This window comes from Erigeron canadensis, chromosome 9 (genome assembly GCF_010389155.1).
Source record: "Erigeron canadensis isolate Cc75 chromosome 9, C_canadensis_v1, whole genome shotgun sequence".
Taxonomy (NCBI): Eukaryota; Viridiplantae; Streptophyta; class Magnoliopsida; order Asterales; family Asteraceae; genus Erigeron; species Erigeron canadensis.
Window position 1 is genome coordinate 35363917 of NC_057769.1, and position 144179 is coordinate 35508095.

General features: G+C 32.5%; 8 protein-coding genes, 2 long non-coding RNA genes, 1 other non-coding gene and 2 pseudogenes across 23 annotated transcripts; 6 read left to right on the forward strand and 7 right to left on the reverse strand.

The window, feature by feature from the left end:
- Positions 1-7130: 7130 nt before the first annotated feature.
- On the forward strand, positions 7131-10213 carry LOC122582141. 11 transcript variants are annotated; one of them, XR_006321117.1, is made up of 7 exons: positions 7131-7539; positions 8109-8236; positions 8317-8359; positions 8460-8519; positions 8718-8979; positions 9282-9540; positions 9643-10213. It is a non-coding gene; the product is annotated as an uncharacterized LOC122582141 (long non-coding RNA). The 11 variants fall into 11 exon arrangements; XR_006321111.1 differs by having other exon boundaries at positions 8109-8519; positions 8718-8758; positions 8851-8979; XR_006321110.1 differs by having other exon boundaries at positions 8109-8359.
- A 1420-nt stretch (positions 10214-11633) lies between these two features.
- LOC122580858 lies at positions 11634-13230 on the reverse strand. The gene is made up of 2 exons (XR_006320899.1): positions 13115-13230; positions 11634-11831 (listed from the first exon to the last, which is right to left on the reverse strand). It is a non-coding gene; the product is annotated as an uncharacterized LOC122580858 (long non-coding RNA).
- An 11971-nt stretch (positions 13231-25201) lies between these two features.
- LOC122581934 (BURP domain-containing protein 9-like) lies at positions 25202-28221 on the forward strand. 3 transcript variants are annotated; one of them, XM_043754261.1, is made up of 3 exons: positions 25202-25306; positions 26304-26856; positions 26956-28221. In XM_043754261.1, the coding sequence occupies exons 1-3, from the start codon at positions 25268-25270 to the stop codon at positions 28011-28013; spliced, it is 1650 nt and encodes a 549-aa protein (XP_043610196.1). In that variant the 5' UTR covers positions 25202-25267; the 3' UTR covers positions 28014-28221. The 3 variants fall into 3 exon arrangements, with proteins under 3 accessions (XP_043610196.1, XP_043610195.1, XP_043610194.1); XM_043754260.1 differs by having other exon boundaries at positions 26304-26545; positions 26603-28221; XM_043754259.1 differs by having other exon boundaries at positions 26304-28221.
- A 1125-nt stretch (positions 28222-29346) lies between these two features.
- On the reverse strand, positions 29347-35581 carry LOC122582219 (annotated as a pseudogene).
- A 3637-nt stretch (positions 35582-39218) lies between these two features.
- On the reverse strand, positions 39219-45944 carry LOC122583695 (annotated as a pseudogene).
- Positions 45945-47875: 1931 nt separating this feature from the next.
- LOC122584130 lies at positions 47876-47994 on the reverse strand. The gene has a single exon (XR_006321478.1). It is a non-coding gene; the product is annotated as a 5S ribosomal RNA (ribosomal RNA).
- Positions 47995-49274: 1280 nt separating this feature from the next.
- LOC122581280 (BURP domain protein RD22-like) lies at positions 49275-51571 on the reverse strand. The gene is made up of 3 exons (XM_043753479.1): positions 51467-51571; positions 50659-50761; positions 49275-50543 (listed from the first exon to the last, which is right to left on the reverse strand). The coding sequence occupies exons 1-3, from the start codon at positions 51503-51505 to the stop codon at positions 49549-49551; spliced, it is 1137 nt and encodes a 378-aa protein (XP_043609414.1). The 5' UTR covers positions 51506-51571; the 3' UTR covers positions 49275-49548.
- Positions 51572-64890: 13319 nt separating this feature from the next.
- LOC122582617 (elongation factor 2) lies at positions 64891-67890 on the forward strand. Its single transcript, XM_043755035.1, has 3 exons — positions 64891-64955; positions 65050-65137; positions 65275-67890. The coding sequence occupies exons 1-3, from the start codon at positions 64953-64955 to the stop codon at positions 67713-67715; spliced, it is 2532 nt and encodes an 843-aa protein (XP_043610970.1). The 5' UTR covers positions 64891-64952; the 3' UTR covers positions 67716-67890.
- Positions 67891-91140: 23250 nt separating this feature from the next.
- LOC122581881 (indole-3-pyruvate monooxygenase YUCCA6) lies at positions 91141-95494 on the forward strand. Its single transcript, XM_043754195.1, has 4 exons — positions 91141-91986; positions 93766-94014; positions 94889-95011; positions 95111-95494. The coding sequence occupies exons 1-4, from the start codon at positions 91294-91296 to the stop codon at positions 95303-95305; spliced, it is 1260 nt and encodes a 419-aa protein (XP_043610130.1). The 5' UTR covers positions 91141-91293; the 3' UTR covers positions 95306-95494.
- A 7586-nt stretch (positions 95495-103080) lies between these two features.
- On the forward strand, positions 103081-105159 carry LOC122582368 (60S ribosomal protein L37-2-like). The gene is made up of 4 exons (XM_043754751.1): positions 103081-103191; positions 103314-103449; positions 104718-104819; positions 104914-105159. Exons 1-4 carry the CDS (start codon positions 103189-103191, stop codon positions 104964-104966), a joined length of 294 nt encoding a protein of 97 aa, XP_043610686.1. The 5' UTR covers positions 103081-103188; the 3' UTR covers positions 104967-105159.
- Positions 105160-106692: 1533 nt separating this feature from the next.
- Positions 106693-111439, reverse strand: LOC122582367 (protein Mpv17-like). Its single transcript, XM_043754748.1, has 3 exons — positions 110979-111439; positions 109405-109496; positions 106693-107424 (listed from the first exon to the last, which is right to left on the reverse strand). The coding sequence occupies exons 1-3, from the start codon at positions 111132-111134 to the stop codon at positions 107019-107021; spliced, it is 654 nt and encodes a 217-aa protein (XP_043610683.1). The 5' UTR covers positions 111135-111439; the 3' UTR covers positions 106693-107018.
- A 9137-nt stretch (positions 111440-120576) lies between these two features.
- On the forward strand, positions 120577-131824 carry LOC122583917 (ankyrin repeat-containing protein At5g02620-like). Its single transcript, XM_043756289.1, has 7 exons — positions 120577-120666; positions 120781-120861; positions 126670-127242; positions 127457-127957; positions 128211-128342; positions 130324-130799; positions 131023-131824. The coding sequence occupies exons 3-7, from the start codon at positions 126690-126692 to the stop codon at positions 131656-131658; spliced, it is 2298 nt and encodes a 765-aa protein (XP_043612224.1). The 5' UTR covers positions 120577-120666; positions 120781-120861; positions 126670-126689; the 3' UTR covers positions 131659-131824.
- Positions 131825-133531: 1707 nt separating this feature from the next.
- Positions 133532-142678, reverse strand: LOC122583696. The gene is made up of 6 exons (XM_043756074.1): positions 141755-142678; positions 138760-139779; positions 137827-137907; positions 134963-135928; positions 133963-134871; positions 133532-133588 (listed from the first exon to the last, which is right to left on the reverse strand). Exons 1-6 carry the CDS (start codon positions 142676-142678, stop codon positions 133532-133534), a joined length of 3957 nt encoding a protein of 1318 aa, XP_043612009.1.
- Positions 142679-144179: the final 1501 nt, after the last annotated feature.

A 144179-nucleotide genomic window follows, 5' to 3' on the forward strand; every position in this document is an offset into this window, starting at 1 on the left:
AGAAATCAAGAGCCTTTGTTATTTTCTATAAGAAATGGAGATGGAGATTATCTTTTAAGGAGAGAGAAAACAATATATATATATATAGGTTTTAAGTAAAATAAAACAAGTATTAAAGTAAAACAATATGTTTCTCTTCATTGATAATCATCGTGCATCATTAAAATCATTGTGTATCATTTATTTTGTGAATCTTCGTGCATCAATTTAACTATGATCCAAGAGTCAAGATCTTGTCTTTTTTGTTTTACATTAATACTTGTTTTACAATATCTAACCCTTATATATATATATATAAAATATAACCTGTAAAGAGAAGTTAGAGAAAAAGAATTAATCATAGTTAAGTCTTGAAATGATGTGGATGGACACATAGGCATACACGTAAGTTTGTAAGAAAAAATTAGTAAAAATGTTAGTGAGTCTAGCATTCTTTTTTTTTAAAAAAAGAATTTAGAGAGCTCTTTTATAGTTATTGAAAGATGTGCAGAGATGACTAATCATGTATTCTTATGTTGCCCGATCGCTTACAATGTATGCTCCTCAACATTAGAATGATTGGATTGACACCCATCAAGTTTTACGTACCCTAGCAGATTTAAAACATACAAACTGTGGAGGCAAAGAAAAACAATATTGAGTCTATTATCTTATGCGGGTGGGCAAATAAACGTTTCGAAATGACAACATTATCTTTTTTGGGAAGCACTGTAAAGGGTTTTATTCGATTTTAGTATTTCCCAATCTTATTTATGCTAAGAAAAGTTGTATCTCGTGGGAAGAGTGGTTAAAATTCCTATCTTAACTATATCATAAAATTTTTTGCTAGTTTTTTTTTTCCTTATCTTTAACGGCAATTCTGGATCACGTACGGATCACTGTAGTATCATCATGTCACTAGGTACCACTCGATCATATCCCATTAGGCAATAATGTCAATACATCACCACTGAGGTGGAGCATGAGGGTTTTTCCTAGCATTTAGCTAGTTTCCTCCAGAACGGTAGTGAGACTTCCACCTCCAGTCATGCCCTCGGATTGACTGTGTTGAGTCCAATCACCAATGTCATTACATCAATTTAGGAAAAAATTCAATAAATATGAGAAAATATCTATGTGGGTTTCGAACCCAGGGCCTTATCCCATCACCAAAATACAACTTAACTATTAAGTCATTAACATTTAAGTACGAGTTATTTCTATATTATAATTACTATTCTTGTTAAATTAAATACCTAAAATGGTCACATCATTCATAAATGATGATAAACTAGCTACCTACTTTTTTCGGTCCAAAACTATCTATACTTCTTTTATAGTTTTATACTTCTATGCCATTATATAAAAATTATTATAGTACCATATTGAAAGTTAAGAAAAATAAAACATATGAATTAACCAAACTACCCTTAGTGAACTAAATCACTACCAACCGTTGATATTAAATTACATCATCAGTACTCTTTATATTATAAAATATCTTTTCTACGTATCCCATTTTAGTCAAACACGCTTAGTTACATAAATAACCTATATAATTTGACGCCGCCACCACCATTAGTCTTCTTCATCATTATCACACCGCCGTATTACATGTTCAAATTTATTTTAGTATTTAAATAAATCTTTGATTGGTAGAATTTACATGTCTAACAATTATATTGGAATTAGTTATTTTAACCCGGGCAACGGTAAACATAACTATACTTAAAACTTATAATGAATATAAAGTCGATGATACATATACAATGGTAAACGTACATTAAAAACACCAACTCATTTTTTCACTGACCGACTCACGTGACACATGCCTTTCGACCAAACCACCCCACTAATTCCAATCTTTACACACTACCCATTTTCATTTTCGACACTGGTTCATGAATGAAACACACCACCCATGTATCCGATAGATAGATCTAGATTACTTGTTTGCTAGAATGAGCTATAGTCACTAACAATCCTTGAGTCTCACTTACACACATATACCTATACATCAACATAAACATGTATTTATCTATATTGATATCTTTGTGTTTTTCAGCTTTTACCTCAGAAAAAAAGCTATGAAGATCCAAATTTAGTAATGGAACTTCTTAGTATCAAGAAGTTTGAAGAAGATGGCCAAAAAAGTAAAAGGGTCATAAACTCTAAAAGTAAAAAAGGGGTAAACTTTTTGTTAGGAGTATAAAGCCAAAAAACATGTGACAAAAACCAAAAAGAAAAAAAGAGGCAACTATCAATAAACCTAAGAAGTTGTGTGAGAAAAGTTAGAAACTTTAAAGTTTAGTCCGGGCGCAAAGTGTAAAAGAAAAAAAGTTGGTGACAAAAATGTAAAAACACAAAAGGTAATCAAAAATGTAAAAACACAAAAGGTAATTGTAGTTAAAGTTGTGTAAAAAGTAAAAATATTTAAAGTTTTGTGACAAAATCAAATAAAAAAAGCTTACTCTAGCTAATGTCTCTTTAATTGTTATACTCGTATATAATAATGTGTGAGTAATTGAATTGAACTGTTATCAAAATGCGCTATATCTATCACATTTTGTTAGTTTGTGGCATATGGCTATAATCATGAGTAATGGGTAGGTCTATCCGTCTAATACGGAAAATGATTTATCCTTATAACAAATTAGTCTAAAAATCCTCTTAATAGTTTTGGATGATGATATGTGGATACCACTAATTCTCTTTCCTAATCTTATCCTCTAATTTTTTTCACATGTTCTCATCTAGAATTTTTAGGCTATTAGATTAAGAGGATTAATCATTTCCCGTCTAATATATATATTGTTAAACACCATAAAAATAAAAAATATATATTTGTCTTTCGATCTAAACCATTAAAATTTATAAACAAATAGATTTAACCATTAAAAATATAAGTCAATTATTCTCATATATCATATCATTAAAGGGCGTTTTATGAACAGTTCCACCATCCATGTAACACCTTTTTATTGGTCTATTTTACCCAACATCGATATTTGAATTTTACTATATCAGATCTTCGTTGTATTGGATGTCGTTTGGGTTTTTATCTTTCAGTTTATAGTTATTTTATTTTTGTGTTCTTAAATAGGTCACCGTACACGTGACACTGTTTTATTGGTTCATTTTAACTCCCATCACTATTCGGATTTTTCTGAACAGTGTCATTGCCCACATGACACTGCTGTATTGGTCCATTTTACCCCACATCATTATTCGGATTTTGCCAAATCAGATCCGCCGTATTGGATGTCGTTTGAGTTTTATCTTTCTTTCGGTTTTTCTTGGTTTTATCATAGTTTTTTACTTTTGTATTCTTAACTAGGTCGTGGTTATAAAAGTGTCACTGTCCACGTGCCACTTTGTTATTGGTCCATTTTACACTCATTACTGTTCAGGTTTTGTTATATAAGATCCCGTTTATTTTTTGTTCGTTCGTTTTTTCTTAGGTTTTTTCATATTTGTTTTTGATTTTGCGTTCTCTTCTATCGGTTTATCTTATATCCCACATCATTACTTGAATTTCTCCATATCGGATACCGTTTGAGGTTTTTTTTTATTGTCAACTTTTCTAGATTTTTTTCACCGTTTTTTTAGTTTTGTGTTCCAACTAATACACTATCTTCGTCCCAATTTAATTGTCCTATTTTGACTTTTGGAGTATTTCTTTTGCAACTTTAACCGTAAATTGTTTCGTGTGTCTTATATAATAATTGATGTAAAATATATTGATAGATAGAGCTTTAGATGTATTTTGCATTGATATAACTTTCATTAGGTATTATATCATACAAACAAAAATACTTACAGTCAAATTAAAGAAGAAAGACTTAGCAAGTCAAATTTAAAAATTTAAATTAGGACGGAGGGAGTATTAGAAACTTTTACTCAACATTTTATTTTTTCTTCGTTTTTATTTTTGGTTTCTTGCACAAACTAAATATATCTATATCATATAACAAACTTTTTGATGCGTTTTTTTTGTTTTCTCGTAAAAATATTTTGGGTTTCTCTAGCATTTAGCTGGTTTCTTCCAGAACGGTAGTGAGATTTACACCGTCATGCCCTCGGATTGACTGTGCTCTTGACGTGGTCGATTTCTACCGGACGATGAAGAGGCATGCCGCTGAGTACAATCACCACTGCTGTTAAAAAAGATACATATTTTGGGTTTTAATATTCTTTGGTTTTTTTACACTCTTATTCCTTTTTTGTTATCTTCAAATAGGTTCAATGCAAATATATTAACATAACAAAACCATATAACACGACAATTAAAACCCATAAAACGGGACCCGAACCTCGCTATAAATAAATAAGATAAATAATTGGCCACAGACATGATCTGATTTGAGATTGTCATAAGTGTCGATAGGAAGATAGGATTCTGGATATGCAATCTATCATAAATGTGGCCCTCGATGATGTTGAAAGGCCTGCTGAAGTAGTATAAAATAGTAATCTCGTATTTACACAACATAAATAAAATAGTAACTAGTAATATGAGTTTAGTTTTTAATAAAAGTAACTAGTAGTAAATTAATTTTTTTATTATATTATACCACCATTACAATAAATTGATTAATTACACACATTTACTATAGCACTAGTTAATCAACCCGGGCCGTTTAATTGAAATTTTAAAACTAACAAAATATGTATAAAAAATATATAATTTGTATTGTTTATATGTTATAATTTAATATGAAAATAGTGAATCAACTAATACAATGATTTGTTAAATAACATTAAATATTACAATAAGAATTAGTAAAACTATAAATACATATTTATACAAAATACAACACTTTGGATTCTTGAATAGTCTGAACATTTCTGAAGATGTAACCTGCTTGCATAAATAAAAATGACATGTTGTAATTGTAAACTCGACAGTTTGAATCTGTTCATAAAAATCGGTTACCAAAATGAAATTTGGTATGACATGAATTGGAATATTCTTTCTAAAAAATATTTAGTGATTACTAAATGATTAAGGAGGTCAATACTATATCAGTCATCGGCAAAACTCGACCCATTTAATTAACCCATATAGCCTACTTTAATATCAGACTAAGTGATTAAGGAGGTTATTGTATGGATGGTTTTACCTTCACATTATTCAACTCCTACGTTGCAAAACACACTCATATTCAGATACAGTTTAAATCTCATATTCAAACAGGGAGTCAAAAACTTAAGGCGTGTATGTAAATGTATAAACTAAATGATAATGCAAGAATTAAAACAGGTAAGTGGTAACATCACTACTCCATGCTACAATTAAACCAGTAAAGCTATCATAGATTATATATATATAAAAAAAATCATAAGAAACGGTATGTATGGAAGGGTATCATGTATACATTGTGAGTCAATAACTACTCTAGCCTCTGGAGGGTCAAGGGTGTAACATTGGCAACCAAAAAAAAGTTAAGAATCCAATAAGTATTAGTAGAAATGAAATTACTTTTAATCGATAAGGAACTGATTATTGTAAACAATAAAGGACAACACTTTACCTCCCATGATTATCAATAATAATAGCTGACATCGTTGGTTCAACAAAAATATACTTTTCTCTTTTATGCACTTAAACTCATGGTCATGGAATGTTCAAAAACTGGTTTTATGCATGCAAGACGAACGATTAAATCATAACCTGTTTATGATAGCGCAATTCAAATTTGAGGATCAAGCTCGATCTTGTTGTTGGTACAGAAAAGGAAAATTGGGTAATTAGATAAGCAAAATTTAAACATCTTGACGACATGAACTCCACGTTTCGTAGCATATTAATTATTCTTCTCAATTGAGTGCCTCACGGGTAATGCATTAGCTCCAAGTCTTGGATAAGAGGACAAAATAAGAAAATATAATAGATGATACATCTATATCTGTAAAAGTAATATAAAGATCAAACACGACAACGATAGACTTGATAAGCAGAACAAATAATCTTGCTTACAGTACCAACTCTTAAAAGTTAATGGGTGAGCATACATTATGCAGGATAGTATAAACTACAACACAAATATAAGCGTAAATAATAAGTATATTTAGCCAAGAAAGAAGCTAACAAAAGAGATGAAAGGGCACCAAATGGATAGTAATAATGCTAGTAAGTGTGCATGTAACACCAATGAGTAAATTGTCTTTTCCATATAGAATTTGTATTTGAATTAAATCAGTATATAAATAAGACCTTTATCCCCATTCATCATGTACGTCAAAATCTTGTTTTAGTTTATTGGTAGATATAAAAGATTTGTGTATATCTTTTAAACCGTGTTAGAAATAAACAATACTAAACTAAATCAATGAAAAAACAAATTAAAACCCTAAATTGAAAGTTCGAGATACCTATGTTCTTGAGGAACCCTTTATAGAGGTTTTTCCGGTAAAAAAGACAAACACATCTTTAAAATCGAAACTGTAAATATAATTACATAAACGAAATCGTAAATTTATGGAGAAGAATTTTCCTCTTGAATCTTAATCTTCGAACTCGTATTTGATATTTAATATGATGTTTGGGAGATTAAATTAAGAAAAGAATGATTTGAAAATAGAGAAAAATAGGGAACAAAGATCTTCAACAGAGAAGAATCTTGATTCATTATTTGTTGTATAATTTTGGTTCTTTATTTCTTTTGTGAAATTCATTGTTCGAGGGATTTTTTGTTTGACTTGTTCTATTTTACGTTTTTAAGGATTTTTTTTAAGTGAAGAGGGAAGCTGCCACTTGGCACTTTTTAAGAAAGAATTAAGCTTAAGGAACCTTGTTTTATTAAGAAGATAGATACTTACACACTCTATGTTGTATATAATCATTTTATACGAGTGTAAGCACTCTATCGTTGTTTGTAGAAATTGGTCTACTCGAATTAATTTTTAATCCTTATAAATTTTAATGTGTAGAATTTATGGGCTTAATTTTATAAAGAATTTTATACAACTTACCTAGGCTTTAACATGTATAAATTCATCATCATTATCATAATAATAATAATAATATGTTAATTTCAGCACTTTTTTCATTCCCATAATACCCTCTTTCTTCCTCTAAATGCCTAAACTACCCTTGCTACAAATTTAAACCCAAAAAACAAAAACATATGACAATCAGTCGACTTCCATATTTTTTCTCTCGCCAGATCATCACAAATTCCCAACCCCATCAACAACCAAATCCCAACCCCTCGCCGGATTCATCGCCTGGATTCATAACCACCAACGACCGCCGTTGGATTCATCGCCATCAACCACCGACGCCCTTCACCACCATCTCCGCCCTTCACCATCATCGCCCTCAACACCATTGGCACTGCAAATCTTTAATTGTGTGACGACATGTTTAATTGATTATTTATCCGGATCGATTGTTTTCTATAACTTGATTAACAATTTTGAATTAGTCGCTGCAAAATCTTTAACTTGATCAATTATTTTTTTTATATAAGGAAAGATGGGAGAATATATCTTGAAGCCATAAACAAATTGTTCTGAATTATTTGCGCATCTGCAGATAGATGAAGAAATTAACAGGTACTTTTCTCATTTTTTATTATTGTTTTGTTCTCATACACCTTTTATATAACTTTAGAATATAAATATGCTTTAGACACTAGGTTTGTGATCTTGAAACACTGAATTATGATAGTATATAGTGTGTGATGTAGACACCAAGTTATGTATTTTTGCAAATTGGGCAATGATGGGCGAGTACATATGCAATCATAAATAGGTAATGATTTTCAGTATAATGAATATACATCTACTTTAATTGGATTTTAGCCATAACATAGTTATACTAAGTTTTTTGTTTGCTGATTGAATTCAAATGCCATCTGGGTTTTGAACTTACATTTATTTGAAAGATGATATTTTTATTAGTCATTACTTCATGGAGTGTTTTTTTTTTCCAATCAGGATTTACGAATGATCAAATGATTGCATACTGTATTTTGACCAGTTTTAGCTCTATTAAATGTCAATTTTTCATATATTTTTAGTCTCATATAGCTATCTATATTAGTTTGGATATGTTTTTTGATCGAATAGGTTTTTTGTTGTCGGTATTATGATGATGATCCATTGCATATTGATTGTTGCAGCTCTACAGCACCACCACCACAACTCAACCATTTGTTGCGCCATCAACATATGTGTCGCCTCCGCCTCCGCTACCACCACTGTGATCTTTATTCTTTATCTTCTTTAACCAAGGGATGTAGTATAAAATGTATTTTCGTAATTATTTAGGATCCTATCTATCTTCAATAGTGTATATTATAAACGTTGTTCTCACTTTCTTAATTACAGGCAACGATGAAGACATGTAACTCGGCAACCAGTTTTATTCATGGTTAGTACCATGTTAGTATTCATTATTATGAATGTCAAAATTATGTTTTAGGCTAATCCCTGTTGAAAGCTATCCATTGTGACAATATTTGAAATGGAAGCCGCACTCAAGTTAATGGTGAATTGGAGGTGATTTCCATCTAAATGTTTAGAATGAAGAGGTAATTTCCTTTCGTAGATTATTGATAGCAAATGCTAGCTTTATTCTCCGTAAATACGCGTGGGTCAAAGTTGTGATTTATATTTCCGTAAGTATCTATGGTATCCTGCTTATTTTCAGTAATCTTCTTAATTTTGGTAAATACGATTTCTATATTCTCTGAAAAAGTAAAAGATTTTAACTTATGTTTGGTAAATAGATTTATCACAGAAATACTGTAGACATGTTTTCGATATAGAGGTACAAATCTATACATCCATGTATCTTAGCAAATTCATTGTTTAAAGTTTAAAACTTTTCTATGTGGTTCAAAATGAATCTGTATTTTACAGTTTGTAAGGTACATGAGGAGGATGTTGACACAATGAAGACCTACAGCTAACAATCAATGGTATAACACCATTGGTGTAACCGAGCTAATAAACTTCAAATATTCAGCAAAATTGGATTTTATGACATTGGTGAGTTATTTTTTTTTCTATTATTCTTTGGTTATGCTTTTTAAATTCTTTCATGAGCATGACCTACCAAGTTTTGAAACACATAATAACTCTTGATAGGTCTATTGAAGGAAAACAAATTCAACATTTTTAGTGCAGCTTCATAATGTTCAGTATGGTTGGGTTGGATTGATTTGAAAAAACCAAAAAAAAGTACGTTTTTATATAATTGCATTTTGGGCCAAGTTGGTCAACAAATGGTGGTATTTTTGAGGCCATTGAATTACTGCCATCATATTATTGACTAATAGTACCCTTTTTAGCTATATCTTCTTGATACCGAAGGTGAAAAGGCTTTAGAAGTTGTTGGATCTTGCTGTCCATTACTTGGATAACTTAGTCTACTTCCATCCGCCCCGTTTAACTAACAAATTTTCATGAAGGCCATATTGAGTACAGTATTTACAATTTGTTCACCACACTTACAAACATTGACTACACTGTTGATTTGTTAGTCAAGTTTGTCAACCGATGTTCCTGATCAAGGATATACCCTTGGTTTCGTTTCAAGTGGTGTCTAAGGTAGTTCTTTTTATTTTCTTTGGTTTGTGTTTGTATGATCAATGTTTAAAGAAAGTCGTATGGATCAAAATTCTTAATGATATTAATTTTTCCGCTTTTTAGGTAATATGAGGAGTGTGGGACAGAGGTGGTTACAACATGGAGGTCATTGGTTTTACTCCTAAAGTAAGAGAACAAGTTGACAAGGTGGCATCTGTGAGATGTTATAACCCTTATAAAACCTGGCACCGTTCTAGCTCTTGCTATCACAACCCTCAATCATGATGGCAAATGACCTTCTTTTACCTTGACATCTTGACCTATTGTTTCTACTTTGTTAGGATCCCATGGAATGAGAAATAGGATGTCGTGATTGACAGGTACTATATAAATATTTAATGTTTTTTGAATATTGACATTTTGGGAAGGTTCCATGTTGACAAAACAGAGGAAGAAGAAGAATTAAAAGAGTGAGTTAGTTTTGAGCATTACTGGGATATAATAGACTGGTTTAGGATTGACCATAGCACTCGACCAGTCAGTGCTTTTTTTGTCAGTTTGTGTCGATTTTGGAAATACCTCGATGTGGCAATGTTATATGATCAAAGAAACTATATTAGTTGTATTCTAATTAATAAACTTTCATGTTTTTTGTTGTTGGACGTCAATAAATAATGGTAATTTTCACGGGTTAGTATAAGTGTTTGGTTTGCAATTATCGTCATATCATCACTTATCTCGTGCATGTTTTATATTGTCCGTACCTTCTAGCCGCCGCAACGCGCGGGCATCAAGCTAGTATTATAAGTACTAGATTCAACCTGTCTGTTGGACGGACACGATATGATACATACAATAATATAATAATAATAACTAATAACTAATATAATTTTTAGAAAAAACTACGAATTTATCTAAAAACTGTAAAAGATCATCCATCTCTTTATAATTCAAAAATAAATCACAAATTAGCTCAAAATTAGAAAGAAGTTACAATATAAGAGAAAAAGAGAAAAAATCAAACAAATTCGTTCTATAAATGGTATATATAATAATGTTTGAAGATTTCTAAGGATATATACTGCAAGGTCCCAAACTCATTTTAGGAAAAATAAGAATTTTTTTTTTCTTTTGAAAAGATGCGCCGCATTTTTTTATACATGTGCCGCATTTTTGTTCAGACATGAAACATGCGCCGCATGTATAAACACATGTGCCACAATTTTTTCTCAGAAGGCACCCAAACTTTAGACTTCCAGAAATGCGCCGCATGGACCAAAATATGCGCCGCATATTGGCATCTGACAGCAAAAACATCCATTTTGACATTTCATACAACTAGTAAACATTGTCCAATCATTTTCATACTTCAAACCAATTTTCCAAACTTCAAAAATAGTTAAATACACATGACATGACATTCCAAAAGCTTTCATTTGATAAAGTGTACGATTTACAACGAAATGGATCATATTACCCAAGTTGACATCGATTAGGGTTTTACAATACATCAAAATACCAAAGGCTATGACTCTAAACTAACTTTGTGCAGAAATGTACATAACAAAACTTTATCAAAAACACTACATATGTACCAAGAGCCATTGAGTTCAAAGGGGCTACTACGGGTTCTAGTTTCATACAATTTTTACCGTAAAAGTCAACATTTCACCATTCAAATCATCTATATTCTTCAAAGCACTAAATCTTGTTTCCACTTCCGGGACAACCTATAAAAAGGGTAAACAACTAAAAAGTAAGCCAAAACTTAGTGAATACCATTGCATATGCTTATACACACGAAGGAGGGCAAAAACACAAAAGACTATCACATGTAGCCAATGGCATCGTCATACTATCACTTGCATACTCACCTTTGCGCTAATAAAACATACATGAATCCATATACACTAAACAATAATCTCAAGAGGTTCTTAGGCCTTATCTCAATACAACAAGAGGTTTTTAGGCCACATCTCAATTCAACTATGGGATTCTTAGGTCCTGGCCTCAAATTAGGCCCAAACGCCAAATTGTAACACCCCACCGTTGGCGGAAACATGAGGTGTCATGAAAAGTGCAGCACGACATGGAATTACATAGATACTGCTAAATGAAATGGAATATAGTGAATACATTCCCAAAAACATGAGTTCAAAGTCATAACAGTGCTAAAATAACTTATTACAACCAGATCCATAAAGAAAGAATCAAAGGCATGTAGCTTTAAAGTCTGACAATAAATAGAGGAGCACTAATCTCCGAAGTCCAAGCCTAGCATAGCAGTCTTTATCCCTGATTAGCCTGAGTACCTGAAAAGTATACTAAAACGTGTCAACACAAAGGTCGGTGAGTTCGTAGGTTTTATGTCAAAAGTCTAGTCAAAGAAATAAGTCTTTTGTCGACTCTTTTAAGTCTAAACAAGTAATAGTTCAATATATAACGAGCAGAGTTACGCCATAATAAGTCCAAATGTCTCAATGTCTCAAAGTCCGGCCTTACGGTACCTGCCTTAGTCCAAAGTCTCAAGTCTCTAATACATACAAAAAGCACGTCAATTAAGCACGTCATTAAGCACAACAACAAACACATAATCACATACATACAACAAGACAGAAGCACGTCAAATGACATAAGTAACTCTATACGTACAGGCTCAATATTGAACATAAACAAAAATCGACAAAACTGTTTAAAAAGAACAAGTATACTTTTCACCCCAAAACATGTAAAAAGAGGGGTTACGAAACTCACCTGAAGCAGCACAAATTCTAGACCAATGTCAAGAACACGAGCAATCAGATACACCTGATACAAGCTCACTATCTGTCCAAGAGTCCTACATTGTCCACAAATCATCTAATAAGTACTTACTTAATATCACACGTCCAAGTCCTATACTAGTGACTTAAGAAATATCATTATGTCTCATCAATGTCATAATATATATAATAGTATAATAGTCTATTTGTCCTCGTAAATTGTCCAAATAAAATGATTTCTTTTAATAAGGTCACATTTTTATGTTTATATCACATCAAATCTTCGTATGGAACACTTTTATCGAATATGTTAAGTCTGAATAGTCATCATTTACTATTATTATACAATGTATAATTTATATAGTCTTTTCAAAATTTATTTTATAGTTAATATCTTTCATTTTAAATTATTCTTTTTATATATACATGTGTCCATTAATAAAATTACTCATTATATATATATATATAATAAATTATTCTTTAATTCAATTTTGAACAAGGACTTAATTTTGACTAAAAATACTAACTTTAATTTTTAACTTAAATCCAATTTTAATCCATGTTTTAATCAGAAGTCCAAATAATACTCAAAATAACTCAAACCCTAATTTTACCAAAAAGAACCAAACTAGACTCAATAAGAATCTGCCCTTGACCGAGTTGACCAACATTGATCGGCGTTGACCGAACCGAAAAACATCAACGAACTTAGATCCGGTTAGAACATAGATTAAGAACACGATTTCAAGACCCACAAACTTGATTAGCAACCCGGTTCTATACTAGATCTAACCGAATACAAACAATAATCACATTACAACATCATATCTTACCATGAATAATGATTTCGGACCAAAAGTATTCGAATTTGAAGGATTTCGGTTACAAGTTTTCGGATCTAACCGATTTTGGCTCAAACTTTTCGGATTTCAAGACTCATGGCTCAAAGATTTCGAATCAAATAAAGGTTTCCGGATCTAATTAGATTTCGGATTCCACATACATATTTACATACTCAAAACCGAAAATTATACATAATTTTGTCAAGAATTCTGATATATATATATACATAAACATAGATTCATATATAATATATATATATGAAAAGTCTTTCATGGAAAACGAACTTGGGTTAAAACCCATTTACTTTTCTTAGCAAAAACTTGGGTGAAAAGAAGATTTAGATGATGAATTCGGTTTTGAGAGGAGGAAGAAGAAGTATAGCCGATTTATTCATAAATCTATAAAACTTTTCGGATCCAATATATATATATACATGACCGAAAATAATTAAATATGTAAAGAACTCATGATTTTCGTGATGAACAATCATCAAAATGCAAAGATCTAAACAAATCTACCAAGATCTTTAAGAAAATGAAGAAAATAGATGAAGATTGATGATTGTTGGTGGTTTGTGGTGGTTGACCGGCGGTCGGAGGTGGATGGTGGCGGCTGGCCGAAATAGAGAGAGGGGGCGGCCAAAAGGAAGAGAGGGAGAAGAGTGCGAGAGGTGGAAGGAGAAATGAGGGATTAGGGTTAGGAAGTTAGGGTTTTGTTGCCCCATTCCCTAGCCTTGACCAACTTTTGACCATCTTTGACCTTCCAAAAACCCATTTGACTCGATCATTCAAGAAGACTCGAGAAGCGTAAATTTATTTTGTCGACATAAATGAATGTAACTTTTCAATAGTTTTCCAATGGTTATAAACATGTCTATATTTGTTTATTAAATCTTTAATTGATTTAATTTTAAGTATTTTACTTTATTTGGCATTTCCACAAGACAACTAGTATTTCTCATGTTCTCGAGTCCACGCACAATTTTTCTAAAGTCTAAATGTTTATAGAGCCTGAATAGAACATAAATCCATTTATTCCATTAATAAAGTCTTAAAGTCTAATGACGTACATAAATAAAGCGAACTAAAAAGATCGGAAAAGTATATCGGAAAACACGCTCAGATGACGGTTGTCACAGCATTACCCTGTTAAAAGAATTTTGTCCTGAAATTCAACTCGAACTAGTCCCATTAAACAATTGGGGGTATTTTGTCTTGAAATGATCTTCCCGTTCCCAAGTATACTCAGGCCCTCGCTTTGAATTCCATCGAACTTTAACAAGTGTATACTTGGTTTTCTTTAGTTTCTGCACCTTGCGATCCACAATCTCTAAAGGCTCTTCAACAAAATTCAACTTATCGTTAATCCGGATTTCGTCCATAAGCACATGACGATCTTCTTCAGCTAGACATTTTCGAAGATGCGACACATGAAATACGTCGTGAACTCCCTTAAGCTCTTCCGAAAGTCTCAATCGATAAGCTACTTTGCCAACTCTTTCTAGTATCTCAAAAGGTCCGATAAATCTAGGTCCAAGTTTTCCACTCTTGACAAATCTAACCACTCCTTTCCAAGGGGAAACCATAAGTAGTAAACGGTCTCCGACACTGAACTCCAAGGGTCTACGTCTGATGTCAGCATACTTCTTTTGACGTTCACGTGCTAATCTAAGTCTCTCTTTAATCTGAATTATTTTCTCGGCAGTCTCTTCAATAAGCTCGGGCCCAACCAACTGGCTATCGCCAAAGTCAGACCATGCGACAGGTGATCTACACTTCCGTCCATACAATGCCTTGAAAGGAGCCATATTAATACTCGCGTGATAACTATTGTTGTAAGAGAATTCTATCAAATGTAGATGGTCATCCCAGTTACCACCAAAATCTAAGACACAGGCTCTTAACATGTCTTCTAAGGTCTGAATTGTACGTTCACTCTGACCATTAGTTTGTAGATGGTACGTCGTACTCATGTCTATCCTAGTCCCAAAGGCCTTCTGAAACCCTCGCCAAAACTGAGAATTGAAGCAAGTATCTCTGTCTGAAATAATCAAAACTCGTACCCTATGTTTCGATACGACTTCCTTTACATGTTTTTTCACAAATTTCCCGGGGGAGTCTTTCTCACGAATGGCCAAGAAATGAGAAGACTTTGTCAGTCTATCAATAATCTACTAAATCATATCATGATCCTCCTTCGTTCGAGATAGTTTTGTGATAAAATCCCTAGTCACACATTCCCACTTCCATTCAGGGATTTCTAATTGTCTGACTGATCCAGCAGTCTTCTGATGTTCTGCTTTCACTCATAAACACGTCAATCATCGACTTACAAACTCAGCAACATCCTTCTACATGTCGGCCCACCAATACAACTCACGCGAGTCATAGTACACCTTATCAGCACCGGATGTATCGAATACATTGAAGTATGAGCTTCGTTCATGATCAATGTTCTCAAATCACCAGTGAAAGGAATCCATAGCCTGTCCACAAAATACAAGCCGTCATCGTCTCTTTTATCCAAATGTTGCTCAATACCTCTTAATTCCTTTTTAAGAAGTTCTTAACACTAGCAACCACTGACTGTGCCTCTATAATCTGATCTCTAACACTTCTTTGCACTTTGATACTCATAACACGTACTCGTCTAAGCCTAATTCTTTCCTTACGGCTTAGAGCGTCAGCCACTATATTAGCTTTTCTTATGTGATAACGAATGTCACAATTGTAGACACTAAGTAACTCAAGCCATCTCCTTTACAGCAGACTTTTGTAATTCGTGTAGATTACACACTTGGTTCTATACAACTAGTGCCTCCAGCACTTTAATGCAAAAACCACTGCTCCTAACTCCAAATCATGAGTTGTGTAGTTCTTCCTATAAACCTTTAATTGTCACGAAGTGTACGCGATCACCTTGCCCTTTTGCATGAGGACACAACCTAATCCTTGACACAATGCATTGTTGTACACTAAAAAATCATCTGATCCTTCTGGCAGACTTAAAATCGGCGCATTGCACAACCGATCCTTCAAACTCTGAAACGCTTTTTCTTGTTTCTCATCTTAAACACGGCCTATCTTTCTACGTCAATTGCGCTAGCGGCAGCGTAATCTTTGAAAATTTTTCAATGAACCTTTTATAATAACCTGCCAGACCAAGGAACTGTCTAACCTGAGTCGGCGACTCTGGCATTCTCTAATTCTTAACTGAATTAACCTTGCTAGGATCTACATGTATTCCATCCTTGCTCACATCATGTCTCAAAAAGTGTACCTCATTCCGCTAGAATTCACATTTAGAGAACTTTCAATACAGTTTTTCCTTCCATCAACAATTCCAGTACCTTTGTCAAATGTTCAGTATGTTCCTCTTTTGTCTTTGAATAATTCAGAATGTCGTCGATAAACACAATAACAAAACTTGTCCAAATACGGTCGGCACACTCTATTTGTCAATTCCATGCACACTGTCGGAGCGTTAGTTAATCCAAATGGCATCATTGTAATTTCAAATCGTCCGTATCTTGTCCTAAAAGCGGTTATTGGTATGTCGTCTTCATGTACACTTTATTGATGATACCCTAAACATAAGTCAATCTTGACAAACACTTTGCACCTTGAAGCTATTCGAACAAATCATCAATCCTAGAAAGAGGATAAAGATTCTTCACTGTTAGCTTATTCAGCTCACGATAGTCAATACACGTGCGAAATGAATCATCCTTCTCTCTAATGAATAAAACACGCGCTCTCCACGGTGACTGACTAGGTCTAATAAATCCTTTGTCTTGAAGTTCTTCTAGTTGTACGTCAATTCTTGTAATTCAGTCGTCGCTAGTCTATAAGGAAATTTTGCTACAGGAGCTACGTTAGGAACAAGACAAATACGACAATCAAGTTCTCGAGACAGAGATAAGGCGGGTAAATCATCAGGGAAAACATCTTGATAGTCACGAGCGACATGGACATGGGTCAAGCTAACCTCATTTACAGACGCACTCATGACACAACCCTCAAAAGACTCAGATCTCTCGCTCTTAACTTCCAGTATCTCGCCATTAGGTAAGGATAAGAAAATGGGTTATGTAGGAAAACGTTAGCGTCGATTTCTCATAGACCATGGAAAAGATAAGGAAATGGTGAAAGTTACAACCCTTTTGGAACCTAATCTTCTGAATCAAAAGTTATAAGGGAATTCTAATAATTTTTGCACTACATAGTATCGTTGCATCGACTAAAGACATCCAGTCCATACCAACAATAACGTCAAAACTCTCCATTTCGAAAGGTACTAAGTCAATAACGAAAGCAAAGTTAATAAGAACTAATGTGCACAAATGAATGACCTGGTCTAGTCTAACTAGCTCTCAGTTAACCGTTTGTACGTCAAAATATATATATGTAAGACTCGGTCTAATATTCAATAAGGAAACAAAACTAGTCGTGACAAAACTATAACCAGCCCTCGAGTAAAAAGAACAGTAGCATAAAGATCATTCAGAAGAAGTTCCCTGTAGCACAATCGAATCGTTACGAGTCTTTGTTGCATTTAGTACGTAAGTACGACCTCTAGTAGCTTGAACTTGATCGCCTCTATTTTGATGGGTCTAACAATCTGTAATTGATTAGGATGAACTTCCACTTGAACCTGTCGCCCAACACACTAAACCAACTCATCAGTCACATCCTCATATCTCAATACAGCCTCTTCTAATTAGGTAAGCGGACGAACCACAACCATAGTCGACTTAACCTGTGGGATCAACCTACGAAGATAATTTCTCGATTCCTTTGTTCTCGGAATTAACCAAATATGAAACAAGTCTTAACAACTCATTGAAGTGTGTAGCGTAATCAACATGATCAGCACTAATCATCTTATGCTCCAAAAGTTCTCTATATAATCTTATCAGTTCAGTTGCCATACAAAATTTTTTACCAAAAAGAACAAAATTAGACTCAATAAGAATCTGCCCTTTGACCGAGTTGACCAGTGTTGACCGACGTTGACCGAACCGAAAAACATCAACGAACTTAGATCCGGATAGAACAAAGATTAAGAACACGATTTCAAGACCCACAAACTTGATTAGCAACCCGGTTCTATACTAGATCTAATCGAATACAAACAATAATCACATTACAACATCATATCTTACCATGAATAATGATTTCAGACCAAAAGTATTCGAATTTGAAGGATTTCGGTTACAAGTTTTCGGATCTAACCGATTTTGGCTCAAACTTTTCGGATTTCAAGACTCATGGCTCAAAGATTTCGAATCTAATAAAGGTTTCCGGATCTAATTAGATTTCGGATTCCACATACATATTTACATACTCAAAACCGAAAATTATACATAATTTTGTCAAGAATTCGGATATATATATATATATACATAAACATAGATTCATATATAATATATATATATGAAAAGTCTTTCATGGAAAACGAACTTGGGTTAAAACCCATTTACTTTTCTTAGCAAAAACTTAGGTGAAAAGAAGACTTAGATGATGAATTCAGTTTTGAGAGGAGGAAGAAGAAGTATAGCCGATTTATTCATAAATCTATAAAACTTTTCGGATCCAATATATATATATACATGACCGAAAATAATTAAATATGTAAAGAACTCATGATTTTCGTGATGAACAATCATCAAAATGCAAAGATCTAAACAAATCTACCAAGATCTTTAAGAAAATGAAGAAAATAGATGAAGATTGATGATTGTTGGTGGTGGTTTGTGGTGGTTGACTGGAGGTCGGAGGTGGATGGTGGCGGCTGGCCGAAATAGAGAGAGAGGGGGCGGCCAAAAGGAAGAGAGGGAGAAGAGTGCGAGAGGTGGAAAGAGAAATGAGGGAATAGGGTTAGGAAGTTACGGTTTTGTTGCCCCATTCCCTAGCCTTGACCAACTTTTGACCATCTTTGACCTTCCAAAAACCCATTTGACTCGATCATTCAAGAAGACTCGAGACGCGTAAATTTATTTTGTCGACATAAGTGAATGTGACTTTTCAATAGCTTTCCAACGGTTATAAACATGTCTATATTTGTTTATTAAATCTTTAATTGATTTAATTTTAAGTATTTTACTTAATTTGACATTTCCACAAGACAACTAGTATTTCTCATGTTCTCGAGTCCACGTACAATTTTTCTAAAGTCTAAATGTTTATAGAGCCTGAATAGAACATAAATCCATTTATTCTATTAATAAAGTCTTAAAGTCTAATGACGTACATAAATAAAGCGAACTAAAAAGACCGGAAAAGTATATCGGAAAACACGCTCAGATGACGGTTGTCACACAAATCGATTACCACATACGGAATCCACCATATCAAGCTCAATTACTTCATACACAAGGCTAACAAGCCATACTTTACTATCTTTACTAGCATCTTAATGCCCAACCCAACTTTTACATAATTCACATTCTCATCATTCTCTAAAGTTTGCTTCTTTCAAAATCTCATTTTACTTTCACAACACCATGGCCATAACTCATTTTAATACAAAAATCACCATTTCATTATCTCACCATTATAACCATACACATTTTACTCAAAAATCATTATTTCCATCTTCTCATAATTACTTCTATATAGTCATACTACATTATTACTCAAAATCTTCATTTTCTTGCTTTGGCTATAAAAATCACTAAAAACACTTTCATTAAAATATTCATGAATTCAAATATCAACATGTTCCATTACAAGTAAGGAATTAGAAAAACATTACAACATAACCAACTCATTTCAAAATTCTCAATTTGTCAATTTTCATGAACCCTAGTTTGGTTTTTAAGTAAATAACCCATTTTAAGAAAAACCCCAATTCTTATCAATTCAAGACTCTAAATTGAAATTAATCTAAATGACCCATTTCAACAAAACCCCAAATTAATTACTTGCATGAACCCTAATTTAATTAATAATGAAGTGAAAATTATACCTTGGAGCAATAATCACAACAAGACGGAAAACGGAAATATCACTTGCTTTCTCTTTTCTTCATTTTGTGTGCATCAACACACACTCTAAAATCTCTAATTGAAATTACTAGAATACTTAAAGTTATTATTATCAATTTAAGGGTTTCTTAGAGTAAATTTGAAGTAGAACACACACATGAAATGAAGAATTGCATGGATGAAGGAAGAAAGAAAGAATTAGGTGGGAGTGAGATGGCTCAAGGAAAAAGAAAATGGCTGGCATCTCCTAGTGATGCCACGTCTCTTTTAGTTTTTGATGGATAAAATACCCGATATCCACTAAAGTTCCAACTAAATTAACCTCGTATCCAAAAATAAAATGTTAGGAAATTATTTTAATGTTAAAAGTATAATATAAAATTAATTTATTTTGCCTTTTAAAATCTTGGGATGTTACAACTACCTTTAAAAAAAAGATTTATCTTAAAGATATTTAACTAAAACTATATTTCATTTAAAAAAATGATATGATAAATTTCTGTAAACAAAAGTTACGAATATATCCAAATTAAATACATTAGTTTTAATAATCATTTTATCTTATTACCTCTATATATATATATATATATAAAGATGAAGATTAAAAAGGATAAATCATGTTAAAAAAATTAATTATTTTTGCCAATTATAAATGACATGTAAGATCAATGATATTAAGGTAAAGCCTATTTATTTTACAAATTGACAAATAAGCAAAAGTCGTAATTGTTATTTAAATAAAGTCGTCACATAGGATCAATCATATTATCTCTTAGTTATACAAAGAGAAGTTGGGTTCATGAAGGGGGCTTGACACCCACCAGCCACCCCACTCCCTCTATCATTGTATATATAGTTATATTATATTTTTTTTAATTAAATATATAAATTTGAAGAGTTATGGTGGTGTATGACCAATAATTGAACTAATTAATGTTGTATATTTTTAATTAATAAAATTGGAAAAAATACTTTTTGTGATTAGAAGTTAAAGTGTTAATCGGTTTTTGATTCTCCGTAAGATAATTTATGACTCTGTTATATCTAGATTGTAGAAGTAGATGGTAGATAGACACAAATACTTAATTTTATGTACGATATTACACTATACTTGACAATGACACAATTCAATAACTACCTCAATTTTTGTCAAACAAACACAATTATAGGACGGTATTATGGCTGTAATATTTTTCTTCATGTATAGCATAATAACTTTGATTAACGCGTTGTTTGTAAGTTGTATGTAAACTTTTGTATGGTTTACACAAATCTACATAGAACATTATGATATGATTATATCTCATTAGGGATGTGTTGTTAAATCATTATCACACATTCACAATTTCACACACACAAACACCATGCAGTAATTAGTTTTTTTTTTCTTTAAAGGTGAATTTCGCTGGAAATTTCGTGTTGCGACTCGACAACGAGAGGTCTAGCATACGTTGTCTTAACCCGGTCCGCGCTACAGAGCTCCCTCGAAGTAGAATTGCCTATTTCAAATACCCGAAGGGGGAAAACCCCCTACTAATCCGCCCGAAGGCACAACGATTAATAAGGGTAAACTCTGTCCTTTCAGACTTGAACCTGGGTATACCCAAGACAAAACCTCATAAAAGAACTTAATTTCTATGTCTTTCTCAATGCTTGAACACAACCTCTAATAAAGAGATAATCTTACAACCATTGAGCTAAAACTAATTAGTTAATTACACAAAATGAAACCTATAAGCACACAATATCTATGCGGATGCTATGCGCCAATCATGCACGCCTTCGTTAATCGCATTGTATTCTCAACTTGGCAACTTCACGAACTCGTTTCTTTTCCCAGTATTGATAATTAATTGCTATTTTTATGATGTATGATTGATTAATTATAACAATCATAGTGAAGCCTCGACTAGTCGGTAAAACTATTTTCAAAACTCTTAAAAAAACTAAGAACTTTTAAGAACTCTTTAAATAAATAATAACCATTTGATGAAAATGATCAATGGGTAGTATTAAAGATGACAAACTTGTAATTAATACGTGTTTTAATTAATCAATTAATTATTAAAAAGGCAAAATAGGGATTAACTTTTTGTTTTGAAGAACGGTTACATCCTCCAAGAATTATGGGCATCATTTGATTTTTAATCTTTTCAATAATTTTTATTCATATTGCATACGCCATACAGTATAGACATTTTAATTTTTCAATCAAAACTAATTGTCAATTTCTTTTTTGTTTTTATAATTTTTGTTACTCACTATATTAGCATTCATTTTCATTATTTAAAAAGTATCATATTTATTCTAAAGACATACTAGAAATATTTGCATACATTTGTCTATATGATTGTTCATGCATATGTGATAACCAACTAATTTTATGAAACATTATTTATAAAACACTTGCATACATATGTTCATACATATGACTCGCTTTACACACGTGATCATCAATATTTACAAAATACTTGTATACGTATGTTCATATGTCTGTGAGTACACATGTGACCATCGACATTTACAAAATACTTGTATACTTACGCTCATATGATTGTTAGTACACATGTGATTATCAACTAATCTCATAAAACATTCACAATGTATACAAATATTTATAGTATGTATATATGCTAATAATTGCATTCATATGACGAGAAGAGAAACACCATTTGCAATATATACTTGTGTACATATGCTCATATGACCGACATTAGGGACGGGGCCAAGATATTTTTTCTGAAAGGGCAAATTTAAGAGTCATTTATTATATTTATTTGATCCATTTAAAGGGAATTTTTCTTTTCAAAGAAAATAGGCCCTATTTAAGTAGAAAAAATGGACTCCTAAAAAAATTTCGTTAACGTCGGATTTTTGTCAGATTATCAACAATCAGTGTTGAGAAGGTCGAGTTTAGCACAGGTGAGTGCATGCCAGTTATGACAATATCTATCTTTTACATGAACATTAGTCTTTGCAATTATGAAGCAATGATATACAATTTAGCTTGTACATATATTTTCTACATGACTATTGTGATGACTATTATATTAATAATTTGAAAAAATAGCATTTTCACATATAGCTATACTATATCAATGTATAATACATTTTACCCAAATAAAGAAAAGGGATAATTACCTGAGAATGTAATGAACTATGCACGAATATTTATATTGTGTAATGAACTACTTGAATGTTTATTGTGTGTAATGAACTTTCAAATCTAGGATATTGGATGTATTCGACCAATCAAAAACTTACAAGTGACAGCTTTTATGGTTGTCACATATACTGAGGTACATCCAATAACCAGGATATGAAAGTTCATTACAAACAATAAACGTCCAAGTAGTTAATTATGCAACATAAACATTCGTGCATAGTTCATTACGTTCTCATATACTTATCCCTAAAGAAAACACTTTCTTTATTAACCCTCCAACTTTACCCCTCAAGTAAACTTTAATTTAAAAGAATCTTCGCCCTTTTCAACCTCTCCTTTTCGACTCTATTAAAAATGAAAACAACTCAAGATTTTTACTTTACCAATAGAGAATTTATCTCAAAGCTAATGCTTCAAACATAAGTAACGTACTTCCAAAAAAGAAGCTTACGACAACGACGGTAACATTTGTTGTATTTTCTATTTATTTACTTCAAATATTCCTTTAAAAAATTACATTGTACCAAAATTGGAATGGGGCAGTTGCCCCCACTGCCCCCATTGTGAGACCGTCCCTGACTGTCAATATACATGTGATCATCAATATCTACAAATTACTTGCATACATATGTTCATATTACTGTCAGTATACATGTGATCATTAACATTTACAAAATACTTACATACATATGCTCATATAATTGTCAGTACATATGTGATCATCAACTAATCTCATGAAACATTTAAGGCAAACGATAATTTTTAAAATGAGCAAATAACAATAATGAATTAAAAAAAAAGGAGTTGTTCATTAAAATAAATATGAATAAAAAATAATAAATTGTATAATATCATTGTTTTACAAAATACAATAATATTAAACTTCAAACGAAACACGTATTGTACTTTCGGGAACCATATAAAAATCGAAGCTTGTGGGATTGTATCTTAATTATGATAAATATGACGTCGCCAATTCCATGTTCATCTTTACTACTTTATAAAAATTATTACATTCTCTCTTCTAACAGTTTTCAACACACTTTCTCTCATATAAATGTCCTTATACGAAATGATCATTCGACTCTTAATAATATCCTTAATAAAATAATTATAATACCCTTAATACTTATAATACCCTTAATAAAATAATTTACAACATAAACCCATTAATTCTAAAATAACCACACCACCCTTTTTACATTAATTATTTTTACGATAATAATCAAACTGCCACCACCTGTGACGCCACCACCTCTACGAACCAGCACTGCCACTACTACACCGTCGCCAACACCACATTTCTGCTATCACCAACACCGTCGCATTGTACCATGTAAAATTTTCCATGCCCCTTTTGGGTTTCATGAAATACCCACAAAATTGTTTGCCTACAACAACAACTTTATACGAGATATATGGAAGGTGAGTTGTAAACAGTCTTATTTCTACCCAAAGGTGAAATACACAAAGTTGTTTACCTCTTTTTATTTAAAGATAAAGACATACTTACACTTGCAACTACCTAATATCTTGTGAACTTAAGTTTGTATAATATATCTGATATCCGTTTGATGATTTAAGGCTATAAATAACTGAAAAAGATATGATTATCCATTGAAAAGTCTATTGTTGATATGGGTTAGCCGATATGCAGTTAATTAATCTGTTTGAATTAATCATGCATATACAAATGATACTTTCACAATTCCTAAATTACGCTACCGACACTTACTAACGTATATCATCAAACTGTCCAAATGAATTCCCACGTTTCAAATTTTAATTTTCCACGTTCAAATTCTAAAAATCTATAGTACTAATATATTTAATATATATGTAATCAACCAATGCCTCCTGCCCTACCACTTCTATGTATATATATATTGACAAAATCAATCCATCTCGCACTCTATAAATTCTTCGTTTCAAGTGCACTCATCAAGCATTGTAAAATCAAATTCACTTTCAGTTTCCAATCTCTCTCCAATGATGTTCAATCTTTTCCTAGTTTTCACAATTGTTTATGTAAGTGTCATTACAAACCTTTTTCCATACTTGAAGAAAATTCCAACCAACCATCAACGATTGATTGTCTCAAGTTTTAATTTTAAATATTGGTATGAGTAAAATGTTTTTAAAAATGAAAATAGATTTTAAGAATAAAAATAGAGAATTTATTAAAATTTTGGATATATAAAAAAGGTTTTGGTTTAAAATATTAAAGTGAAACAAATAAAAATAATTTTTTTCTTTTGATTAAAAATCATTATGCATTATAGAAATCTTTATGAATCAATAAATTTTATCATGGTAAAAAGTTTATCCTAGTTGTTTTACTTTAATATTTTACAATAATCGGTCTTTATTAAGAGATATATTATTTTTATTTATCCAAAGTTATAGATGTATGACAAATATAACAAACATATAATAATTTTATGTATATATAGTTATAGAAAGAAATCTCCGCACCTGTAATGCATGCAAACATATATAATTAAGTTTTGTGTACACTTAATATTGCAAAAGTTAAGCATATATATAAGAAAAGTAAAGTGCGACTTATTGATCCCATACGTTTGTAGCACCGAATTACCGAGTACTTGTTTTTACCCCTACCATGAACAAAAGTATGAGATCTATCATTCATGTTTATCTATTAAATTTATAACATCATATATATAACAAACAGAATTAGATAAGTTGGAAAACCTCATCATCACTTTTACAAAGTGGTCGAAATTCCTTTTGGCTCAATGAACTTTTGTGTCGCAACAAGTAAATTAATTTGGAATACGTTTAAACTACAAAATATTCTTTTCGCTATAGATACTAAAAAAAATACGTACTGTAATATACAAATGTAATTATGTGATTGCAACATATATATAGGTGCATGTTTCGATCCTGCATATGTGTATTCTTGCTTTTTAGGCATTAATATAATCACTCTTTCTCTTGGTACATGTTTTTGGTTACTTTGGATTTGATATATTTGTAAATGTTTATTATTTTTTACCAGGTATCACTTGTGGGAAGTCATGCCGTGACTCCTGAAGATTACTGGAAGTCTGTTTTGCCAGACATTCGTATGCCAAAAGCGATCAAGGAACTTTTAGATCCACAAATATATAGAAACGTCGACCCCTACACAACATCATCAGCTAAGGATCAGTTTAAAGATCTTCCCGAAGCATTCAAAGATCAATTACATAATAAAGAAAACACATTTTCTAATTCTGCATCCAAAGATCAGCCTCATACATTTCCATTACTTTATTCTGCATCCAAAGATCAACCTTCCAAAGATCAGCGTGATACATTTCCATTACTTTATTCTGCATCCAAAGATCAACCTTCCAAAGATCAGCGTGATACCTTTCCATTACTTTATTCAACATCCAAAAAAGAGCCTGATACATTTCCGTTACTTTATTCCGCATCCAAAAAAGAGCCTGAAACATTTCCGTTACTATATTCTGCATCCAAAGATCAGGTTGACAAATTTCCGTTACTTTATTCTGTATCCAAAGATCAGCCTGAAACATTTCCGTTACTTTATTCTGCATCCAAAGATCAATCTTCCAAAGATCAGCGTGATACCTTTCCATTACTTTATTCGACATCCAAAAAAGAGCCTGAGACATTTCCGTTACTTTATTCCACATCCAAAGATCAGCCTGAAACATTTCCGTTACTATATTCTGCATCCAAAGATCAGCTTGACAAATTTCCGTTACTTTATTCTGCATCAAAAGATCAACCTGAAACATTTCCGTTACTTTATTCTGCATCCAAAGATCAACCTTCCAAAGATCAGCGTGATACCTTTCCATTACTTTATTCCGCATCCAAAAAAGAGCCTGAAACATTTCCGTTACTATATTCTGCATCCAAAGATCAGGTTGACAAATTTCCGTTACTTTATTCTGTATCCAAAGATCAGCCTGAAACATTTCCGTTACTTTATTCTACATCCAAAGATCAGCCTGACAAATTTCCGTTACTTTATTCTGCATCCAAAGAGCAGCCGTCCAATGATCACCTAAAAGATGACCCTAACGCCGCATTATTTTTCTTAGAAAACGACTTGGATCAAGGCAAAGAAATCAAGATACATCTCACAACAAAGGACCAAAAAGCTTTGCTTTTACCCCAAAAAATTGCTGATTTGATTCCCTTTTCGTCAAAGAATCTTACTCAAATTTACAACATGTTCTCAGTTAAACCATTTTCAGTAGAAGCCGAAATCATGAAGCGTACACTTAGTCTATGCGAGCAGGAAAGAATCGAAGGTGAGGAAAAATATTGTGCCACATCCTTAGAATCCATGGTCGATTTTAGTACTACAAATTTAGGTAAAAAAGTAAAACCGATAACAACAGAGGTGAATACTAAAGAAAGTAGTACCACACTTTCCAAGTACAAAATCAAAGGGTCCAGAAAGCTGGCTACAAATAAAGCCGTGGTTTGCCATAAGCTCAATTACGCGTATGCTGTGTTTTATTGCCATGCGGCAGTTAACGTTAAAGCATACGCCGTTTCTTTGGTGGGTGAAAATGATACCAAAGTGAATGCTGTGGCGGTCTGCCATATCGATACTTCCAAATGGGACCCACAACATATGGCATTTCAAGTGCTTAAAGTGAAACCGGGAGGTGTTCCAGTTTGCCATTACTTACCAGAGGGTCATGTTGTTTGGGTTCCACGAACAACAACAAACTCGGCATGAGAAAACATCTTATCTATCTATATATGTTTGTATCTCTGTCTGCATACAGGTATGTATGTATGTATGTATGTATGTATGTATGTATGTGTATGTATCAATGTATGTGTGTATGTATGTATTATGTGTTGGTCAACTCCTCATCATAATGTTCTGTTTGGGCTAATCTGCAATATTTGTAAATTTAAGAAATAAATGCAGTCTTTAATTATATGTGTGTAATGATTAACTGACGCGTCTTCGTTCATACATACATATGCATATGTCCAATGTTATCTCGCCTATCTATGATCTATCGGCAATTGCATGCTTAATAAAAATACGTATATGTGTATCATAAAACTACCTCCAAAGTGGTTTAATGGTTTGCATCTTGGACATTTTTATAAAAGATATGAGGTTCATGCGCGCTAGGTAATATCTTGGAGGGGGCCAGAGAAAGGTTCAGCAATGGTTATAAAATACCCTGGTAAACCGCGTACATCTGAGAAAAAAAACTTACCTTCCCCAGGGTAACCTGAATAGAGAAAACCTCCATTTATATATGTTTATTTAAATGAACCCATTTGAGTTTACATCTTTTCCTCTATTAGAGAATAGTGATCCAGTTAAAATAGGGAAGAATGATTTCATCAATGATAGCTTCTGGTCAAAGCAAACCCTGTTTTGGGTTGTTCACATAACCCAAAAATCCGTTTGGAAAGCAACATCGACTTGAAGTGTTTTCTTGGTGTCCGGTCATAGTCGGCCCAGGAGAGAAGCCCATCCATTAATGGTCTAGTGAGAAGGATCTCAGTGATTATTCATCAAGCTTTTAGGAGATTTCTTACAGTGATCGATGGCTAGTATTGGGCAAACAAATGTTCGGCAGTTTCGGTTAATAAGTTACAGAGAGGACAGCTGAATGAAGAGATTTGGATGTTTCAAAGTTAATGCAAAAGTTTTGTCTTACTAAAGTTTAACATTATATAATGCATATAAATTACTAAGGCGGGATAGCATAAGACATAACTTCTTGGAACTTCTTGCTTGCCTACTCAGCGCCACATCACCCATAAGAAAAGCTTCTCGGAACTTCTCACGATCACATTTCTATATCTTATCTCACTACCCCACTCCCGGTCCCACTTCGAGCTTCTCCCAACTTCTTCCAGGAGAAATTACGTTGGATACAGCCATGTAGACGCTCGGTGCCATTGATATTTAGCGTCTTGGAGCTTAGGGACCCACAGCAAGACTTTTATAGGCACCTGCCTAAGAAAACAGTATATATATTTATATCTTGACGTTACATTATGATATAAAAATAAAAAAAAAAAAAAGTTGCAACAATACGTTACTAAATAGTCCCACAACTGATCAACCTTATAGATTATTGAAGCCACATATACTCACACATTGTATGTGTGTTTTTCTGGCTAAGTTTATTCATATGGAACCCAAACAACATGATCTTCAGGCAAAAAATGACAAATTGGAACACTTCCTGGTTTCACATTAAGCACTTGAAACGCCAAATGTTTTGGGTTCCATTTTGCGGTGTCTGTATGGCAAATTGCCACTGCATTAACTTTAGTACCATCTGCACCAGCCATTGAAACTGCATATGCTTGAATACTTATGGTTTTATGGCAATAAAACCCAGCGTACATGTAGTTTTGCTTATGGCAAACCACTGCTTTCTTTGCAATGAGCTTTTTGTATAATTTAATTTTGTACTTCTGTAGAGTAGTAATGCTTGATCTAGCCCTTACTTCTGTTGATAATGCTTTCACTTGCTTACCTAATTTTGAAGTACTGAAATCGACCATGGATTCTAGTGAAGTCGCACAATTTTGTCTTCACCTGCAATGCCTTTGGCCTTGCATTCGTTAAGTGTTTGTTTCATATTTTCTGCTTCCATAGAGTCAGGCTTAATTGAAAAAACATTGCAGATTTGGGGAAGATTCTTTGAAGAAAAGGGTATCGAATCAGCAACTTCTCTAGGTAAAAACATTGCCTCTTGGTCATCGGACTTTATGAAATGCAAATTCATTTCTTTGCCTTGATGCAAGTCTTTTTCCAAGAAAAACAAAGCTACATTTGGATTATTCTTGAGCTGATCCTCAAAGGCAGCGTAGTGGTACACAAATGGATTTCGTGTTGGATGTACCCCCTACAGAAATTGGCCTCCTCTTGGGACCCGTATGCACCCCAACACCGCCTCTTCCAACACCAACATTTGTCCGCCTCCCTGGTCTTCCAGTTTGCACACCTATACCACCCCTTCCCATCCCCATGTTAGTTCCTCTCTGGACTCCGGCTTTCTCCTCATTCTGTTCTGTAAATCAACAAAAATATTTCCAAAATTAGTTTAAGTATATATTACAAACAAAACGGAACAGTTAAGATATTACAAAACAATGGTCAACCTGTAGTATATAGAAGATCCACAATGGCTTTTGGCATAGGACTGTTTGGCAAAACAGACTTCCAGTACTCTTCAGGAGTCACTGCATGACTTCCCGCAAGTGCTACCTAATAACCAATCAATAATTAATGAAACATTAAAAATTACTACAAAAATAGTCGAACATATGCACACACAACTAGCTAGCGAGGATCAAATGAAACACTAAACATTCAGAAGATCCTAAATTTCATAATGCCAAGCTTCTGCCCATGTATATATGTTACTTTGTTACAAATTCAGTGACGTATACATGTGAGAAGTTTTAGACGAGAGGCAACTTGGGAAAACGGTTTTTGATTATGTGTTTATACGCATAAAAGATAACCATGTCTATCAAAACGAGTCGTTGATGAACATTTGTCAGAATGCATACAGCAATATGTATATGTACATGCATACGAGGGATAGCAAGACGCCAAACTGGATGCAGTGTTGTTAGAGAAACACTTCTAAGAATACTTGTAGCTTGTGCACAGTGATTGTTGTTTGTAACACAAGATCAAGAAACCGAAGTTAAAACTTTCTTTGACCATTTGGTTTCAAGAAACATATTATAGAGTTATAGACTAAGAGTTTTAAACTACCCAAAATCTAAGAACGATGAAAAATTATTATACTTACAGGAAAAAGTGCAAAAACCAGGAGATGATTAATTTTCATTGGGGAGAGAAAGTGATGATGAATATCTGAATCAGTTTGTTAGGATTGTGATAATGCTTGAAGGGTGGTTTGATATGATGTATAATTTATAGAGTGGAATAAAGTTCATTAACACTCGTCACCAATTAGGACCACCGGGCAACCTACCTATAACTTAACCTGCTTCGAGTATGCCAACTACAGTACAAATAGGGGTTTTTTCGGTTAAGATATGTCATCTTTGGTGTTTACGATGTGGACATTTAATTTGGGGCGGATGGAGTTATAAAAAGTTGTGTGTTCGTTGGGCTCATCCGCTCATGTAGTTTACATTAAACCAAATTGGTGTAGTTTCAGCTGATTGTGATATGGTCACACAATCTCACTACGTAACTTATTAAGTTTATATGATCATCCTCACCTATGCTGGCAGAGTGTCTTTTGGTCAATCTGTGATGTTAAGTACAATTTTAACTCTGGACCTACTACATATATGAAAGGGGAAATTTTGCATAAACTAAAAAAGGCAATTATACGTTCATGAATGTGATGAACTTTTGACTATAAAAAGGCCACCAATTATGGAGACGGTTCGATAGTTATTGCCATATAATATTAATCTATAAGTTTAGATGCTAATAATCAGCCACGCCTAAATGTAAAGTTACCATTGATGTAATAAATAACCAAACCGGAACAACACGTCACACTAGAAGTCCCAAAGTGAAAACACTATGGAACTGTAACTAATTTCATTAGAAATGGTAGTTTAGGAGTAGGTCACTAGGTTGCATGTGTGAGCAATACTTGGTGTGGGTTGATAAGGAGCATATTCTAATGAGAATCATATCAGCCCTTTAAAGAAGCCCAAATTCAGAGGAAAATGGGTTATACAGAAGCCCAACTTCAAACAAGCACGAATTTAATTTTTGAAAGTGATACAAGTTAGTTTATATGATTAGACCGACGATACCAAAGGGTTTTTGGAATAAGCAGAGACAGAAATTTATACTAGATGGGTCCGATTGCTAAACTTATAAAATGAGAATGAAGATACTAAGGCCATTTGGGATTTGCTTATTCTTTATTTTTATGACTGATAAACAGCAACAAACATTCTTTGAAAAACTAATTCTTCTTATCTCTACTACATTATAAAGCATTTGTTCCCTCCATTGGTTGAAAACCCCAAAATACGCCTGTCACTTATTCATAACACCCTTAGAAGAAATCTCAACCACTCATTTTTCTCTTTGTCCTCAAATCCCAACCACTAATATATTTTCTCTCTCCTCTATAAATCATTTTATTCCTCTACTTCATTCAAAATCTTTTATCTCAAAAACCGTACATCGATAAATTATAAAAACTATATGGGTGTTTTTAAAATTTCATGCTCTTTCGTTAGGGATGTCATTCGATATATTTTCAACGAATTTTTAAATCCGAAGGCGGTCTCTATACGGCTAAGACATTTGGCTATCACACTTTATGACCTATCACCTCCTATGGGCTATGGCCTATCACACTTTGTGACCTATCACTCCCATCATATCACCGCCGCAACGCGCAGGTACTTTTGCTTGTCTATCTATATCTATATCTATACTACCTTATAAAACATATTCTCCCTCCAAAATTTTCAACTTTAAGTAGTTGAAAACCCCAAAATACCACTCCCATTTATTCATCAATTTAAAATTCTTCACCTAACTTACCCATAATACCCTTATTAAAATTATTTTTCTCTCTCTCCTCAAATCTCAACCACTCATTTTTTTCTCTCCTCCATAAATCATTTTATTCCTCTAATTCATTCAAAATCTTTTATCTCAAAAACCGTACATCAATAAATCATAAAAAAATTATATGGGTGTTCTTAAGCTCTTTCATTATAGAGGTCATTTGATATACTTTCGATGAATTTTTAAATCCGAGTTTGGAGCCTGTACGACTAAGGGCGGAGCTCGTCAAATAGATCACCCCTACGACCTATCCCCTACGACCTATCACCCCCTATGATCTCACCGTCGCATCGTGCAGGCATTTGGCTAATGTTATTAGAAATGTACACTTAATATTAAATAGTTCGATACCTTCTTAAAGTTTAAGCAAATAATTAGCACTTTCAGTCTAAAGTGACCAACCCTAAACACCTCGGAAGCCATATTTCTATGGAAAATTCAAACTTTCTTTTTGTCTGTGTTCCTCTTTCGATATGACAGATTAAAAACACATGGCATGCCGAAATGTTTGGACAGGTAGTCCAGTCCCACGCGATTTTGGGCCCAAACTCTTTGCAAAGTATTACTCGCGGCCTCGCGCGTTGCCGCGAAATACGTTTTTTTATAGTAAAGTCACGGATACAAATAATATATAGTAGTATTAGTGTAATACAAATACATATACTTCAAATCTTCAAACCTAAATTTTAAAAAAGACAACAAAACGTAAAGCTATATTAAACATAACTTGTATCAACAATAAAAATAATAAGATGTATAAAAAAATAAAGCATAAAATAACTCTATCAATGCAAATAATAATACTCTGACAACGGTGAAATAATACAAAGTCTTACTTTACTACTCGTAAAATAGTGATATTATTTTTTGTATAAAAGGAGGTTATACACTTATAATGTTGTATGCATTAGAAATACTCTTTGGGCAACTTCCAGAGTTTCAGCCCACTTTACCTATTTCATTTAATCTCTTGACTCAGAGATATTATACAACCCACAATAGCCCATTCATAAGTGCATAGGTCGAATTGCCACCTCTTGTTACTTGATTTAACATGGGATCCCTTTAGTTTTTTTGTTCATGAATGCACAGTAATGGACTAATGGGATCACATTTGTCACAAGTGATTACTACATTTTAACATTTTGTTACATTCGAAATTGATCTAAAGTTAAGTAAGAAGAGGTGGGCTTCGTATTTGATCTTTTATGGAAAGCATCTTATTAGAGGCCTGTTTCACTACTCGACCGATGAATTACAAAACTTGAAAGTAACCAACCTCTTACTTTATATGGTCTACAATGAACCAAGTATATAAATTGCAAAGTTGCACAGACCCAGCGGCCCACTAAGGAAAGGTCCACCCATATTGGGAAACATGACCATTGTTGGGTTTATGGAGACTTGATAGGCAAGCCCAGTTTAGAAGGCTGTTAAGGCAGCATGCCTTACAACTTAAGTCACAGCAGGCCCTTTAATTAACTTAGGCCTGGTTACATGGTAACTTGGGAATTAAGTCATTAACCCTAATCTATCTATTATAAATATATTGTTATGTACATGTAATTCCTCATCATGGGAGTGAGAGGCAGAAAGCTTTAATAAAACATTCTAGTTGCAGCCGGTGGATTAGTTCACAAAGTTTAGTGTGAGATACCACGTTAAATCTCTCGTGTCCTTCATTCTTGTTATTTTTCTGGTTCCTATTGTGTGTGTGTACAGCTTTATTCCTAACAACCATATTCACAAAGTCTCCTTCCGGAATCAACATAGCTATAAGCATGAAAGCTACCCCCAGAATTAGAGAGTGGGGATTGAACATTAGCTTGCTAACTTAATACTCGAATTAAGAATCCACAAAAAGGGTGTTTGGGAGAGGATATTTTCAAATGTGTGTCCTAAGACCCGCGGTATATTAAAAATAAGTGTGTGCTCCCTAAAAATAAGCTAAGCTAAACTGCTAAAGCACATCCACTATCCACATTCAAATACTTCAATCTACAGTCCGCCATTCAGAAAACACAATAAGTTAATAGCTATAAACACCCGATTACAATTCTGATAAAAGGCAAAACCCGAAACAACTTAGCAGCCTCTAGAGTCTAGACACAACTTAAACAAACAAATTAATGATTCTACTCAATAACTTACACTTCCACCAACATGATCAATAATACAAGCATTTAGATTGCAATACAAAATCCTCAACTAATAGTATGTATATACACATAAACGGGTAAATATAGGAAGTTTTCCGCGTTTGACTCGGTTTTACACGGCTTAATAGTTTTTCAACCACTTTCCCCGGCTGCCCCAAAAATGTTTACAAATATACATATACATAATATATACATACATACATATACACATATATATTATACAAAAAAAAAAATGAAAGATAAGTGTGAGTACTAACTTGTTTCCACCTTTCTCACTAACTTGATTACCAAACTGAATATGGCGGCCAGCAAAGATTCCACGGTGGGCCCTACCCATAACCACCTTACTATCCGGCAAACATTTTTTCAGTGATTCTTTAACTCCTGGATTCAAATTCTTTTCACCCCCAATATTTTTCATAATCTTTTTCACCATTTCCTTTGATCTGAATGCCATTTTTGTGATTTTAATTTCTGGGTTTTTGTTGGTTTATAATAAAGTTTTGATCTTTATGTCAAAATGAGTGTTTGGATCGAAAATTAAGATGATTGAAATGTTTCATTTGGGGGGTTTAGGGTTTTCTTGGATGTTATTTTCTTATATTTTTTACATCTCTCATATAGATATTTAGAGATTTTGTATAAATGGTCCCTAATCAATAGCTATATTACACATCTTGCATATTAGTTTTGGACCTTTGAAGTAGGCGTGTAATAAATGAACCGGAAAACTGAAAAATCAGTCCGAACCGCGTGATCCGAAACAGAAAAAATTAAAACCGGAAAAAACCGAAATTCAAAAAAACCGAAAACAAAAAAACCGAAGTGTAACGGTTCGGTTATGATTTTTAATATTCATTACCCGCGGTTAACCGAACTGAACCGAATTTTGATATATACCTACATAACTATATATCTATTAAAAGAGTAGTTATGCTAGGATTTTTAGGCCATCCACCTTAATTTAAACTTTCTTCCAACAATGCCACATATGATTTATCCTACGTGTCATCTTCGTAAATTTTTTGACAATATTTAATTTATTTATTATGTATATATAGATATTTTTATAAAAATTATGACTTACCTAATTTTCAAATGTTATATGGATCTTAAAATTATTTATTTTAGATAAAAATTTATTTTTTTAACCAAAATTGAAAATCCTGTAATTAATGGCTATTAAATTGATTTTTCAAAATTTTAATTTATAGTTAGAATTAGGGATGTGCACGGGTTCAAAACCGGCCCGGCCCGACCCGAACCGTCAAAACCTGTGACCCAAAAATGCATGAAAAATGGAACCGAGACCCGACCCGTTGAACCCACGGGCGGGTCGGTTCGGATCCGGGTTTAGACGGTTCGGGTTTTTATGGGTGACCCGAAAATGACTTTCTAGATAGATGGTTGCTGCTTTTTGGGCTGAAAATGAAGATGATGGAGAAGAAACTAATTTCTGGGTTTGGCATGGAAACTGAGCTTTATGGGATCTAAAATCGGACGTGAATACGTGATGATGTGCGGTGTAGCCTGCAACTTATCGGAAGTGGTGGAGGGGATAGGGAGGCTCTATATATTCTTTTATCTGTACTTATAAAATATATTATATTCATTATTATACTTATAGATATATACATGTGGGTACTCGTGATTTTCAAAGGTGGTGAACTAGTGTGTAACAGGCTGTCACAAAGTAAATAAACAATAAATAAATTAATAAATAATTAATATTGGTATAGGAAATTGGTGATAGAGTGAAACGTGTACATTCATCATTCATTTACTTCACACTATTAATTATAAAAATAGTTTGCTCCATTTCCATATTCTTGACATTACATCTCCATCGATGGATTCAAATGGCACTCAACTACTCAAGTTTCACACTCAAGATATTCCTTTCTTTACATCCTTATTATTGAAGACACATAGTTTGCTTTTCCTCCTTCTTTTGTATATATACATATATATACGCTTATATACACATGAATATATATGAATTTACAAACGTCGAAGATGAGTCTTACAAGGAGAAGATAAAGCATGGAGTCATGGAATTAAAAATTACAAACGTCGAAGATGGCATATTTTCTTATGTCTGCACGTTGGACTTGGTACTTGGTAGTCAACTTATGAAAAACCCAACTATATTTAGCCCAAATATCACTTACACCCACATATTAAGGTATTCACGGGTTTTGCCGGGTCAAACCGGCAACCCACGGTTTTGACCCGACCCGAACCGAAAACCAAGAACCACGAATTTTATGAACCGTAAACCGGCCCGTTTAAGCGACGGGCGGGTCGTGCAGGTCCGGGTTGCGGGCGGGTCACGGGTTTCGGTCCAAATGCTCATCCTTAGTTAGAATGTGTTGATTAAAAATTTGCAATGTAAAAGAATAGACCAATAAATTGAATATAAAAAACATTTAAAGAAAACAACAATCATTACTCGCAAAAATGAGTGTATCTAATTCTTTTTATAGTGACGATTAAAAATATTTAAATTAAATTATTTTAATATTTTTATGAAAATTATGACTTACCTAATTTTTAAATGATATATAGATCTTAAAATTTTTTATTTTAGGTAAAAATTTATTTTTTTTAACCAAAATTGAAAATCCTGTAATTAATTGTACATTTTTATCAATCCAACGAATGATAAGGTTGTATAAATTAATACAAAACACTTTTACTAATTATCAATATCCACATCTAGCTAGATAATTTTTCTTATGTATATTCCATTAACGATATTTTAATTAGCCGCACATCGTGCGGGTAAAAGACCTACTAATCATATATATGTATATTTACACATATATGTATTACATGAATCCATCATTTACATATTTATTTAACTAATTTTTTGTATTCGTTGTCTAAAATATTAATAATTTTACTAACTTTCTTTCAAAATCTATGATTAATTTTGGATATTCTAAGTAAATTTCTTATATATATACTTTTTTTAAAAAAAATTGTTCACTTTGTTTAAGATACCAAACATATTAATAATATCATATAAAAGACATTTTAAGTAGTAAATCATGACACTCTTAAATAGAAACTTGCATTGTATAAATATAGAGTTAGAGAAAAATAATTCACAATTAGATGTAATGTATATTTAAATATATATTTATAAAATAAAATATTAATTTAGTTAAATAACTATTATACATATAAAAAAATAATTAATGTAATGTAAATTGACTATTATAATTGAAAACTTAAATTTTATATTAGCATAACTTTAATAAATGGTTAACCGAAAATAAAACCGAAATTAACCGACTTTTTTGGGTAACCGATTTGCGGGTAACCGAACTTAACGGTTCAAAATTTCTCACTAACCGAACCGAAACCCGAAAAACGGTTCAAAATTTCTAACTAACCGAACCGAACCGAACCGTTTACATCCCTACTTTGAAGATAACTATCTAGTCAATCGTAACATGATGTATCAAGGCAAAGAAATTTTTTTTTGAACAGCAGTGGTGATTGGACTCAGGGGCATGCCTCTTCATCGTTCGGTAGAGGTCGACCACGTCACCAGCACAGTCAATCCGAGGGCATGACAGGCGGTGGAAGTCCCACTACCGTTCTGGAGGAAACTAGCTAATACTAGAGAAAACCCCCATGCTCCACCTCATTGGCAAAGACTTCCCAATATATCTTTCAAAGGTTTTGAAACCGTGACCAATATTTGGCTGAAAGACATAAGGACATTAAATGTCCAGTTGGGCTAATCAGGCAAAGAAATAATGATGCATCTCACAAAAAAGGACCAAAAAGCTTTTACCCCAAAAAAATGTAGATTCAGTTCCCTTTCCGTCAAAGAATCTTACTCAAGAGTTACACCTGATTCAGTATAGATGCCAAAATCATGAAGCGGACACTCGGTCTATGCAAGCAGAAAAGAAACGAAGGTGCGGAAAAATATTTTGCAACGTCCTTAGAATGAAGGAAAATGGATGTTTCAAAGTTAATGCAAAAGTTTTGTCTTACTAAAGTTTAACATTATATAATGCGCATTATATAATGCGCATATATATATTACTACGAAAACAGTATATATATTATATCTTACATTATGATAAAAGAAAGTTGCAACAACACATGACTAAATAGTCCCACAACTAATCAACCTTATAGATAATTGAAAAGCCACATACTCACATAATGTATGTGTATTTTTCTGGCTAAGTTATTCATATGGAACCCAAACAAAATGATCTTCTGGCAAAAAGTGACAAATTGGAACACTTCCTGGTTTCACTTTAAGCACTTGAAACGCCAAATGTTTTGGGTTCCATTTTGCGGTGTCTGTATGGCAGATTGCCACTGCATTAACTTTAGTACCATCTGCACCAGCCATTGAAACTGCATACGCTCGAGTACTGATGGTTCTATGGCAATAAAACACGGCATACACATAGTTTTGCTTATGGCAAACCACCGCTTTCTTTGCAGTGAGCTTTTTGCATAATTTTATTTTGTAATTTTGTAGAGCGGTAATTGTTTTAGGCCTTACTTCTGTTGAAAATGCTTTCACTTTTTTACCTAATCTTGTAGTACTGAAATAGACCATGGACTCTAGTGAAGTCGCACAATATTTGTCTTCACCTTCAATGCCTTTGTTCTCACATTCGCTAAGTGTTTATTTCAAATTTTCTGCTTCCAACGAGTCGGACTTAATAGAAAAATCATTGTAGATTTGAGGAAGATTCTTTGATGAAAAGGGTATCGAATCAACAACTGCTTTAGGTAAAAACATTGCCTCTTGGTCACCAGTTTTCATGAACTGCAGATTCATTTCTTGGCCTTGATACAAGTTGTTTTCCAAGAAAAAGAAAGCTACATTCGGGCTATCCTTGAGCTGATCCTCAGAGGCAGCATAGTGGTACACAAATGGATTTCGTGTTGGATGTACCCCTACAGAAATTGGCTTCCTCTTGGGGTCAGTATGCACCCCAATACCGCCTCTTCCAACACCAACATCTGTCCGTCTCCCTGGTCTTCCAGTTTGCACGCCTATGCCACCCCTTCCCATCCCCACGTTAGTTCCTCTCTGTACCCCGACTTTCTCCTCATTCTGTCCTGTAACTCAACAAATTAATTTCAAAAATTAGTATAAGTATATATTACAAACAAAGTGAAACAGTTAATATAGAAAGTATAAGTTTAAGTTTTTTTTGTATCAAGTTGGAACTACAGGGACTAGTATTGTAAATATTAGGTGTAAAGCTGTTAGGAAACAGTTAGCTTGATTATTGTATATATATCATTGTAATTATATAATTAAAATGTAATAACAATCATATTTTATGAAAATTCTTTAATTCATTCTAATAATTCCGCACTTATAATTTCATATGGTATCAGAGAACGAGGTGTTCGTCATGAATCTTCTTCTCCGATGAAGATTCCGGCGATTTGAATATCGGATAATCACCATTTCTGTGTAATCAAGATCGTTAGGGTTTTGATTTCGGTTTTCCGGCCACCTTCTAGTGATACATCTTCTTGATATCGTTAATTGTTGTTTCTATTACTTTTATTGATTGCTATTATTTCCATTAGGAAATTAGGTCATTTTCTGCTATAAAAATGGCTGCTACTGGTAATTTTGTTCCTCCGATCAATCAGATTCAATCTCAATCAAATGATTCTTTATTTCTAACTAGTTCTGATCATCCTGGCATGATGTTGACTAATGTACCTTTTAATGGAAGTAATTTCTTTGGATGGAGTAGAACTATTTAAATGGCTCTTGGCGCCAAATTGAAATTAGGGTTTATAGATGGATCTACTCCTAAACCTGATGCTGCTCATGAGGATTTAGGGAGGTGGATTAGGTGTGATTATATGGTCACTTGTTGGATCTTGAACTCAATGACTGCATAATTGTCAGAAGCATTCTTATATGCTAAATCTGCCAAGGAGCTTTGGACAGAATTGGGTGAAAGGTATGGTCAGAGTAATGGACCTCTCATTTATCACATTGAGAGGGAATTGAGTAAAGTGAGTCAGGGTGATTTATCTGTTGCTGCATATTACAATAAGATAAAGAAATTTTGGGATGAATTGACTAGTCTTCATGGAATTCCAGTCTGTACTTGTGGTAAAATGCAGGAGTGTACTTGTGGTATAACTAAGAAATACCAGGAGATAGAAGGGAGGACAAGATTGATGCAATTCTTGATGAAGCTTAATGATGGTTTTGAGTCTGTAAGGAATCAAATACTCTCCATGGATCTTCTGCCTACTATCAACAAGGCTTACTATATTGTCCAACAAGTTGAGAAACAAAAACAGGTCACCACTACTAATCCAGATCCCACTGCTTATTTTACAAACCAACAATATGCAAAATATAATCAGGGACAGAAGAGAGATTTCAAGATTGACAAAGGAAAGAATTGTACCTATTGTAAACAAGATGGACATTTGTATGAACAATGCTTTGAGAGGCTTGGCTACCCTGATTGGTACAAAGGTAAGAAAGGAAAGAAGGTCAACAGGATGGCTGCTCAAGTTGGTGCTGATATTGGAATTAAGGATTCTCCTTTTGATTTTAACTATGAAAATGAAATTCATAATGAGCAAAAGAGTGATTTTGACAAGAATCTTGTGGATGCTGTTTGTTTTGAGATGATGAAGATGATGCAAGAAAAGAACATGGTGATGACTTCTAATGTGGATTTGGCTGGTCCTTTCTAAGCTACATGCAGGTATATCTGCTGATTTCTATGAAAGAGTTTATGCTCTTTCTTGTGTTGTGGATATTGATATAGATAAGGACTGGGTTACTGACTCTGGAACTACAGATAGTATGACACCTCACTTGCATTTACTAGAGTCCATTAAAACTCTCAAATATCTCATTAGAGTCAAACTGCCAGATGGTACTATCAAATTAGTCACCAAAATGGGTCAAGTCACAATTAATCCTTCTCTTATTCTGAAAGATGTCTTTTATGTGCCTGATTTCAAGGTTAACTTGTTATCAGTAGGTCAATTATTGAATTCTCAACCATTAATTGCTATTTTTGGTCCAACTTGGTTTGCTTTTCAGGACCTTTCAACTAAACAACTTGTCACAGTTGGGAAAGGTCACAAGAAACTTTACATCTGCAAGCCTTCAACAACTCAATCTCATGTCAACTTCTCTGCTTCATTGCTGCCTATTATTACTAGTTTTGTTAATCAAGTTACTAGTAATTCTAATGTTCCTTTTGAATTGTTGCATGCTAGACTTGGTCATACTTCTATGTCTAAGTTGATTCATGTAGATGGTTACAAAAATGTTGATGTTTCTCATTTTATGTGTGATACCTGTTTGTTATCCAAACAACATAGGTTGCCTTTTCCAAGAAGTGAATCTAAATCTTCAATTCCTTTTGAGTTGCTCCATGTGGATCTTTGGGGTCCTTATCATGTTCCTGCACTTAATGGTGCACATTACTTCTACACTATTGTTGATGATTTTAGTAGAAGTACTTGGACCTATCTTTTGCACACTAAGGACCAAGTTTGTTCTATTCTGTCTAATTTCTTCTCTTTTATTCACAATCATTTTGCTAAAAGACCAAAGTTCATTCGTTCTGATAATGGGACTGAAATAGTAAATAGTGAGGTGTCATCTCTTTTGAGGTCCTTAGGAATTGTGCATCAAAAATCTATGTCTTATACACCCCAACAAAATGGAAGGGTGGAAAGGAAACATAGACATTTATTGGATACTGCTAGGGCAATTAAGATGAATGCAGGATTGACAAAGAAATTTTGGGGGCATTGTATTTTAGCTGCTACATACTTGATTAATAAAATGCCAATGAAAATTCTGAATTGGAAGAGTCCTTTTGAGATGTTGCATGGAAAACCACCTTCTTACACAAATCTGAGAATTGTTGGATGTCTATGTTATGCTATTAATCCTAAACCTCATAGAGATAAGTTTGATCCTAGAGGTAATAAGTGCATATTATTGGGATATCCTCCTGGTCAAAAGGGCTATCTGGTATATGATTTGGATTCAAAAGAAGTATTTACTAGCAGAGATGTTGTTTTTGATGAAACAAATTTTCCTTTTAAGAAACAAATTGGTACTTCTCATCAGTACAATCACAAGGGTCCAATGGTTAGTTTATCAAAAGAAACTGGTGAAGAATTAGTTAATATTGGATTTGATGTTCAACATGATGTTTCTTCTAAGCAAATGATTGCTAGTGATCAAAGAAATGAAGAGGGTATTGAAAATGGTTTTCAAGAAAATGCTAATATACAATCTGGTGGGCCAGAAATTATTAACCCTATCAGAAGATATGCAAGAAGTACCACTGCCCCAGTCTGGTTAAGGGACTTTGTGGTTCCTAATAAGAAGGGGTCTGCTTCATGTGTTGTCACCAAGCCAAGTTATCCTATTTTTAAGAATTCTGATTTTGAAGCCTATACTCCAGATTATGTTGCTTCTTTAGCCCATGTTCTTGCTACTGATGAACCTTCCACCTATAATCAAGCTTCTCAAAATCCTGAATGGATTGAAGCCATGGATAAGGAACTCAAGGCTTTAGAACAAAATGATACTTGGGTTTTGACTGAATTACCACAGGGTCATAAAGCAATTTCATCTAAATGGGTGTACAAAATTAAGTACAAGTCTGATGGAACCATAGAAAGGTATAAAGCAAGGTTGGTAATTAGAGGTTTTGATCAAAAGCCAGGAGTGGATTACAAACATACCTTTTCCCCTGTAGCAAAGGCTGCAACTGTTAGAGTATTGATTGCTATTGCTACTGCCAAGGGGTGGCCTCTACATCAATTGGATGTAAATAATGCTTTTCTGCATGGTTTTGTGGATGAAGAAATATATATGTTTCCTCCACAAGGGTATAAAATGGCACTTCCTAATCAAGTCTGCAGATTGAATAAATCTTTATATGGGTTAAAACAGGCTTCTAGGCAGTGGAACCAAGAACTATCTAAATTTCTAATCTCATTGGGATTTATGCAGTCAAAGAATGATTACTCTCTTTTTGTCAAAAGAGAAGGGGAGGTGTTTACGGTTGTTTTGGTGTATGTTGATGATATATTAATTATTGGCAATTCTGATTCTGAAATAAGAAACACCAAAGCTGAGCTTGATAAAAAGTTTACCATTAAGGATTTAGGTCTTGCAAGGTATTTCCTTGGTATTGAGTTATGTAGGACTGATGATGGGACATATTTGAATCAAAGAAAGTATATTCTGGATTTGTTAAAGGATGCAGGCATGACTGCTGCTAAGCCTGTTGAATTTCCTTTACCTACTCACCTTAAATTGTCTTTGGATGAAGGGGAGAGTCTTCCTGATTCAGAATCCTATCAAAGGTTAGTGGGCAGACTGCTCTATTTGTCAATGACTAGACCAGATATATCATATGCAGTTCAACATCTTAGTCAATTTGTTTCAAGTCCTAAATTGCCTCACATGAAAGCTGTAATGCATTTACTGAGATATTTAAAGGGCTCAATTTCAAAAGGATTGTTTTATCCAATGCAGTCTAATCTAAAGGTTACAGGCTTTAGTGATGCTGATTGGGGATCTTATGTCATGACAAGAAAGTCTCTCACTGGGTATTGTATATTTTTGGGACATTCTTTGGTATCTTGGAAGACTAAGAAACAGGCAACAGTTTCAAGATCATCTACAGAAGCTGAATACAGGAGCATGGCAGCAACAACATGTGAACTGATATGGCTCTCTTATTTATTGAAGGATTTAGGCATCAATGTGCAGATTCCAGTCACCTTATTTTGTGACAATAAGGCAGCTCAACAAATTGCAGCCAACCCTTGTTATCATGATCGTACCAAGCATTTGGATATAGATTGTCATTTTACTAGAGATAAAGTGCAAGATGGATTCCTGCAAACAGCTTATATACCCACGAATCTTCAACTGGCTGATGTAATGACTAAGGCCTTGGGTCAGATGCAGCATTCTGTTTTGAGTAGAAAGATTGGTTTAAAGGAAGTTCCAACTTGAGGGGGGTATACAGAAAGTATAAGTTTAAGTTTATTTTGTATCAAGTTGGAACTACAGGGACTAGTATTGTAAATATTAGGTGTAAAGTTGTTAGGAAACGGTTAGCTTGATTATTGTATATATATCATTGTAATTATACAATTAAAATGTAATAACAATCATATTTTCTGCAAATTCTTTAATTCATTCTAATAATTCCGCACTTATAATTTCATAGTTAAGATATTACAAAATACCAAAAAATGGTCAACCTATAGTATATAGAAGATCAGTGACGGCTTTTGGCATAGGACTGTTTGGCAAAACAGACTTCCAGTATCTTTCAGGTGTTACTGCATAACTTCCCACAATTGCTACCTGATAACGAAACAATAAATAACTAAACATAACAAAATATATAAAAACAAAATAATCAAACATATACACAAGTAGCAAGCGAGGATCAAAATTCAAATGAAACACTAAATATTCTGAGGATTCTAATTTTCATAATGTCGAGTTTCTGCCCAAGTTTGTTAGTTTGTCGCAAATTCAGAGACATAGACATGTGAGAAGGTCTGACAGTTTGTGAAACGAGTCGTTGATGACCATTTGTCAGCATGCCCACCATAATATGTCTATGTACACGCATATGAGGGATATTTATAGCATGACTCAAAATTTGGATGCCATAATGTTAGAGAAACACTCCTAACAATACTTGTAGCTTGTGCACAACGATTTTTGTTTGTATCACAAGGTCAGGAAACCAAAGCTATGAATTCTCTGATCATTTGGTTTGCAGAAACATATTATAGAGTTTTAGTGTTAATAAACTACCCAAAAATTAAGGACCATATATGAAGAATTATTATATATACTTACAGAAAAAAGTGCAAAAACCAGGAGAAGATTAATCTTCATTGGAGAGAAACTGAAGTTGAATATCTAAATCATTTGGTTTGATATGATGTACAATTTATAGAATGCGAAAAAGTTCATTACCACTCGTCACCTATTAGGACCACTGGGCAACCTACCTATATGTTAACCTGCTTCAAGTATGCCAACCACTATATAAATAGGGGTTCTTTCGGTTAATATATGTCATCTTAGTGTTTTAGTATATGTTTACCTTGTCCATGATCAGATATAGCTGTGGGGCGTAACATATTGCACATTTTTGACAGTGTATCAAACATCGAATAATCCTTTTTAGGTTTGTTATTCAATTTAGTGGTTGTGAATTTCTACAACTTTGTGTTTTTTCAATGTGAACATTTAATTTCGGGGGAATGGAGTAATTAAAAGTTGTGTTTTCGTTAGGCTCATGTAGTTTATCGATATGTTTTAACTTTAATTTTAATTGTTAAAAACAAGAATACATATATGATCATCTTCACCTATGCTGGCAAAGTGTCTTTTGGTCAATCTGTTATAGTACAAACTTAACTCTGGACCTACTACATATATGAAAGGGGGAATTTTGCATAAACCAAAAAAGGCAATTATACATTCATGAATGTGATGAACTTTTGACAAAGGTCAAGAATTATGGAGACACTTTGATAATTATTGTTGTGTAATCTACATGTTTAGATGCTAATAACCAGCCACGCCTACTAAACCAAAATGTAAAATTACCATGGATGTAACAAAAAACCAAACCAGAACAACAACACTGGAAGTCCAAAAATGAAAAGACAATGGAACTGTAATAAATTTCATTAGAAATGGTAGTTTAGGACTTAGGAGTAGTTGCATAGTGTGGCAATACTTGGTGTGGGTTGATAAAGAAGCCCAAATTCAGAGAATAATGGGTTACAAAAAAGCCCAACTTGAAAGAAGCACCAATTTTATTTTTGAAAGTGATACAAGTTAGTATAGAAAATTAGACCGGCGATTTCAAAGGGTTTTTGGAATAAGCGGAGCCAGAAATTTAGGCTAGATGGGCCCGATTGCTAAACTTATAAGATGAGAACGAAGATACTAAAGGCCGTTTAGATTGTTTATTGGCTTATTCTTTATTTTTACGACTGATAAACAACCAAAAAATTTTTTTTGGAAAACTAATTATCTTCTTATTTTATTAGAAATGGACACTTAATACTAAATAGTTCGATACTTTCTTATAGTTTAAGCAAATTAGATGGGTGTCACGCGTTGCAGCTATAAAAATAGACAACGTTCGAGGTGTTGTGACAATGTTAATTTCAAATCAAATACTTAATCGGAAATTTTATTTGTATGGTAGTTAACAAACAAAAAAAATATTTGACGGACAAAGAGATTTTAATAAAGTCAGGTATTTTACTCAAGTAGAAATAGGGATGTATTAAGATGTATGGTAAATTAAACATATCAAGTTCTTAAAAGTTTAAGGAGGGGGTCAATTTTCTTTATAAAGGAGTATAGATAAGTAGCACTTCAGAGTTTCAGTCTAAAGTGACCACTGACCAACCCTAAACGTCTCGGAAGCCTTATTTGTTTAGTTTGTCTGTGTTCCTCTTTGGATATGACAGATTAAAAACACATGGCGGACCGAAATGTTTGGACAGGTAGTCCAGTCCCACGCAGTTTTGGGCCCAAGCTCTTTGCAAAGTATATTACTAAAAATAAGTAACTGCTCAGTGCCGCCTTCTGCGGGTTTTGAGCCCCAATACCTCGACGGTGTATGGGGGAGGTTAAGATGTAGGCAAACCTTACCTCTACCAAAGTAGAGAGGCTGCTTCCAGTTTCTACATAAATGGTAGAAAAGGCCCTCCAACCTTTGCATGGGATGAGGATCGAACCCATGACCTCTGTCTCCAGAGGCATGAGTGTTTACCACTGATCCAACCATGCTGCTTTTTAAAGGGTTGCAACACGAGGACTTCCCAGAGGGTCACCCATTCTAGTACTACTCTCGCCCAAGCGTGGTTAACTGCGGAATTCTGATGGGATCCAGTGCATTAGCGCTGGTATGATCGCAACCAAAGTATATTACTAAAAGTGAATCCCCAAATACTTCTCAAAGAGCATATACAATGATGATGGATTATTTTTATTTAGTCCAACTTTTGTTCTTTTTTTCTAGTCTAACTTTTGTTGGTTGATATTTGGATTTACATATTGTTTTAATTTGTCATTCCCCTCTTCAATTTTCTAATGATTGATTTCTTTTATCACGCTAAATGGTTAAAATCAAGTAAAATTTTCCATGGCCCTTTTGTGTCTATGAAATACCCACAAAGTTGTTTTAACTCTTTTTATTTAACGGGAAAGACATACTTACACTTGCAACTACCTAATATCTTGTTAACTTAAGTTAATTTGTATAATACAAAAAGTAGCTGAGATGACCCATAATTAGTTTGTGTCATTATCTTTAAGCTATGTACGCCGAAAATGACTGAATTATTATGTGTCACTTGACTCATGGTCTATAGCGAATGAATTATTAGGTGTCAGTAAATAGGTAGTTGAAATATCTGATATGCGTTTGATGATTTAAGGCTATAAATAACTGAAAGAGATATGATTATCCATTGAAAAGTCTAGTGTTGATAGGGGTTAGCCGATATGCAGTTAATTCGTTTGAATTAGTCATGCATATACAAATGATTGGGGACTACAGTTATAAGAAGAACAAAGTAACAGGCATATGGCTATGATGATGATGATGCAATTATTTCTCTTCTTTGAGATGTAGTGGTCGCAGGCCACATATGTTAAGACTATGTGGGCTTTTGCTCGGCTTATTAGAGTTGTTTGACGTTGTTATAGCTAATCTCGATCATTTGTTGAGTGTCGTATAGGGACAAACTAGCGGAAGAGGCAAGGGCAAAGAGTAGATATTGGTGGATGGCATATATGGTTAGCTATTATTCTGGTGTATATATATGTAAATGATGGTTATTTAATGGTTGCATACTCGAGTAACCCTCTTTTGTAGCATTATAATTGTGTTCTGGTTTTGATAAATTAATCAAATCTAAGGTTAGCTATTCTTTTGATGTACATATATGTAAATGGTGGTTATTTAATGGTTGCATACTCGACCAGGGCAGTTTTGTATAATTTGATGTAGTATAAAAATATACTCCTAGTTTTGAGCATTATAATTGTGTTCTGGTTTGTACTAACTGAATCCTACACATGTTTTCGTTTCACTATTTGTAGATAATAGTGATTGGTCCGGTCCAGTCAAGTTCAAAATTGAACTATTTAGCGGGTCTAATCTAATAAACTCAAAAAAATGTTGTTGAAGCAAAATGATCAATCACACGAGTATTCATATATAAATTTGAGATGCAATACATTTCATCCTAACAAAAGAGCATAAACAAAGTTGTATAACATGGTTTATATGTCTCAAATAGACAAATACTCAGTAAACCGATACTTATTTCGTCGCTTTACAGATACTGATGATAAACCAAACTTACCTTAACAAATAGTCTATTACTCGTCCTTTATAGATATACTTGAAAATACACATGCACATACTCGCTCACACTCGGTATTATGTGTTTTCTTGCTGACTTTATTAGTATGGAACCCAAACAACGTGATCTTCGGGTAAGAAATGGCAAATTGGAACACTTCCTGGTTTCACTTTAAGTACTTGGAAGGCCAAATGTTTCGGGTTCCATTTTGCAGTGTCTGTATGGCAAACTGCAACCGCTTTCACTTTAGTACCGTCGGTACCCACCATAGAAACCGCATATGCACGAGTACTGACAGTCTTATGGCAGTAAAATACAGCGTAGGCGTAGTTTTGCTTGTGGCAAACCACAGCCTTTTTTGCAGCCAGTTTTTTAGCTACCTGGATTTTGTACTTCTGTAACGGGGTGTTTACTTTAGAATTTACCTCAGTAGAAATTGCTTTTACCTTTTTACCTAGTTTCATAGTACTAAAATCGACCATGGATTCTAATGAAGTCGCACAATATTTTTCTTCACCTTCAATGCCTTTGTTCTCACATTCGTTAAGCGTTTGCTTCATAATTTCAGCTTCTGTTGATTCTGGTTCAACAGAGAACTCATTGTAAATTTGGGGAAGTTTGTTTGATGAAAAGGGTATCGAATCAGCCACTTTTTTAGGTAAAAATGTTGCTTTTTGGTTCTCATTTTTGGTGAAATGTAGATTCATTTCCGCGCCTTGATGCAAATCGTTTTCCAAGAAAAACAAAGCGACATTTGGATCATCTTTTAGCTGATCCTCGGATGCAGCATATACATAAGCGAATGGACTGTATCCTTTATGTACTCCTACATAAACGGGCTTCCCTTTGCGACCAGTGTGCACTGCCACACCGCCTTTGCCAACACCAACATCTGTCCGTTTTCCTGGTTTTCCAGTATGCACACCGACGCCTCCTTTTCCAACGCCCACGCTAGTTCCTTTTCCTGGTGATTTAGTGTTAACAGCCACACCGCCTTTATGAACACCTACATATGTTCCCTTCCCTGGTTTTCCAGTGTTCACTGCTACACCGCCTTTTCCAACTCCCACCGCAGTATTTTTCTCATCGTCCCACTCTAAAAATTATAACAAAAAAAATTTTCATTTTTTTTTTTTTTACAATTTATAAGCTAACAAGAAGCAATTAATCAATAAATTATATATAGAGGAATGAATTAATCAATAATAAACCTGGTAAAAGATCAGAGACTGCTTTTGGCATAGGACTGTTTGGCAAAACAGATTTCCAGTAAACATCAGGAGTCACTGCATGAGCCCCTACTACAAGTGCCACCTGATATATTATAAAAATTAAACACCAACCACAAATAAATGTCATAAATCAAACACTTTTGCCAAAAAACATGACATGTATAGCAAACATGGGATAATGTATGGATCTTGCTACAAGAATACTTTGGTATAAACACACACCATAATGGTAAGCATATACTTGTACTGATACTTCCTGAATGGTACTTTGACTTTTCTGGTCAAAGTTTTAATACGGACATATAACGGAATACTTACCAAGAAGTGGGTGTTTTGCCGAATTTATGGGTGTGTGAATAGACGGATTCGTATGTATCTGTGTATATATAAACACGTACATCCGCATATAGACAAAGTTGGGGTTATTTCAGATAAAACAAATTTTTTTTGGTAAATTTGTACCACATTGTACGTACATAAGCCAAAACCAAATCAAAACTTTCTACGGTCATATGCGTTAAAACACATCAAAGTTTAAGACGTCATAATCGGAGATGATTTGTAACCGAAAACTTTACTTTGTAGTTTGTACACATATAAAGATTTAATCATGCAACATAGTATACATGATAACTTAACATAGTTCATTTAAAAAAAATTGGAACCCTTCTTATTGGATGATCAATAGCATGGACTTGCTAAAAAATCGAAACTACATACACACATACCGAGATAACCAAAATTTTATGATGTTGATGAAAGATATATAAAAATAGTATATACTTACGGAAAAAAGTGCGAAAATGTGAAAAAGATTGAACTCCATTGGGGGGAGGAAGTGGAAGTGAATATTTGGAACTAGATTCTGATGATGTTTGATGAATCATGAATGTGTTGATGTAGAATATTTATAAAGCGAGAGGGAGTTCATAATTATTACATATAGTAACACTCACCAATAAGGACGACTAGAGGTTTAAATATGCCCCAACTACCACCTATATACATGTTGATTAATTTCAAGCATGCCAATTACGTCCACATGTGTGGATCGATCGATATCGAATAGGACTAATTTTGAAATGACGGGTTGAACCGATCGATGGCTAATAATAATCCTTTAATACGAGCATGTATATATGGTTGAGTTAATTTGTTATACAAAATATTGAGTCGTATAACTAATATAACAGCTATCGTGACTTAGTGGTCAGTTATCTTAACGTTGTTAAAAAGCATATCAAGTTGAAGTCTCGATATAGGTAAACATTTTGATGAAGATGACCTAATAAGAGAATAATGTTTGAAATGTGTAACAAATATACCCGGTTAATACAATCGATCATGTATATTGGTTGTTTTAAATTGTAAAAAGCTTAATTTAGTCCGATAAGTAAACAATGTGCACTTCAATGATGGCTTAGTACGTAGTCCGATTAGTCTTAATGTTCAGTTCAAACTTCTCTAAGTAATATTTAATAAAAGATCTTGACGATAACCAATTATATATTTATATATATACTAGCCTTGTACCCGTGTGATGCAGCGGGGCATAGGAAACAAACGTTGGTTAAGTAGTTGTACCGTGTTATTACATGAATGTATGATTTAACTCAAGTGTTTCTTACTGCCGTTGTTGTTTTAGAGTGACGTTTTTATGTTGATTGATTATTAAATTCGGTAATGCATGTGTGTGTTTTTGGTATATTATGTGAGCAACTTAAGGGAAGGGACACGCGTAAGGTTTTTTTCAAGGTATTTTTAGAATTTCAGGAATAAAGTGTTTGATGGTAATATAGATTAAAAGGGTAAATTTGAAATTTTAAAGGTAAAATGTTAAATTTTAAGAAAGATAATTTGTTTATATAGATAATATATATATATATATATATATATATATTCAATAACGGTATAGTATAGAGAGGTTACTTATAGATTAAGGACTTCTGGTCTCGCAAGACATAGTAATAAAACGTTTGACCTCTGTCTCAGAGACAAGGTTGTTAACCATTTATCCAAGTTTGATGTTTATAACCAAGAATGTTCAAAATAGATAACAGAAATATTTAAGTTACGGTATGCACCTTCAATAAACTACTTAAAATACCCTTAATAAATTAATTTATAATATAAATCCTTCAATCCATAAAATATAACTACACTACCGTTTGTAAATAAAAAAATTTTACATTAATAATCACTCTACTTTGTCTCCACCCACGCCACCATCGACTTCGTTATCACTCGTTGCCGCCACTACCATCCGTCATTGTTGCCGCCAACGTAGTCTCATTTTGCAGGTATACATCTAGTAGTTAACTTTTAAGTAACCTACAAGGCTACAACAATCCATGTTTTTCATATTTGATTGCAGCCTTAGATCAAATTTAAATTTTCATTATTACATTCATTTATTGTCGAAATCAAATTTAATCCTCTAGTAAGTTATAATCTTCACAGCGTACGTCCTCATAACTATTCATTTGAATCTACCTAAATCATGTTTTTATATTGTAGAAATGTTAGGCAAAACATGCAGTACCTATCTCAGATAAAGTAGGGGTTATGTAAAATTCAGGGGAAGGTTATGTAAAATTCAGGGGCTATGTATATTTATCAAATTCAAAGGTTTAATTTGTAACTTTTTTTAAAGTGACAAGACCTAAGTTTAGGTGCAGTACGGATCATTTTCCTTTTTATATTTATTTGTTGTTTAATAAAAATCATCGTTAAGTTGGTAATGATTAAATATGTCTCGTTAAAAGTGCTATAGTAAAAAATCTCTTATATAAATAAAATAAAATTCTAATGACATCATGATTTTTTAAATAATGCTTAGTTGTCATTATTACATTTATCTCTATCAATTATATCTTTTTTATTTTCTTGATTTATGACATCATTTTATAAAAAGTTTAAATTATTTTTAATAGATTTATGATATCTTTCATTTTTTGCTTAAGTCCAATGTAAAATAAAATGTAATTATCTAAATTTTTTTTAAACGACTATATGTAAATTTTTAAATATAATATCACCATCTATTTTTGTCTTAATATTATCAATCAACCCGTCTATATTAAATAATAAAACAATTGTTATAAAATTATCATTTAAAAAAAATTAAAATAGCTTAATTGTCATCTCTAAATTCTTTTTAAAGTTAAGGTTTTTTTTTATTTAATTTTCTTATGATATTATAAGCACTTTTCTTCTTTAAGTTTATATAATTTTTATTTTTGTTATTTATGATGTTCTTTTCTATATAAAAAAAAATTATTTTCCTTTGAAAACTCTAATATTTTATACATGGTCTTTTAATTTTTCATCATATAAATTGTTTTATCATAATAGATTTTTAAATTATCTGCATATTATGCAGGTTAATAAGCTAAATATACATTCAAAATATAAGATATAATATTTCGAGATTATGAATATGGTTGAACTATCTCATAGTTCTTAAATATCGACATAACTTAATATTACAAAAGTTTTATTTATAAGCTCGGGTTGAACTCGGGTTAATTGGTTAGTTGTTTATGTATCAAGAAACGTTCATTTAATTTTGTAGATATACTTTCTTGAAACTGGTATCTTTATAACTAAAAGTTATAAAGCATAGATTATATTATACTCAGTAATAAATTAAGTTAGATAATTAAATAACAAAAAACAAATATATACTTTTTTGAAAGACAGAATGATAATTGGCTTATACCTTTAACTTTAATACGCACATCTAATAAGGATTGAATTTTGGTTACGCTTTAAAAGGTTTACTCATAAAATAACATTTTCATTAAAAAAATTTCCTTCATGAAAAAATAGTGTAACAAATTATTTTATACTCTTTTAACTATTAAAACACAAACAACAACCAAAATAATAGTTGGTCAGGTAACATTGCTAAAATAAATATATTAACAGACAGTCAAATATGTATTACCACTTATCATTTGTGAACAACTGAACATCATGTGGCCATATGTGATACTAGTATGGTGCCTGAGCGTTGCGGCGGCTAGAAAACAACTGTTAATATTAGAAAAACCTTTGTTGATGGTGAGGAATCTGGCGGCAGTGGTTGAGGGTGATGAATCCGGCGAGAGAGAGAGGGGTTGTGATTTAATTGTTCATGGTGATGAATTGATGGCAAAGATTGCGATAGAGAGATCGGTTAGAAAAGAATTATGAATTTTTTTTTTATATGAGTTTCTTTTTTTGTGGGTTTAAATTTTGATAGAGATAATTTTGGCATTTAGAAAAGAAAGTGTAAAATATAATATAATTAAGGAAGGTATTATCGAAATAAAAAAATACTTAAAATTTAATCCAATACCCTTTATAGGGTTTATAAATATGACTAAGGCCATACGTCAAGTGGTAGGGGGCAACTACCTCAAGAGTTCATTATTATTATTGTTGTATTTTGTAAATATTAGAATTGTGGATCCCTTAGTAACTATGAATGTCATTACTCATTAATACTTCTTAATGAGAATGGTATGTTTATAGAAACTATAGTAAATTCACAGGAACACATCCCATGAGATCTAGTCTTAAAATGGGAAGTTAGTTCATACAAAGATGCTATTGGACGGATTGGACTTAGTTAATTAATCATGCAAAGCTGCACTTGTTGGGTCAATAATGATATTTTGTATACCTAATCATTAAGTTCCAATTAATACAAAAGGGCTTAATTGTTATTGGACAATGACAAATTGATTGTTCAACAACTCCTTATGCTATCGGGCGCATGGTAAATTTCTACCCACGAATGAAATCGATGCAGAATCAAATAATGTAAATGCAGACATGTGCTTCATAAACATTATATAAATTTTTTGCATATCTAATAAAGAAAATATTTTTCAGCACACGGTCTTTTGTTCGCCATTTTCTTTACTAATTCAATGTTTTTTATTTTAAAATATTTTTATTTTTATTTTAATGAAATGTTTTATTCTTAATCTAATTATATTTTGTAATGTTAATTAAAATAATATTAGGTTCAGTATTATAATGATGTGTTACGGAGAAAAAGAAAAAATGATAATAATAATAAGATATGATGTTGACGTGACAATACTTTTGGCAAAACAAAATTTTCTAGAGGGTTTTTTAGTTTTCTAGAAACAAAATGTGAAAGAATAAGAAAGTGGGTTATGCTGAGAAATTAAGTTGTGAAGTGAGAAAAATAAGATGGTGAGAAAGAGAAGATGTGAGGAAATAATTAGATGGTCACGGTGGAAAAAAAAAACACGCCATACATTTTTTTTAAATATAGTAATTAAGAATTTAAGATATTTGAGAATTAAATGAAAAATATGGGAGAAAAAAAAAAGGTTGATAGTGATATTTTCTGGAAATAAAAGTTAGAAAGAGATGGTGGTGTAATGTGATGATATGATAATAAGAAATAGGTAAAAAAAAAAAAATGATATGAATTGGATAAAGTTAGGTAGTGTTTGTTTAGATTTTAATTAAGAAATCATTATACTTAATCCATTAAATTATAAAAATGTTTGTTTTTTTATTTAATAATAAAAAAACAAGTGTATATATATTATTTATCACTTTAATAAACAAACACTTTAATAATAATAATTTAAACCATTTGCTTTGGCCTAGTGGATGCTATCATCTATCAAATACGAGCTATTACTTTCACTTGGGTTAATCAGGTAATAACAAAATAATTGTTAATTTAGATATATGTTTTACAATTAATAGTTCAAAATCATGAAGCATAACCAAACCGAGAGAAATAAAGAAAAAGGCCAGTTCGGTTAACCATACTAAAGTTAATATATACTCGTATAAAATATACGGTTCGATAAACTTAAATTTTGTTACGGTCCATCGGTTTCTCTTTTTCGAATAACTTTTAACACTCAAACAACTTCAAATTTATACATTCAAATGACAATGATCTGATTGATGCTTTGTTGTAGTGATGTTTAACATATTATTTTATTTAATAATTTAAGGTAAAAGAATATAATATAATATTAACGTAGTGTAGAATGTACAATAAAGCATATATATATTTTGAATAAGAACGAAAATCTTTACCGTACCTGTAATCATAGTTGGACTTTTTGCATCGAAGTATCAACAAACAACTACTAAATTTATTAAGGTTGTTCGATGTAAATCGAAGTTAGATATATTCGCTTTTGTGTATAATATACAAAAATGTCTTTATAATACCTTTTGGGAATATATAATTAGGAGAGGAAGTTTTACTACTAAATCTTTATCTTTATTTTTATTTTTACCCTCTTATAAAATAAATGATCTCTTTTTATTTTAGGTAATTCTACCTTTGAATTATCAGAATTAACATTGACTTTTTATGTTTTGTCCTTAATTAATTATAATTTACACTTTATACTTTTATTTTAACAATTAACACTTTAAGTCTATTATCTTCTAAAAATTTTCACTATCACAATTAAATCAACATACACTACTTGTCACCGCCACCACCACCACCACTACCAATAATACCATCACTGACACCACTAGACCACCTTCCCTACCAATGTCGCCGTATTGTGCGGATACCATACTTATTTATAATAGCTTAATTCAATAGTTGATACAAAGGGTAAGGATATATTGCAACTTTTCATTGAATGAATAAGTTTTGACACCAACTTTCAACTAATGACATAGTGACATATGGCCTTATCAAAACTTACCAAATTATGAGGGGTGATAGCATTTTTTTTACCAATACTAACACAAAAACAATAAATAACTTTGCATGTTTTTTCTGCTTATCGGTTTTTTCCACAATCGCTTCCACGGGGGCGATTAAATTGTTGTCAATTTTTGCCACAAGATTGGGCCAAGGAAACCATCATGCCAAAAAATTGTCAATGTTCCTTGTCGAAGAAGAGCTCCTAATGTTTACTTTTAATTTTATGCACATAGGTGCATTTACTTTTGAAATAATTCAAATAAGAGTAACTCACATTATTTATATATAACAAATTAAGGTAGCCTTGGCTATTAGTAATTTTTTTAACTTTTCTATTTTTACCACTAAACTTTTAGTTTTTCTACTTTTGCCACAAAATGTTACTACTTTTATTGTTTTACACTTTTACCCTAAACTTTCACATCTTCTATTTTTAATACAAACTTAGATTATTTATTTAGGTTTCTTAATTTTGCCACATAACTTTAATCTTTTAACTTTTGTCACATAATTTTAATTTCTTTTACTTTTAGCACGAAATTTTGGTTTTATTTAGTTTTTGAACATATGTTTTTCTAACTTTTGTCACGAAAGTTTCATTCTCTTTACTTTTTATCACGGAAACTTTTAATTTTTTACTTTTTATCACATAAATTTAATTTTTTTTACTTTTGGCAGGAAAGTTTTGTTTTATTTAGTTTTTAAACTTCCGTTTTTCTAATTTTGCCACGAAACTTTATTTTTTTTACTTTTTATCACATAAACTTTTAAACTTTTATTTTTTTGTCACATAACTTTTATTTCTTTTACTTCTTGCACGAAATTTTTGTGTTATTTACTTTTTAAACTTTTGTTTTTCTAACTTTTATCACGAAAGTTTCATTCTCTTACTTTTTATCACATAAATTTACTAAAGTTTTCGTCCTTTTACTTTTTGTCACATCACTTTCGTTTCTTCTATTTTCCACACAAAAGTTTGTTTTATTTACTTTATTTACTTTTTTTTTTCAACTTTTACCAGAAAAGTTCATTCTTTTTTTTTTTACCACATAACTTTTTTTAATAACTTTTGTCAACAATTTTTACTACATAATTTTTGGATTTTTAACTTTTATCAACAAAGTTTTGTTTTCTTAACTTTTTACCATATAACTTTAAGTATTTTACAAATTTTTCTACATATGTAGATGTTACGTAATGTCTTCCGGGATAACTCCGGAGACAAAAAACTAGTTAATAGTAAAATAGGAAGCTATTAAAAATCTGTAAAATTTTTTTTTAAGAAATGAAAAGTTCTTCTCATCCAACTAAATTGAGCAGGAAGAGCTAATCACTAAATTTAAAGAAAAGCTCAAGAGACTTATCATTTTAAAATTAAACCCCTAGACAAAACAAAAAAACCTTTTCACAATTCTTAAACAATTACGAGTTGATTTGTACATGTAGCGTTTATTTGTTACTTTAGATAATTATGTGAAACGGTTGTCATTAATTCCTTCCTGTACGGTAGATTTGCTATAAATTTACTAGATTCAACTATTTGCATAATGGTTAAGGTATTGTCTAATTTAGAGTGAATTTGATGAGCGTCCATTTTGTGATAAAAATCCTTATTGAAATGCTTCATTTTAATGCTTAAATTAGTTAATATTTCGGAACTATCGGTACTTAATGGATCGTATGATTATGCAGGTTACGGAAGATGCGAAAGAGAGTAAATGACATCAAAAGACTCAAGAAGGAAGCCTATGAAGTTACAGGACACAAGGAAGTGATTCGGGAGTTAAACGAATAAGCGAAAGCTGCAGTAGGAGCCACCAGCGCCGCTAGCACCTAGCCAACGCCGCTGGCCATCAAGAACCAGCGCCGCTCCTTAATAACCAGCGCCACTAGCTCATTCAAGCCCAGTACCAGTGTCGCTGGTAAGCCCAGTTCAGCAACCGACTTTCACCTCTATTTAAGCCGAATTAACCCTCAAAACCCTAACAGAGAGAGAGAGCCGATTCAGCAGCCCTAGCCGCCCAGCAACAACCCTAGATTGACTTTGCAGATTTCAAAGAGGTTGTGGAGCTTCTAACACCTTCCAATCTTCATTCTTGGTCTAGATATTTCATCTTTATTTAGTTTATATTATCAAACTATGTCTTTTATCTTTTCAAACTTTGTTATTCCTTTAATAATGATATGCTAGTAGGCTGAATACTTGTTTGAATCGATGTGATCATGTAGACGCTTATTGTTTTACTGTGTTTGTTTAGATTCTGTTGGAGTGTATTTTGCTGTTTATCGTAGATCCATGTTTATTAGTAATTCATGTTGCTATTGGTTTTATATCTGAACATATTAGTTTAATTCTGATGGTTGTCTATGATCATACACTAGGACTAATATTCTAGGACAGAAAATGACTATTCAGTCTTTAACTAGAAGTAAAAAGAGATTCATTTGTAACCGAGGGATCCAAAACCATAGTAATTAGGATGAATTGAACATGAAGCTTCACAATATCATACGCGATCCTTTGACTTTGTAACCGAGCACTGTGGTCACCGGAGAGAGTTATATCTAACCATGACTTAACGGTTGGGTAATTGAACATGATTCTGTTGGAGTGTATTTTGCTGTTTATCGTAGATCCATGTTTATTAGTAATTCATGTTGCTATTGGTTTTATATCTAAACATATTAGTTTAATTCTGATGGTTGTCTATGATCATACACTAGGACTAATATTCTAGGACAGAAAATGACTATTCAGTCTTTAACTAGAAGTAAAAAGTGATTCATTTGTAACCAAGGGATCCAAAACCATAGTAATTAGGATGAATTGAACATGAAGCTTCACAATATCAAACGCGATCCTTTGACTTTGTAACTGAGCACTGTGGTCACCGGAGAGAGTTATATCTAACCATGACTTAACGGTTGGGTAATTAAAAGATGAATTAGTAACACAAACTTTAGGTCATTAATGCTTCAACAATGAATCTAGCGAGAATTTGTCTATAAGGCAGTGTATGTCTAGCGACAGCACTACTATTTAGGCGAAGTGAATTTAACAAGAATCTGAGCCGCGATGAAGTTTCCAACAGACTAGCAAACCAGTAGGATAGTATTTGGTCGTACCCTGAGATCGGAGATGCCAAACAAGTATTTTAATTTAATTACTGTTATTTGCTTTTTCAAAATATTTTCAGACCTAGCCTCTCGCTGAAAAGCGATTACGGCTATTTATTTACTGTTAAGTATTAGTTTATTAGGAGTTCGTGACAAATCCCCAAAACAAACTAGAATTATACATACTACTAAATTAGGTAAAACAACGCGTCCCTGAGAACGATCCTGTAAACTAGGCTATATTACACTGACCGCGTTCTCTGCTCATTAAGTGTGTTTAAGTTAGATAGTTACTTGTACAACATAAATTTAAAAACAAGAAATAAAACACACATATCAAAATGTCATACTATTCTTTTCTCTAGTTAGTAAAACATTAATACACATTAGTAATGGGAACTTATATTTATACCACTTAGTTTTTATATAATGTACTATAATTGCAAACAATTCAAGTATATAATACATAATAATGGTGAATTGAAAAAAAAGTGTGATACAATTATGATTTCTCAATAGTATTACTTTCAATCTAACAATTAAGAATTAAGTTGCATCTTTTTTTACCATTGGGTTAATAACCTAATAGTAAGAAAGTCTCTCCATAAGGGCTTTGATTTAGGAAACTTTTGTTCAAATTTTATAAGACAAAGTTTTCCTTGTTGTCGTGCATTTGGGTAAATTATTATGAGATTTTTTCTCTTATTAGGTATTGGGTGAATAGACTCTTTAACGTGGACCCGGTTAATACAACATAGTCTAAACCATCCAATGTAATACTCGAACCTCACCTTTCTAAAAAAATTTCTTATTTTTGTGAATTAAATTTTTAAACATAAAGGGTCATTCGACACCTCAAAAATTTATAACTATTTTTTTTCATGTAAATTTCATTTTTATATATATCATTTCCAAAAAAAATTACAATATAATGATAGGTAACATGCCACAATTAGCGCAATTACCTCTTTTTAATGACAAACCTAATCATACTAAATACAATATTTGGGGCCTTAATGAACAAAAAATTAATATTCACTAACCCGTTTGTTTTGGTCAAAAATCACCTAAGATAATCTACGTCGAAGACTTAGATCAATTAAGTAACCAAACTTTCGTTCGTGAGGTTGTGTGCTTGTAAAATATGTTGAGTTACAAAGATGCGTTGATAAAAAGACTTTTGAAAACAGATTATGTCGACTAAACAATAAAGAAGGTCAATGTAATCGCAAACTAATGTAAATAATGTAAGATATGTTAAGATAAACAAGATATTGAGCAAGAATCAAATAAATAATGCGTAAAGTAAAGAGTAAAGAGCAAGAACACCGATATTTGATGACGAGGAAAAGCCCTTAATCCTTAGAGGATCGCCGACATAAAAACCCCGGGAGGAAACAATCGTTCCTGCCTTGTTATTTTATTAATTATCATTGAAATGAATACAATTGGTGGAAGCAGGTTGATCGATCTTTCTAAGTGTGTGAGTAGCGAAAAGAGTAAAATGCAATGTGTGTGAATACAAGTGAGTGATAGCAGGTGAAAAGTAAGTGCCTATGATCGATCAAGCCTCTTCTATTTATAATGCTAGTGATAAACTAACTATCCGATATTGTAGGGATCTTCCACGTCTTCAGTTCTTGAACGTTGGTGAAGATCTTGACTGGTCAAGTGACCGTTAGTGTATATTGCCTCATGTTGAATTCAACTTGAAGTCTGATTATGTTGGGGACTAAGTCTTCTTTGCGTGTTGAATAGATTCTTCACGTGTATTCTTGATTTCATACCGTTAGAGGTATTTCTCCATGTGAGATATTGAATAATATCAACCCTGTATGTATAACTCAAGAGAAGATAATAATAACATATGTAACAATACGTTAGTAATCTTCCGGATGTTCCGCTGTGTCAAGATCCTGAGATGTCAAGATCTTGGGCTTTCAAGATATTGGTACCTGAAATTTTCCAGGCATAACACCGTTTAAGAAGTTGCACAACTTTGGGGTATAAAACAACAAAAGTATCAAACCCAAATGGATAAAAAAAACCCCACCAAATGCTTAAAACTTTATACTTATAAATTTATGTGTATTGATTTTTGTTATAAATTACAAAACGAAAAATTGTAGTGTTTATTATTTCACATGAAGTTTTAAATTATTTGGTCAAAAACACACTATTAGTGCACATTTTGACAATTCAATTGATAGATAAGTCAATAAAAAATATACTTGTATAATCCAACGGTGCAGAATATGTTAGTATAATAGTATTATGAACTTTACCGCAAACTCCCAAGGCGTTGACCACACGCCCTAACATAGCCTTTCCCGTAAGGACATCCACAATGAAGCCATTGCACTTGACAAGATCCTCCATCGTAGAAGTGTGACCACTAATTAAGGTTTCAAAGGATGACTGGTTCCAAGCCCACATCCTGGTTGTCATCGCTAGATCACTTCTTTTTCCATTGAGTGATTGTTTAGGGACCTTAGCCTACCAATTAGCTAATGGAGATCGGGTTCTCACTACCATTCCAAGTGGGAGTTCTTTTATGTGGCAGCGACAACGGTATAGTGGTGTCGATGACGGGTGATGAGGACTACGAATATTGGTGGCGGCGGTGATGTCGAGTAGCGTTAGTTGATGCAAATGTGATAGTCAAGTAATTTTTTCCAAATATGAACAAACATGATAAAAACATTTACATAATAAAATCTGTTAAAAAACTTGTTTATTGACATTTCAGGTCTTAAAATAACGATGGAAATAAAAGTCCATGAAAAATTCACAATAATTACTTTAACACAATAATCCTTGAACAAATAAATGTTCATTGAAGTTTTAAATATTTTTGCTGTTCAAATATAAAATTCTGAACTAATACGAGTACATATCATTATTAAATATCAAAATGAAAATCATAACATTCATTAAGAATTATTCTAACGGGTCAATCTGTTACATGAAACTTGTTATCCTATTTTATCATGTAATTATTTATCCAAAAAGGAGCATGGCACGATAACTAAGTGTGATTTAATTTGTCGATTATTAACAACACGAAACTTGATAAAACCTAATACAAAATAAAATTAATAATGTGTCATGTTAATAAATCCGTGTCCGAATTTGCCAACTTAACATTCAAGTCAAGTTTCTATCAAGTTTGATCTTAAGGTCAATATGACAAACATTAATAATTTTATATCATTTCCCTAACAACGATATATTTACATAATAATAAATTTACACACAAAACATAAATTTAAACTCTGTAAGTAAACATAATAATAGATTTAGGGTTTTGGTGAGACAACCGCCGCACCGCTCCCTCTCTATCTCTCTATATATTTCTCACATTTTCTCACTCTCAAAATTTTAGGTTAACTGAGAGAGCTTCTCTTCTCTCAATTCTCCACCGCCGCTGCTTCTATTTCTTCTTTTTGTTTTTTCTGGTAAAATCCTCTTCTTTTACTTATTATCTATTCCGATCTGCTATTATCTCATCGGCATGTAATATACATTGATATAGATTAGATGTATGTTTATCTGAATCTGATTTTTTGAATATATATATATATATAATTTATATATGATTTTGTTCTGGTTATATTTATTGAATTATTGATTGTTACTGTTATTAATGATTTATATATGTATATATATATATATATATATATTTAGATATCAATTGCTATATGAATATGAATTTGATTTCGATTATAGTTATTAATTGTTGCTATTTTGATCTGTTTTTGATGATTATTTGTTATTGAAATTGTTGTGTATTTCATGCTATCTATCCATTGCTATGTCATAGATTATATTAGATTTAACATGTGATATACATACATGTAATATATATTATATCATATGTTGATGAATATAATATCTGATATATATAAATATATCTGTTTATACTTGAATCAGATTCAAACATGTTGATTATCATTTGATATGTTTATGAATGTATAGACTATAGTGTATTTAACTTATATTCTTTTTGAATATGATTGAGTTTAATCGTTTTATATAGTATTTAATTATAGTTTTCTGTATAAGGTGGTTATACTTAAGTTGCTTCACTTCACAAACAGAGTAAAATTTACATTTTATTACATGTGAAATGATTTTTTGATTTGGATTGGTGATGTGTATAAATTTATGCATTCTCTGGTAATTGTAATTCTGTTTCAATTTATTTGGATGATTTGTGACGTGGCTTTATTTTAATGAATTTTTGATGATGTTTTCTGTCGTGTTATTGTTCCCGGTCTGTGATTTTGATTTGATTAATGTATCCTATGCTTTATAGGAGCTGTTATAGCTGTGTGATTTTCTGCTGCTGACAATTATGTGGTTTGTTTATTTGGCAGGTTTTCTTATTCTTACTAGCGTTATATTACGATTGTTCTTTGAGATCTAAAAATTTAGCAAAATGGTAAGTGATACCTCTTTTCCATTTTCTCACTTTATTGCAATATTAGGAGTTACAACATTTGCTTATTATGTACTGTTCTTTTGTCAAACCACAGGTGAAGTTTACAGCTGAAGAGCTTCGTGGCATTATGGACAAGAAGCACAACATTCGTAACATGTCTGTTATTGCTCATGTCGATCACGGTAATGAAACAGCTTAATTAGTTTGTTTAGTTATATAATGTCTGTGCATATCTTCTTGATATTACATAGTATTCTGTATTTTTTAATGGAAGTTATAGTTCTAATTCAGTTGCTAACCTTGCTTTCCGTGTTTATAGGAAAATCCACACTGACTGATTCACTTGTGGCTGCTGCTGGTATTATTGCCCAAGAAGTTGCTGGTGATGTTCGTATGACCGATACCCGTGCTGATGAAGCAGAACGTGGTATTACTATCAAATCCACTGGCATCTCTCTTTACTATGAGATGACTGATGCAGCTCTTAAAGCCTTCAAGGGAGACCGTGATGGGAATGAATACTTGATTAATCTTATTGATTCGCCTGGGCATGTTGACTTCTCTTCTGAAGTTACTGCTGCTCTGCGTATCACTGATGGTGCCCTTGTTGTGGTAGATTGTATTGAAGGAGTATGTGTTCAAACCGAAACTGTCCTTCGTCAAGCTCTTGGTGAAAGGATCCGACCGGTTCTGACTGTCAACAAGATGGATAGGTGTTTTCTTGAGCTTCAAGTTGATGGAGAAGAAGCATATCAAACCTTCCAGAGGGTTATTGAAAATGCTAATGTGATTATGGCTACATATGAGGACCCACTTCTCGGTGATGTCATGGTTTACCCTGAGAAGGGTACTGTTGCATTTTCTGCTGGGCTCCATGGTTGGGCTTTTACTCTTACCAACTTTGCAAAGATGTATGCTTCCAAGTTCGGTGTTGATGAATCAAAAATGATGGAAAGGCTTTGGGGTGAGAACTTTTTTGACCCAGCAACCAAGAAGTGGACCACCAAGAGCACTGGTTCTGCTACATGCAAGCGTGGTTTCGTTCAGTTTTGTTATGAACCTATTAAGCAAGTTATCAATACTTGCATGACTGACAAGAAAGATAAGCTCTGGCCTATGTTGGCGAAGCTTGGTGTTACCATGAAGGCTGAGGAGAAAGAGTTGATGGGCAAGGCTCTTATGAAACGTGTCATGCAGTGCTGGCTTCCTGCTGCTACTGCTTTACTTGAGATGATGATCTTTCATTTGCCTTCCCCTCATACGGCTCAGAGATACCGTGTGGAGAATCTGTATGAGGGACCTTTGGATGATCAGTATGCCAATGCTATTAGGAACTGTGACCCTAATGGCCCTCTTATGCTTTATGTTTCTAAGATGATTCCCGCTTCTGACAAAGGTAGATTCTTTGCCTTTGGTCGGGTTTTTGCTGGGAAGGTTTCCACTGGTATGAAGGTCAGAATCATGGGTCCCAACTATGTCCCTGGAGAAAAGAAGGATTTGTATAACAAGAGTGTTCAGAGAACTGTTATCTGGATGGGTAAAAAGCAAGAAACTGTGGAAGATGTTCCCTGCGGTAACACAGTTGCTTTGGTTGGTTTGGATCAGTTTATTACTAAGAATGCCACATTGACAAATGAGAAGGAAACTGATGCCCACCCAATTCGTGCCATGAAGTTTTCTGTCTCCCCTGTTGTGCGTGTTGCTGTTCAGTGCAAGGTTGCATCTGATCTCCCTAAGCTTGTTGAGGGTCTTAAACGTCTTGCTAAGTCTGACCCTATGGTTGTATGTACCATTGAGGAATCTGGTGAACACATCATTGCTGGTGCTGGAGAACTTCATCTTGAAATCTGTTTGAAGGATTTGCAAGAAGATTTCATGGGTGGTGCTGAAATCAATGTTTCAGACCCAGTTGTGTCCTTCCGTGAAACTGTCCTTGAGAAATCAAGCCGCACTGTTATGAGCAAGTCCCCTAATAAGCACAACCGTCTCTACATGGAAGCCAGGCCCTTGGAAGAGGGACTTGCTGAGGCTATTGATGATGGCAGAATTGGTCCACGTGATGACCCAAAGGTTCGCTCCAAGATCTTGTCCGAGGAATTTGGATGGGACAAGGATCTTGCCAAGAAGATCTGGTGTTTTGGACCTGAGACAACTGGTCCCAACATGGTTGTTGATATGTGTAAGGGAGTCCAGTATTTGAATGAAATTAAGGATTCAGTGGTTGCTGGTTTCCAGTGGGCTTCCAAGGAAGGTGCTTTGGCAGAAGAGAACATGAGAGGTATCTGTTTCGAAGTGTGTGATGTTGTTCTCCATGCTGATGCTATCCACAGAGGTGGAGGTCAAGTCATCCCAACAGCCAGAAGGGTTATCTATGCTTCTCAGCTCACTGCCAAACCCCGCCTTCTTGAACCCGTCTACCTTGTTGAAATCCAGGCACCTGAGAATGCTCTCGGTGGAATCTACAGTGTTTTGAATCAAAAGCGTGGGCATGTGTTTGAGGAGATGCAGAGGCCTGGAACTCCATTGTACAACATCAAGGCGTATCTTCCTGTCGTGGAATCATTTGGGTTTTCTAGTGCTTTGAGAGCATCTACTTCAGGACAAGCCTTCCCGCAATGTGTGTTTGATCACTGGGATATGATGGGATCAGATCCGTTGGAAGCTGGATCACAGGCGAACAATCTTGTTACTACTATCCGTAAGAGGAAGGGTTTGAAGGAGCAGATGACACCACTCTCTGATTTCGAGGACAAGCTGTAAGTGCTGGCAAAGGTACCTGTTGAGGGAATTTTGTGTGTCCTTATCTTATCCATACCATATTTTGCTACAATGTTGTGTTGGAATTACTGTTATGGTTTACTACTTTAGACTATGGTCATGAGAATATTTTCAGACTATGATGATCTTTTAAATTTTGAGATTCATGTTTTTACTATATTGCTCTGGTTTGGTTTTCCTTTTCTGGTTTTAATTTTTGGTTTGTTAATTTTAGACCTAAACACCAAGATTGGCATATCGTTTTTAAGCAGCAGCACAAATCTCCTCTGCTGGTCGGACTTAAAGTTACAGTTAACCATTTGATTGTTGTGTTGCAGGTTATAGTTTAAATTTTATGAAAAACTTACACATATATTTCATCAGCTTCTGTACATGGTATTGTGTTGCTGATAATTCTCATCAGCACTTGATAACTATGTTGCAGGTTATAGTTTAGATCTGATAAACATTATATGAGTATTGATGCTATGTTTGAGTTTTTGAGTATTCGATAACTTATATACTTTGCTTTTTCAACCTACATCTAACTTATGTAATTGCGATTTGTCTGTTTCCCAAGTTTTTTAACCTACCTTATATTTTCTCTGAAGAGTTGTTTAAACTGAATTTTTTGGAAAATTCGTCCCATTTGGCATTTGCATCATTAAGGTGGTATCTGTTTCTACTTGAAAAAAGTCTGCAATATATGTTATGTATGCTATAAAGAGTTTATCTGAGAAAGAAACGCAAATCTTATTATATCTTCATTTGATCTAAAAAAAAGCATCAATTTCTTTTTTTGCTTCTAGAAACAACTGAATGTTTAGACTTCATTCCAACTTGTTCAGCCAGGGTAAATGAATTTAGTATGAACGTTTATAAACTTTTAAGTTGTTGGCTATACATAAAATTTGGACTTTGGTAGCAACTTGTACTCTTGTAGGTTGATCTAAAGGGTAATTGGGTGACTGACTTGTCCCTAACAGATATTGTCATTGTTATAACAATAACCGAATTCACTAGCATAGTAAAATACTAACATACAAGTTCAAAAAAATAAAGGTTGCATGAAAAAAATTCGTAACCCACATTACACTTCACTTTTTGCTATTGTCGATCACCAATATACTCTATGGGAAATGTGTATCGCGTAAGTGATTTTTTTTCCCCCTCTATATTTAATACTTAAGGATATACTCTCACGATATTACTAACATTTTTTCCCTTTTCGTTTGAAAGCATCTTTATAACAAATTATTCGCTACATTTCTTTTATACTCTTACGTAATAGGGTGCCACACTGTCACATCTTCCTCCAATTTCTTTTTTTTTTTTTTTTTTTTTTTTTTTTTTTTTTATGATATTAAATTTATTGAAGTTTTGTAGTGTTAGAAAGATTATGAAACATATTACTAAAGCATATATATCTTTTTTCTTTTGGGTAAAAAGGTTACCCTATTTAAACTTTTATACCAACAACATTAGAACATTACAAAACGAGTAATGTGGCTGAATGCCACATTAGTTCCTTTCCTATGCCAGTAAAGGTTATCAAAGCTAAATTGACAAAAACTAAGCTAATCCAAAAAACACCTACATCAATAATAAAACAACTAAAGCATATATCATATTCAACATCAACATGAAAAAAACGATAACAACCTATCGGTCCTACATTGCTCGATACAAGATCATCAAACATATATATGAAATTCTCAGATATCACTTATATTATTTTTACCCAAATACACGATAATAATTATTCAAAAAGAAAAGTACCCAATAAGGCAATAATATGCCTATGTGCGATTATTTAATATATTATAATCAAAATCTATTGATACTCATAGAATTAATGCGTCTCATATTACCGAATTAGGCAATATCTAAGTGTTTGTTATCGACTTTTAGCCATCCAATCACATACAAGCAAGTTGTATGTAGATGTTGTTGCTAATAGGTTGATCGACTTTTCAACCTTGTGCACTAAATTAGTTTTTGGATTGTTCCAAAAGGCTATCCATATATGATATGCCAATTACTTGAGTAACTATCGAGACTGTGCAAAGTTAATTGAAGAAATGTTATAAGCAAGCACGTTTTATGTAGAAACCCGGATGCGCCCAATGCTTGTTTTGTACTCGTATGATCGATGGATTGGCGGCACAAGGGGTCACTGACCAATTCCGACATATTATGTACTCGTATAATACCAGCCTTGGCTCACATAAGCCTTGGATCTTTCTATTAGTACGTTTTAAGGAAATCTATTTATTCCAAAGGTAACTTATTTCTTTAAAGATATAACGAAACATGAGTTAACATATTAAATATATATCAAGCCTAGCTAATTAACTTTAGGGGTTTGCTAAATACAGCCATTAGGGCTGTGTTTAAGGTGCATAAATTGTTTGTACATTTACCATGAAAATCAGGGACGGATTTTTAATATGGAAGGTACAAGTTTTTTTATACATGTTAAATACAACCCTTAGGGCTGTATTTAACATTTCCCTTAACTTTAACACCAAAGAAATCACAAAACATGGGTTATCACATCAAAAGATATTGATACTGTTATAACACGATATCAAAAAGTATGTTGCGTTTTTGATGACTTCGGTAATACTAATGAACCCAAATTTAATAATTTTATTATAGAAAAACAGAAAAATTCCGCGGTACAAATGCAACTAGCGACAAGTTGTTAAACCTATCGACTTTGTATATTTGGATTAGTATCCGATTTAAATGTTTTACCTTTTTTTGGACTATGTAGCACAATAGCCCGAGTCATTTCATGTAATTTTTAATTCTTTGGTGTCTTGCTGAAAATCTTGAATTATGCTTTAGCCGTTTTGAAATAAACTACTCTTGACTAACCCACACATATAACTTGATAGTTTATATGTGAATAAATATGTGACTATCATTCATATATGGACATCAAATTATACTATAAAACTTTTCATGATTTCTCTAATTTAAATAGTTATCACATGAACTTTATCTAAATAGATTTTATGTAAAATATAGCAAGTATTAAAGTAAAACAAATAATACATATATTTTTTTTTACACTGAAAATCACCGTGCATGATGAAAATCATCGTGCATCAATTGCTTCGTGAATCTTCATGCATCAATCTAACAATGATCTAAGGGTCAAGATCATGTATTACTTATTTTACTTTAATAATTGTTTTACAATACCCAATCCCTAAATAAATAATATATACCTACAAAATTATCGATAACTATTAAAGCACAATATCACGACGTACCTTTTTTCATTTTTCTTCTCGTAATGATGTAAACATTTTAATAATTTAATAATTATAAACTCGTGGAATGCTGGCTCGATTCACTTTGTCAATCAACACGTCTTGATCGAGTAGATACTCATTTGTGCACTATCATTATATATGATGATGGGATGGGATATATCTGCCATTATTATGTTTTATTTTTAATTTGCTTTTAAAGGACATGTAAGTAAAATGCCCTAATTTTTATCAATAGCAAATAAGCAATCATTTGGGTGAGCTGATCCCACTATAAACTATCTTTTCATGTTCATCAAAACCCCCAAATCATATCATCTATCGCTCTTCTTGTCCACCTTCCATGCATCACCGGCCAGTAGGAAAAAGAAAATAAATTTATATCATCTTAATTAACTTGATATGATATAAATTATTGGTCCTTTTTGTTTTTCACTTTTAAGCACTTCAAAGTGATGATCATCTTTGTTAAACTATATTAGAAGCTCAATTAAGTGGTTAAGAGAGTCGTAAATCTATATATATCTTGAATCTGTGTCGTTTTATTTTTCTTGTTTTATTTTGCGGCATGTTTATGAAAGACATGTATTTCTCTATACAAGTACTCTTTGATCGACATATATCGTTCCAACTTGTAATACTTACTATACATATGATCTGAACTTATATGTAATTTGTAACTTTGAAAGGATATGTATGGTTCATTTTAAGTGTAACTTTTAATTCATACTTAATTGAAATATCTTTTCCATATCTTTTATTTTTCTCCACTATACTATAACTGATATAAAACATAGACAACACAAATTATACGCTAGTCGTTAAAAGATACTCCCTCCGTCCCATTTTAATTGTCCAATTTTGACTGGTCAAGTCTTTTTCTTCCGACTTTGACCGTAAATATCTTTGTTTGTGTTATATATTAGTTGATGAAAGTTATATCAATAAAAAGTACATGTAAAACTCAATCAATTCATATATATTATATAATACAAACAAAAATATTTACGGTCAAAGTTCAAAGAAAAAGACTCAAAAAATCAAAATAGGACACTTAATATGCAACGGAGGGAGTAAAAGATTAAAAGGAAAGCTTTAGATCAAGAAAATAACGATCCTACATGTAGTAACAAGGAAAGTGATCCGGCATTTTGTTTTGGAACAGTGTGTTTCGAATCATCTCCATTCTTGAACTCACTGTATAGACTTAATACGTGTAGACTATATTGTGTTAATTGGATATACACTAAGTCTACATTACCGTAATGTGAGTAATGTGAATTCTCAGAAAAAAACATCTAAAAACTTATCAGCTACAAGACTCGGACTTAAACTTTAAAGAAATACCGTATATATCTTTGATTCGCTAAGCTGACCTTCGTTAATTAACAAATTATTTATATTACTTAAGTGGTAGTTTATTACGGTATATGAAGAGGCATTACCTTATTCACTATTATATTATATTATATTATTATATTAGTCAACGAATGATTAATCTGGAGTTTCTCAACTACTCTTTCAAAAAGTGCTTTTATTATGCATCCAGTTATAAATGCACATTAGAAAGACAAAAATAAAGATTCTTTGGTACATAAATATTATATATAAAAAAATTGAGATGTAACTTTTCTCCAAAACAAGTTTTAAAAAACTGGTATCTATATGATAACAATGTCAGTTTTGATTATATCAGGAGCAAGTTAATTAAAAATATTTGTATAAAAATGACATGTCGAAAACCATATGTGTTTAAATCAGAGCCAAAAATTTAAGCCTATTAACATGATTGTCGACTTTTAAAATATATATTTACTGATCATAATTTTTTTTTCCTAAAAAAACGGATAAATAACTAACACCCATAATTTTGAAAAATCCATGCCGGATTCAAATCACAACAACGCTATAAAAGGTTTGCTCTCCCATGTACGGATGGATATACTTTTGATAAGATCTACTCACAATATTTGCCTAAGACAAATTTGGGATCCTTGATCCCGGTCCTAGAAAAAAACCATAAAGTAGAAAATTCTTTAACTATTAGATTATCACCCCATGACTACTAATGATAACTAATACACTAATATTTTATGAACGTCCTAAGGCGAGAGAGTTGTATCGTATGATTGTCGAATGACGGGACGTTAACTTTATAGAGGGTTCTTCATACGAGGAATGGTTACTTCGGTTTTTAAAAATCCAAGTGACTTCTATAATGAAAAAAAAACGAGGAGGTGTTTTATGTATCATGTGGTGGCTCTAGGGGTAGATCAATAGTACCACGTGATTAGCCGATTATTTTAGGCCCCCAAAATTTCAAGGCCTCCAAAATTTTGTATATTATATTTAGGGTATGTTTGGCAAAAGTAGCTGTAGCTGGTAGTTGTAGCTTTTAGTTAGAGCTGTAAGCTGTAACTTTTTGTCAAAGCTGTTAGCAGGAGCTTTTAGTTTTAGTGGTGTTCGACACAGTAGTTGTAACTTAAAAATATAAAATAAATATTAAAAATTTTATAAGAAAAATCAATATTTTACATATATATTAGCCTACAAAATGATCTTTATATATAAATTTAGTGAGAGATACATTGCATCAGGTATAATATACACAAACCTATATGTATCTGATTTATTTCACATAGTAATAAAGTAGGTTATTTAAGTATAATTATAATATGAAAAGCTTGGAGTTGTACATGAAATGTTAGTAGCCTAAGCATTTTTTAAAAGAGTTTTTCAACATATTTAAAAGCTTGGAACTTTTTTCACCAAACACTGCTTTTAGGATTATAGGAGCTTTTAGTTTAAAAATAAAAGCTAAAGTTTCTGAAAAGCTTGTGCCAAACATAGCCTTAATGTTTGGATTTTGGACTAAATACCATACTATAATTTACATTGCAGTAACATCCATTTAGTTTTTGCATCAACATCTGTAATTTTTTTTTATTATTATTAGTAGTAGTTTAATTATAAAAGTCGAGTTACTTTGTTTTCTTTTTTACTTTAATTTGTATAGTAATGAACTAGGCCCAAAAATGAATTACGTGTGAGCCTTCCAAAAATCTTAAGCTGCCACTGGTTGGCTCATATGGAAATTTCGAAATAAATCGCTTTTTGGATCTAGTGTTCCATTCAAAGCGATTCTATTTGATGAGTTAACACAACCATCATTTTCTCTATATAATTAAGAGATGATATGTTTAATCCTACGTGGCACTTCCTTTCACTCGTCACATTAGCTTTTTTCCTACGTGTTAATTCTATGACTTTTGTGTTTTAAAATCTGATATATAATTTGCGATCTCATTCATAGCGACACCATGGATATTTATATTTTTTAGTTAAAAGGATTTAAAATATTGTAGAGAATCAAACTTCACTCTTAAGATTTAAAGGAATACATGCCTTCGAATTGAACTATTAATTCATTTATGTTTTGTTGTTGAAAACAAATATTATTATAGGTCTAAAGTGTATGGCTTGAATTAGTAAAAAGAAAGAGTATTTTTTTTTATTTTCATCATTAGTCTCTCTGTATAATTAAAAAAGAGTATTTTTTTTAAATGACATTTTTAGTAATTCAATGATAATTATCTTTTTTTCTAATAAGATTTTTTATTATATTATATTTATTTAAATATATATCATAAGAAAGATTTTTATGATTTATAAATATTTATGTTTCATTAGTCATGTTTTAACATATTTAACGTACGTATGTCAAATATTCATAAACTATAACTTTTTTTTTTACATCAATTGTAATCTAACAGCTTTTTATGTCATAAATTATGAATATACAAGTATAATGTAACTATCAGTTATTGTATTTTTTATTTATTTTTTCAGTTAGTCTAACACAACGTGTGAGTTTAATCTAGTTTAATATAAATGTAGATGCATGACTAGGTTTAGCAAGGTAGATCGGCTAAACAGTGTCATCACCATTTAAGTGGGGTGGTAGAGATTCTTGCATCTTAAAGTATAGATCAAGGTTCAATCCTTGACAATGGTGTAATTTAATATTATAGGGTGTAATTTAATAGTGTATTATATTTGTCGTTAAAAAAAAAATCTGCTAAACAGTCCTACTATTTGTAAATTTTTTGTTTAATGTAAATCCTGACTAGTTATTAATTAATAGAATTTCATGTGAAATAAAAGTATACTACTTGTTTATCGTTTAGAGTGTCTTTATTTTTTCAAAGACAGAAAACTAGTCAGGGGGAAAGGAGTCATGCCTCCCAAAATTTCATCCCTCCCAAATCCCACCAATCAAATACCTCTAACCCAATCTTACTTTTCAACCCTTCCAACCATCCCCCTCAACCATTTTTAATGGCATTCATGACTTTCTCAACCCTATCAAAATTTTTTTTTTCTTTTTCATTTAATTTAATCAAGCTTCTTCTTTTTTAATAAAAACTTAAATATTTCATTAAACTTAAACTAAACATTACATAAACATGAATTAAAAAGTACATAACAATATAAACCGAAATTAAAATTCTACATGATAATGAAGACAACTAAATCAAACTCGCAACTGATGGTGGTTGCATCGCTGGAACACAAAATGAAGAAGACGAGGAAGATGAATCCATTTTTTTTTAAAATGTGGTGTTTTTTTTTTTTGAAAGTGTGAAGATATGTTTTTGTTTGGTGATTTTTTTTTGTTAAAAATGAAGTGTATATATAGATAAAGAGGTAGGGAATTTTTTTTTTTTTTTTTTTTTATGGCTTCAAACAGTCAAATTTCATCCCTCCCAACACATCACACGCTCCCCCCCTAACGTTCAAATTCTCCAACCCACACAGGGCTTTAATGCCGCCAACCTTCATGCCGCTTTGATGCCTCCTTGATGGCGCCGGTGTTCGTTCAGCGACATGGGCATGCCACCATCCATGCCGTGACCACTCCTCTCCCCCTAACTCTCGGCTAGTTGGTTAATTAATGTTTATCGATAGGGATAATTTTGGTCAAAATTATTGATAGGGATGACATTTACTCGTTAATATAATTCTTAGTAGGTGATGAACAATAAAGATACTTTGAACGGTTATTATTGAAATTTTTTCCAATTAACACCACATTTAAATTAACTACACTTAACTTTTAACAATCACAAATAAAAACCTTTAAAAATGAAAATTTTGCCGATCTTCATCCTTCATATCATAGTTTGATGAACCACATAGAAAAGCCGTGTCAACAACATTAGCAGACTACCTCAAGTTCTTGACATTTTCTTTTTTTTTTGTATGTTGAAAATCGAGCTATCCTAAGAAGGCTCTGATCAGCTATGTGCATGTGATCGAGGCATTTTTTAACTAATTATTTAACTTGCTTATACATTAATTCATTTATATATGTAAAGGAATTGAAGTATATTAACATTAAGGCCATACACAAATAAATTCTTTCTACACATTTTAGTGTTCCTTCCAAACTTCGCTGCGAAGTTATACGATTTTGCATTTTTTAAAGCCCAGTATTTTATTATATATGTTCATTTTGATAATAATTTAGGCGATAGTGCTAGCTTTAACTTTGATTAAATTTATTTATATGAACTTCCAAAATGGGGTACTACATATACTTTCCTTAGTAGATTTAGCATTTATAACGTTGTCATAAATTGGTAAACAAATTACTGATGTTTTACAAATTAATGGTAGACGCGCAGTATCACATAGAGGGCCAATGCCCCCTCAAATTGTTTTTTTTTTTTTTTAAATAAAATTTTTATCTTATTTTGAAAATTTCCTATAAGTTTTTAATATTTTGACCTCTTTTATATTTATTTTTTTATGAATTTTTTGATTTTTTCATATTTGAAATTTTTTATTGTTATCACTTCTGAGTAGATGGATCTCTTTATATAGGTTACCGGTAAGAAGAAAACTTTTTAATAAAAATATATACTTTTTAATAAAAATATATACACTACTTTATCGGAATTTTTCATGACCGATAGTAAAAACATTCAAGATGTTATACACTAGTCCACCTAAAAAGTGGTTAACTTTGGCATAAATCAAAAATGCATTATTATAAAGTTAAATTAAATCTTTGAACTTATAAGGTTTTCATATAAATTATGACGTTAGCTATAAGCCTATAACTAACGCCATCTAGTTTGTTCAAGTGGTTGAGCACATGTCTTACAAGCAGGAGGTCTTGGGTTCAAGACTTGGGAGTACATATGAAGTCTTTTTATGAAAGCTTGGCTTGGGTATACCTAGGTTTAAGTCTGAAGAGGCAGGGTTTACCCCTATTGATCGTCGTGCCTTCGGACGGATTAGTAGGGTTTTTTCCCCCATTGGGTATTTGAAATAGACATTTCTACTTCAAGGGAGCTCTCTAGCTTGGACCAGGTTAAGACAACGTATGTTAGACCTCTCGCTGTCAAATCACGACACGAAGTTTTCAAGCGAAATTCACCTTTAAAAAAAAAAAAAAAAAAAACCCCAGCTATAAGCCTATAGCTAAACTATCACCTATACCGTTCAAATAATCATATCACTTTCGGTTTGATTAATTATGTCGAGCAATAGTATATTAACTAGCTTAAGAAATAAATTAGTGCACTTTGAACTTGGTTTAAAGTAGTAGTAGTACTGTAATACTTAACGCACGCTCTTGAATTCATTAATTAATAAATTACGCATCTTTTCTAAAAAGTCCATGGAAAAGATCATATTTGAACTGTAGCATCGAGAATCTACTTCTTTTCCTTTTTGTTTTTCTTTTATACTTTTGTTTTAGTTTCTGTACGGAATATATAAAGATTAAAGAGACTACTATACTACATAAATTATCAACGTTTAATTATTTACTTATTTTTTGAACGGCAAATTTCAGGTTAGGGGTTTAAATCACAATATATTGTCTTAACTCACGCTAGAGTATCCCAAGGGATTAAATGTATGCGCATGGCTGTCGAGAAAAAGAAGATGGTGGAACTTTTCGCGTTTGTTTCATAGAATTTGATGGAATCTAATGGAATTGGATTGAATTTCATTCCTTAGTGCGTTTGGTTGTTCAAAGAAGGAGGAATCTCACTTGGTAGAAATGTAAGCATTCTATCATTTGATGCTCAAAAAAAATATTCCTTCGTATTCCATTCCTTCATATTTCAATTCCTTCGAAAGATTCCAATTCTTCCAAAAACATTCTGTAAACCAAACGAAATAGTTGTTATATGATTCCGTTACTTTTTATTCAGTTTATGGTATTCAAGCAGATGTAGTAAACGTACTATATTTAGTTGGAGTGGCTAAAAAGCACTCCTTTCTATGTAATTTACATTCCTTATATTTTCAACGGTTGAATTTTTTTTCAAATCTTTTTACGCTTTTCTAGTTACGTAATTATATATATATATATATTGCCACCGATAAGTATGGTTTTATTTAATTATGATCATTGGATTGAAATTTCATTTGATCCTAGCCGTACAAACTACTCCATTTAAAACGGGACTTTTGTTACTCGGATAATCAAAACGTGAACATTTACCAGCTATTGTTTAGTAGAATTAGTTCTGTTTTGACCCGGTTTAACGTGAGTATTAATTGGTTATGGAATGGAACTACCTAACCTATTCTCTAGGAGTAAATTTAGTGTTTATTGTTTTATCATTTCCACGTCTATAGTTAGTTAGGCTATATATAAGCTTTAATAGTTAATGAAGAATTGTTGATTAGTATTATCTACATGCAGGTTCATATATATAGTGATCATCATACATCGGATCAATGATAATAGCCAAATTATACATATTTGAATTATTAGTTTAATGGCTAATATCCTTTACTTTTATGCATTTTGAGTCTAATTTGTATGTTTTTTAGTTATTCATTATTTGCGCAAGTATTCTATAGGTTCATCGTGCGAGTTGGATGATTTCGAGATCAAAAGCTAACTAGAATGCGCGAATAACGGCTGAAAATGGTATAATCAAGTAAAGTGACAATATTCGTCAATGAAGCCGAAGTTAGTCAATATAATGAGTTTTTATATATTCTTGATAAATAGAAACCAACATATTGATTTGGGATGATTTATTGTTTATATATATGGTCATGGTTTTATGAAAAATCGGTTGTAATCATCCGAGAGATCTCCGAGCTGTCTCCCGTAGTTTTTCTATCCGATTAAATTGTAGATGTGTTTATGTCTTTATGAAGCAAGAAAATTTAAAATAGGTGTTTATGTCTGTGCATCTGGCTTGGAAATAACATTGCCAGTTATGGTTGGGATGGCTGGAATGTGACGACGAGTTGAGGGTGTCTGTGATTGTGGTGGTGTCAGGGTTTTGGTTGGTAGGGTTTTGGGTGTGTATTTGGTGGCGGGAGGTAGATAATGGTTCTTTGGTGGTTATGGATTCTTGGAACCTTGTCGTCGGCCATGAGAGACTGTCGTCGATATGAGTATTGGTTTTATTTAATTAAATATAGATGGAAGAGACTGAATATTCAATTCGTTGTTGTTGAATTATATACGTTATGTTAGATTGTTGGAAATAAGTTTTTATTCTAATCAAGATTGAGGTATTTCATCATGTGTAAAGAGACAAAACCATTATCAAGTGGAACAACTTAGAGACGAGCATGCATATCAGATTTATAGTATGAGCACTTTTCATTATAAATTTGTGTTCCTTATAATAAAGAGTAATAAAGTTGATATATAGAACATAAATGGAGTACAAGATATGTGGATATTAGATTCTATTTGAGTTGCCATTTAGCTATGTTTAACTTAAATGTAAGTTATAAAAGACATTAGATTCTATTTGAGTTGCTATTTAGCTATGTTTAACTTAAATGTAAGTTATAAAATACATAAATGGAGTACAAGATATGTGGTTATTAGATTCTATTACGCTTAATCCGAGCTATGCACGAGTATTGTCTAAGTTATTGTTTAGTACGAATACCTCTTATTAATGTTTTGTAAGTGGCATTTATCGGGTTTACTTAGCTAAACTCAACGTCTAACATAATGTATCAAAATATATATCCTTGTAAGGTGAATTGATATATTATAGTAACTTTATAAGTAAAATTAAAATAATTTTTATTTAATTTTATATTAATTAAAATTAATAGTTAAGATTTAAAAATAATTTTTTAATCTTAACTATTAATTTTAATTTAATAATCCACGTCTATCAACTTTATCTATAAAGCTCAATCCTAATTTAATATTAGGAAGGCATGACCCATCTCCATTTTTTTTATTTATCCGAGATTATTTGAAATTGAAAACAACCTACATAAAATTGTGAGATCTTAACTAATTCAAGTTAAAAGTTTAAATTCAAAAAATGGGTTTTCACCTTTGACAATTGATTTTAGCGACGAACTTAATTAATATCACTCAGGCAAGAAGCTGCCAACATGATTAAAATATACTAAGTGAGCACATAAAAAAACCCGGCCCTTCCATTAATTGATTTTAGCGACGAACTTTCCACATGAATCACCATAGCACATAAAAAACCCGGCCCATTCCATTATTTCTTTCTGCTTAAACATGCATTAATTAATTACCTTATTTGCTCGACTAATTAAGCTCACCCTACAATAATAATATTCTTTCATGTAAATTCAATAACCCAACTATACTCTTTTTATTAATTGGAGATGGTCTAATGATTGAAGAAATATTGGTCTGGGCCCATGTTGATTGTGTAGGCAACACATCTAAGTGGTGTAAGTTATAAGTGGAAAAGACATCTAAGCTAACTATATATCACTATATCAATTTGTTAGGTACCTCGTCATCCAACCCATTGCCAACCTTAACTAAATAACTATCCATTTTGTTATATATTCACAGTGAGGGTTTATAAATGCCTAAATTAAGTACAATATTTAGTGCTTTAAAGTTTAAACTTATTCATTTTACATCACAATTGATCACTGTCGACGGTTAATGAAATCAGATATTATTACAACTGTACAACTATATTCATTGTATGGGTACAATTCAAGTCACAAAGGAACACGGCGAATTTGTGAGGCATAATGCCTTAATTTTATTGTATTCATCTAACTAATTTCTTTAGGGTACCCATTACTATACTTAAAGGATCAACTTTCTATTACAGTTTAAAAAAGGAAAACCACTTACTAAATTAACTAGTTGATGAGGTCCGTATAATATATTTATTTTTGGTTTAAAGTTGATTTGATATCACTAGTTAGAACATATTCAAAAAAAATACTTTTAAAATATAGTTATAGTTATATAGTTGATCATTATAATATTGAGAAACTTTATGCTAACTTTACATTACTATTAAAAATGGCCAAAGTATCTTTTTTTCGTCGATGTGGTTTTTCGAATAAGCATTTTTCATCTACGTTATTACTTTTGGCTAAAATCATATATGTAGTTTGCATTTCGTCTATGCCGTTATAACTTTACTGTTAACCCCCTCACATGCAAGTCACATGAGGGGCATTTTCGCCTTTTTATAGAGCTGAGTGCAAAAATCGTCCTTATGGTTTGTCGTTTTTGCATTTTTTATCCTCGTCATTAACAAATCTAGAAGAACTTTTCAAACAAAACAAACAAAAATTACAAATAACAATTTAATACAAACAAAACAAAAAGCTATATACCTATATTTGAGGATTTGGTCAATCACTTTCAAATGCAAACACGTACATACAATGTATTAAATACCGGAATTATTACTTGTAATACCGGTATTAGATTGTACTCCGGTATAACTATATCCGCTATTTTTTGGTATTAACATTCCGGTGTTTCTGGTATTCTCATTTTTTATTTTTTAAATTTTTAAAAAAATTATTTTTATAATACTTTAATGTTATTTTTTTTTTGTAATTTGTGAACTTTCTTATATTTTGTTATAAAATACCTATTTGGTATTTTTTTTTTGTGAATTGTAATTATATTTTGACTATTTCCGTTAAATTGTAAGTTTTATAAGTTTTTTTTTATAAAAATAAAATAAATTAAATTAGCCGTATCGACCGGTATTAAATTAGATCCTCATATGTAGGTATATACAGGTTTTTAATTTGAGTTTATTTTTGATTAAATTTTTGTTTCGAGGTTTATTTACAAGGATGAAAAATACAAAAATGACAAACTATAAGAACGAATTTTGCACTTAACCATAGGGACAAACCATGAAAATGGGTGAAAAGACATAAATGCCCCTCACGTGAGGGGGTTAATGGATCCAAGGACGAAATGCAAACCATATGGATGATTTTAGCCAAAAGTTAACGGCAAGGATGAAAAGTGTTTATTTGAAAAACAACAGGGACGAAAAAAGTACTTCGGCCATTAAAAATTTAAAATGTACGTAATATATTAGGTTTCAAACAATATGGCGTTTGGTAGAGGAATCATATATAACGAAATGTAATTAAGAATGGAGAGAGTGAAAAATTGAATGAGTGATTTGTTTTTTTTTCATTCTCACTCATTTTCTACTATTTAATTATTTATAAAGAATGAGAAGAATGGAAATTTGGTAGAAAATATATATCAAACATATAAATTTATGTAATGTGTCGTTTATATTATGTGGTTTTAAAAGTTGCGAACTACCCGCGAATGTCGGAAGGTTTAGCATACCCTGTTTTAACCGTATGGACGTTAGGGAGCTCATGGTTCACTAGATCTCTAACTTAAACTCCTCAATGCGAAACCCTATATCACCAAAGTTGAAGCAGAGACGTACACGAGAAAATTCACTTAAACCCATCATAGTTAGTTGCCAGGTTATGTTAGTTATATATATCATATGATAATTAAGGACACTTCTTTTTGTAGAAAATCGATGGATGGCGTGGCGCATTTTAGTGAACATATCGGGAATGCCAAAGGCCAAAATGTACAGTTACAACTATCGAATCGAATGGAAATTTTGATGATCGGTGAGCTCATTGAGTACGTACGTGGTTTTTGTGTAAAATAAACTAATATATTACTGTTTCCTTTTTTATCCACCTTGTCCAATGAGTTAAAAGTTTCATCTACAAATCAGCAAATTCTATATCTTCAACGTCATTTGAATTGTGATATTGACGTGACAATCCTATTCGGTAGTAATTAGTAGTGGAGTATTATATACTTATTATTGACCAATAGAGTGATCGAGACCAATAGAAAATTAATTCTCTAACTTAAGAGTTCTGCTCTAAAACTATATAGTTATAAATGGAGTAATCACAAGCTTATATACATTCTTAGGGTTTATTTTTTTTTTTCCAAGTTGGGATATGGGTTTTACACCCAACACTAAGAATAGGCGAATACCTAAAACATCGCATTATTATGGAAATCCTAATTTTTGCTACTACAGGGAAACTTGAGCAAAACGGTGGCGACACTGGTGGTGATAGAGACGAGTAGTGTAAATTATTGATGTAAACTTAATTAATTTCATGTGAAACTAGTGGCATGTAGTCGGGCCACCAACTCAAAGAACAGGTTGCTTAACTTGTTAAAATTATATATATATATTTAGTCTTAATTCTGGAAATATACAAACTAGAGGGACCAAAATTGTATTATGAGTAAGCTGTTTTGCAGAATTATGACTTTGGACTAGAAGTGACAAGAGGAAGAAGATCAAGGGAGAGATGGTTATTCTGAAAAAGTGACTGTGTATACTGCATATAACCCATTTAGGCCTTAAGAACAAAATATACACACACACATCCATATATCGATATTCTGTATTTTTTTTTATCAATCTTGATCTTCAAGTTTAGGTAAATTGTTTGTAATAGAACTATTATCATTAGATAATAGATCCACAACAGAATAGTTGTGGTGGATTGTGGTTGTTTAAATCTGCTTGAGATCAGATTTGTGTTGGTTGTCTATTGTTGAATTGAGATTCAATAAGAGAAAGGTTGATTGTGTTTGAGTTTTTATCATGGTATTAGAGCCAGGTTACGAAAAACGTAATTGTGTTTAATCGAATTAAAATATTCTAATAATAATTTTAGGGTTGTTGATCGAATTTGGGGTTTTTTTTATTATAGATCTGGATTTTCAAACGGCGTATAATTATTAAATCACCGGTTGATTAATTATCTAGATTCATTCGTTTTCTGAAAACCCTAATTTTTTGAGAAAAATTAGGGTTACGAATTCAAGTTCTTATTGAAGAAATTTTTAGGTTTATTTTATTGACTAAGTGAATCAATAAATAAACCTAATCTCCTGGTTTATTCACTGCAGATTTGTATTCAGATCCTACTACGATTATTGACTAAGTGAATCAATATATATATTTTTATTTCTGTTTCTATTGTGGTTAATTGAGATTAATTACTTTTGAGTGGCTGTTAATTGAAATTAACTTGCTTATTTGTTTTAGTTATTCTGGTGCTGTTAATTGAGATTAACTTTGTTATTGCTTATTTGAAGATATTTGCCTGTATTATATGCTAAGATGGATGATGATAATCTAAGAGGCTATGGTTCTGGTTATGAGTCTGATGATACTGTTTTAAGTGATAATGTGACTAGGATAAGTAAGCTTGATGTGAGTCATCTTTTACATTTACATCCTAATGATTCTGCTTCCTTGACTGTTGTGTCTATTAAGCTTAAAGGTACTGAAAATTACTCTGTGTGGTCTTGTGCTATGTTACTTGCCCTTGAAGGAAAAAATAAGACTGGTTTTATTGATGGCACATGTAGAAGGTCAAATACTGATGAAGTTTTAGGAAGACAATGGGATAGGGTAAATGCAGTTGTGTTAGGATGGATCCTTAATTCTATATCTGAGGAATTATTTCTTGGTCAAATTTTCTCTAAAAGGGCTTCTCATGTTTGGAAAGAATTAAAAGAAACTTATGATAAAGTTGATGGTTCTGTTACATTTAATCTGCATCATAGAATAAATTCTTTGTCTCAAAATGGTGCTACTCTAGCTGAATATTATCATAAATTGAATGCTATGTGGAAACAATTTGATGCTCTTGTTAAACTGCCTAGATGTACTTGTCATGCTGCTGAGGATTTTAAGAAACATAATCAACTTATAAAGTTAATGCAGTTTTTAATGGGATTGGATGATTCTTATATGCAAATTAGGAGCAATATCTTAACTAAAGAACCTTTACCTGATGTTAGAAGTGCATATGCTATTATTTCTAGTGAAGAGTCACATAGGATGCTTGCTTATGGTAATTCTAGTGGGTCTCATAAAACTGGTACTTCTGCTTTTGCTTCTAATGTGCCTGCTAAGTCAAATTTTCAAAGGTTTCAATCTCAAAGTTCAAAATCTGACTTTGTTGAAAAAAAGAATAATAATACTGGTAGTTCTGTTATCGGTGATCACTGTGGTTTTAATGGACACACTATTGATAAATGTTTTAAAATCATTGGTTATCCTGCTAATTTTGGTAAAAAGAAATTTGGTCAAGATTTTAAAGGAAAAGGTGTTTCTAGCAATAATTCTGTTGAGAGGCATGCTTCTGGTTTACCTTCTTCTTCTTCTAGCACTGGTTTCACAGATGAACAGTTTGCCACATTAGTCTCTTTGATCAAAGGAAATTATGAGAATAACAAGAATGTGCAAGTCAATATGGCAGGTACTATTATGAATAGACGTAAAATATTTAACTCAAATTTTAAAAGATTTTTCTGTTCTAATAGTATAATGCATGTTAAATTAGTCATAAAAAGATTTATTTGTGATTCAGGGGCTAATCAACATATGACACACTCTGAAAAGTATTTAATTAATGTAGTTGATATTTCACATTTAAAAATAAAAGTTACTCATCCTAATGGAATTGAAACTTATATCACAAAAATAGGTGACATGATATTAACTGATAAATTAACTTTATTTGATGTCTTGGTTGTTCCTGAATATTGTGTAAGTCTTATGTCTATACATAAAGTGGCTAGGGATAGTAAGATGATTGTTGCCTTTGATGAGATAAATTGTTACTTTCTGTCCCAGGATTTGAGGGCAGAGAAGGTCTTGGGGACTGGTAGACAATATGATGGACTTTATTACTTTGATGAGAACAAAGGTAATATGTTTAAAAATTATTTGTCTGAAACAAAATGTTGTGTCTCAAAATTTATTTGGCATTGCAGACTTGGTCATCCTGCAGATCAAGTATTAGATGTTTTAAAACAAAGTTTGTTTTTTGAAAATTCTGAAAATTTTTATGTTTGTGATGTTTGTCAAAAGGCTAAACAAGCCAGAAAACCTTTTCCTCTTAGTGAGCATAAATCTGCTAGTTTGGGTGACTTAATACATTTAGATGTTTGGGGTCCCAATAAGGTGACTAGTAAAGATGGGTTCAAATATTTTCTTACAATTGTAAATGATTTCTCAAGTGCAGTTTGGGTTTATTTATTAATTAAAAACCAAAAATGAAGTTTTTGATTCTGTTGTTGTTTTTTATAATTTGGTTAAGACACAGTTTAATAGAAGGATTAAAATTCTTAGAAGTGATAATGGAGGAGAGTTTGTCAATAATCAGTTTAAAGGTTTTTGTGAAAAACAAGGTACTTGCATCAATCAACCTTAAGTTATACTCCACAACAAAATGGAGTGGCTGAAAGAAAACATAGACATCTGCTTAACGTTGCTAGATCCCTTCTTTTTCAGGGGGGGGGGGATACCTTTGAATATGTGGACTGAATGTGTTCTAACTGCTGTTTACTTGATTAACAGATTGTCTTCTTCTGTGTTAGGTGGAAAATCTCCTTTTGAACTTCTTTTTAAACATTCTCCTTCTTTGATGCATTTAAGGGCTTTTGGTTGTCTTGCTTATGCTAAAATTTTAAATGTGCATGATAAATTTGCTAGTAAATCTGAAAAGTGTGTATTACTTGGTTATGCTAATTCTCAAAAAGGTTATAAGTTGATTAGTCTTGAAAACAAACAAATTGTTTATTCTAGAGATGTTAAGTTTTTTGAAGACATATTTCCTTTCAAACAAAAGGTTTGTGAAAATAATGAACATTTTTTCCAAAAAGATTTAAATCATGAAAATTTTTTTAATGAGTATAATCTTGACAACTACCCTGATGATCCCTATGATGATGAAGGAGAAAATGACAATCCTAGTAAGGATGGCATATCTTCCTCTCATTCTGGAAGTACTTCGGGATCATCCAGTGATGGTGAGGATCATCCTTTACATCATGATCATGACCCTATAGTGTCTACTAATGAGAATGGAAGTAATGCAACCACTGAGGAAAATACAAATCCTAAGGGTGATGGTTTAGTTGATAATCAAGATAATAATGTGATTAATTTAAGAAGGTCTGATAGAAATCCTGTTATGCCTATTAAATGTAAAGATTATATTGTTGGTTCTTCTTCTGTCGAGCCTGGTTATAATAGTCTTGTTAAAAACAGTAGTTGTAAATTTGGTTTGGAGAATTATGTGAATTACTCTAAGTTGTCATTTGAGAATAAGTGTTTTGCGTCTCAGTTGAATAAAAGTACTCAACCTAATTCATTTTTTGAGGCTTCTAAATATGAATATTGGAATGAAGCTATTAATAAAGAAATGGAGGCTTTGTAGAGAAATGAAACTTGGGATTTGGTTGACTTGCCTGCTAATAGAAAACTTATAGGTTGCAAATGGGTTTATAAAATAAAATATAAATCAAATGGTGAAATAGAAAGGTATAAGGCTAGGCTTGTAGCAAAGGGGTATAATCAAAAAAGTGGTGTTGATTATGAAGAAACTTTTTCTCTTGTTGTAAAAATTGTTACTGTTAGATGTTTAATTACATTAGCAGTTCAAAATAATTGGAGTTTATTTCAACTTGATGTCAATAATGCCTTTCTATATGGTGATTTGGTTAAAGATGTTTATATGGATTTACCTCCTGGTTATTTTTCTCCTTCTGAAAAAAGAATTTGTAAACTTAAAAAGTCTTTATATGGCCTTAAACAGGCTCCTAGACAGTGGAATGCAAAGCTAACTAGTGCATTGCTTGAGAATGGTTTTATTCAAAGTCTTAGTGACTATTCTTGGTACACTAAGAGTGTTGGTGGTTTGTTTATTGCCATACTTGTTTATGTTGATGATATAATTGTCACTCGTAATAACTTGGAAGAAATAAATAAGTTCAAAGAGTTTTTAAAAACAAAATTTATGATTAAAGATCTTGGGAAACTAAAGTATTTTTTAGGTATTGAGATACTTGATACTTTAGAAGGTCTTGTTCTTACTCAGAGAAAATATTGTTTGGATTTGATCTCTGAGTTTGGCTTGTTGGCAAGTAAGTCTATGAGCACACCAATGCAACCAAATATTGCATTAACTACTTCTCCTTCTGAAAAGGATCCTCTAATAACAAATATAACAGAGTACCAAAAACTTATTGGTAAACTAATATATTAGACAACAACTAGGCCTGATATTTCTTATACTGTTCACTGTTTAAGTCAGTTTATGCATTCTCCTTTGAGATCACATTTACAGGTGGCTTTGAAACTTTTAAGGTATCTTAAGAGTTCACCTGGTAAGGGTATTTTGATCTCTAAATCTGCTTCTGTATCTATTGAGGCATTTGTTGATGCAGACTGGGCAAGGTGTGTGGTAAGCAGAAAATGTGTGTCTGGTTTTTGTGTATTTTTTTGTGGCTCTTTGGTTTTCTGGAAAAGCAAAAAGCAAAATACTATCTCAAAATCTTCAGCAGAAGCTGAATATAGAGCTTTAGCTTTAGTCACTTCTGAAGTAATTTGGATTTTAAAAGTTTTAAAGGATTTGAATTGTGAAGGATTAAGTCCTGTTAACGTTTTCTGTGACAGTGATGCTGCTTTTAAAATAGCAGCAAATCCAGTGTTTCATGAGAGGACAAAGCACCTTGAGATTGATTTACATTTTGTAAGAGAGAAAATTTTGAAAGGTGTTATTTGTACTAAGAAAATAAGCTCTGCAAATCAAATTGCGGATGTTCTTACTAAAGCATTGGATACAAAACAAAATATTTTTTTATGTTCAAAATTAAAGCTTCTCGACATTTTCTAGATTAAGACTAAAGGGGGTGTTAAAATTATATATATATTTAGTCTTAATTCTGGAAATATACAAACTAGAGGGACTAAAATTGTATTATGAGTAAGTTGTTTTGCAGAATTATGACTTTGGACTAGAAGTGACAAGAGGAAGAAGATCAAGGGAGAGATGGTTATTCTGAAAAAGTGACTGTGTATATATACTGCATATAACCCATTTAAGCCTTAAGAACAAAATATACACACAAACATCCATATATCGATATTCTGTATTTTTGATCAATCTTGATCTTCTAGTTTAGGTAAATTGTTTGTAATAGAACTATTATCATTAGATAATAGATCCACAACAGAATAGTTGTGGTGGATTGTGGTTGTTTAAATCTGCTTGATATCAGATTTGTGTTGGTTGTCTATTGTTGAATTGAGATTAATAACAGAAAGGCTGATTGTGTTTGAGTTTTTATCATAACTAACCTATTTAGCCCGACTCTTGTATTTAAATAGTTAAACTTTCAAAAACCAACTTTCATACTCCTTCCCGTGGACCATTTTGAAGAACAGATATCGTATTTAATTTGTTTTGAAGACTCCATAACAAGTAAGTAATTAATAGCGTGCTGCTTGGTTCACGAGGCTGGCCAGTAATTGCCCTGTCATACCACAGGGACGTCATTATATTATTCGAAAAAAATGATGATAAATTAATTGAAATAATTAATCAGGTGTCTTTCATTCAGAGATTTATAATTTGTATCCAAAATAAAATAGATGATGTATATGAAACGCACATATGTAATGAACATCACCACCATTTCTTGGACACTGTGGTGTACGTAACCTTCTCGCAGCAAAACCCACCAGCATCAGAGACTTGCTTGAGTTCCATATATAAAAACCCCCCTTTTCGGCAGAAGCAAGAGTAAATATATAAGTTTGATCATTCTTACTTATATTTGGGTGACTAGCATTGTACCCGCGTGATGCAGCGGAGAATAAGAAAAAAACGCCAGTGGTTTGATGGTGGTTTGTGGGGCGGCGGCGATGAAAAAGAAAAAAAAATAAGCCGGCGGCAGTGGATGGTTGTTTGATGGTGGTTTTTGGGGCGGTGGTGGATGGTGTTTATGGGGGATAGCGTACATAGAAGGTGGATTGCGGCGGTGGATGGTGGTATTTGGGGCGGTGGTGGATGGTGTTTATGGGGGAAGAAAATCAGAGAAGGGGAGAGTGAGAAAAAATCGGAAATCGGATGAACGTATGTGTGTGTAATGAGCGTGATGGAGAAAAAATAGGGTAGTGTAAATTATGAGGGCATAAAAGACATTTTAAAGGTAGATGTGTTAAAAGGGGGGTGGGGTAGTTTGTTTATTAATGGAGTATAGATATGGAAGATCAGAAACGAGAGTGTGTTCTCAAACAAAAGACCCTCGATCTGCTCCGACTTGACTGAAGTCAAATCCATTAGCTTCTTGTGGACATGTTAACAAGTTACCCAAACCCGGTATAGATTGGTCAAAATGGTGTAATTTCAATGTATAATTAGGCTTGTATGCGTTTACTTTAGTCCCTGGATATACTCTAGCTTCTCGCTAGTTTTTATTTCTCTGAATAAAAATCTCAAATTTGAATGTTCAAAAAATATAAAATAAAAAAGTTTTTTTAAAGGTGAATTTTGCTTGAAATTTTGTGTCGCGATTCAAGAGCGGGAGGTCTAGCATACGTTATTTTAATCAGGTTCGTGCTAGAGAGCTCTCTCGAAATAAAAATGTCTATTTCCCCTTACTAATTCGCCTGAAAACACAACGATTAATATGAGTAACCGTTGTCCCCTCATACTTTAACCAAGCCAAGCTAGCCCATTTAGTCGACAACCAAATTCAATTAAATATAAACCTAAAGTAATATAAGTAGTACATATTTGAAGTACAACCTATGGAACAATTACAAGATAAGTTATTATGATAATAAAAACGACCAATTAATATTATATAGTTAGGTCACGTACAATATAATTTTAAAAATAACTTATTTATAATTTGAAATATATTCTGAAAAAACTATATATATGTCCCCACTCCCATTTAGTTCCTTCATGCCACTTGACACTCATATATACACTCACCCAATTTAATTCAATTCATCATACTCCCTCCCATGAACAAAAGGAATGTGAGTATTAATACATCACCATCCCCATCCCTATCTCATTAATCTCATTTAATCCAACCCACAAATTCATTTTCTTTAATTTATTCAAAGAAAACAAAAACATAAAGCTATATGGACAATTTAAGAGAAATACAAGGTAAAATGGCTCATGATCCCCACTATGATTATCCATATTGTAAATGGAAACGTCAAGTATGGGTTCACGGCCCAGTTATAGTCGGTGCAGGCCCATCTGGGCTTGCAGCGGCCGCTTGCTTGAAAGAGCAAGGTGTCCCTAGTGTCGTTATCGAACGATCAAACTGTATCGCATCACTTTGGCAGCTCAAAACCTATGACCGTCTTCGGTTACACCTTCCCAAAAAGTTTTGTGAATTACCACTTATGCCCTTCCCTAAGGACTTTCCAACGTACCCCGATAAACAACAGTTTGTTGAGTACTTAGAAGCGTACGCGAAAAGGTTTAGAATTGAGCCGGTTTTTGAGCAAAGTGTAGAAAGTGCCATGTATGATGCAAGTATAGGGATGTGGAGAGTGAAGAGTGTCGGGTTGAAAGCAGGGGAGGAGATGGAGTATGTTTGCCGGTGGTTAGTGGTGGCTACCGGGGAGAATGCGGAGGCTGTGGTGCCGGAAATTGATGGGATTATGGATTTCAATGGTGAGGTGAAACATACATCGGAATACAAAAGTGGAAGTGTATATAAAGGGAAGAAAGTGTTGGTGGTTGGTTGTGGAAATTCAGGAATGGAAGTGTGTTTAGATCTTTGCAATCATAATGCCAAACCTTCACTTGTTGTAAGGGATGCTGTGAGTATTTCTTTAATTAATTTCCCTCTTAATTGGCTCTTAAAACTTTAATTTAAATTTATAAGATTAAATATCGTGTTAATAGAAAAAACATTTTTTTATTTATCTTTATATAGGTTTTTTTGCAAAATAAGTTAAGAAAATTGTCTACTCAAATATTGATAACCTAGACAAATGTGTATCATATATATACTTGGATGATATAGGAATGTATAATTTTTGTATAATAAAGATAGTATTTTGGTGGAAATTAAAGACGACTTTTTTAAATAATAAAATTAAAGAACTGAAAACATATAATAAGTCGAAAAGTAGAATTGTAGGCTGGTTTGAAATTAGTTCAATCTTATCACATTTGAATAGTTATTGCGTGAAACTTATAAAGCAGTTTTGTACATCATAAAATAACCATAATCCAATTTATAATTTTTAAAATGTAGTTTTATCAAATTTATATAACAGGATTGTATTCTTTTGATTACTAAAGTGTTGTTGTCTAAATAAATGTGGATATATAAAAATAAAGTTCTTGTAAATATGTGAAAGAAAAGGTTTAAAAAACAAATTACTAATTAACAGACTCGTCATTTTTCCATTAAGTTAATTAATTTCAAAACGAAGTACCACCAAATTAAACTTAAGTTTAAATCATTCAATTTAATTTATAGCAACTACAACTCATACGAGCTAAGAAGGCTCTTCATATTAATGCAATTGATTAAATATATACGGTGTATATTTTTCTTTTTTATAAATATATCGAAAAAAATAGTTAAATAACAACAAAAAACAACATATTTGTTTTCTAAGTTCCGTATCGAATCTAACTTTTAGTAGTTTAACTATAGGTTGTTTAAAAGAGTTATTTTGCACCAAAGTCCCTTTAGCAACTACGATGCTTTTGTTTTTATATGTTTGAGAATTGAGACCGTGATATATGCAACGCAATGAAATGAATAATAAAGATTGCGTGGACAACTAAACGACAAGAAATCTATTCATGTTTGTGTGATATAATTATGGTTTATCAATCTTTCCAAAAATCATTTTTAATTCATTATCAAAGATCTTGTAATTAGTGATAAAATCCGAAAGAAAAGTCACTATCATAGTAATCACAAGCATTTCGTTCGGGAAGAAAAAAAAAAGAACTTCAAGCAAATACATTTTAGTAAACTCGAAATAATAATAGTAATATTTACAAAAGTTTTTGGTTACTCTTAAAGGCTCCTAACAATATATGGTGTGTATGGCCCTCAATAAAAGTGCAACTAGCACTACACGAAGTGAATAAGTTTGTCACATCCCGATCGAAAGTGACAAAACTATATGAAAATTATATATGGTCGTGACTATTCAACAATGTCTATAAAACTCTATATATTAATAATAATGTATTAATCTAGTGTAAAGTTAAACAACCCATAACATAACATACAATTAAATTGTAAATTGTCCAAGCATCCTCAAACCTAAATTCTTGGCTTCTTCACTCTTGATCGAATTTCATATTTTTTATAGTAACTTTTGAATTTGAACAAGTACAAAAAATAGTTTACCAGTGGACCTTGGGTCCAGCATTATAAGTAACACTTAAAAGTCCAAAGTTAAGAATCCAAATTTTGGTATAGTCATAGTTTTCATATTTTAAGTGTAGTAATTAGAGCGTCTTATGAAAAAATTACAAAAAATTACAGAGTATTACTCTAACTTGTCGATTTCATAAAGCAAATAAAAGCAAATAACAGGTTAATTTTTTGTTAAATTGGCAATAATCAGGTTCATGTCCTACCACGAGATATGCTGGGAAAATCAACTTTTGGGTTGTCAATGTGGTTGCTCAAGTGGCTACCAATGAGATTCGTTGACCGGATTCTGTTGATCGTGTCATGGCTAGTACTCGGAAGCACAGCTAAGTTTGGACTTGACCGGCCATCGATGGGACCGCTCGAGCTCAAAAACCTGTCTGGAAAGACACCCGTGTTGGATGTTGGGGCCCTAGCCAAAATCAAAAGTGGAAACATTAAGGTAAACTAGTTAAAAGTACTATTTATAGATGCTTTTCTTCTTACCTTTAATCAGTGTGCTTTTTTTTTTCATTTCCTTAAATCTCTTCCCATATCTGTGTAGTGTGTACTATGGATTTCCCTTTTTCTATCACGAAATATCTGCAATCATTGTTTTTAGATTTGTTATGTCCATAGTATCTATTAACACAATATCTACATATATACCCAAACGAACAAACATGCTTTTCAATCACCCTTTGCACTTTTTTGAGACTATAGATTTTACCAATGTAAGGAATTGGAATTGTAATGTCAAAAGGAGAAATGATTATCACATTTCACTCCTCATCCAACTAATCCTAGCCTCTAATGTATCATTACTCTTTCAAGAATTATGGTCCATCATATATAATCAATCATTAACAAGTTGGGTTTGATCAAGGGGAAAACCCCGTCTTTAGAGACAGATATCAAAGGCTTGATTCTCACTTCTTTTAGGCCAGATGTCTTTTTAGAAGAAGTCTCTCTACCATTAGGTAGAAACCAGACTGTCTATATCTCATATACCCGATACACTGAGGAAGACGCTATTGAGGAGAATTGTTACTATGTATAATCAATCATTACTTGCTTTTATATTACGATGAAGTTGTCGCATATCATATACGATTAAAATTTACAAACATAGATGTATAATCATAACCATACTAAAAAGTCAGAAAATCACCCATACAAGTCATAAAATTAGCTTCTTGTTTCATCTAATGTAACTTTTAATTAGTCTGCGACATATTTTATCAAATATTTTTGGTAAAGATAATCTATCATGTTAATACTTTGATAAATTTCTACTATTGATTTTAATTTGAAGTTTGTGTTTTGACTTTTTGAAGATTTGCCCGGGCATTGAACGAATTGGACGTCTTGGTGTACAATTTGTGAATGGGAAAATAGAGAATTTTGATGCAATTATTTTTGCAACAGGATACAAAAGTAATGTACCATCTTGGCTAAAGGTAGATACTCCCTCATACGAGTACTTTTTTCTTTTCAAATAGTTAAAAACTTGATTTCTCAAGCATCTAATGGTATTTTATTTTATTTTTGATCATTAGGAGGGAGAGATGTTCTCTGAGAAAGATGGGTATCCTCGAAGACCATTTCCGAACGGTTGGAAAGGTGCATTCGGGCTATACGCTGTAGGGTTCACTAAGCGTGGTTTGCTTGGTGCATCGGCGGATTCTAAACGAATAGCAGAAGACATTGGTAGATATTGGAAAGTAGAAGGCAACCAAAACATCTTACTTTGACAAATAAATAGTTGTTCTCATTGCAACCATAATTTTGTATTCTTTTTGAGGCGAGATCGTTTTTTAAAAAAAAATTATATATAATCTTTTGTTAGTACAACAAAAAATTAAAGTTGTTTTAATTAGAAAAATTACATGATTTTAGAGAGGGAACATAGATTGTTTGGCTCTTTACTTTTTAATTAGGTTCTTTAATTGTTCCAAGTGTGAGATTGTGTATGTGTAAATATATATATTGGAAGAAAAAATATAAAAAGGAGAGACAAGTTGAGTTGGTTTGACCTTGCTGTTAATTACATTGGCGGTCCAACTTATATACTAACGTCATTTAATTTGGATTTTTTTTAACGGCCCACAAATCCGATGTCCAAAAATCTATTTTGGGTTGACCCAATGGAGAACGGCCACTGTATACAGAGTGAAGGGTCAGTAACACTAATTTTAAGATATATAAACCAAGTCGAGCTTCGAATATAAACTTTTAGAATATATGTTAATTTAGATCTTTGGATAGCAACTCCATCTTGCACACAAAGATTATAGGCTCCTTAGTCCTTATTGGATTGTTCTTGTTGATATTTTTACTATTATTGCTACTCTTGTTAATGTAGTGGATAATACCATTTTCCATTATCCAAAAAACTCAAAAGATAAATGTTTATTTAAATATGAATGAATATGAAAATTATAATTTCGTAGCAAAGTTCCATACTATAACTAGATAATGCGAGGACCACCTTCAAATTTTGTATTTTTCGTATATCGGAGTGCATATGAAGTGTGATCTAGACTCATATATATGCTTATCTAAGTATGATTTAAGGTCAAATATATATGATATAGAGTCATAATTATGCTTATCGAAATATGATTTATGGTCGTATATAATAACTAGTTGGGTCTACTGTATAGTTATCATCACGTTGTAATAAATTTATACTTTAATTTGTGGCACAAAGTAGGCCTTACTTGAAGTAATTATTCCTTTTCTTCAGTATGTTAATATATGTTTTTATTACTAATAAAATTTTTGTTTTTAAATTGGTATTTGATTACTCTCCTCCTATATATGAAGCTGCTAAATTTAGGTACAGAAAAAAAAAACAAAAAATGTCACGCACGACATTGGGTATTGCAATGTATGACCCACATAAATACATAATTGCTCCACAAACTTGGGTAATAAGTATTCGTCGTGCTAACTTTACATACATGCCAGAAAAGGGAAAGACATGCAAGGAAAACACTAATGACATATTTACACTAAGTCACTAACACCATTGTCCACACTACTTTTTCTCTTCTTTCTTTCTCTATTTTTTTTTAACAAACTTCACTAAAACACAATACAAACACTAAGAAACATCTAAACAACATAAACATAAGAAGGTCAACATCCATAACTAGAACCTATCTAATCAAAGACAACTAAAAAGTTTGAACACAAACCCTTAGCATCTGAACTATGAAAAAAGTCAAACTTAAAAAAGATGTCTATCTTCGATGCAGAAAACACTTTTAAATTTTTAAATTTTTTTTATTTTGTCAAATTATTTCAATCCTAAAAATGTAATTAAATCTTTTAAGTTTACAAATATTTAAACAAGTAATGAATTACAACAATTTAGACAATTATAATTATAAAACTAAAATATTCACAGTAATGAGCTAGCATGAACGAAGATTAATTTAATTTAACACTCTCAAGTGTGAAAGTTAATTTGTTACATATCCTTTTTCAAAGTTCTTTTTTAAATTTGGTGTTACAAATTGTTTTTAATTTTGTAAACTTTATACAAGTTATATAGTTCTATACAATTTGTAAGTGTGAATTTTGTTCCTACATGTATATGTGTATTAACTGTTATATATTTTTACACTTTTCTATATCATTTTTAAATGTCAATAAATTGGAAAAACAAAAGCTTACATTTTATAAGTTTTTGAGGAAAAAAATGTTAAAAAAAGCTTGTCATAATGTTGGATCTTCTCATAGAAATTGTTAAAAGATTGCATGTTAAAAATAATACGGAGTATAACTTTTTTTTATTTTTTATTTATCAAATATATAACGAAACTTAAACTTTAATCATCTTTATCTTAATAACATGTAAAAGAAAATCAATAATTAATATTTAAAGAATAATTGGACCCTTGTAGATGTGGAATTTTGCCTAATATTTACAGAAAAAAAAAAGGAAAATAATTTAAGTTATACTATATAATTGCTTTTACAAAATATGTAAAACAAAAGAACATATTGTAAAATGGGCCATATGATCCGTTCTAAAAAAAAGGGCCATATGATATGAATGAACCAGGAAGCATAACAGTGAGATAGTTGAAGTCACAATCGTATAAAATGCTTACACCCTATTCGATCATATCATTATCTAAATAAACTAAAAACAAACGCTCCTGGCCACATATATGTACAAATATTTATCTTAAATATTCAACTTTCACAAAAACTTTTAATTTGTAGACAAACATCGATCTACACATATTTATAGTTTGTTCATCCATTAGAACCAACGATATCTTAGTCGACCAGACACTTCATATACCGCTAAGCCAAATACCAGTTAACAAGTTATTTTGACCCCAACCCGGTCGATCTTTGTCCCATCTTATGGCCTAGCAATTGTTTACATGGCTGGTTTTGGCTCAACCACCACACCATATGTAGACCACCATCTCAATCGCTATATATACATGGGACCATTATGATCATGAATGATGAATGATTCCTTTTCTTGAACATTCGCTCAATTCCCCATCAACCAACCAGTCATGTATTTATAACGATGTGAAAGGAGTTTAGTTTTATTGGTTATACATTAAGAAATATGATGTTTTTATTCGTCTACTTTGTCACAAAATAAGTCCAAATCAAACAAGTGTCCAATAATTAAACGAATAACTAGTGTGTTCTACGCTAATTTGTTTTCAGTTTAAATTTAAATGGTTCACTCCATAACAAAATGTGTTGCTTGAGTTATTTATAACATGATGTTTGATTAAGTAATACTTACTCATATCTCCTGCTAAAAAGTAAGATAGTTGTATTGGATTTTTTAAAAGTTTGTACAAATATTTAAATGGATAAGTATCATAAAATGTAACACATTTTAAGTTGTGTTCATTGTATATAATCATTTTTAAATCATGCCTATTGTATATAAAAAAAAGCATACGTGGCAACCATATATGGTCATCATACTTACCAACCACCTTCGCATTTTGTAATTTTTGTATATTAAGTGCATATGTAGTTTGATCTAGACTCGTATATATGCTTGTCGAAGTAGACTCATATATATGATTATCGAAGTATGATAGTTTTTTTGGTGTGAAAAGTCATAACTGGTTCGTTGCTGAAAACTGAACAATGTAGCTGGAGAACAAAAACATATAGCATATACTATCGAACCATAGTATATTGATGATAGAAAAATTAAAACTTTTCTGCTAAAACTAATTTTGTTAAAAACCCATGACATAACATCAAACTATATGAAACTATAAATATTGGTATACCTTTTCATCATTTCATCAATTGAAATAACCATCAATAACCCAATCTATCTGCTCAATTGAAATAACCATCAAAATTGAATTCTGATCCATATAATTGAATAAAAACTATAAACAATTGACATTCATGGTTATGCTCAAATCTAATAAATTTATGGTCATAGTCAACATATGAAGATGTCAACACAAAAACTAACTGAGATGTGAAGTAAATTAAAAGAAATATTACTGAAATAGCATTTTCCTATCAAGGATTGGTCGGTTTTGTGTTGATCTAACCTTTAAATCAATCTTCAAACTTCAAGCTAAAAGTGGTCTGAAATAGCCACTAAATGCAGACCTAACAACCAACAATCACTTTTTTCCAGAGCTTGAAAGGTTAATCTCAATAGCCTCTCATTTATCTTCTATCTTTGTCCCCATTTCATGACTTATTTGCTTGCTTTCGCTTCTTGTTTGGACAGCCCTTAAGGAGTTCAATCAGAATATTCAACTGTCTCAAAACTTGAAATGCAACACATTCTATCAGCTCTCATTCATTTTTTCAATCTTGATCAAACATCAAGATGATGATATATCTTTCCTTGTTCCACCTTTTTTTTTGTTTATCCCCAGAACCCATCACCAATAAATTGTGAATATTAGAAATTTGAAACATAAAATCTATATCCAAGGCACCTTTAATTCATCCCCATGGCCATAATCAAATCTTTATTTTGAAAATAGATAATTTTTTTTTGAAACCCTTATTTGAAAAATCATAAAAGTAAAAACTTACCAATAAACTCCTTTTTTGACAAATCGATGATTTGATGAGATGATGAATCTTATGTTAAAATCACACCATATTTTTTTTTTCCTCCATTCTCCATCTTCTACATCATTCCACCAAAAATTCTAATCCATCTTTAGACCTGCAAAGTATAAAAAGTACAAACAAAACTGGAAATCGACCCATTTTCCCTTATGATCGAGCTCAATACAACCAACCAACACCAGTCTTTCAGTCCCTTTTGGTCGTGCTCAAAACAACCATCAAACAACATTGTCTCTGTACTCGAACTCGAAGTCTAACATTGGCTTACCTCCATTCTCCCTTTCTGTTTGAGGAGCATTTAAAATAGGCCTGAAACAACAACAAAATCACATATAAGCAAGTTTCGAGCAATATAAGCATCCTTCTAAAAGTAGTAGTTCCCTGGTAGTTAATAACTTTCATGTTTCAACAAACGTATGTACTTGAATACATAAATATAATACAATTCAACAAAATCAAAAAGATATATTATAACTTTTTTCCTTTTTTGATAAAGCATCATATAATAATCCTTTCATAAATCAAAACTGAAACATCATATAACCAAGTTTTTTAAAAATAATACAACAAAGAAAGTACCTGGTTAATTTTTCTTTCTTAAAAACACTTTATATCGTCATCATTCAAAAATGAATTATATCATCAAACCTATAAAATATATACCCTGGAAACTCAAGTCAATAAATCTTCAAGCTTTCTTAAACTAAAATCAAAAATAGTATTAAAACCCACTTTGATATACAATGATTATGTACCTTGTTATTTCCTTCATCGAGATGGTTTCTTTCCAAGAGTGAAAAATCTAAGATCGAATCAGATTTGGGTTTGGTTTTCAACAAATCTTGTTTTCAACAAAAGAAGATCATATAGTCAGATCTGAAACTTAAAAGTGAGGAGTTATACACCCTTTCCGTCGGCTAACATGTTACAAAATCTTTTAAAGGATCTCGTTTTCTTTCCTTCATCATCATCATCAGAAGCAGCTTTATATATATACAAATATATAATATATACATACATATATCATCAGCATCTCCAGAAGCTTTATACATATACCAAATCGATTTATAGATATATATATTCACATGGCTAAGAAAAAGAGATGAAACAAAAATGGAGTATAAAACTTCTTGGCCTGAATGTCTGATGTAATGAATGGATATAAAACATTTTTATTTCTCTCTTTATTCTCCCTCCACTCTCTTCATTTCCATTTTCAAAAACCAAAAGGCTTTTATTTTGGTATTTCTCTCTGTACTCCCTCCACTCTATTTCATTTCACTTACAAAATTCAAATGGCCCTCCCATACAACCTCCAGCACATACTCCTACACTTCAAAACACACACTAAAATCACCACCACCGACGTCATACTTCCAATGTGGCAGGGTTTATATCTCGACACGTCACTTTTGTGACATACCTTTGTGACCCTCCTTTAGTATGTAAGTATAGATTGTAATTCGAATAAATATTTCATTTTGTGAACGGTGTTCCTACATCAACCACCACACCATATATATATGTATTAGTGCTCAGGTCCGTTCATTGGACGACTAGTCTCAAGATATATAAATCTTATAATAATTGTGAAGTAAAAAGTGTATAACCAATATCACAACTTAATGAATACGAAAGCTAAAAAAGAAACATATGAAAATTAACTTCACATAAATATTGATTTCAATTTACCCTTTTTCTTCTAACTTTAGTTAAATAAAAAGAGAAACATTCAAATTTCTTTGTAGTTTATTATTGTAATTCAAATAAATATTTCATTTTGTGAATGGTGTTCCTACATCAACCACCACACTATATATATATATATATATTAGTGCTCAGGCCCGTCCATTGGACGACTAATCTCAAGATATATAAATCTTATAATAATTGTGAAACAAAAAGTGTATGACCAATATCATAACTTAATGAATACGAAAGCTAAAAAAGAAACATATGAAAATTAACTCCATATAAATATTGATTTCAATTTACCTTTTTTCTTTTAACTTTAGTTAAATAAAAAGAGAAACAAAAAGTGTATGACCAATATCACAACTTAATGAATACGAAAGCTAAAGAAGAAACATATGAAAATTAACTCCATATAAATATTAACTACAGTTTACCTTTTTTCTCAATTTTTGTTAAATAAAAAGAGAAACAAAAAGTGTATAACCAATATCACAACTTAATTAATACGAAAGCTAAATAAGAAACATATGAAAATTAACTTCATATAAATATTGATTCCAGTTTACTTTTTTTTTCAACTTTAGTTAAATAAAAAGAGAAACAAAAAGTGTAGAGTATATATAATTTGAAAAATATGTGAGGTTCTTTTTAGGTGGTATAAATATAAATAATAATAATAATAAAGAATTTTTTATAAGATTTTTTTATTAAAGGACGACCATTTTTTATTAAATAAATATTAAAAGAAAAGAGGATTAATAAAGAAATAGCATTAGGCTAAAGGGGGGAGATTAGGGATGATAAATATACCCCAAGTCCTCAACCTCCTTTTTTAGTTATATTATAGATAGATATAGATATAGATAGATACCACCATCTCAATTTGAAAGGAGTTTAGTTTTGGTTACATTTAAAAATTTGATGTTGTTATTCGTCTATTTAGGCACAAACAAGTCCAAATCAAACAAGAGTCCAAGAACAAAACCAAGAACTAGAGTGTTCCACACTATAATTAATTTGATTTTCTTTTCAGTTTGAAATGGTTTACTCCAAATCATATGTCTTGCTCGAGTTACTCATCGACTTGTAGTAAATCAACTTATCACTCCAAATTTTCTTTTTTAATTAAGTATATAGTTACTCATATAGTCATATCAATCTCCTACTAAAAAATAAGATAGTTATGTCAGATTTTATTATTAAAGTTACCAACATTTAAAGCAAACTTGTAGTTAGTATCTCAAATTCTCAATAACGTGATCTCTTATATCCAAAAACATGATTTTTAAATGATTTCATACTCATCAAAGAATTTGTTAGATTAATATTCTTCAATTGTTAACTCGACGGAGATTCAAACCGGCATGATATTTTCCAAAAGCTCGTCGTATCTCAGAATTTCAAGAACCATGCATGACAGACGCTCGATACATCGACTCCATATTGTCTTGTTTGGTTAGCATAGGAATGAGTTTCCAAAAGCATTGATCATATCGTCACGATCGAGACAAATACTTTCATACATCATAGACGCTGTTAACAATTTTCATGAATTAATCAACCTCTTAAAATCAATAGCCTTTTTTAAACAAACAAAAGGCCACAACTAACAAGGTTTTTTTAAATTTGATGGTTGATCCCCAAAGCCCAACTTTACTAGATAACCCATATAACAATTGGGCTGATAAACCCAACATAGCCCATTCATTTTTCGTCAACAACAAAAAACCCTAATAGCATATATCATATACAGTCGACACATAAACTCTTTTCTGCCCGCCGCTTTTCATTTTCTTTGGTACCCACTACAGCTTCTTCTTGTCAATTTACAAAGATGGTAATTAAGCCTAGTTTTCATACATATTTATTTATATATATTTTCATTTATTTATTATCATTAATTATTGCATTTTGTTTATTTATCTTCTTGTCAATTGTTGTTTTGAAATGGTGGAATAGACAAAAGGAACAGGAAGTTTTGGTAAAAGGAGGAACAAAACACACACACTGTGTGTAAGGTGTGGTCGCAGGAGCTTTCATTTGCAGAAGAGCAGATGTTCTGCTTGTGCTTATCCTGCTGCCCGTGTTAGAAAATGTATGTATCTCTCTCTCTCTCTATATATATATATATGTATAACTATGTATAAATGATGATTGATATTTTAAATTTATGAAATGTTGTGTATAATGTGAGATGAGGGGAGTAGTAGTTTTAACTTCTTTCGTTTCTTGCTATCTATGTTGTATTTTTGTTGATATTAATATATGCTTTGTTAGCTTGGTGAATGTAGATGTTTAGATTAAAAACATGCATTTAAGAATGGTTGATAATTATATGAAGTTTAGATAGTTATATGAAGTTTTGGTGAAACACTTTTTTAGGGTGTTTTGGTGGTTTGTATTGTTTCTTAGGTTGGAGCGTTGGTTTTCCCATGAAATTTTTTATGTTCAAAAAATGTGAAGTGTGAACTTGGTATACCATATTCCTTGAATGATGTATGCGGTAACAACGTTGGGATCGAAAGGACATTATTTGTCAGTTTGACCTCCTCAGTGATATGGCTTGGTTTGCATTTGCTCATTAAGTCATTATAGCTTTTTAGTTTTAGATTATAATGATTAGTTCTTAGATATGGCTTTTGTGAATACGAAGCATGGATGATTTGTGCATTTCTCAACTACTTTTGGTTTTTAAAAGGCACAAATGATGTATGAAAAGTTTGAAATGCCAAAAGAATTTGTGATTTATGTCAATGTTGTTACGACCTATGTTTTTAACAGGATGCGCAGAGCAAGTATGTAGAGATTATGTTCTATGGGAATTGACGTTATGGTTTGTTTATGTTGACAATTTATAGCTACTTTTGTTGAAGTCTGGTATCATTAGGTGTAGGTATGCAAAATCTTAAATACCTCTTTAGATTATGAAGCTGTTTAGGATATTTGACTTTACCTTGACATTTGGCTTATTGATATGGTAATATGTAATTATGGGTTTGACATTTATCGCTTACTTCTTAGCTGGTCATGTGTGTTGGGATTTTAAATAATGTAGTGATGTGCCATTGAAAAAATGATTGTTATGGTTCTTAAAATGTCATTTTGTTGTGGAAAAATTCCTAGTTCATTTCATTTTGTTATTCTGTTATCCTTTCGTTTAAAGAGATGATTTTGAGAAACTAAAGTCCAGAGTATGCTAACTGTTTCACTTGCTTGAATATTGGTTACTTTTTCAAGCATGTGATACTATTGTCTCTTGTTTTTTAAACTAAGTTTCTGCGTGCCTGTTGGAAAAGGTGTGCCGCTTCTTAATGTAACTTGTTCATGCATTTTTGTATTTATTTTTGTATTATTTTGTTTTAGACAACTGGAGTGAAAAGGCGATCAGAAGGAAGACAACAGGAACTGGTCGTATGCGTTACCTTCGTAATGTTCCACGCAGGTTCAAGAGTAACTTTAGGGAAGGTATGCAGTTTTCTTTATATCGATTGATAGAGTCATAACTCATTAGTAGGTTTTCTTGTATCTTACTCTGTATGTATTTATCTATTTGGAACAGGCACCCAAGCAACCCCAAGAAGCAAAGGAACTGCTGCCAGTACCTCAGGATGAAGTGCAATTTTGTATGCTTTTCTGTTGGTATCTTTATGTATGGTTCTTGGGAAACCCGTTTTCGGATTTTTGTTTGTTCACCTATGTCAATTCTGTTATTACTGAGCACTAGAATGCATAATGCCTTTTGGTTTGAACATGGGATATCAGTTACTTATGAAGTTTTGATATGGTACTTCCAGAGTTTGGCACACTTCGGCTCATTAGTCTTTGATATTGTGGTGCATACCTGAATTCAAGATTTATATCGATGGCTGTTTTCTTAAGTTTCACAATACCCTTCGTTTGACTGGGTCTCTTAGTTTCATGATACTGCTTGTAAGAGCCTAAGAGGTGTGTGTTTGTGGTGTTTAACTGTTTTTACTGACATTCAATGCAATTTACATAATTTTCAATTAAATTTTAAAACTCAGGTTGTCTTGTTTGTAAAACTTAACCCAAATCTGTCTGTTTTGAAGTGGAGCTGAATTTGCCATCCTTTATGATAGTTATAGCAACAAATGTAAAGCAGTGTATGATTGCTCCACTAATAGGATCTGTGTAAGTGTGAGAAAAGATCTGTATCTCTTGGTCTCTCATGTATCAATAGACTGAGTACACTGCAGACATTTATACTGGGACTGTTTTAGGACTCATTGCTGGTGCTTTAAACGGTTAAAGACCACCTTTGGTCATTAGTTGTATCTTTTTGCCAAGTAAACTTTGAATGGTTTGCCTTTTCGTATAAGGTAACTGTCAATTGTGCCTCATGTATGACCACTATGAACTCTCCATTTTCACATTAGTAAGCACATTGGTACAGTCAGTATATGCTGGAGTCGCAATAGCTTAATTTAAGCTCATGCCCAGGATGATGCTTGATATGAGAAATCAACTACTTAGCCTTGTCCGTTTTTCTTGTTATTCCAGTTTACATCTTCGTGTTTTAACCTTAATAACAGTTACAAAGGTTCATCTTAGTGTTGTAGACAAAAAATAATCACAGATTTTGGCTTCTTTCTGTTTTATCAATCATAATTATATATGATTGTTAACAAGGCAAATCTAATGTTTATTGCAATAAGCGTGATATGGTATATCATAGAACTAAACTTTATTTTGTCCCTCGAAACTTTAAATAGTTTGACTATTCGGTCTCTTAAATTTGTTTAGTCTTGTACAGAAAAGGTGAATTGTATTATTATGTTATTTTTTTTGAATTAGTTTTTCTTCTCTCAAACTTCAATTGCCCTTTCAAATAACTTGTACCTTTTTTTTTTCTCATTGTAATGGTGTCAAATATGATATGTTCGATTTTGGCCAGCGGTGGATACACTTCACTAGTTAATTGAATGGACTTAAAACACTTGTAATGTCATTACATGATGTATAAACTATGAAGGATTGGGTGTGTTAAGGTGCATAGAAGATTACGATCATTCTTATTCGTTTGGGGGAGTAAGCAGTGTAGTAGGCTCCAAAAAAAGGCACAATTCCCTTGCCATGTATGGTTAACACCAGATCCATTTTTTCTTCCTTCCCTCGCTCCCTGCGAGCACCCTCATTCTGCCCTTCACCCTGTAACCCTCCATGAATGGGGGTGGGTCACTGAGCCTGATTGTAGCGCACATGGCCGGTGCATGAGAACCACCCACACTGAACACCTTTATGCAAGCATTTCATGTTCTTGAACCAGACCATGACTGTTATTCTCAGAGCCATCAAGCATAATAACATAAGCAAAAGCTTTAAAAGGTGAACCGTTCCTATATTTAACACCAACATTCAACAACCAACCAAATGCAAAAAACAGAGAGTATCATTTGATACAAAAACTAATGGACCACGAGCAACCCTGGGGTGCTCGGGTATTTGGGCACAAGAACAAAATGCATTAGGATCAACAATCTTTCCTATGCTTGCTATTTGAGTATATACAACTCGATATTCAGCCAAAGAAAAATGCTTTAAATGGTGATGAAAAGCACATACTTCTCCTAAAAGTTTCCAAAAGTGTCGACAAAAAGAAAAGAAACAAAAGAATCCCAGACATGTATAACAGATGAAAACCTGTTAACCCTCTTGTTTTTCATGTTCTTTCAAAGACAGTTTTTTAAAAAATTGTTTCCAAGCAGCATCCTGTTGTTGCTCAAGCCAAGAAAGAAAACAGCTGTCCAACAAGCAGAAAGAGTTGACATAAAGAAGTTGGTATCTTACGGGTATAAACCGAAAGTTGGCGACTTGAACAATTGGCCAAATGCCGCCTTCTACAATCAACGCTGGAAGAAAATCTCGTTTCACATCTTCCTTCACTTGCGTAACACTTTTTCCTGATGCAAACCCCATGTAAGTGAAGAAAACAAACAAGTCAACCGGCCCAAAAATGATCCCATCAAGTGCTACTTTAGTTGCAACAAACCGCATGGATTTTGGTTGGTATTGGAGTCTTAACTTTAAAAATCGATCCAGGCCTTCATACCTACAATGATTATAGTTCCATGTTATGATTTAAAACTTCAAAATCCATTAATATGTGAACAGAGAAGATCTACTAAATGTCTAAAACTTGACATGATTTATCTGTAAGAGGGGCAGGACCATAAAATAAAAGTTCACTTATTGCCTTATCGGTAAATGGTCTGAAATTCCCTTCAATAACGACAGAAAGAAGGTATTTGATGTCATTAAATGTAGAAAAACTCAGTTAACCACATAAGTCATAAACAGATGCACCTTGCGTTAAAAATTACGTTTTTAATCATACATGATAACAGTGGGGTTAAGTAAGATTGATAGCATTCCTTTTAAGAAGAATATTTGATTTTTGATTATGTACTATTATAAAAAGCCAAACATTTTAAATCAGATGTCTGTATCATCGTTAGGCGCGTATTTTACTAAATGACCAATCTGAGTGTTAAATTAGTTCGGTATCTCATTATTGATAATGATTGGAAATAACATGCAATCATATAGCATAACCAATGTGAGGTGTTATCATGTCCACACAATAATACTGGTTTTTAATACTTTCAAAGGTGGGAGTAAAAGTGAATTTTTGCAATTTCAAGTCTTCTGTACTTCCGTCACTTATAAATGCAGTAGAAGATCCACTTATATCTAATTTACAACAGAATCTTAACATAAATACTTTGCATATTCGGACAAGTTAATTAAATCTTTGAGATATACACAGGCAGATCGAAAGGAGTATAACATCTAGATTTTTAGATCAAACAATGACAAAAACTGAAACATATTACCCATTTCAGGTTATCAAGCTTATGAAGCATTATAAAGATACATTTAACCATCTTATCAGCAATTTACCGTTGCTTAAGAATGAATGTAGACCAGGTATTAGAAGATCGAGTCTGTATAGATTTACAGTAACCCCTAGAAGTTGGTCTGGTAGCATATTCAAAAGAAGAAAAACTCTAACACATTTGTGAAGGTCCAAGGTGCAAAAAATTGCGAAGGATCATCAAGGACAGCTTCATCTGGGCCAAGTCTATGCGGCAGTGAGCCTGGCTCTAGTAGTAGTAGATAACATACAATGTATGAATAGATTCAAAAGGAGTGTCTTGGTATATACAACTCATGGCAAGATTGATCAAATTGATGTACCATGTATACAGCACAAAGAAGAAACCATGGAATAAGATACCACTCTAACAGTGCTGATAGTATTCAAGTTTGGTTCACTTTAACCACGGCCATGAACCTAAAATCCCTTGCTAAAATCCACTTCCCTAAAAAGAACTCTTTCAACTGTACCTAACAGCCTAAATTTGGCTCACTTTGATTCTAAATATTCAATATTTTTATACAGAGCAAAAGTGCATTATTGCCTCAAACCATAGCAAAACCATGCCAAACCAGGGTTGACTTATTGACTTTTTGGGGCCTAAAGCTGCACTATGATATGAAATATGAAACCTTTTACGTTAAAATGTTATAAACTAATACTTGACTATACTAAAGCTTAGAAACATTTTAAGGCTTATTTGCTTGCAGCTCCTCAGAAGAAAAAGAAAAAAAAAAGGACAATCTAAAATTAGACTCAGAATTCTTTTTTGGTTCAAAACTCGGCTTCTATCTACATATGCACAAAAAAAATGATGCATTAAAAGCATTAGAGGCCGGAAGCACTAGCTTTGGCAGCTTTACCCTTGAGACACCCCTGTGCCAAACGAACAAACTTGCTAACACATGACACATAATAATAATTATTAACACAAAAACATTAACAGAACGCAGTAGCATGCCAATTTCAACAACTCTTTAAAAGTGATTAAATGGCTTACTTGTATAACTTAACTTGGTATAGAATGCATGATATCCAACAATGACATGTTTTTATAATGTACTACCAACTTTTATTGACCTAAAAAATCTACATCTATCTTGCAGTCTACAAAAAAAAGTTATTGTGGTAAAATTAGAGAGAATTACTAACCAGAAGTGACCAACCGGTCCAACAAATGCCATTCCAAATAAGCTTGTTGTAGCCACACGTCTCCAATTAATATGCAATTCTTTATCTGTATCCTGAAAATGGGGTAACATAACATCGTAATTACACACGACGACAAAAAAATATACCTGGCTTGATACATGCAAGTAAACAAAGCCATTAAATAAGATGGATGTATAGTCACAGAGATATCATGCAAATGGATTGAGCAACGTGCAAATTGCTTCTATATATAGTACTCCTATAAACTAATATATAAATATGAGTCAATTAGCCCATTGGCAAAATGAAACATAAAACATAGTATAATTCAATATGAATATATGATCAGATTATCAGCTCCAAAACGCATTTACACATTTAAAAATATCTAAACTTATAAGAGATGAAAGGCTTCAAGATCCTTCCTATTCAATTGTTCTGAAAACGAGTGAAAATCCTGCCAATTCTTAAGATAAATCCATATATAGTAACACAGCCAATACAGTTCCACCATTAAGTTCAATTCTGTGCATACTAAGGTGTTGCCTTACTAGTAATTATTGTAGTCGAGTATGGCGTATGGGTGGGAATTTTAGGAGTAGTAAACAGAAATGTAGTAATGATGAAGTGGAGGTTTTAAAATTTCCACTTCATAGCCCTCTCCCTTGGAAATAGCATGTGTTTGAGTTTCCTAAAATACACTTATATTCTCATTTGCAGCTAAACTATCCATACCAAACGAACAATCAAGATGCACTTAGCGAACTAGTTATAAAACCGAGGTTGGCTAAATTTCCCGTTAAAGTAAGCCATCTAATGAGACCTATGCAATAAACAATAAGAGAAAAACTCGTAAAACTCACAAGACTATCCAAACAAAACAACTATGATGAAACGTTGATGAGTGATTGTCAATTGCAAATACATTATGGGCTAATCAGTAACACGAGTTGATTTCCTAATAACTAAATCTATAATCTGTGACCATTTTTGGGGAACTAAAAACTCATTTTCATCTTTAAATCAAGCCCTTAAACCGAAACAAATGCACAAAAAATCACAATAGTCCTATCAAGATTCATCTACAAAACCCAATAACCTAATAAGGTGTTTGTCATCTCTTCAAAAAATAATCAACTATCATAGCATTGTTCATTATAAACACCTCCAAGATGGCCCAGTGGCTAAAGTATGAGATTTTTTCAAAAGTCACATGTTCGAATACCATATGGTAAAATCTCGAGGGGGCAGGAACGGCCACAGGATACCTCGGCCAGGCCGCGTACATCCGCTCGTTCCCAAGTAATCTGAATAGGGAAACCTCATTGTTTACCAATGCATTGTTTCTTATAAAGCTTAAGCAACTTTAAGATCCAACAATAATGACCAACAGGCAACAACTAATATTATTCAAAAACCAACACCTACAAATTTATCAAATATTTCAACAAATTTCAAAAACTAACAGCTACCCATTATCAAGTTCATCATAAAGTCATCATCTTTACTCACAAACCTAACCATACTCTAGAAAATAAAAATCTTGAAAATGCAAAAAAATAAAAAAATCTTACAGAAATTAGATTAGACTTTTGACGAAGAGCAGTAGCATGAGTAACAGATTGAGCTGCAATATCACCAAGTCCCCAAATAACACCAGAACTGATAACTTGTGTTTTCACTGGATGTTCTGTTAAACACTTTTGATACCATCTCCATACTCTCAACATTACTTTACTTATTATATATTTATATATAGATACAAATTTATGATAATAATAAGAACATCAAATTTGTGACAAAATATTTAAGGGTTTTTCTGGGTTTTTTATGTAGGTTATGAGTAGTAAGAATCAGATTACGAAGTGAGGTGAATTTGTTGGTACTGTAAAGATTGACGAATTTGTTAAAAGGGAGTGTATATATAGATATAAATTTGTGTATGTATTTTGTGTTTTTACTTGTAGAAATGGGAATAGGAATTAAAAGGAATGAAATTGAGAAAGACCTGACCAGGGTTGCGTTTGGTTTGTGTCATGTAGGCGGCGTTTGGAAGGGTGTTTGGTTATATAAAGTGGTGGTCAAGTGTTTTTGGTCAATATAACGTGGTTTGAACTTTCTTTATAAGCTTATATACATTTTCGAAAAGATTAAATTAGATTACTTAAAACTAACACCTAACCCGGACAATGTTATGGTGATCGTGACGGGCTTACAACGATGGTGTGGTGGCGGCGACTGTTGGTGATGAGACTGCGTCGAGTAGTTTAGATAATTGATGGATGTAAAAGTAATTGATGTAAAGAGTTAATGTAAATAATTTTAAAAGATAAAAGTAATTAATGTTAAGGGAAGTTTAAGTGAAAATTTTTTAAACGGTGCTAGATGTAGTATAGATTCGATTTCTTTTCAAGGTCTTTAGTATATGGATTTAAAACAAAATCAGAGCAAAATCGAATTTATAAAATTGATCTGGTTTCTTGATCTTTTGGTTAGATTTATAAACTCGTAATTTGATTAATGATCTGATTTAGTTGGAAGTTCATGCACACCTTATTAGAGTTATAATGAAAAGTTTCATATTCAATGAAAAAGTGAAACAAACACAAAAACTATAATAATGTATACAGTACATTGAGATTTTGATAAACTATAACTCAGATTCAATGGTTAAGACATCTTTGACGGCTATATAAAAGATTTCTAAGTTTAAATGTCAGTATGTAAAAAATTTGACGATGATTGGAAAGAAAAGTTGGAAATTGGTCACGCAATACTCTTGCTAGGCATCATCATGGTGTACATCTAAATCAAATAATTGTCTTTCGTAAGTAACATAATTAGTAATAGGCTCATAAATTTGTTTGTATTACCTTCATATCGTGATAAGTGGAAGTTAAACATGACCCTCGAATAAATTTTGCTACAATATATATGTGTAACTGAGAGATAAAATACCTATGGTCATTTTAGTAAGCTTATCGTCGTAGGTCAAAGTCTTGGTTACGATCATGAGGCGAAAGATTTCGAGTCACTAATTGATTTATAAATTACAATAATTCAAATAAACGCTGTTTTGGACCTTTTGGTAAATCCTTTACTAATTACTAATTAGGTGAACCTTGTAAGTTGTTATAGTGTTGGGCTTGAGCTGGGCCGCATTCCTATGGATTACGAAGTTTCTTTGAGTTTTTTCGTTACAACTTTTAGTTCAATTTGAATGTTAAAGTTCTCTAAAATGGGTTAATAATGTTTTTTTTCCCAAACGAAACACTTATGCCACTTTTAAATTGTAAGTGGTTCTGAGGGGTATTTAGAGTTTTTAATTGTCGAAAATTAGTTTTTTTTTATTTTTACAACAGCGAAGGGCTAAACCACGGGTATCCGGACTGAATACCGTGGACCTACCCGATCCCCTCACCCGCCTCATCTTGTAAATTCAACTCGTTCCGTCAAGAAAATCTGGCCAGCCACAACGATCGAGATGAGATTTGAACTTGTGATCCTTGCTCCAACTTCCAAGTGTCCTACCACTGCGCTAGCAAGTGAAGGACTAATTGTCAGAAATTAGTATAAGAACTAATAGTAGGAAGATAGTTGTTTTTATGTTTTTAGAATATTTATAAACACAATAATCTGAAAATCCATTTTAAAAGGCAACCCTAAACACGCCAAGTAGATCTACATATTCCTCCCCTTAATTTTTTTTAAAGCCAGAAAAATCTATTATTCGAAAACACTACTAGCAAGTCGCTAGTCAGTTTGACACACAAGTTCTGAGTAGATAAACTCTCATCCCCCATTAACGTGGTGCGATGAGAGTTGTGCTCAAGTTGGTATAGTTTTGTAGAGATAAAGTTGGAGACCTCATTAGTCCGTACAGTTTACAACACCATGTCTTACATAAAGGTTTTGTGTATAACAAATTTTTATTATATATATAGGATCACCTTGCTTTATAATATGCTGAATTTCTAAGGGTTATTGGTTTTGTTAACAGAACATCTTTTATTTATGCTAACAATCATCGTATCGAATTGTTTATTTGATAAACATTTTTTACTTTCTGTCTAATAAAAGTGGTTACAAACTTACAAGTTACATTGTTACAACACAAGTACCCAACCATAGTGGAGCTCATCACTAAGTTTATATTTGATGGGATCTTGGACGACTCCAGTCCAGTGGGCTTTCTGTCAACAGGCAATCCACAAACAAATTGTAACCACATTATAATCACAAAGCCATATTAGCAAAAACCCATTATTCACTCAGATTGTGTCACACCTCGTCGCATTACCAAGGCTCCAATCTATATTTAAACGGCCAATGAATAACTTCGTCAAAAGTGACCCACCCCATATTTGAAATGAATTGGTTTTGAACTGTTGATACCAAATAAAAAGGATTAAAAATAAAAATGTGATTATGTGAAAATAAAAGCTTTAATGTGTTGACTTAAAATTTTTCACTCACCTTATTAGAAAAGTTTAAATAATCTTGACAAAGGCGGTGTTCACATTCCATATTTTTTTCATAGATAAATGGTTCATTCTTCTAATATATACGAGGGAAAATGTCTGTACATTGCGGCGGTAAGATGATATAAGTGCTAGGTTATAGGAGGTGATAAGTCATAGAGTGTGATAGTCAAATGCTTTATACGTACGGACTCCGCCCTTGCATTTAAAAACTCATCGAAAGTATATCGAATGACAATTCTAATGAAAGAGCATGAAATTTTAAGAATACTCATACAATTTTTATAATTCATCGATATACGGTTTTTGAGATAAATTTTTTTAAATGAATTATATGATTTATGTAGGAGAGAAAAAAAAATGAGTGGTTGAGATTTGAAGAGAGAGAAGAAAATGAGTGGTTGAAGTTTAAGGGTATTATATTGTAACATTCGTGATTTTTGACTTAGTTGACTTGTAAGTTAATGAAATTGAAAGATGAATGAATTTGATAGCTTATATGGATTATCGAACGTTTTGTCGTATAGTAACGTAACGTGAAGTCTAATTGCGTTATCGGTGTCGTGTTAGCGTTTAAATGGTTAACGTATAGCTATTTGTCGAATTTAGCGGAGCGGGAGCCCAAAAATGGACTCCTTAGGCCGGCCCCCTCCCCTCATCACATTCATTTCTCCTTTACCCTTTTTCCTTATCCTATTTTTCTCTACCTCATTACTCTTCCACTCCTTCTTTTAACCACCACCACAAATCATCATAAATCCACCATTAATACACCAAAAATTTGTGTTTTATCATCCAATCTAACTAAATTAAGTAACCTTAATAATAATAATAATAATAATAATAATAATAATCCTTCATGAATTTAGGTTCTAAAGGTGTTCATCCAAGGTTTTTGCTCTAAACCCAAAACTTGAAGTCTTGAACCATTTTGGTAAGTTAAACTCATCTTAAATCTCCCCTTTTATGTTTAAAACTTCATTACTAGTCATGTCTAAGAAACCCTTGGTCGAAATCGGGTTAAAACTTGAATTGGGTCAAATTAGGGTTTCATTAGGGCTGATTTGGGTCAAGAACGATTTGGACATGTAATTGTGTTACGGGTTTGGATTTGATTGATGATTAATGTTTAGTTATACTTAACGATGTTTGTTTGAGCCTAAAAATGAGTCTTGAAATACCACAACTCGATTTGGATGTCAAAAATTGGGTTTGGGTTCGTTCCTGCTGCTGTTTGACTTCAGAAACTGGCCACTGGAAGGGACAGCGACCACTGCGGCGCAGTGGCATTCTCCTGATCATTTTTGGTGTTTTGGGTCTCATTGCGGCGCTGGGACTGTTTGGTCCTCACTGCGGCGCAGTGAAGACTTGCTGCCCGAACGATTTCTTTTGCCAACTTCAAATACTTATAACTTTTGAACCGTAAGTCCGTTTTAGGCGTATGACCTATTGTTAGAATCGTGTGAGAGTCTAGTTTCTCTTAGTATCATCCTTTTTATGAGAATCTAACACCATTCTTCCCAAGTCCCTCGTTTCTCCAATCGTGTATTCATCGTCCGACCTTGAGGTGTCTTGGAATGGCCTAGGGTGACGTATATTGTAACGTAAGCTATAATGTGATGATGTGATGTTGTTATAACAGGTTTGTGACCGTTGTGCTCCCCGCTTACCCGCTTATTCACCTTCTACCAACGTTCAAGGCCAAGGTGAGTTTTGTAGCCCCTACGTTTACGTTATTTGGGGTGGAAAGTGTACTCGTTTGTTAAATGCTTGTTAGTTGATATGATTGATTATGATATTAAACGAGATGATGATTACTTACTTGTTTTGCTTGTTTACGTGATTGCATGTGTTATGATTACGCATTGTTCATCATGTAAGTCGTGCCAGTTTATTACGCATTACTTATTATGTAAGTTGTGCCAGGAACGTATTTTACGCATTGTTCATTGTAACACCCGTTGTTTTAGAACCTGGATTTCAAAAACTTTTGCCAAACGGCGTTTAAAACGTAACGGAAAAGGATCACTTTAAAACTTCCCCATCCGTAACCGGATGGTACCTTTATAAAATGGTGTTACTAACGTGCATCATCAAAACAATATAAATGAAATCCAAGTCTTGGCACAAACATAAATGCCATTCATTATTACATGTAACATAAACGTAAATAATGTAGCCGAAACATAGGCTATGGGAAGTCTAAGTATTCAACAATCTATGATAATCTTCTTTATTGCATCTACCCATCTCACGAGCTAAATCTTTCCTAGCTCAAACCTGCTTATCCTGAAGGACACAACATTTTCATAAAAGCAAGTGTTAGCTAATAAATTAGCTAAGTAAGATACACACATTTTACAAAACGTTCTTCATTTTACTTTCATAAAACTTCTTCGTATTTTATATATCAAAACATGATCACATTACATATCATCCACAAACATCTTAAGATCAACCCATCCTTACCTTTTTCCCACATCCCATCACACTTTACATCATATTAACATATACTTACAATGCAAACGTATCATCATATCAATTCAACATATACTTACAATGTATAGCATCTTCGTATCATCATACATTTACATCTTAATCAACATCTTATATCTTGATATAACCCACATAAACATGTCACACATATACATATTTACACATGTAGAGTATTCACTCATGTATGTCTCTATTAACCATATATCATTCTTATCCCACGTCTCAACATATCTTATTAAATCCCACATCACATTGTGATCCCACGTCTTAAATTACATGCACATCTTTCTCACATATTCTTATATTTATCTTATAACCTTATTCTCACGTCTTACATCTTTACATATTACATCATGTTACATATTACACACTAACTTTACAACTAGCACGATTTCCCACGTCTTACGCACTAGCATTACATCTAGCACGATTTCCTACGTCTTACGCACTAGCATTACATCTAGCACGGTTTCCCACGTCTTACGCACTAGCTTTACATCTAGCACGGTTTCCCACGTCTTACGCACTAGCTTTACAACTAGCACGGGTTAAACTTAACACTTCCCACGTCAATCTCACGTATTTAGCTATAGCATTTCCCACGTATTTATATCTTTCTTACATTTACGCACCAACACTAAGGCTAGAACGATTTCCCACATTTCACACTTTACTTTAACATTAGGTATATTCATTACCTAACTAATCCCACATCTATTTTAACGTTTAATATCACTAACGTGCACAACTCATAACATTTCTTAAGTGTATCTAGTAAACTAGACATTTCATACTTAAGTCCCACATATAAGCCCTCACATATCAACATCATAGCAAATGTCATTATAAGCATAGCATCATACTTCATATGCACAATATACTTCTACTTTAAACGTCATCATATCAACATAAATCCTTTCAACATGCATACATTCCCACATAACCTCCCGCATAACCCGGAAAACCCAACACATATAAGATAATCCGATTAAGAGGTTAATTATAGAAAACTACTTTTGTTGTGCCTCCAGCGTGAGAAAAGTTATGTATCTTACCTTACACAGGCCCACAACAACTTAAAGTAAGCTTACGGTGCTTGATACGGACTCCCAGAAACCTAGAACGAATAATTAGTGAGCTAAGCATTAAACAATGATTTTCAACACAAATAGGCTAGGTGTGCCGCACCCCTAACCATGGTGCGCCGCACCAACTAAAAGAAAGTTAGGAGGAACATAAAGGTGTGTCGCACCCTACAACGCACCCTCTATCGCACCCCTTCTCGGTATCATTGAGTGCGACACACCTATGGAGAGGTGTGCCGCACCTAATGATGACACAATATCAAACGAACCCTCAAAACACTAGGTGTGTCGCACCCTCTTTAGAGGTGCGTCGCACCTACTGGACGAACCAGCACTCTTCACTTCGTTTCTCCTTAATCTCCTTCCAAACTGATCCCAAACCTCCACCATGACTTATACCCATTAAATTAACATTAATTAGGTCACAATTAAACCTTTGAAAACATCAATTAATCCTTGAATCAATTGTAAACATGAATCCCCTTTTTGATCATCAAAACGACCCGAAACCGCAACGTTTGATTCAAAAACACAATTGAACACACATGGATCTAACTTAACACCTGGGATTCACTTATTTACATATAAACAACATTATTCAACATTAAATTTTGCATCTTGCCATAGTTAATCAACTCTATTAATGATTTTACTCACGAAAATGTCGTCTTTAACCGAAAACACCAACTTCCAACAACCCCAGCCCTTATGGTCGAATCTACAGGAACAAAACCTACTTTAAAACTTGATCAACAATCAATTGATGATATAATACCTGTAGGAAAGATTAACGGATCCAAAACTAGAAGAAACCACCACTGAATCACCCCGAAATTGCTCTAAACTTGAAGGAGGCTCTTAGGGTTTTGTGTGTGAAAGTTTCTAGGGTTAATAATCTGATTATATGGCATTAGGGTCGTGATATATCCCCTATATCTGCTGGAACAACTTTCTAAATCTTACATATAGGCCCTTGCACTTTCTTATAGCTCGTTTCGTCACTTAACTATTCGTTTAACGCATTTGAAAACACTTTAAGACACTTATATCGTATCAGGAACACTAATTTACTTTATTAATCATTATCAACTTTAATTTCATTACTTTAAATCAATTTAACACATATCTCACGTTAATCATTTAATTCACATACGCACCTACAAAACACATAGTCACTAACGGTCGCTACCGACAAGTTAACGGTCAACGTCAAAAAGTTTTAGGATGTTACATTCATCATGTAAGTTGTACCGGTTTATTACGCATTATTTACTATGTAAGTCGTGCCAGGAACGTATTTTACGCATTGTTTATCATGTAAGTCGTGCCGGTTACTACGCATTATTCATTATGTAAGTCGTGTCAGGAAACGTATTTTATGCATTGTTCATCATGTAAGTCGTGCCGGTTATCAATATTGTTAAACGTTGATTTGTGTTGATTTGTGTGGACATAATTACGTATCCTAATCCTCATGTAACGTTAACGGTTGTTATCCCGACTACATTTGATCTCTTTATCTAAACCTACGAACTCACCAACTTTATGTTGACACGTTTTAGTACACTTTTCAGGTGATCAGGTAGTTGGAAGACGTGTTGGTTGATGATTGATGGTTTGCATGCTAGGATTGGACTTGGACTTACTGTGGATCTGTGATTCATTATCCCCGCTTATGGGTTATGCTTAGGATCATATGCCATCTTTTGTACTCTCTTTTGTAAACGTTTGATGGTCGTGCTCCTTATGCATTTTTGAATGGTCATGGACTTGTGTTTGATTAAATTGTATGGATTACCAATCCTTTTAATGCATCTAGATTTGTCTCTACTTAATTTTCATGTCGTGCTGTGCTTTTCTTGTGATACCCCATTATTCCGCCTTGTTGGGGTGTTACATATATGTATATTAGCTAAGGATGTTTAAATTAGTAAATAAAAAAGAGAGTATTTTAGGTACTTCAAATCATGAATTGAGATTTTTAAAAATGGCAAAATGCTTTATAAGATAGTATAGATATAGATATCCTCGTGAAAATCTTTTTAAAACCACATAAATATGACATAAACTTCATCATTTTTTTTTTCAAATCTATCTCCTGTTGGAACTTATCTCCTGACTTTTCAAATATCATTATTGTTTTATGGCAAATACTAAATACAGCCCTTAGGGCTGTATTTAACGTGCATAAAAATACTTGTATCTTTCATTTTAAAAGCCCGTCTCTTGATTTTCATGGTAAATGTACAAACAATTTATGCACCTTAAACACAGCCCTAAGGGCTGTATTTAGCAAACCCCTTGTTTTATTAAAAGGGTTTTTAAATTGGTGAATTCGAAAAATATATCACTATTCTTTTAACTATAAAAACCGGCCTTCGCTTATTATAAAATTGTTACAAATTTAAGTTAATGGTTAAATTCAATAAAAAAAAAGAGGTTATAAAAAAAAAGAAAGAGAGAAGAAAGAAACGCGTTCGTTTAATCGTGTTAGCAGATTAAGAGCTCGTGCTAGTTAATTAGTACAGTCATTATCAGTCCATATACGAGTATATTTTATTTTTGAAATTAATACTAGCTAGTATACAAAATTACAAAGTATTTGTGGATTCCCCAAATGTATCGTGTGTGGATTTTAATTTTGTTTTCTACTGGATTTTTTATTTTTTATATCACTTTCATTTTCGTTTCAGTGTGAACTACCCCAATGGCCCAATGCATTGTTTATACTTTAAAGGATAGAAAGACTTTTAAATTGATTATAGAAAGACTTTTCAGTTGTACGAAGTAAACATATTGCATTTCTTTTCCTTTTCTTCTGATTTTCAACAAAATTTCAATATTTTTTAACTTTTGATTTTCAGCTTAAATCCAATATTCGATCTTTTTCTTCTGATTTTTTACATGAGTTCACGTAAAAAAGGGTGAAGTTTACGATTTAGGTGTGTTTTGATTTGAAATCCTCGGAAGTTTCCAATATATAGCATAGAAAAATCCAAATAACATCCCACATTATCTCGCTCTTTTTTTTTTTTTTCAATTTTCTTTTATTACGAGTATTATATAAAATCATTTGGACAAGTAAGCGGCCTATATATAAGCTAGACTACTGGTCTAACACGTTGCATTCCAAATCTTCTTCTTTCGATTGTAGAGAAGCTTTAATTTTTTGCTTTCAACTTTTATCAACTACTTTCCAGGTTTGAATTGTAATTCATATCCTACTTACAACAATCTCATTATTCCATATTTACTACTTTTAATATGAAGCTAGCTTTTGTTGATAGTAATTAACTGACTTCTTCTTTTTGTAGCAAAACTCCAAATATTTGAAAAACTAGCAAAAGCAGCCAAATTCTCGATCATATTTCTAATTTCTGCAAGGCTGGTATTAGGTATGTATATATACTTTCCTCGATGTGGATTCTCTAGCTAGTTGTATCTAACTTTTTGTTCAATGCATAGTAGCTGGTGATATCTTAACTTGAAAAATATTATCTACTTTGTTAAAGTTTGATTTAGTGAAAGTATAATTCTAAAATATATAGAAGAGATCGACTAGGCGATAACTAGATAGATAGAGAAAGAGTAGTGATTGAAATTAAGTTGCTTATTCGCCCTGTTTCCTATTCTTTTCTTTTTCGTCTCTGGTGCTTCTTCATCTGATTTTGATACATGTATTGTTTAACGGAAACATGTTTTGCTTCTCTTTAAACAAGCTAAGTCCTTTCCTCCATCAGTTTTCTGCGGTCCATGGTTTTCGTTTTTTTTTTTTTTTCGTGTGAAGAACGACTTGGTTCTCAAGGTTACAACCCAATTAGGGTGGACGAAGGGCTTTACCACCCCTCCCCTCCCCTCCCCGATTTTGCTTCTCCTCCCCGCTCGCTGCCTAATGCTAGGAATGTCTCCCCACCTCTCCCCTCCCCTCCTCACCCTTTCTATTTATTTAGGAAGAAAAGACAAAGAATAAAAAGGAAGAAAAAGACAAAAAAGGATAGGCAGGAGATCGGGCACCGTGGTACCCAATTCGCTTCCCACCCTATAGGTACCGCGGGGTGGGAGCGGTGTGCCAACAGGTACCTATCCGGTAACCCCCCCCCCCCCCCCCCCCCCCCCCCCTTACCACACCGTCCTCCCTTATGATCAACTTGAATATCAACCCATTGCATTTGTTGCCTTATTGTACATTTGTACTACTATAATAGACCACATACATCTATTGAGTGAGAGAAAGGTAATTGACCTTACCTTTCCAATGGTTCAATCTCGAGTACAATATTTTTCATATTTATATAATTTTGGAAAATATTAAATGAAAAACAAAAGTCACATCACAAAAAAGGCTACGTCACATGAGCTTTTAAACTCACAATAGACATTCTTAGCCCCCTTAGCAGAGGCTTATGCCTTTTAGGGAGATTTCAAACCTTGGGATAGAATAATTTGGGGTAATTTAGGAAAGGTAAATAGCTACTCATTTTAATTTTAGTTGGATACTTAAAAAAGGTTTTCGGAACAAGTAAGATCACTTTCCAATCAATTTCCAATTTTAGCCATTCAAAATAAAAACAATTAGCCCATTTTAATTTTAGTAGACTTTTTATAAAGTGCATGTAAAATATATAAGTTATAGGCATTAGTAATTTAGTACTACATTTTGTACCGAAAAATATCATTAAATCTAAATCGAAGTATTAGTGACAAATATTATAAAGTAGATATACATGCCTAAAATATTAGTTTAAAAATATGTCTAAAACATCAAATAGATAGACACATGAATGTCAATTTTTTTTTTTAATTACCACATTCAATCATGTCATGTGTTATAAGTAAAATTTTAAACACATCGTTAGTCTATTATTAAGGCAAATAAATCATTTTGGGACAAGTATCCTGAAATGTAACAAACTTTGGACGAATGTCTATAGTAGGAAATAACTAAAGTTTTGTGTATTGTATGTAAACAACTTTAAAAAATGTTTATTGTATGTAAGAAAACAACGTGACAACCATATAGAAGTGTCACTTGTCTGATTTTAATTGGTTGAATACATTTTCTTACATATAATAAACATCATTTTTGAGTTGTTTACATACAATACATACAACTTTAGTTATTTTCTATTATAGACATTCGTTCATTAAAGTATGTATACACATTATTCACCTTTAAATGCAAAGTGAAGTAAAAGTAAAGCAGGTAAAAAACAAACCCACACTTTGAATGTATCAATGATTTGATTCCCGATGTAAAATTATGTGAATCTTCAACGACCCTTTTACAGTTTCTCACTCTCTTAACATTTTTATAAATTTTAGTGAATTTTTTTTTTTTTTTTAAAGTGTTATTAAATAATGATATATATCTTGTGCTAGCTAGTACGCTATGACTAAATAGAAAACGGATCAATATAATGAAAGTCAAAAATTGAATATGATGATAGACAAAATGCTTTACTTTCTTACTCATATGTCGAACATTGAGTATTTACAATTGTTATAAACCAATGATCCATGTTTCGCTATCTAATCTATCAACTGCAGTATATATATATCTAGTCATTTTGTGCAAAAACTTGGTAGAAAAAGTAATGAACTTCATAATTCTATATTTCATTCATTAATTAGATATATGTATTTTATGAGTGAATGTTTTAATTTTCAAGTCCCCATCACGAATCTTACAGCTCGAATTTAGCAGAAGGCACCAAAACAATCATTGTGTTCGTTTTTACTGAACTTTTATCTTTATGATCTTTTATTTAACACATTTCGCTCTCATACATTCCTATATATATTGTTTATTTAGTAATTTAATTGTTGAGTTTTTGGTCTAGCGGTCTAAAAAAAAAGATGAAAGACTTTGACGACTTTGCCTCTCTGAGATGTTTTAGATTCAAACTAGGTCATGACTGTTGAATCACAAAGCTTTGGTGCCACTTTACGAGTTAACTTAATGAAATATGGTGTTAAAGAAAAATTAACAAATAATATTCTTCAATTTGTACAATATGATTGTTAAACAGATACGTACACAACTACACAATGTGAATAAACAAGAATGATTCTTGGTCTCTTTTAGAGGGGTCTATAGAATAAAAACACCCCAACTCTACCCCATTTAAGTTTTATATGTTCTTTGAACAAGCCCACGTCGTCAACATGTGTGGGTCAATGGGACCATAACGCGGTTGGTCAATCTTTATATATACTAAAAACAACTGACCTAACAGCTTATTAACCAATCATAACTTTCAATTTTATTAAATTGACTTTTGATGATGTCATCATTTAATTTTTACAAAATTTAATTAATATTTAATTCATATATAATAGAATATTTGATTAAAATAAAGTCGACTAGATATATACGAGTATTAAGATTAGTATAGCTAATATTAAGTATTAAATTTAATGTACGTGTAATATCAATAGGGGAAAAAAATACTTACGTTTCTTTTATATTATGTTTATTATTTATAGAAATAGAATCCTTATGATGTTCTAATTACATTTATGAGTTAGATGTCAAGATAAACTATTACTTATCACGTTAACATATATTAAAATAGGAAAATGCTAAACGCATTCCAAAGGGCTGCATTTAAAGTGCATAAAAAATTTGTACTTTTTTCATATCAAAAGTCCACTCCAGAATTTTATGGTAAGTGAACAACTATTTAATGCACCTTAACTAAAGCCCTAAAGGCTGCATTTAGCAAAACCCATTAAAATAATATACAACTTTCTTAAAAACTTATTAATTAATAAACCTCAGTTCACCAATCACAGCTCTCAGTTTATCAAGATTAGTTAAATAAATACATGTCTAAGTTAATTTATATTTTTAGATTTCCATCATCAATTTATATTTTTACTCAATTTAAAAATAATTAATATTTTATTGATTAACTAAATCAATACATGTCTAAATTAATTTACATTTTTGGTTTTCCATCATTAACTTATATTTTTTCTCAATTTAAAAATAATTAATATTTTATTGCATAATGTTTATATAATAATAAAATATATCTAAATGTTAAAGAGGTACAACATTATTAATACGAATTAATATTTTATTGTATATTGTTAATGGTAATAAAACTAATTGTAATATTGTTGTTATTAATAATTGTATTTAGAATATAATTCAAATAATCAAATTTGTTATTAGTAATTGTAATTAAGTTACATTTAAGATACATATACGGATTATTCTTATATAAACTGAACCTTACAAATAAAATCACAACATGCGAAATCATTAAAAACCCCACAGCTGCACTTTTATTGTTTTTAACAACCATGTGTAACGAAAATAAAATTACTTTTTTGCAAGACATCAATATGAATTCGGTTAATTGTGTAATCAAAGTTAAGATATTGTTTCTCTAGAAGAGTTTGCATAAAAGAAACTTGCTACACCGTCCAACCTTGATATGATTTAGCATTCAGTATTTACATTTAAATATCTCAATTTTTTTAAGTATATTTTTACGTTTAAAATATAAGTATGTTTTGTTTCATATAATAATTCTTATATTTATAATGTTGTAAAACCCGTGTATTTAACATGGGTCTAAAATCTAGTTTAATTTATAACATCCATTTCCAAGTTTTTATAATATTACTAAAGTAAGGTGAAGTAGGTGAGACCTATCGAGGTCAAACAAAATTTATAATAACTGAGTTGTACGTCCATACAATCATTCAATTCAGCTTCCTAACATATAAAACTTTTATCAATAAGTTTAATATATTGGCTATTTGTAAATTTTCTAATTAAAGAATATCTCCAGATTCAAGCTTGATAACAACTCAGACCAATGCTCAAAACAAACTAGCACAGATTATTATTGCTACAAGATCAAAGAATTTAAAATTTGGATTCAAAGATTATATCCTCAGTTACTAGATTTCTATTAATAATATATAAAGAGAAATATGAAAATAAATGACATTTTCATTTCAACGGTAAATTTAGGCTCAACTGTATGTTTTTTCATATAATAAACTTCAATTTAAAACAAAAAACATGAGAAAAAAAACATGTGTCCATTCACAACGACATGAATATTTAAACACTAACACATCATGATAGCAAGTCCACTCAAATACCAATCCATCTATTCATGATTTGGTATGTCAAAAGAATGACTTGATCCTTCTTTTTCAGCTAGCCATATGCTATGCGAGTATATTTCCAGAGAGATATCTAAGATTCGAGACTGTTTTCACTTCTGAGGGTAGACATCTATACTTTGTTGTATAACCTTTGGCCCAACAATTAGGTTTAGCCCATCAAGATTTCAGTCTAGCCCATATTTTCATGGGCGCAACTGTATCTTTTATTTTCATGTACACATGCTTATAAAATTAAGATTTGGAAACAACTCATTACTCAACGCTATTTATTAATTTTTACAGGATATATTAACAGGTTAATTCTTTTATAGTATATGAATGGCATTATGTATTGGTTTGTTTAGTGTAGAAATTGATTATAATCAGTGTAGTAACAAACTTGTTAATTATCATACAAAAACCTTTTTTTCCTGGTAGCACGATATAGAATACACTATCGCCCAACGGAATATTTCAAAGGTGATGAATCAAACAAAGACAACGCTTTAGACATGTATTTACTTGTTAGTTGGACATACGATACTACTTTCATTTAAACAACCAATAGTAAAGTCCGGTTATTAGAGTTAGCCCAATGGCGAAAGACAACCTCATACATCTGTGAACGCAGACAACGTTGGGTAGCCTAAGCCCACCATCTATATATCCAGGGAAAACCGCTGCTCTAAAGCCCACTGTGATAAGATCCATTGTGGCTTAGGTTTGAACCTCTAACCTATGACCAACCATTTCATTCCATTATTGCCCCATAACATGACGGATCTATCATCAATTGATACATAGGATACTACTAACTGGAAATAAGATAGTATTCAAGATGCTTTACTAACCCATAGTAAGGCCGCGTTTGTTTCACAGAATTTGATGAAATCTGGCTTGAATGACTAGATTAGTTAACAATCTGACAAAGAAAAAAGTTTAAAATAGAAACTAGATTTGAAAAAATGGCAATGTTTTCAGTTATTAAGGCTCCATTTTATAAAATCGTTTAATGTCTTGATTCTTGAATGACTTTTAGATGCCTCTATATTAATGCAATCAACAATGTGCAGGGAAATAAGGAGAAGATATAATGGGTGAACAAAGTGATAATCCGTCACTAGAGACGCTCAAACTAGAACCAATATCAACACCAACTCTGAATCCAGAATCGACATTAGAAGCCACACATACACCAACTCAAGACTCAGAACCAGAACCACATGTATCAACAGAGCCCAATCCCGAGCCTGAGCCAATACCACAAACAGAAACAGAACAGGAACCAGAGCCTATACTAACCTCACATCCTCAAACAGAAACAACATCAGAACTAGAACCAACATCAACAGTAACTCCAAATTCAGATTCGGCATTGGCCTCACAACCTGAAACCACACATGCACAAACACACGAGACACAACCAGAACCACATGTATCGTTAGAGCCTGAGCCCGAGCCGATAACTCAAACAGAAATAGAACACGAACCGGGGCCTATACCAACAACACAAATACAAATAGAAACAACATCTCAACTAGAACCAACACCAACACTAGCACCAGCAACACCAACTCCACAACCTCAAACAGAAACGAATGTAGAACCAGAGCCGGCATATCGACCAAATATAGAACTACTTTCTGGTAAGTTCCTAGATACAAGTGATTAGTTGAACTTTAAGTCTCAATAATCTCATGTATGTTTGGTAATATATGATTAGATTTCCTTAATACAAGTGATTATTACTGCACATTATAAATTTGTTTTAAACCTTGCTATTGTAAGAGGATATTCCATATCTTGCGATGAGTATAATATATGCGGTTGTTAACTAGATTTAATTTTGAAAATACTTAGATGACAGAAGAACCGAGTACATCAATCTCTGTGTTCCTCTGTATAAGGCATCAATTAAAGGAGATTGGGTAGCCGCGGAAGTCATCCTTCGATCCCACAAACATCTGGTACGGTGTGCTATCACTGAAAACTGGGAAACACCACTCCATGTTGCTGCATCAGCTGAAAGCAATACCAAAAGCACGAGTTTCGTGCAAAATCTTGTGAATATGATGCTTGAGAATGAGTTGCTGCTTAAAAATAAAGGCGGTGATACTCCCCTTAATTTGGCAGCTGCAGCTGGAAACGTCGAAATCGCAAAGATAATGGTGCGAAAGAACAGTCTCCTGCCAAATATTCCTAACAAAAGTAATATGATGCCTCTTTATACCGCGGCTTTATTTAGAAACCTTCAAATGGTGACTTATCTCTACGAAGTATCCGTAAAAATGAGTGATCCTTGTTGGGAACATCAATATAAGGTCTGGGTTTTCATCAAATGCGTTGAAGCTGATTTCTTTGGTAAGCATTTAATTAGAACAAAACCAAAATGAAAAATCTTGAATAAAGTTCAATTTCTATCAGTGTTCGGTTTTCTGATTTTAAGTTTTTAACATGAGTTCTGCACACTTAGCTTGTAAACAAGTAACGTATTAATTACATTTGAGCCGCTTGCTTAAAATTCTCCATCTATTGAAGATGAACCAAACCCAATTAAAATAAGCTAGCAAGCTAGGCCAACTAAAAATTAAAAATGCTGATAATTCTTACGCAGATATTGCTTTACAAATGTTAAGAGACAACCCTCAAATTGCTGAAGGCGGGGGTGGACTTGGTGCTTTAGCTGAGAAGCCGGACGCTTTTATAGAAATAAAACCAAATATCATATCGAGATTAGTCAATTCAGGTATCTTCTTCTTCTGCAAAGTCGATCATGATTCTTTTTTGCATAATTTAATCAAAGATTAACACTATACATGTTTTAATACTTAAACTCTAGCTTAGTGTAATATTTTTGTTAATTACCTATATAAGTTAAACAATCTTATATTGTGACGGGGCCGGACCAAGACTATTGTAGGAATTTTATTCCCAACTAATGAAGCCCAATATAAGTTCGAAGAGGTTCCAATATGGAATATGAGTTTTGTTTTTTTTTTTATAAGAAAGGCCTTTGCCTGTTATTTTATTAATCCAAAAACCTCATTACACAGCATTAAAAGATATAACACTTGGACATCCCCAAGTAATACAATGCATACCATTCACTATCACTATTAATCCACTACTATACTATCCTATCAACCTATATACCACACTCACACTAAATATATACAATTTATCCACTTGACATCTAGATATTCCATCTTTGCTTTAGCTCCCTATAAGCATTTCCATCCTTGAAGTTGAGCCTAACTAATCTACACTTGATGACATCCAGTATCTGCTCCTTCAATTTCTCCTTTGAAACGCAATTTTTGCTAAACACTCTTGCATTCCTTTCCTTCCAAATCATATTAACACAAGCTGCAAGACATTATCTTTGAACAACACTGCTCACAGTATTACTATTCTTCTTATTAGTATACCAACTTTTAATATCCTGCCATTTAATTATTTGGTGCCCTCTGATATGATCCATCATAATAATCTTCATTTCATCCCAAATGTACTCAGAGTAATGACACTTAAAGAACAAATGCTCAAGTGAATCATGCTCATTCTCGCACAATGTACACAAATAGTTCTTTGTAGGATACCACTTCAACAATCTGTCTTGTGTTAATAACTTATCTCTCATAGCAAGCCACAACATTAAAGCATGGCTTGGTATACATTGGCTGAACCAAACCACTTTATCCCATAGAACTTTATATATTACCACTATCTCTAGTATCTTTCCATACATTCCCAACAGAAAAATGAACCTCCTTACCCATATTATTGAACCAAGCAACTGTATCATCTTTATTCCTATTCAAATTAGGCACTGCAAGCTTTCTCAGGCAAGGGACCTTTTGCACCCACTCTATAGGGCCATTTCCAATTACCATCTTCAATTACTTCTTTGACAGTCACATTTTCCTTGATCTGTGCTTCTAATTTTAGCATCCCTTCAATAATGTGATCACTAAGAGGACTCATAGGACACCACATATCATGTAGCACAACAGTTTGCTCTCCACTTCCAATCTTGCTAATGCAAAGTACTGGAAAGATACTAATATTGATGTAGAACGAAGTGTTTTAAAATGAGAAGTTTGCAAAGTACTAATATTGATGTAGAACGAAGATGGGATAAATAATCGAACTTGTTTGTTCACAAGAATGCCAGGAACAATTCGAGTTCCTCTAATAATCGTTGATTCAAAAATAACACCGAAAATTAGGAAATTCACAATTTAATTCACATACTAGCACACACTTGTGATAAGGAATAAAAATGATTTTTCATAGTATCGATCCATAACTGATCAATTTTCTTAGGCTTACAATCATATATAAAGTACTGGAAAATTTAACGGACCCAAAAAAACAAGTGGGCCGAAGTTAAGACATAAAAAAAGTCTAATAACTCATAAAAAATGACATTTTGGTGAGGCACCATTCTTTAATCTATCCTTTTCTTTATAAAAAAAAAAAATACATAATAGCCTTTTCTTCTAAACTTGGATCACATCAATATGTAACTTAAATAATACTAACATATAATGTCAATAAGAAACTTACAACATAACTATTTTTTTTCATGTCAACATATATTGTATGTTAATGTTAACCAAGATGTATGTTAATAGCTACTTTTACCATACATCTTAATTAGTGTATAATTCATGTTTACTTTTAGTACCTTGTTTATCATATAGAGTTAATAGCTTTTTTTACAGTAACCTGTGGCAAGTTGGGATCTGCTACAAGGGAATGTAAAGCCTTGGAATTGTTAAGACAAATTTGGACAAATATTGAGAAAATGCCAAAGACTAAAATAGATGCAATATTGAGAGGCCCTGAGTTAGTGATTAATAAAAAGAGGACATCTAAATACCCATCTCGAATACTTTTTGTTGCTGCGGAAATGGGCAACATCAACTTTTTGGTTGAGCTCATCAATAGATATCCTGACCTTATATGGAAGCAAAATGATGATAAACAGAGTATCTTTCACGTTGCTGTCTATCATCGTCGTGAGAGTATCTATAATCTTTTACACGAGATAGGCTCAATAAAGGCTCTTATATATCCTATGAGAGACAGAGAAGATAATAATATGCTGCATTTAGCTGGAAATATTGCAAGCAAAAACCGTCTTGAGGATGTGTCTGGGGTAGCTTTTCAAATGCAACGTGAACTATTATGGTTTAAGGTATCTTTTATGTTTCCTTTCTTTAATATGCATGTTTTAGTGTATTGTATTTGCATGAGAAAGGCTTATACTGTCCATTAGAGTATTTAAGTGGGAATTTCTCAAAAGTGTTTGATACTAGGTTGCTATAAATTGCAGGGCTTCATATAATTTGCAATGCGAAATGTTAGAAATATTGGATGTTAATCACATTTCATGTGTTTTTTTTTTGGTTTTTGTGTAGGAAGTCGAGTCTAAGATACCTCCTTATTACACAGAACGAAGAAACCAAAAAGGCAAAACGCCACGTGATCTATTTACTGAAACCCACAAAGAATTAGTTTATGAAGGTGAGAAATGGATGAAAGGAACAGCTAGTAAATGCATGGTGGTGGCTGCACTTATCGCCACTATAGTGTTTGGAGTCGCTTATACAATTCCCGGGGGATATGACCAAACTAATGGTTTTCCTAAGTTCCGTGACAATGCACCCTTCATAGTGTTTGTTATGTTAGATGCCATTTCATTAATCTTGTCTTCCACTTCAATCCTCGTATTTTTATCAATTCTCACTTCGCGTTATGCTCAAGATGATTTTATAGAGTCACTTCCCAAAAAACTAATGCTAGGTCTATCAATGCTTTTCCTCTCCATAGTAACCATGATGATTGCTTTTAGTGTCAGTTTCTTCGTGCTATACGATCATAGGTACTATCTCATTATAGCAGGTTGCATTAGCATACTTGCTCTTGTACCTATCATTTCATATGTCGTGCTACACTTTCCTCTTCTGGAGGACATGTATCATTCAACATATGGGTCGAAATCTCTCTTTAAGCCAAAGAAACAAATGCTTTACTATACAAATCCAAGCGTTTAGTTGGTGTATGCCGTTGTGATCAGTTCTGAGTTTAAACTTTCATTTAGAGATTTTGTTTTGTATTGAAACTCAACATAAATCCGATAATCCTAATAAAAATATGAAAGGCAGCTGCGTTTCACTTTGAATTAACGTTTCAAGTTATAAAATACTTTTTTCTATTTTATATCATGTTGTTTTATGTTTTACTAATTTATTATTCTTGTATGATGTTTAATTCCAATTGTATCGATATTAATAGTAACAGTTGCAACACGCATTTAGTTGCATACATTTTATCTAAAAATGGCCGCAGAAGCGACCATTGGAAACTGTTTAAATTATCATATGGTTGCATCATATGAAAACCCAAAAGGTAAAATTATGTAGAATCATGGGACTTTGGGTGGGTGACTGGCCGGGTCCCGGGCTGTCTAAATTGTGTTAAAACAATGCCAAAAGAGTAGAAAAATTTTACTAGTTTACCTTCAAAAGGTTGACAACAAAAGATGTCTTTATTCTACATGACTAGACTGACACTTGAGATTTTGGACCGAAACAACCCTGAAAATCCCTTAAGGGTCAATGGATAGTCAATTTACCTTTGATTTTGCTATTTTTCTTTTGAACGTTCGTGTCACGAGACGGTTATACGTTACATCAATTTGGGTAGGCAGTCACTAGCAACCGATCCACGAAGTCAGAGACCACAGGAGAGGGAAAACCCACCAATTTAACCGCTATAGAAGGCTCGACATTAAATTGGAGATAAAACCTCGCCTGCTCAGACTCGAACCCTGGTCTCCTAAGATCCAAGCATCATTGCAGGACTTCGGAATGCCGCTGGGGTTTTAACCCATTGGCATTGATTAATTAAAGTCCAACATACAATAAATTTGAGACGGAGAGTACTATTTACCTAAGAAGCTAACCGCTTAACGTATATACTCTCGCCCACAATCACAAAAGGAAAACAAAAACACATACATATACGATGGATAGTACTATTCACTTCTTTTATTTTTTTTTAAAATAACCTTAATATAGTGATGGAACCTATGTAGCACCGAAAAGGATACGGCAAAAGGGTACGGGAACGGGGAACAACAAAACTGAAAAATCAAGGATATGGGTACTATACGGCAATAAAAATATATACAAATATAAATTATATCAATTTTTTATAGAAATACTTGAGACTTGAGAGATTATGTATAATTGTATATGTATAATACATGTTTGATCAGTGATCACTCATTGAATGTTTAGTGTTTAATAATTGGTTTTGGAATAGAAAAAATTTAATGTTGATCAAATTGTATATAACATAACCTGTCGGGTTTGGGGAATAAAAAAAGTCCATTAAAACCTTGATATTAATTAAAAACCGTATGGAAACTTCAAAGAAACGTTTCGGTATATGTAGAAAATTCAAGGGAACGTTTCATATGTGTTTCGTACGTGGAAACGTTTCCATGGAGTTTCGGAAACGGGTACGGTTACCTGTTTGGAGTTTCGGTGCATCATAGATGAAACACCATAATGGTGACAAGTAGTATAAGTTTTTCGATATAGTATAGAGTAAAACACTACATATTGAAATTAAAGAATAAGGAAAAATCAAAACCCGCTGGCTCCAGAACAGGGGGACTCTAGAGGCGCTGCCGCAGGCGCCAACACCGACTGAGGTTGCCTTCCCCGCTCCCGATCAAAAATAGCGTCAGAATAAGAAAAAAAGGAAAAAAATATATAATATTTTTTTTTATTAGAATTAGAATTGAAAACAGTTTGACGATTTGGTATTTTAAGCCATTGCTTTTTGGTAAGAATTCACGGGTTACAAGTAGTATTTCCGATTTTGAACTCACACAGAATACAATCATCATTTCTAAGCTCAAATGTTGAGTTGAACTTCCATACAATGAGCAGCTACCTCAATTGATCCAGAAATCTGCAATACAATAATTGATCGTGTGATTAATCATATATATATATATATATATAGGATCTCTTAGTTGATATTGAACATCAGAACGTCTACCCATTCATATATCTACTGATATATCTTTTTGTATCTCATTTAACATCAGAAATAACACAATTTATCCTTTGTAGTCTTTAGGCATTTGGTCTCTCATATAGAGTAGTAAAAATACTGGTGATCTTCAGATATCATCTTCAACGAGTATATTTCATTAACTTAAATACTTAGTTATTTTATTTCTTGATATCTTTTGTTTGACCTTCTTTAATGAATTCACAATATACAAAAGATTTGAAAGGAAGTCAGCTTTTGCAGAATTATACGAGTATATAGGAACTTACTTGGAATTCCCGAGCCTTCTTAAGTTGTTCTAGAACTTCTGTTGCTGTTGGTCGTTCTTTTCTGTCATCATGTAAGCACCGGTAGGCAATAGCTTGAAATGCAGTCAATGCTTCCGGCACAATCTGATCCTTTAGAGCCTTAAATACCAAGTCATCTAGTTTTCCTTTTCCTTTTTTGAAGGCCTCTTTGATGAAACCTGATAGATGCTGACGCTGACCATTACGTTTATAGATCTCAAACGTTGATTTGCCACACATGATCTCAAACAAAACCACCCCCAATGAATAAATATCAGATTCTTTGGTTAAGAAACCTGATTTTAAGTAAAGGGGGTCCAAGTAGCCCGTCGTGCCACATGGATGTTCAATTGCATAGTCTGTTTCCTGATTTATAGCACTTATCAAGGAAAGTCCCAAAGCAGCAAGTTTTGCATTCCACTCAGCATCTAGTAGAATGTTAGCAGGTTTGATATCCCTATGTATCACAATTGCTTGTTTCCCAGCTCCTCCATGAAGGAAAGCTAGCGCAGTTGCAACATCAATACATATATTAAGCCGTTTTATCCATGTAAGACGAATGTCTTTCAGATACCCATCAAGGCTTCCTCGAGAAGCATGCTCGAAAACAATGATTTTTTCATCTTCTTCGTTACAATATCCTACAAGAGAGATGATATTCTCATGTTTATACTCAAACAGAATTTGGAGCTCGGTCCTAAATAGTTGTTCCCCTTGACCAGGCCTTGTATCCAATCGCTTCACAACAATAGTGTTGAGCCCGTCACCATGAGGAACTTTTCCTTTATAAACTTTCCCAAATCCTCCTCCACCAATGTAATTCTTGTCATCAAAGTTTTCCGTGGCCAGTTTAATGACTTCAAGTGAAATTATGGGTTCGTCCTTGTTTTCCTGTCAGTCACGGAGACACCAAAAATTAATATATACAGTATTATATAATGAAAAATATTAGATGGTTGTTGTTTAAAGAATATCAATTTACCTCGAAGAATAAGGCTTCCTGAAGCTCTTTGACAACCACTTCCATCTTTGGGCGTTCGTCCTGAGTTTCTGCTATGCACTCGTGTGCAATTTTTATAAATTTTTCCAAAGAAACTTTGTTTGGTCCTCTTTTTAGAATGAAGCTATTTTCACCCTTTTGTTCCTTTAATATGGGATCTATCATTTCCGCTAGCGTTCCCTCTCGAAAGCATTGTCGCGCCTCAAACGCTAGTTCTTGCTCACTCTCTTTTAAGTATACAGCTGGGTCATTAGCTAACTTCCCACATAAGATTTCAAGCAAAACTACTCCAAAACTATATACATCTGATTCTCTTTTCAGCTTACCAGTCTTCCTGTATATTGGGTCCATATACTCGGGAGTGCCAATAAAAAAACTGTGACGGAGAGCGTCTTCCTCTTGATTCGGAGGCAGGAATACCGAGACCCGAAAGTCAACAATTTTTGCCTCCCAATTTTCATCGAATGCAATGTTGGCACTCTTTATATCACGGTGTATTATCATCATTTTGTCATCCATCTCCGTATGAAGGTAATTCAATGCATTTGCCACATCGAGGCAGATTTTCAACCGTGTTGCCCATGTAAGAATATGCCTCTTGTCGTTGGCTTCATACCACAAATAATCATATAGGTATCCATTAGAAGGATGCTCAACGACAAGGATCATCTCGGAACCTTCATCGCAAATGCCAATTAGTTTGACTATGTTTGGATGGTTGCAAGTGGTAAGCATTTTAATTTCTGTAAAGAACTTTTCTTCTCCTATGTCGTCTTCGCTTAGAAGGAAGCGTTTTATAACTACTGTGTTGCATTCTTCTTCGATGTAAAGATAATCGGTATTTCCTCTATATAAGTTATAGGTTAGTTCAGCCCGTATTTGGCATGATGGGGAAAAGTTATCGGTGGCCAACACTATATCAATGAGGGGAATCTTCAAGTGTTCTATCTGCAACATTGTGAAAATGGGGATGAGATTGGTTATTATGTTACTTACTTTAAAAATAAAAATAATTCATTTCTGATCTTAAAAAAATTTGGTGTTAATTCTCTTCAAAAACTTTACAATGCTTTGATTCCCTGATTCTAAAACTATTTTGGACAGATAAAGAGCCATTCTACAGTCCTAGTCCTAGAGGATATTGTTATGGTATATAAAAAAAGTTATACTTATTTTTTACGGCGATTTATCTATACTATCTTAAAAAGCATTTTACCCTTTTTTAAAATTCTAAAAGATGATTTGAACTACCTAAGTTACCCCCTTTTTTATTTACTAATTTAAACATCTCTATCTATATATACATATAGCATACTTAAATCTTAACCACTCATATTTTTCTCTTTCTTCAAATCTCAACCACTCATTTTTTTTTTCTCTCCTCCATAACTCATTTTATTCCTCTAATTTATTCAAAAAATTTTATCTCAAAAACCGTATATCGATAAATTATAAAAATTGTATGGGTGTTCTTAAAATTTCATACTCTTTTATTAGAGATGTCATTCGATATATACTTTCAACGAATTTTTAAATCCGGGTACGGAGCCTGTACGGCTAAGGCGTTTGACTATCACACTCTATGACTTATCACCTCATATGACCTATCACCCTCAACATCTCACCGTCGCATTGCGCGGGTACTATTGCTCATATAAAATAAAGGCCTTTGGCAAATTAAGTGCTTAATTAATGCCTAATAAACAGGTACAAAATATCACCATTACGATTCGAAGAAACACGTACTATCCATAACCTTAACGCTAAACATTTTAGAGACTATATGTATATTTTATGTTCCCTGGACAATGGTGGTGCGACTATGCTTTGTAGGTTTGAATGCCGGTTTGAGATAATCAGCAGGCAAGGGAAAGAAGGAGATCAGAAGATCCTCATAACTGGAATGAGAAGTGGGTCCACAACATAAATGTTTATCCATTGTATTGGACGAGGCACAAACTAGTACATTAATACTAGTAGTGAAGAGTATAATATAATATTTGTTTGTGGTAAATAAATAATAAATTAATTACTAGCATGACATGCGAAATGAGACGGTTATTATGATGACGACGGTGTGGTGGTGGAGTGAGTGTTGGTTATAGAGGTGGCGTAAAATAGTGTAGATAATTAATATAAAAGTAAGTGATGTAAAGATATTTTAAAAGATAAAAAACTAATAATGTAATTTAATTATTAAAAACATTTTAGACAATTCACATATGTAATTTTCAACAAGGAAACTACTTTTTTACTTTTTATTTTATAATATAGTATAGATAAATATTATATATTCTTTTATCAATTACTGTACTAATTAATGAGTAAAAGATATACCTAAAACATGCTTGAAACATTATGCTTTGGATGTGAGTTAACATTATGTGTTATTTAACATAGTTATTATATCGTATAATAATGTCCAAGACATAGTTTAAACAAAAGAAATAGATGATCTTACTGAATATGCATTTCTCAAGTTAGGCTCCATGGATTTCTTAAGTTCATCGACTTCTTGAACAGCGTCCAGGCTTTCATTCTTATATTCCTTTTAAGAAATACGGTGGTTAAAAAATAATATGGTGGTTAAAAAATTGTTATTATGTGAAATAACACAAAATCATATAGAAGAATGAATATGGTGTTGTTACACAATCAAGTTATGTGAAAAACTTTTCACATACAAATTTTTTAAGAAAATTTGAATAATGAATAAATGATTAGAACCCTATATTTTTTGGTATTAAAAAATTATATGTGACTATGTGAGGGGTTTTTAACCAATTGTGATAACATCATATTTACTTTTCTAGATAATAATAATTTTAACAATAAAAAAACCTTACGAAATTTTCTTCACTTGCTGGTTTAAGTTCCATCAATTCTTCAACTTCATCGGCAACATGCACCACGTCTAACTGTTCATCCTTTACGAAATAATGTAAGATAATATCATAATATATAAATATTTAGTGAAATAAGTAAGGAAAGTATAAAGTTTGAACTAAGTAATATTATAATTACGCCAAATAATACTAAACCACTCCACTGAGAATGATTGAACATCTCTACCCCATGAGGTAAGAGGTTAAGAGCCTCTATCAAATGAATATGAGTAATCACGTTTAAGCTTAAATGTAAAACCCTTTATATATCAGTATTTTAATCAATTAAAAATATGTGTCCCAAATCACTTATATATTTTACATAAAGTATTACAATATTTGTATATGAAAAGTTTCACATTTAAGCTTTTATACATGATTATTGAAGGTAAAAGTGACTAGCTATAAGGTTGTCATGTATCTTAATTTAGGTATATAACCGTTTGCATACTAATTATTTTATTATTTATTGTATAATATATAGATAATTGATCCGCCATAATTTTATAGATTTAAATTTTAAAATATGAAGAATTATATACCTAAGCTTAGATGGATACATGATAGATCTTATATTCAATTAAATCATTCTCATAATTGAATGCACTAATTGATATATATTGGTAACTGACATACAAATTTCATATAGCTATATATAGGATAGGTACCATAATATCAAGTTAAATTAAAACTTTGAAATTGTTACAACGTACTTAACATATATACATGACTAAATTTAGAAAAATTGTACGTTATCTGACTTTTTTATGAGTGAATGAATGTATAACTAACCTGAAATGCCATTATTATATATGAAAGCATTTATATATTTTGATATATAGTGCCTAAAATCTAGTTCAATGATAATAATGAAGTAATTAATTGTAGGCTTACCTCAAACAATAAGGCTTCTTGAAGCTCTTTGACGACTACTTTCATTGTTGGACGTTGGTCTTGATTTTCTGCTATGCACTCGTGTGCAAGTTTTACAAATTTTTCCAAAGAATATTTGTTGGGTCCTTTTTTGATAATAAAGTTGTTTTCATCACTTTGTTCCTTCAATATGGGATCTATCATTTCCATTAGTGGTGTTCCATCTTGGAACCATCGTCGTGCCACAACCGCCAGACCTTCGTTACTCTCCTTGAGGTATATTGGGTCATAAGCCGGTCGCCCACATAGGACTTCAAATAAAACTACCCCGAAACTATATACATCTATTTCTCGTTTCACCTTACCGGTCGTTGTATATTCTGGATCAGCGTAACAAGGAGTGCCACCATAAGTATTTTGATTGAGACCTTCGTCAACTTGATACGGTGGCAGGAGCACTGACAACCCGAAGTCAATAATTTTTGAACCCCACTTCTCGTCCATTGCGATGTAGGGGCTTTTTATATCACGGTGTATTATCATCATGTTGTCCTCCATCTCATAGTGAATGTAATTCAATGCATTTGCAACATCGAGGCAAATTTTCAAACGTTTTGCCCACGTAAGAGTATGCATCATCTCGGTGTTTCTTAAACACTCGTCAAGGTATCCATTACAAAGATTCTCAATGACAAGGATCATCTCAGAACCTTCATCACAAAATCCAAGTAGTTTGACTATGTTTGGATGCTTGCAAGTGTCGAGCATTTTAATTCCCGTATAGAACATGTGTTGTCCTATGTTAGAGTCGTCGTTGTCACTTTGGTGGAAGCGGTTTATAAAGACAGTGTTGCTTAACCTGGGTAGTTCACCTTTATTTTTCCCTTCTTTGCTAGAAAAATTTTCTTCGTCAAAATGCTCAAGTTCTGCTTTGTATAAGTCATAGTGTCCGGTATCCCTTATACGGCATGCCTCAGAAAAGTTTTCAGTAGCCGACATTATATTACTGAGGGGAATCTTCAAGTGCTTCAATTCTTTTATCTGTGTAACAATTTGATGAAAATCATATTTTATTTTTTAATTTTAAATTACATAAACCTTACATTCTACATAAACATATTAGTGATTTAGTAATAAGAATCGTCCATTAATACTGTTGACAAACAATTACGTATCTGATATCTCTCTATAATTATAGACCCACTTTTTTGTCCAACTATATAAACATTCCAATACAACATAAACACCCAATATATGTTGAATTATTATCTAATTAACACTCATCATATGGGGAGCATATAGTGAGAATGGTACTTTTGACTTTTCTAATCAAATTAAGTATATAAAATCATATTCACGTATAATGGATGTTTATACTGAATTGTTAGACACTTGGGTGTATATTAACTTTTTTTTTTATGAGAGGTACGATTGTATGCATCTATAATGATATTCAGATTGTTTTTGTCATATAATATCTATAATTATGAATTTTTTTTTATGCTCCTATATCTTTTTAGATTTTTTATTGTTTTTTTGTTGCATATATATATATATATATACAATCAAATAAGAGCAGTCTTAAAATTAGAACACGATGAAAACACTTAAAAACTACATTTTGGTACATTAAAAGTCCATAAAACTGACATAGTACATAACTTATTATCATTATTTAAGTGTTTAACAACACATTGATCCGTCAAAATCGAAAAAATAACGTTTTTTGTTGGACGTATCATTTTGATGAATATCCATAATATTATATTGATTACCATAGTGCATAACTAATAAAACCATCTATTTTATATCCATAGTATTTTTTTTTTTTTGAGTTTTTTTATTTCTAAATTGGTGTAATGGAAAAATTTATTTATCAAATTGATATGGTTTAAAACATATTTACCATTTTATTATAAAACTCAATTAAACATCATATTCATTATACAGTACATAAAAACAAAAAAAAATCTCTATAACTAGCATCTATTATTCCACACTAAAAGATAGACCATTCCATTGACGCCCATTTTTATTCCAAAATAGACGAGTATGATTTTATACAGAACCAAAACTACTAAAAAAGAATAAAAGACAAACCTAAAAAGACTAAAATACAAATAGTGATGATAAATACAACACTAGAAACCATACTATGGGTTTGCAGAAGATGATTTAGGCAAAGACAAGAACCAAAATATGGATTTAGAGAAGATGATACATACAAAACTAGAAAGACAAAAATATGGCAATGGTCCCCATGTACTTGTAACTAAGTTTGACCATCATCACCAAAATTTCTTAACCAAATACAGAATATGTATACCTGCCCATAAAATACATCCTAATCGGCAACACAAATTTTCCTCGCCAACAAAATTAGTACATCATATTCCAGTGCTTCACCAAACAAAACTTACTACTAAAACATGATCTTGCAGACATGGCATAAAATGATCTTGCATAAAAGTGACCATAGCCAATGATCGACCAAGGTTGAAGAAGAACAGTGTCGAAGAAAATAGAGGAATGCGAGATGAGTTTTTCAATCAATTATTAGAGATTTTTTTGTTTTTATATATAATAAATAAATATAATGTTTAATTAGGTGTTATACTAAAATGATAAATATTTTTAAAACCATACTAATATGATAAATAAATTTTCCCATTACACCAATTTGGAAACTATTTTTTTCTTATCAATACACAAACATACATACACATATAATCAAGTTTCTTAAATAAACAAGAAATAAATAGATTAATATGTTTTTTTAGATCGACATTCTAATCTACCTCTACTCCTAAATTATCTTAAATTACACGCATACCTGGAATAAAAATCAAGATTCTCGAAAAATCCCTATTACTACACCCCACAAATGTGGAAAGTGAAACTTGATCAAACCTTGGTGGATTCCCTAAGGTCAAAGACTATTAACACGTGACATGCTATATTTCTATGACAGAATTATGAGGAAAGAAAAAGGGTAAGACAGAGGAGGAGGTCTTACCAAAATTTCAAGTTCCAATGCTTTCTCAAGTTCAATGACAATATCATCCATTTTTGGACGTTGTAATCTGTTCTCCTTTAAGCAACAATATGCTGCTCTGGAGATCTCGGTGAGTGATTTCTGAGTCATTTGATGCCGTAGATCGGGAAGGATTATATCATTCAATGATCTCTTTTCATATTGAATTCTAAACAATATAGCTAAAAATCTATTTTCCGCATCTGGAATAAAAGCTTTCCTCCCACATAACATCTCACATAAAACCACTCCAAATGAGTAGATATCTGACTTGTGACTCACACCTCCCGTTTTTAAAATCGATGGGTCTTTATACCCTTTTGGGGCAATAGCGTCTGAAAGGACAACCCGGTCCATTCTATCTACTGATTGTTTGATAGAATATTCAAAACCAGATAACTTGGCATCCAAGTTATCATCTAATAAAACTGTGAAGCTGTTGATGTTACGGTGTATGACACTATAACCTCGCCCTTCACTATTTCGGATGTATCTCAATGCACGCGCAACGCCAACACATATTTTCAATCTTTGAATCCATGTGAGGGTTGTCGGGTCGCTAAGATACATCGAGAGACTTCCTCTGGTGGCCTCATCCTTGTTTATGATGATCTTCTCGCCATTCTCGTCACAAAACCCGATCAAAGATGCTATATTTTCATGCTTTAGACTAGAAAGTACAGAAATCTCGGTCCAGAACTCAACATCTCCCTGTCGTCGACGCTTTGGATCTAGTCTTCGAGCAGCAATATTCACCATTTCCCCTGACACCAAGAGTTGTCCTCTATAAACCTTTCCGAAATCACCTTTTCCGATGACATAGTTATCATCGAAGTTGTTGGTGGCCTTTACAACCTCTTCAAGTGGGATTTGTAAGCGTTCAAGCGATGGAATTGTGGATGTCATAATATATATATAGTTCTGTTTAAAAAAGAAGTAACAAGAAAGGAAAAAGCTAGAGATGAAAAGGCTAGCGCGGGCGGGTTAATTATATAAGTGTTTTTTTTAGATATATGTTATACACAATATTCCTAATTAATCACATTCAATAGTTAATTGCGTACGCGTTAAAGCTCGATTGGGACGTTCAAGCTAGTTGGCTATTATACTATTATTATTACAAATAGAAAAGTCTTCTAATCAAATATTGGTAATAAAATATCAAATGTGAGGCTTTAATTCTTCAATGTTAAAAATAAAAACAAATGCGAGGCTTTTTCCATTGTCAAGTTGATATTAAAATTTCTCATAAATTCTTATACAAATTGAGCTGAGAACACTCCGATTCAGTATAAAACTCAAACACCCACCATACCGATAGTATACATTGATACTTTTCATATAATACTTTGACTTTTGTGACCAAAGCTCTAATACGGACATTTAATACAATATACTTGCCAAGAAGTGAGAATTGTTGCTGAATTTGTGAGTCTTCAGAAATTTAGTACTCCGTTATTTACTTCACATTAATATATACTCCGTATAACAAAGCACAAAAGTCAACCTTGTGAGATGATTCCCAATAGCTAAGGCTACTGTACTTAGCACTGTAGCGATTCATACTGTAACAACTCAGTACTGTAGCAATTTTTCTTTTTTTAACCATAGTATACCTTTAAAGTTTCTTATTTTACCACCTAACTTTCAGGTTTTTTAACTGTAGTCTAACATTTTTATACAAACTTAAGTAACAAAATTTTTAATTTTCACCAATTAACTTTTGGGTTTTAACTTTAATCATCAAATCTTTATTTTTATTTTTTATTCTTATTATAAGGTTTCTAACTTTTACCATCGAACTCTAGGTTTTTTCAACTTTATCTATCCATTACTTTTTACTTCTTAAAGTAAACTTTAAGTGTCCAAACTTTTAGGTAATGCTAAATGTATGTTTACATGATGCGGCAGCGATATGTCTCACGTAGCAACGGCCGAGTTAAAGTTCTTGTTATATATAACTTAAATAGCCGGTTTTTGTATGAAACTTTTAAACCTTGAGTAAAACATGAAATAACATGTTATGCGCAAAGTATATGTACGTACTATAGCCAATGTACAATCAAACTTTTAATTTGGTCGAAAACTTTTTACGAATGTGAAGAACCAAAACTCATTTTAGCCCGGGACTTACTTTAACTGCTTATTTAGCTGCTTTAGCTTATTGTAGTCCATAAATAAACCACTTTAAAAATGAAAAATGTTTTTGGACTTTTTTTTTCTTGTTTTTTTAAGTGATAAAAGTTTATCTTTCTTTGAAATTTGTATCTAAAAAACATTAACTAAAATGTTTTGGAATAAACCCTTTATGTTGCGTTTGGTTTGTTTCATAACCTTTTATGTTTATTATTACTGTGCGTACGCAGTTACCTTTAATTTGATGAGAATATAACACATCATCTTCTTT

Coding starts and splice junctions, on each gene's coding strand:
- LOC122581934 (XM_043754259.1), top strand. CDS start 25,268: ATGATGTTCAATCTTTTCCTAGTTTTCACAATTGTTTAT. Junction 25,307..26,303: donor TAGTTTTCACAATTGTTTAT/GTAAGTGTCATT, acceptor ATTTTTTACCAG/GTATCACTTGTGGGAAGTCA.
- LOC122581280 (XM_043753479.1), bottom strand. CDS start 51,505: ATGGAGTTCAATCTTTTTCACATTTTCGCACTTTTTTCC. Junction 50,762..51,466: donor ACATTTTCGCACTTTTTTCC/GTAAGTATATAC, acceptor ATAATATATCAG/GTGGCACTTGTAGTAGGGGC. Junction 50,544..50,658: donor AGTCTCTGATCTTTTACCAG/GTTTATTATTGA, acceptor TATAATTTTTAG/AGTGGGACGATGAGAAAAAT.
- LOC122582617 (XM_043755035.1), top strand. Junction 65,138..65,274: donor TATTGCTCATGTCGATCACG/GTAATGAAACAG, acceptor CCGTGTTTATAG/GAAAATCCACACTGACTGAT.
- LOC122581881 (XM_043754195.1), top strand. CDS start 91,294: ATGGACAATTTAAGAGAAATACAAGGTAAAATGGCTCATGATCCCCAC. Junction 91,987..93,765: donor CACTTGTTGTAAGGGATGCT/GTGAGTATTTCT, acceptor GGCAATAATCAG/GTTCATGTCCTACCACGAGA. Junction 95,012..95,110: donor ATGTACCATCTTGGCTAAAG/GTAGATACTCCC, acceptor TTTGATCATTAG/GAGGGAGAGATGTTCTCTGA.
- LOC122582368 (XM_043754751.1), top strand. Junction 103,450..104,717: donor TGCTGCCCGTGTTAGAAAAT/GTATGTATCTCT, acceptor ATTTTGTTTTAG/ACAACTGGAGTGAAAAGGCG. Junction 104,820..104,913: donor CAAGAGTAACTTTAGGGAAG/GTATGCAGTTTT, acceptor TATTTGGAACAG/GCACCCAAGCAACCCCAAGA.
- LOC122582367 (XM_043754748.1), bottom strand. CDS start 111,134: ATGTTGAGAGTATGGAGATGGTATCAAAAGTGTTTAACAGAACATCCA. Junction 109,497..110,978: donor AAAAGTCTAATCTAATTTCT/GTAAGATTTTTT, acceptor CCCCATTTTCAG/GATACAGATAAAGAATTGCA. Junction 107,425..109,404: donor GGACCGGTTGGTCACTTCTG/GTTAGTAATTCT, acceptor TAATCATTGTAG/GTATGAAGGCCTGGATCGAT.
- LOC122583917 (XM_043756289.1), top strand. CDS start 126,690: ATGGGTGAACAAAGTGATAATCCGTCACTAGAGACGCTCAAACTAGAA. Junction 127,243..127,456: donor AAATATAGAACTACTTTCTG/GTAAGTTCCTAG, acceptor GAAAATACTTAG/ATGACAGAAGAACCGAGTAC. Junction 127,958..128,210: donor CGTTGAAGCTGATTTCTTTG/GTAAGCATTTAA, acceptor ATTCTTACGCAG/ATATTGCTTTACAAATGTTA.
- LOC122583696 (XM_043756074.1), bottom strand. CDS start 142,678: ATGACATCCACAATTCCATCGCTTGAACGCTTACAAATCCCACTTGAA. Junction 139,780..141,754: donor CATTGGAACTTGAAATTTTG/GTAAGACCTCCT, acceptor ATTGTTACACAG/ATAAAAGAATTGAAGCACTT. Junction 133,589..133,962: donor AGAAGGCTCGGGAATTCCAA/GTAAGTTCCTAT, acceptor ATTGTATTGCAG/ATTTCTGGATCAATTGAGGT.